This window comes from Phyllobates terribilis, unplaced genomic scaffold, assembly GCF_046119375.1.
Source record: "Phyllobates terribilis strain yellow unplaced genomic scaffold, ASM4611937v1 Scaffold_9__5_contigs__length_417890890, whole genome shotgun sequence".
Classification (NCBI taxonomy): Eukaryota; Metazoa; Chordata; class Amphibia; order Anura; family Dendrobatidae; genus Phyllobates; species Phyllobates terribilis.
Genome location: NW_027362769.1, coordinates 47,691,384 through 47,835,562, shown reverse-complemented (window position 1 = coordinate 47,835,562; position 144,179 = coordinate 47,691,384).

The window sequence follows — 144,179 nt, the reverse complement described above, 5'->3', positions numbered from 1 at the left end:
CTCCATTACTAACCTGGGCTTGATGTCAGCTGGCATTATAAGCTGACATCAACCCCAACCCTATTACCCCACTGCCACCGCTACAGGGCAGTGGGAAGAGCGAGGCTAAGTGCCAGAATTGGCGCATCCTATGGATGCGCCATTTCTGGGGCGGCTGATGGCTGGTGTTTATAGCCTGGGAGGGGGCCAATATTCATGGCACCCTTCCTGGGCTATTAATATCAGCCCCCAGCAGTCTGCCTAGCCTTTGCTAGCTATTAAAATAGGGGGGACCCCACATCATTTTTTTGGGGGGTCCCCCATTTTAATAGCTAGTAAAGGCTAGGTATTCAGCTGGGGGCTGATATTAGTAGCCTGGGAAGCTCCGTGGGTATTACCCCCTTCCCAGGCTTCAAACATCTGCCCCAGCCGTCTGCTTAACCTCCGCTAGAGACTAAAATTACGGGAAACCTCACGCCAATTTTTTTTTTAATAAATCCTTTATTTTAACACTAAATGACAAGTACAGTAACCAACACTATCACTTTACTTCTTATATATGTGACTGACATGTTTCTATCTATCTAATCTATGTGTGATGCTCTATCTTTCTGTTCTAAATTGTCGGGTACCGCTGCTGAATTGCCGGCCGGCTTTTTTAAAGAGACGGTGCATGAAAACACTATTATTTTTTTCAATAAATCCTTTACACTAAATGACAAGTACAGTGAGCAACACTGTCACTGTACTTATTATATATGTGACTGACATGTTTCTATCTATCTAATCTATGTGTGAAGCTCTATTCTTTCTGTTCTAAATTGTCGGGTACCGGTATATGCCGCTGATGAATTGCCGGCTATTCATGTTTCACTGTGAGCACTGTTCCCATCGATTTGAGCAACCACTATAATGCCACAACCACCATGGCTGTGGCATTAACGTCTTTAAAAAATATTAATTTCTGCTATTCCATTTAATTGTAATGTAAGGGAGATAATGTAATGTCAGCGCTTGAGCAGGTGAATTCTCTCACGCTGGGATGGCATTCTGATGACAGGCTGGATCGCAGCTGAGCGCTGCCATCCAGCTTGTCATCCTTCAGAGACACTGCAGAGCGCAGGCATTATGTGAACTTCCGATTCCGGTATTCGATATTGTAAAAGTATCGGAACTCAGTATCGGAACTCCGATACAGCGAATATCGGTCGATACCCGATATTTCAGTATCGGAATGCTCAACACTACTGCTGAGCTCAATGATTAGCTCCAGAAATCACATGTTTTTCAGCAGTGACATCATTGCTGCAGTCTGAAAACAAAGACCAGAGCAATAACTAAGAGGAATCGCTGGCTCCAAGGAGGTTGCATAAACCTGATTAAATTACAGTGCACGTAATATAAGTACAAAGCATATTTCCAACAAGCACTGTGCAGTACACTTTACAGAAGCACAGTTCACACACCAGGCTCATCCAGGGCTGCCACCAGGAATTTCAGGGCCCCATACTGGCCAAATTTTTGGGCCCCCTTGAGGCTTCGTCCAGGCTCCACCTCCATCCCTCGAACCTTCCACAGTCCCACCGCCCACTCTTGGAAAAACTCCACTTCTGCACCACCTCACCAATCACACGTTAACAGTTCCCAGTGAACACCAGATCACATACATAGCCATCAGCTTTTGCTTTGGCCAAAAGATTTTTAAAGCCGCCACCACGATAAGGTAGACTCTTCTGGCCGGATCCTACTCTACTCTAACCTATTAAACATTTCTTTAAATATCCAATACTCTTTTTAGGTATATTTTTTATTTATTTTTCTTTAAGGAAATGTGTGATATAATTTTTTAAAATAACCAATAATATCACATACAAGGATCAAATACCACCACACCATGACCGAACCACATATTACCACCACAGTGACGGAATAATACGACATAGAAGGGACAAAAACCACCACACCATGACCAGACCACATATTACCACCACATAGTGACCGAATAATACCACATACAAGGGACAAAAACCGCCACACCATGACCAGAGCACATTTTACCACCACATAGGACCGAATACTACAATACTGATCATTAATATTCCACCAGTGACATTATACACAGGAGCTCTGTATATAGAGTACAGGTAATACAGTGACATTATACACAGGAGCTCTGTACATAGTATATTGTGTATAATGTCAGTGTACAGGTAACATACTGACTCCCCTGTGACGTCTCTAGGTGAAGTCCTTCATCTTCGCTTTTCTCCTTCATCCAGCACAGACCGCCATCACTTCTTCCAGCCAGGACTCGTCTCAGCATAAAATAAGAGTTATCTAGAGCACATTTCCCGACTTTTACATTACACAACTGAATACAGATGTACACCCACCATTAATATATTGTTGGTTATTATGCAACCCACCATTCCAAATATAAATTGGAATCCACCACTGTGCCCCCACTAACTGTAAATAGCCACTTCCCCACCTAATAAATATATAAATGAATTAGAACCTGTACTCTTTCCCCAAATTTATTACCAGTCACACTCCTGCATCCTCAATGCCCCCTACCCTGTTCCTCATGCTCCCCTGATTTATTATATTTACATGCCCCCTCTGCTCCAATTCATTATGTCATGTCCGTGCTCACCCCACCCCCACCCTCTGTTCATCACCATTTACCTCCCTACTCCCAATTCATTATGTTCTCTCCCCACCCCCAATTCTCCACGTGCTCTCCTCCCCTCCACTCCAAATTAACCATGAGCTCTTCCCACCCTCCACTCCCAATTCCCCATGTGCTCTTTCCACCCTCCACTCCCAATTCCCCATATGCTCTTCCCACCCTCCATGTGCTCATCCCCAAGAAATTTAATTAATTCTGTTTAAAAAAATAAAGTTGTCATACTTACCTCTCATATGATCCCTGCAGCTGTGCTGGCATCCTGGCGCGGCTCCCGCTCTCTGTAGGTGCGTATGAGTCATCGCATACGCGCACTCACCAGCGCATCACAGGGGAGAAGGAACCCCCTTGAAGCTGCTGCACAGTCGTTCAGTGTTGAAGGCTGTGAGTTCTCCTAGGGCCCTTGCACCACGAGAGGTACGCCGCCGGGTTCTTCTCACTTCTGTCAGGTGACGGCATGTACGCACTGTCACCTGACCAGAAGTAAGGAGAAGTTGTAGGTAGCTGTTGGAGCTGCGTGGCTGCGCAGTTCCAGCAAGACACTTAGCACCAAGGTGTGTGCCGCTCGGCACTTTGCTACAGCATGGGGCCCCATGAGCAGAAGCACAAAAGGGGGATCCTCCACTGGGCTCGCCCCCCCCCTCTGTACTGCTGCTCACGGGGCCCTATACAGCAGTAAGGGCAATAATGCCCTGATGGCGGCCCTGGCACATCACACAAGCACAGTGCACACATCAGACAAGTCACACAAGCACAGGGGACACATTAGACAGATAACACAAGCGCAGTGCACAAATCAGACACATCACACAAGCACAGTGGGCACATCAGATACATCATACAAGCACAATGAACACATCAGACATGTCACAAAAGCACAGCAGACACATCACACAAGCTCAGCGAACACATCAGACACATCACACAAGCTCAGCGGACACATCAGACACATCACATAAGCACAATGCACACATCAGACACATCACAGAATCACAGCGGACACATCAGATACTTAACACAAGTGCACAGCAGACACATCAAACACATCACACAAGTACAGTTCACACACATTACACAAGCACAGTGCACACATCAGACATGTCACAGAAACACCGCAAACAAATCAGAAATATTACACAAGCACAGTGGACACATCAGACACATCATACAAGAACAGTGCATATGACTCGCCCCCTGGGCCGTGGGGCACGCGGAACCGGGAGATAGGGGAACGATGGGGGTAGTAGTAGTGGCGGCCCGGTCCCGCGGCTCAGGGTGGTCAGGCCAATGGTAGTTTGCTACGTGCTTCAGATAATGTCCGACTACGCCACCCGTGGATTGCGGTTATTAGGAACCGCCGCTGCATGCAGACTGCTGGGGCTGATGAGGTGTGCAGCTAGGGTAGTGTGACTCCCCACGGGAAGAGTGCGGCCCCAGGGCAGTGTAGTGGATGGTGGGAGTGATGGTGGTGAAGGTCCCAGTACCGGTAGTGCCGGAGGAGCGAAGGAGCACACGGACAACAAGTTACAGTCCAGGGTCTTTACTCACAGTTCGTTTGTTCCGGGTCACTTCCGTCGGCAGTGACCGCCCGAGCCATGCTGCGTCCACCAGGTGAGGGGCTCGGTCAACTCCCAGGCAGTTCAGGAGCATGGCACAGGACCCCCTTTAATCCTTTCTCTGGCCTGCCTCACCAGTGACCCACTTTTGTCCAGCTGCCGCGGACTCGTGCGGTTAAACGTGGGCCCCGTCCTCCGCTGTCCTATATGGTGCCTTCCTAGCAGGTTTGATGAGGTGTCGCACCAATAGATGATCACGACGACCGGTCTTTGGCTGAGGGTAGTTTCTCCTCCACCAACTTGGGATCCGGTACCCTTAATCTGCCTGACCCTTCACCCTGGATTCTCGTGGGTTCTTAGGGTCCCTTCCACCTTCTTGTTCCTGAGCCCTTCTGTTTCTCTCTCTCTCTTTCTTTGCAGTTCCTTTCTGTTTCTGTTCCTTTCTCTTGGAGCTGAGATGAGCCAAAATCTCAGCTCCCCTTCACCTCCTCCTCGGCCTCTCACTAGGCCCTTCTGGAGTAGAGCTCCTACAGAGCCTCTACTCCCTGTCTTCTTCTCTCTAGACAGAACTGACTGAACGAACCTAGATCTAAGATGGTGCCCACCTTTTATACCTCCCTCTGACCATGAGCCCAGGTGACCAGCAACCAATGGGCTCCTTCCTATGCTCAGGAACCAATCCCTATCTGCCCCTACAGCACTGGGTGTTCCACCCCCCTCCCCACTCCAGGCAGGGACATAGTCGGTCGTGACTGCACTTCTGTCTAGTGGGAGCACCGTTGAGCTGTCCCTCGGAAATGGGGTGTGTGTGCTGTATGCAGCTAACTGAGCCCTGGTCCATACTCCATCCTTACCTGGGAGTGGAATATCACACCTCTGGTCTGAGGTGCAATACCCCTGTAGCGGCCGAACCCTCGGGGCGCTACATTCCCCCCTGGTAAAGCACAGCACGTCCTCGGGCTGGAAAAGAGCAAAAACAGTTAATTACAGGACATGCAAAACTTTTAAAACTTTTCACATCAGAAAACAGGCAACCTGGTTCATTTCCCTTTATGGGAAATGCTTTCCTTTTCTTGTCACACTATTATAAAACACTTTGCTAATGCCTCTGGAACTGTTTTGTCATATAAAACATCTTGTAAAACATTTGCATTATTACCTAGCAGCATATAAAACTTTCTCATGTAAAACATTTTTAAGTAAAGCACATTCTTGGATTCTTGGATCATGGCCGCGGTGCAACTTGCGACCAGGTGTTGTTTCTTCTTCTAAGTGCAACAGTCCAGCAAATTTGCCTTGAGGTAGACGTTGCAGTCTTTTTTATAAAACCAGTAGGGGGCGCTTTAGGAAGCGCAACTATATACAAGGGATTTGACCGCTCTCAGTCCTCGGCCAGTTTTGGGAAGGGAATGGCTGCTCACAGTCCTCAGCCTGGAAGGGGATGAGGGGCACACAGGTAACAGTTCAATATTTGTCCCAACGGGGACCACACTTTCAAGATGGGAACAGTCCCAAAAACAGTTCTGATACCCTGACGGGTAACTATGTACACAGGTACTTTGCTACTTACTAGTAGCGGTGTCCTCCATATGCTCCTTCTTCCTCCTCATATGGTTCTTCAGACCCGTCCGGGTCCTCTTGGCTCTCCTCATAGCCGCGGTATTGTAGCTCCTCCTCGGTGAGCCGATGGACATGTAGGGCGTATGGTCCTTTTGCACCTACGTGGCGGGTAAAGGCGACCACATCACCAGGGTATAGGTCACGGCCACGATGTCCCTCAGGTAGATGACTCTCCACGTCCCTGCGGGTCACAAAGACGTCGCCTGCGGTTTCTGGGCCCCTGATGAAGCCCCAGCCGTTCTCCATGTGGAACTTGACTATGGTCCCGGTGATTCGGGGACCACGGGCTGCTTGGGGGTCTTGGCAGGCCTTGCGCTATTGTTCAGCACTCTGGGCTTGGAGCCGTTCCTCTCTGACGCGCCTCTCTCGTCGCTCCCGCTCAAAGGTCGCCAGTTGCTGATGACAGGCCTGCAGACGACGGACCGCGTCTGCCGGGTCTCTTGAGAGAACCCCATCAAGTTCTCGCTGGTTGGGTCCCACGCAAATTGGACGTCCTCCAGTGGTGGTAGGGTGACCTCGACGGGTTCAGGAGCCGGTATCAGAGGCTCGCACGGGGGCTGGGCCTTCCATGGCTGATTGCCGGTCACTTCAGCCGGCCACTCCAGCGGCAGTCCATCCGGACCGGTGTGATGTGCCAATAGGTCCACGCCCAGCGATGGTATAGTGGGGGGACCTAATCTGGGAGCAGCGCCCGGGGGCACTCGGCCTTGCGACCAGGCCGGGGGTCTTGTGGCTGCGCTAGGTGGCAGTCCCATACGGGACAGGGGCACAGGCTTAGCGATGGCGCCCGGGTCATCCAGGCCTTGCGACCGGGCCGATGATGCTTCCTGCTTTACGGCGCCCGGGGTCAAGGTGCGTGGCGCTGGGCGGGGCGTGGCCGTGGCGCTCGCCGCTTGAGGCCTAGCCGGGAGCAGTGGCGGCGCGACAACAGGTGTGGTGAGTGGGGCTTCTGGTGCTGCGACGGGAGGCTGGGGCAGGCTTGCGGGTGCTGGGCTTGGGGTGGTGACGTCCCCTTCACTTGCCTCAGTCCTCGTGGCTCCCTCCGTGGCGTCGCCTCCGGTCCTCTCTCCTCTTGCGCCGTCCTCAGAGGCAGGCAAACCACGGGGTGCGGCTGAGGCCTGTCGCTGGTGGGTCTCGGCCTGCCGTGCCAGTTCCTCTCTCCACTCGGTGAGTGCACTCCGCTGCGCCCGGACCATCCTCCGCTCCAGGTCCTCCAGTGTAGCTTGCGCACGCTCCGGGTCTCTGGGGAGCTGCGCTAGGACTTCTGCTAGGCTGCAGAGCGGTTCGGCCTGCAGCAGGCTTCGGGCCAGGAGGCTGGTGCTGCTGAGGGCGTCCATCCCCGGGTGCGGTCTGTCTGGACTGATCCAGACCACCCCCTGCCCCGCAGTTTTCTTCTCTTTCCGCCCCCATGGGGGGTGGTCCTGGGGCATTCTGCTGACAATCACTCTCAGGGGCAGCCCCCCCACGTTGACGGACATTTCCACAGCAGTGCTCATGGTTGTTGGGGGCGGGCTTCCTCTTTGGCGCCATTCTGGGACCCGGCCCACGATGGGAGGCGGCCTCCTGTGGTCTTTTGGCGCGCACATTATGGCGCTCGTTCTTCTGGGGCGGGCGCCATCTTTAGTACCGTGAAACAGTCTCTTTTCAGGCGCGCAGTACCCGTGGTTAGCGGGCACGAAATCCTGCCGACTACGCCAAAGCTGACTCGCCCCCTGGGCCGTGGGGCACGCGGAACCGGGAGATAGGGGAACGATGGGGGTAGTAGTAGTGGCGGCCCGGTCCCACGGCTCAGGGTGGTCAGGCCAATGGTAGTTTGCTACGTGCTTCAGATACGCCACCCGTGGATTGCGGTTATTAGGAACCGCCGCTGCATGCAGACCGCTGGGGCTGATGAGGTGTGCAGCTAGGGTAGTGTGACTCCCCACGGGAAGAGTGCGGCCCCAGGGCAGTGTAGTGGATGGTGGGAGTGATGGTGGTGAAGGTCCCAGTACCGGTAGTGCCGGAGGAGCGAAGGAACACACGGACAACAAGTTACAGTCCAGGGTCTTTACTCACAGTTCGTTTGTTCCGGGTCACTTCCGTCGGCAGTGACCGCCCGAGCCGTGCTGCGTCCACCAGGTGAGGGGCTCGGTCAACTCCCAGGCAGTTCAGGAGCATGGCACAGGACCCCCTTTAATCCTTTCTCTGGCCTGCCTCACCAGTGACCCACTTTTGTCCAGCTGCTGCGGACTCGTGCGGTTAAACGTGGGCCCCGTCCTCCGCTGTCCTATATGGTGCCTTCCTAGCAGGTTTGATGAGGTGTCGCACCAATAGATGATCACGACGACCGGTCTTTGGCTGAGGGTGTTATGATCTGCTACAGGGACTAAGGAAAGACAGGAGAACTGTCCCTACAATAGAACTAAACTAGATCCCTACGATGTAACGGGGAACCTGATCCTGCGATCAGACCCGCTAAAGTCCTCGGCTAGTCTGAACGAAGACCTATAGATGTGAGGGAGGGATCCCTACAAGAACTAGGGACTGGGATAAGTTGGACACCTCCTAGCAGAAATAGTATCAGTCAAAGACAAACACACAACAAAAAGCATAGAGGTCAGAAGACCTAGCAAAACTAACAGAGAACGGCAACAGAGCACCAAGCTAGCTCAAGAGTAGTAAATACAATGAAGTCCAGCAAGACCAGGAGGGCGGAGCCTGATTAAATAGGCAAAAATGGTCATGTGACCAGCAAACTAAAAAAAAAACTAACAGGAGAGTTCTAACAGTACCCCCTCTTCTAAGAGGATCCTCCGGATCCCCTAGGCCCAGGCTTACCAGGAAACCTCCTGTGAAACGCTCTGACAAGTCTGGAAGCAGAAACATCATCCGCCCTCACCCATGAGTTATCCTCAGGTCCGAAACCCTTCCAAGCGACGAGATACTGCAAACTCCCTCTATACCGTCTAGAATTTAGGATGCGGGAAATTTCATATTCCCCGTCCTCCACCACCGGAGGAACAGTGGCAGAGGCGTCACCATCAGACACATCAGCTTTTTTCAACAGAGAAACATGAAACACCGGGTTAATCTTCCAGGACGTAGGAACCTCCAACCTAACAGCAGATTGGTTAACTATCTGAAGCACCTTAAAGGGCCCTACGAACTTGGGACCCAATTTTTTAGAAGGAATCCTCAATCGCAGATTCTTAGAGGACAACCAAACCATGTCACCAACAGCAAACAAAACCTCTTGCCATTTCCTATCAAAGTACCTCTTAGATTTTTTGTTAGCCTCCTGAAGATTACCACGCACATCCGTCCAAACTCTCTCCAAATCACCAGAAAAACTCTCCTCCTCAGGCACAGCCGAAACCAATTTGGAGAATGACCCAAAAGACGGATGTCTCCCAGAACAACAAAAAAAAGGCGAACACCCAGCAGAAGAGGATGTATGGTTGTTAAGAGCAAATTCAGCAAGTGGCAGAAACTCAGACCACCCCTCTAGATTGTCTGCCACAAAACAACGCAAGAACTGCTCAACATCCTGGTTCTTCCTTTCTGGCCATTAGACTCAGGATGATATCCAGATGAAAACGACAAATGAACTCCCAACCTGTCACAAAAGGCACGCCTAAAACGAGCCACGAACTGAGGTCCCCTATCAGAAACAATGTCAGTAGGAACACCATGTAGTCTGACAATTTCCTTGACAAAGGCCTTAGCGAGTGTCTTAGCGCAAGGCAGTTTGATGAAGGGAACCAAGTGACACATCTTGCTAAAACGGTCCACGACCACCCAGATGACCGTGAAACCTTCAGAGTAATAAAGTCCATAGCCAGATGTGTCCAAGGTGCACTAGGAACCTCCAGAGGGCAAAGCAACCCCGCAGCAGGAGCATGCGAAGACTTGGATCTAGCACACACAGTACATTGGCGCACCCACTTAATGACTTCCTTCTGCCATCCAGGCCACCAAAAACTGCGACCCACATGTCTCTTGGTCTCAGAAATTCCTGGATGACCTGCCAACCGAGACTCATGACACTCAACAAACAAATCTCTCCTAAAGGTCCTAGGCACAAACAACCTCCCATGGGGAGTGTTAGATGGGGCATTCTCCTGAGCTTTAAGAATCTCATCCTCCAAAACGGAGTCCAAAGCAGCAATCACAACACCTTCTTGTAAAATGCTCTCCTCTTCCTCCTCAACACCGACCATGGGAGAAAAGCTGCGAGACAAAGCATCCGCTTTGACATTCTTGGTACCCGGGATGTAAGTAACGGAAAAATTAAACCGCGAGAAAAAAAGTGCCCACCTAGCCTGACGGGCATTCAAGCGCTTGGCAGCATCAAGATAGATCAGATTTTTATGATCAGTGAAAACTTGAATGGGAAATTCAGCACCTTCCAAGAGGTGACGCCAGTGTTCAAATGCGAGTTTAATCGCCAGCAATTCCCGATTACCAATATCGTAATTAAGTTCAGTCTCAGAAAATTTTTTTGAAAAAAAGGCACAGGGATGTACTCCATCCTTGTTTTCCTGAGACAACACCGCACCGACCCCCACCGAAGAAGCATCAACCTCAACCAAAAACGGCTTAGTCACATCAGGCTGCATAAGGATGGGAGCAGAGGTGAACCTCTCCTTTAGAAACACAAAAGCTTCAATGGCCTCAGAAGTCCACTGAACAGCATTAGCACCTTTCCTGGTGAGATCGGTCAGCGGTTTGACAATAATAGAATTTTTTTTTATGAATTTTCTGTAATAATTGGCGAAACCCAAAAACCTCTGTATCGATTTCAAACCAATAGGCCTAGGCCATTCCTGCACAGCTTGAACTTTAACCGGGTCCATCTCAAAACCTTCACTGGAGATAATGTAGCCCAAAAAACTAATTCTCTGTACAGCGAACTCACATTTCTCCAGCTTAGCAAAAAGCGAATTGTCCATTAATAACTGTAATACCTCACGTACGCTCTGCCAATGAGACTCCAGATCAGGCGAATAAATCAGAATGTCATCCAAATACACAACCACATTTTTGCCGATTAAAGGTCTAAGGATGTCATTAATAAGATTCTGAAAAAATGCTGGAGCATTGGTAAGACCAAAAGGCATAACCAGATTCTCAAAATGACCCACAGGAGTGTTAAAAGCAGTCTTCCATTCATCACCCTCCTTCATGCGCAACAAATTGTATGCCCCCCGGAGATCAATTTTAGAGAACCACTTGGCCCCCACTAACTGGTTAAATAAATCAGGAATCAATGGCAGTGGGTAAGGATTGCGTACAGTAATTTTATTAATCTCACGAAAGTCCAGACAAGGACGGAAACCGCCATCTTTTTTTTTTACAAAAAAAAATCCAACAGCCACACGAGACTTGGAAGGCCTAATGTGACCGGCGGCCAAGCTTGTCTGTATGTATTCCTCCAAAGCATTTCTCTCAGGAAGAGTAAGATTAAATAAACGACTTTTAGGAAGAGTCGCTCCAGGGACAAATTCAATGGTACAATCATAGTCTCTATGGGGAGGCAAAATTTGTGACTCCTCCTCAGAAAAAACTCTCCAAAAATCCTGAATAGGTACAGGCAATTCCCCTTTATCCACAGCAGCAATACGTCCGTTACAACACTTGTCATAACACTTAGGGCTCCAGGACTTAATTTCATTGGTAGACCAATCCAGTACAGGATTGTGCAATTTTAACCAGGGTAACCCCAATATTACTGGAGAAGGCAAATTATCCAATACCACCAAATCCAAATTTTCTTGGTGAATACCATTAATAGTGAGGGGAAATTCACAGACCTTATGAGTAACACTCTTCAAGGGAGAGCCATCAACAGAAGCCACAGCAATAGGGGATGACAAAGTTTTAGGTTCTAATCTAAGTTTTTCCAAGAATCCCCCATCAATCACATTCAGAGTAGAACCACAATCCACAAATACCCGAAATTCAATTAATTCATCCTGAGCAGCAGTAGTGGCAGATAGGAATACTCCCTTAGAATTTAAACAGGCAATACGGGCATAACTGACCATTTTTTTCTCTTTCTTCAAACGAAGCACACAGTTCTTAATAAAATGACCAGAATTTCCGCAATAGAAGCACAAGCCTTAAGAAAGCCTGCGATCTTTTTCCTGAGAGCGGGGTGCCATCGCCCCAATCTCCATCGGCTCTCCATTGTCAGCACAGACCCTCTCAAGACTCGGAGCTGACATAGCAGAGGATTTGCTCTCATTAACCCTTGCACGCAGTCTCCTGTCCACCCGTATAGCTAATTGCATTGCCTCCTGCAAGTTTCCAGGTGTGGGATAAGCAATCAGTAAATCCTTAACCCTTTCACCTAGCCCTGCAAGAAACAAGCTTTTCAAAGCTGAATCGTTCCACCCCACCTGGGCAGACCACCGACGGAAGTGAGAACAATATTTTTCCACATTACCTGATCCCTGCCTCAAACGTCTCAATTCAGACTCAGCAGATGAGACACGATCAGGATCATCGTACAACAAACCCAAAGCAGAAAAAAAACTATGCACTGATCTAAAGCACGGATCACTAGGTTGGAGAGAGAAGGCCCATCCCTGAGGATCTTTGCGCAAAAGTGACATTATGAACCCTATGCGCTGTGATTCATCACCAGAGGATCCGGGTCTCAAACGAAAATACAATAAACAAGCATTTTTAAAAGAAAAAAAATCTTGTTGTTCGCCAAAAAATAAATCAGGCAGACGTACCTTTGGTTCCACAAAATGCGCTCCAGAACAGCTACTCACGTGTTGTTGGAGCTTGGCCACCTCCAGAGAGAGTCCCTGCAAGCGTTGAGCCAAATCTTGAACCGAGACCATGATGGAAAACTGGAGGTCTTTCCTTAGAGAAAATTTTTATTTTTTTTTCTTTTAGGGCTGGACTTACTGTTATGATCTGCTACAGGGACTAAGGAAAGACAGGAGAACTGTCCCTACAATAGAACTAAACTAGATCCCTACGATGTAACAGGGAACCTGATCCTGCGATCAGACCCGCTAAAGTCCTCGGCTAGTCTGAACGAAGACCTATAGATGTGAGGGAGGGATCCCTACAAGAACTAGGGACTGGGATAAGTTGGACACCTCCTAGCAGAAATAGTAGCAGTCTAAGACAAACACACAACAAAAAGCATAGAGGTCAGAAGACCTAGCAAAACTAACAGAGAACGGCAACAGAGCACCAAGCTAGCTCAAGAGTAGTAAATACAATGAAGTCCAGCAAGACCAGGAGGGCGGAGCCGGATTAAATAGGCAAAAATGGTCATGTGACCAGCAAACTAAAAAAACCTAACAGGAGAGTTCTAACAGAGGGTAGTTTCTCCTCCACCAACTTGGGATCCGATACCCTTAATCTGCCTGACCCTTCACCCTGGATTCTCGTGGGTTCTTAGGGTCCCTTCCACCTTCTTGTTCCTGAGCCCTTCTGTTTCTCTCTCTCTCTTTCTTTGCAGTTCCTTTCTGCTTCTGCTCCTTTATATTCCTTTCTCTTGGAGCTGAGATGAGCCAAAATCTCAGCTCCCCTTCACCTCCTCCTCGGCCTCTCACTAGGCCCTTCTGGAGTAGAGCTCCTACAGAGCCTCTACTCCCTGTCTTCTCCTCTCTAGACAGAACTGACTGAACGAACCTAGATCTAAGATGGTGCCCACCTTTTATACCTCCCTCTGACCATGAGCCCAGGTGACCAGCAACCAATGGGCTCCTTCCTATGCTCAGGAACCAACCCCTATCTGCCCCTACAGCACTGGGTGTTCCACCCCCCTCCCCACTCCAGGCAGGGACATAGTCGGTCGTGCCTGCACTTCTGTCTAGTGGGAGCACCGTTGAGCTGTCCCTCGGAAATGGGGTGTGTGTGCTGTATGCAGCTAACTGAGCCCTGGTCCATACTCCATCCTTACCTGGGAGTGGAATATCACACCTCTGGTCTGATGTGCAATACCCCTGTAGCGGCCGAACCCTCGGGGCGCTACACATACATCAGTCTTGTCACAGAAGCTCAGCAGATACATCAGACACATCACACAAGCACTGTGGCACATTAGACATATCACAGAAGCACAGCGCACATATCAGACACGTATTATTATTATTTATTATTATAGCACCATTAATTCCATGGCGCTTTACGTGTGAAAAAGGAGTATATGTAGCAAACAACAAGTACAATAGTTTGAACAAAAACAAAGTCACCTACTGGTACAGGAGGAGAGAGGACCCTGCCAGCGAGGGCTCACAATCTAGAAGGGGGGGTGAGGATACAGTAGGTGAGGGCACAACTGGTCGTGCAGCAAGGGTTACTGCAGGTTGTACGCTGGTGGGAAGAGGTGGGTCTTTAGGTTCCTTTTGAAGATTTCCATGGTAGGCGAGAGTCTGATGTGTTGGATTAGAGAGTTCCAGAGTAGGGGGGATGCACGGGAGAAATCTTGTATGCGATTGTGGGAAGAGGAGATAAGAGGGGAGTAGAGAAGGAGATCTTGTGAGGATCGGAGGTTGCGTGCAGGTAAGTACCGGGAGACTAGGTCACAGATGTATGGAAGAGTGGATGGCTTTGTATGCGAAGATTAGGGTTTTGAACTGGAGTCTCTGGGCAATGGGGAGCCAGTGAAGGGATTGACAGAGAGGAGATGCCGGGGAATAGCGGGGGGTCTGGTGGATTAATCTGGCAGCAGAGTTTAGGATAGATTAGAGGGGTGTGAGAAGGTTAGAGGGGAGGCCACAGAGCAGGAGGTTGCAGTAGTCAAGGTGGGAGATGATGAGGGCATGCACTAGTGTTTTTGCAGATTCGTGGTTGAGAAATGTGCGGATCCGGGAGATATTTTTGAGTTGGAGTCGGCAGGAAGTGGATAGGGCTTGGATATGTGGTTGAAAGGAGAGATGAGAGTCCAGGGTAACCTCGAGGCAGCGAGCTTACGGGACTGGGGCGAGTGGGCAACCATTGACTATGATGGATAGGTCAGTTGGGGGGGTTGAGTGAGATGGGGGAAAGATGATGAATTCTGTTTTATCCATGTTAAGTTTTAGAAATCTATCAGAGAAGAATGATGAAATAGCAGACAGACATTGTGGGATTCTGGTTAGTAAGAAGGTGATATCAGGTCCAGAGAGGTAGATCTGTGTGTCATCAGCATAGAGATGATACTGAAAGCAGTGGGACTCTATGAGCTGTCCCAGACCAAAGGTGTACAGTACAGACCAAAAGTTTGGACACACCTTCTCATTTAAAGATTTTTCTGTATTTTCATCACTATGAAAATTGTACATTCACACTGAAGGCATCAAAACTATGAATTAACACATGTGAAATTATATACTTAACAAAAAAGTGTGAAACAACTGAAAATATGTCTTATATTCTAGGTTCTTCAAAGTAGCCACCTTTTGCTTTGATGACTGCTTTGCACACTCTTGGCATTCTCTCGATGAGCTTCAAGAGGTAGTCATCGGAAATGGTCTTCCAACAAGCTTGAAGGAGTTCCCAGAGATGCTTAGCACTTGTTGGCCCTTTTGCCTTCACTCTGCGGTCCAGCTCACCCCAAACCATCTCGATTGGGTTCAGGTCTGGTGACTGTGGAGGCCAGGTCATCTGGCGTAGCACCCCATCATTCTCCTTCTTGGTCAAATAGCCCTTACACAGCCTAGAGGTGTGTTTGGGGTCATTGTCCTGTTGAAAAATAAATGATGGTCCAACTAAAAGCAAACCGGTTGGAATAGCATGCCGCTGCTAGATGCTGTGGTAGCTATGCTGGTTCAACATGCCTTCAATTTTGAATAAATCCCCAACAGTGTCACCAGCAAAGCACCCCCACACCATCACACCTCCTCCTCCATGCTTCACGGTGGGAACCAGGCATGTAGAGTCCATCCGTTCACCTTTTCTGTGCCGCACAAAGACCCGGTGGTTGGAACCAAAGATCTCAAATTTGGACTCATCAGACCAAAGCACAGATTTCCACTGGTCTAATGTCCATTCCTTGTGTTCTTTAGCCCAAACAAGTCTCTTCTGCTTGTTGCCTGTCCTTAACAGTGGTTTCCTAGCAGCTATTTTACCACGAAGGCCTGCTGCACAAAGTCTCCTCTTAACAGTTGTTGAAGAGATGTGTCTGCTGCTAGAACTCTGTGTGGCATTGACCTGGTCTCTAATCTGAGCTGCTGTTAACCTGCGATTTCTGAGGCTGGTGACTCGGATAAACTTATCCTCAGAAGCAGAGGTGACTCTTGGTCTTCCTTTCCTGGAGCGGTCCTCATGTGAGCCAGTTTCTTTGTAGCGCTTGATGGTTTTTGCAACTGCACTTGGGGACACTTTCAAAGTTTTCCCAATTTTTCACACTGACTGACCTTCATTTCTTAAACTAATGATGGCCACTCGTTTTTCTTTACTTAGCTGCTTTTTTCTTGGCATAATGCAAATTCTAACAGTCTATTCAGTAGGACTATCAGCTGTGTATCCACCTGACTTCTGCACAACACAACTGATGGTCCCAACCCCATTTATAAGGCAAGGAATCCCACTTATTAAACCTGACAGGGCACACCTGTGAAGTGAAAACCATTTCCGGTGACTACCTCTTGAAGCTCATCAAGAGAATGCCAAGAGTGTGCAAAGCAGTCATCAAAGCAAGAGGTGGCTACTTTGAAGAACCTAGAATATAAGACATATTTTCAGTTGTTTCACAATTCTTAGTTAAGTATATAATTCCACATGTGTTCATTCATAGTTTTGATTCCTTCAGTGTGAATGTACAATTTTCATAGTCATGAAAATACAGAAAAATCTTTAAATGAGAAGGTGTGTCCAAACTTTTGGTCTGTACTTTAGATGGAGATGAGCAGGGGTCCAAAAACTGAACCTTGAAGGACACCGACAGATAACGGGTGAGATGAGGAGGTGGTGTGTGAGTGGGAGATATTGAATGTCCAGTTTGTTAGGTATGAGGAGATCTAAAATATGGCTAGGTCTGTGATGCCAAGAGATGAGATAGTCTGTAGTAAGAGTGAATGGTCCACTGTGTCAAAGGCAGATGACAGGTCCAGGAGGAGGAGGACAGAGTTGCTTGGATTTGCCATTTAGTAGGTCATTGGTGACTTTAGTCAGGGCAGTTTCAGTGGAGTGATGCGGTTTGAACTTCGGAAGCCAGATTGTAAGCAGTCAAAGAGGGAGCAGGAGGAGAGGTGGGAGGACAGTTCAGAATGGACGTGTTGTTCCAGTAGTTTTGAGGCGTAGGGGAGAAGTGATATGGGGCGATAGCTAGTCAGAGAGGATGGGTCAAGGGATGGCTTTTTGAGGATGGGTGTGATCGAGGCATGTTTGAAGCATGAGGGGAAGACATCAGTTGTTAGTGACAGGTTGAAAAAGAGGGTTAGGATTGGAATGAGGATTGTGGTAAGGTTAGGGATGAGGTGGGAAGGGATTGGGTCAAGTTCACAGGTGGTGAGGTGTGATTTGGAGAGTAAAGAGGAAAGTTGATCTTCTGTAATTGTGGAGAAGCTGGTTTTGGAGGGGACTTTAAGCAAAAGCTTTGTCTGATGGTATCAATATGCTGATTGAAGAATGAGACAAAGTCTTCGGCTGAGATGAGAGGAGAGGGAGGAGGCTCTGGGGGTTGGGGGAGAGAATTGAAAGTTTTGAATAGCTGTTTAGGGTTGTGAGACAGGGAGGATATGAGAGATGAGAAGTAGGTTTGTTTTGCAGCAGTAAGTGTGGACTTGAAAGCAGTGAGGGACTGTTTAAATGAGATGAAGTGTTCATTGGAGTGGGACCTTTTCCATCTCCACTTCGCAGTTGTTTAGTCAGGTTGGAGTGCCAGGGTTGCCTATTGAGTGTGCGAGCTGTGGTATGGGTGAGAGGGGCGACCGATTTGAGAGCTCCAGCTATTGTGGTGTTATATAAAGCGGCAGCACCATCTGCATCATGTAATGAACTTATGCCTGTAAGAGGGAGAATGGATTCATAGAGCGAGTGTAGGTCAAGGTGTTTGAGAGTTCTGCGAGGGTGTGCAAGTTTGTGAAGAAGGGATTTTGGACCTGGAGATGAGAGGGTAGAGAATGTAAGTAGGTTGTCGTCAGAAATAGACAGCGGTGAGTTAGAGAGGTTAGATAGGGAACAGAGGCGAGTGAAGATGAGGTCCAGTGTGTGGCCATATTTGTGAGCGGCTGCAAAAGACCATTGAGGAGGGCCGAAGAAGGAAGTGAGGGATAGAAGCTTAGAGGCAGCGGACATGAAAGTGTCAAGGGGGATGTTGAAGTAGCCCATGGTGATAGTGGGGATGTCAGTAGAAAGGAAGTGATGTAGCCAGCTGGTAAATTGGTCGAAGAAGGTGGTGGCTGGCCATGGTGGGGCGGTAAATGACAGCCAGTTGGAGGTTGGAGGGGGAGTAGATGCGCACACAGTGCACCTCAAAAAAGGGGAGTGTAACGGAGGGCGGCAGTGGGATTTGGGTGAAGGTGCAGGTATCTGACAGGAGAAAACCTACATATGATAAATACAGTGGAAACCAGAAGTTTATAGATACTATGTAAAAAGACACATATGCATGTTTTCCTCAATATCTGACATGAAATCAGAATAAACCTTTCCTGTTTTAGGTCCATGATGATTACCATAATTTTTAATATTTGCCAAATTCCAGAATAATGAGAGAGAGAGAGAATGTTTTAAGGCATTTTTATTACTTACTGCAAAGTCAAAAGTTTACATACATTTCATTAGTATTTGGTACCATTGCACTTAAACTGAATGACATGGGTCAAATGTTTGGGATATCCTTCCACAAGCCTCTCACAATAGTTGGTCGGAATTTGGGCCCATTCCTCCTGACAAAACTGGTATAACTGATCCAGGTTTGCTCACACCTGCCTTTTCAGCTTTGCCCACAAATTTTCGATAGGATTAAGATCAGGGCTTTGTGATGGCCACTCCAAAACATTGATTTTGTTATCCTTAAGCCACTTTATTACCATTTTGGCAGTATGCGTTGGGTCATTGTCCATTTGGAAGACCCATTTCCACCAAAGCTTTAACTTCCTGGCTGATGTCTTGAGAGGTTGCTTCAGCATTACCACATAATCTTCTTTTCTCATGATGCCATCTATTTTGTGAAGTGCAAAAGTCCCTCCTGCAGCAAACTAACCCCACAACATAATGCTGCCACCCCCGTGTTTCACATTCGGGATGGTGATTTTAGGCTTCCAAGCTTCTCCCAATTTCCTCCAAACGTAATGATGGTCATTATGCCCAAATAGTTCAATTTTTATGGTCTTTGTTACTGTGTGCATTTGCAAAAATTAATCTGGCTTTTTTATGTTTCTTTTGGAGTAATGTCTTCTTCCTGGCACTCTGCCTTTCAGCCCATGTTGATACAGTACTCGTTTCACTGTGGATATTGACACAATCTTACCAGCTTCCGCCATCATCTTCACAAGGTATTTTGCTTTTGTCCATGGGTTGATATGCACATGTCGGACCAAAGCACGTTCATCTCTGGGACACAGAACCTGTCTCCTTCCTGAGTGATGTAGAAAAAATATTTCAGCTCACCTCTTCATCACCTCCTTCCTGAGTGGTATGATGGCTTGACATTCCCATCTTGTTTGTACTTGCATATAATTGTTTGTACAGATGAACGAGGCACCTTTAGGTATCTTGTACCCAAGGATGAGCAAGACATGTGCAGGTAGAAAAAGTAGAAAAAGTTTAATATTCAATAAAATTGTGGAAATTAATTACAACATTTGTTCTAAAAGCCATGTTTTTTTGTTTTGTTTTGCGTAGGTCAGAAAATTCCTTATTTGGAAGCGTTTTGTAGACTCTTGGAATCTATGGAAGACATTGTAGAATTCAGGTCACACTAAAACTGGATTGTAAGCATTTACTTCACCTTTTAACCACATTTTGAAAACTTGAATGTAGACATTATGCAGTCATCATGTGCCAGAAAGCTGAGGGGCTTTACATTGAGATTGCATTTTTCTTTGTATTGCAAGTATAACTGTTGTGTTTTAATTAGAAACATTAAAGGACCGTCCTTGATTCAGGCAATTCCCACTTTGTAATCGCTGAAATATGTAATCCTTAGGCAAATAATGGTAAGAAGGTTATGCTCAACTGCTTAGCTTGTAAATTTCTTGCGTATTGCATGGGTCATGGCATAGCTCATGCACTTTTTAGAAAAAATGTAGAAAGCTTCTTCCATCTTTGAAAAACGAGCATCTACTTAATGTTGCATTTGAGGAAATTTTGGGCCTTCAATCAAGAATGGATTCAATTGGAAAGACTTTGAAGAACATAGGAGGCCTTTCATCAATCTTTAGAAAACACCAAATCAAAATAAGTAGAAAAAATTTGGTATTTCAAATTTTGCATTCTTTCTTTTCAGTTTGTCCTAGCTGACATTTTTTGTTTTATTTTGTGTAGGTAAGAAAATAGTTTATCTGTAAGCCCTTTCTGAACTCTTGGGTTCCATGGAAGATATTTTTGAATTCACGTTGTACTCCAATTTTGTGGTAAGTACTTACTCCACCATTCAATTACATGTGCAAAGTTTTAACTGTAGTCTATGTGCAATCATCCTGTGTCAGAAAGCTGAGAGGCTTTACATTGAGACTGCATTTTTAATACTACAAGCTAAACTGTTGTATTTTAGTTAGAAAAACAAAGGACCGTCCTGGATGCAGGCATTTCCCTATTTGCTATCGCTGAAATATGTTATCGTCAGGCAAAATATGGTAAAAAGGTTGTTTTCAACTGCTTTGTTTTCCTGTGCAATACTTGCACATTTCATAATGATAAATACAGTAAAAGCTCTTGTCAGAGAATTGGTTTTACTGCATTGTTGTGAAACGATGTGCATGCACAGAGCTGTAGTCTTAATCTTTTTGCGCATTGCATGAGCCATAGTATGGTTGATGCATTTTCTAGTACAACCTTGGATGGGTTCTTCCATCTTTAACAAAGGGGCCACATCTAATTGTTGGATTGTGAGGACATTTTGGACCTTCCATCAAGAAAAGATTCTGATAGGTCTTTTGGTTTTACTTTTTTTCTAGGTCAGGATGTTCCTCATCTGGAAGCTTTTTCTGGAGCACTGGAATCCATGGAAGACATTGTAGAATTTAGGCCATACTCCAAATGGGTGGTAAGCATTTACTTCACCAATCTATCACATTTTCAAAGCTTTGAATATAGACAATATGCAATCATCATGTGTCAGAAAACTCAGAGGCTTTACATTGAGATTGCATTTTGCATTACTACAAGCTAATCTGTTGTTGTGTTTCAGTTATAAAAAATGAAAGAACCTCCTCAATGCAGATGAATTCATGTTTGCAGTCGCTGAAATTTGTTATCCTCAGGCCAATTACAGTAAAAAATTTGTGCTCAACTGCTTGGTTGTTCCTGTGCAATAGCCACACATTTCACAAGGATAAATACAGTAAAAGCTCTTGTCAAAGATTTGTTTTTGCTGCATTGTTGTGTAATGATGTGCATGCACAGAGCTAAGGATGTAAACTACTTGCATTTTCCATGGGCCACGGCATGGTTCATGCACATCTTAGAAGAACCGCAGAAAGGTTCTTCCATCCCTGAGAAAGAGCATCTGCTAAATGTTGCATTTTGAGGACATTTTGGACCTTCTATCAAGAATAGACTCTATTAGAAGAACCTTAAAGAACATAGGAGGCCTTTATTGATCATTTTTTGGAAAACACCAAATCAAAGTAAGTAAAACAAATATAGTTTTTCAAGTTTTGCATTCAATCTTCTCCGTTGGTCCTAGCTGACATTTTTTGTTTTGTTTTGTGTAGGTAAAAAAATAGTTTATCTGGAAGCCCTTTCTGGACTTTTGGGTTCAATGGAAGATATTTCAGAATTCACGTTGTACTCCAATTTTGTGGTAAGTACTTACTCCTCCATTCAATTACATGTGCAAAGCTTTAAATGTAGTCTATGTGCAATCATCATGTGTCAGAAAGCTGAGAGGCTTTACATTGAGATTGCATTTTTAATACTACAAGCTAAACTGTTGTATTTTAGTTAGAAAATCAAAGGACCGTCCTGGATGCAGGCATTTCCCTATTTGCTATCGCTGAAATATGTTATCGTCAGGCAAAATATGGTAAGAAGGTTGTTTTCAACTGCTTTGTTTTCCTGTGCAATACTTACACATTTCATAATGATAAATACAGTAAAAGCTCTTGTCAGAGTATTGGTTTTACTGCATTGTTGTGAAACGATGTGCATGCACAGAGCTGTGAGTTTGATCGTTTTGCGCATTGCATGAGCCATAGTATGGTTGATGCATTTTCTAGAAGAACCTTGGATGGGTTCTTCCATCTTTAATAAAGGGGCTGCATCTAATTGTTGGATTGTGAGGACATTTTGGACCTTCCATCAAGAAAAGATTCCATCAGAAAAACCTCGAAGAAGATGTGTGGCTTTTATTTATCCTTTTTTGCAAAACACCAAATCAAAGTAGGTAGAGCAACTTTTATATTTAATTTCAATGTTTGGATCTAATCTACCCTGTTTACCCTAACTGATATGCATTTTGGTTTTGCTTTTTTGTAGGTCAGGACATTCCTCATCTGGAAAATTTTTCTGGAGTCTTGGAAAACATGGAAGAAATTGCAGAATTCAGGTCTTATTCTAAATGGGTGGTAATCGTTTACTTCACCATTCCATCACATTTTCAAACCTTTGAATGTAGACTATTTGCAATCATCATGTGTCAGAAAGCTGAGAGGCTTTACAATGAGATTGCATTTTGCATTACTGCAAGCTAATCTGTTGTGTTTCAGTTAAAAAACTGAGAGAACCTCCTCAATGCAGACAAATTCCTTTTTGCACTTGCGAAAATCGGTTATCGTCAGGCAAATTCCGGTAAGAAATTCGTGTTCAACTGCTTGGATGTCCCTGTGCAATAACTAGACTTTTCACAATGATAAACAAAGTAAAAGTTCTTGCTCAAAGAATTGGTTTTACTGCATTGTTGTGAAATTATGGGTATTATCAGGGTTATGAGCGTGAACGTTTTGTGCACTGCATGAGACATAGTATCACTGATGAATTTTCTAGAAGAAACTTGGATAGGTTTTTCCACCTTTGGCAAAGGAGCAACTTGTAATTGTGGGATTGTGAGGACATTTTGGACCTTCCATCAAGAAAGGATTCCATCAGAAGAACCTTGAAGAAGATGTGTGCCTTTTATTTATCTTTTGTTGCAAAACACCAAATCAAAGTAAGTAGAACAACTTTAATATTTTATTTCAATGACTGAATCTACCCCTTCCTCTTTGCCATAACTGATAGGTCTTTTGGTTTTACTTTTTTTTCTAGGTCAGGATGCTCCTCATCTGGAAGCTTTTTCTGGAGTACTGGAATCCATGGAAGACATTGTAGAATTTAGGCCATACTCCAAATGGGTGGTAAGCATTTACTTCACCAATCTATCACATTTTCAAACCTTAACCTCTGAGCTGCCTGCAGAGAGGAGCAGAGTCCGGTACAAGCGATAACGGGAGACCGAGGAGGGAGACGGCGTGTGACGCTGCATACACTTCAGGAGGCCGACCCCACACTGAGACAGAGAGCGGAACTGCTCAGCGAGCTCTGCAACAGTACCCATACTAAAGGGAGTAAGGGAAAAAAAGGACTTTTTCATCTGACCCCTTCCCAGCTACAGAGAGAGCACATCACCGGAAGTGAGAGCGCGCGTGGGGTGTGAGCACGTGAGCTGTGGTGTGGCTGTGGTGAGCGGCGTGCGGCGAGGTCCGACTCGGCTCGCGGCCCTCCGGCGAGGGAGCCAGGCGGAGGTGACCGAGTGGACCGGGTGGACCGGTAGGAGGCGACCGGAGGGACGAGCGCAAGAGAGCGTTGTGATAGCGTGCAGCGCCGGCCGGCGAAGGGCGCCAGGTGGTGGTGACCAGAAGGTGACCAGGAAGACCGGTAAGAGGCGACCGGAGGGGCGAGCGCGCTGTGATAGCGTGCAGCGTCCCTAGAGGAGGTGAATGAGGGGCAGGAGGCCGCGATAAGCAGCCCTACTGAACCCGAGTATGCACTGTACTGTACTGTATTGTATTTGTATTGTAATTGTATTATATTTAAGTGCTCCCCCCTGGCCTTATTTAAATTAATCCCCTGTCCATACTTGATCGATCTCCCCCCTATCCATATTTAATACAACTCCCCCAGCCATCTTTAGTGATCTCCCAGTCCATATTTAATTGATCACCCCCCGTCCATATTTAAATTGATCCCCTGATCACCCCCCGTCCATATTTAACTGATCCCCCTGACCACATTTAAATTGACCCCCCGTCCTCATTTAATTGATCCCCCAACCACCCCCGTCCATATTAAATTGATCCCCCCGACCACATTTAACTGATCGACCCCCCCAGCCCATAATCAATTGATCCCCCTTGTCCATATTTAATAGATTCCCCCTGTCCACTTTTACTGATCCCCAGTCCCTATTTATTTGCCTTATCCCCATCCATATTTAATTAACCCCCTGTCCATATTTAATTGATTGATTCCTAAGTCCACAATTAATTATTTCCCCAGTCCATATTTATTGATCCCCAGTCCATAGTTAATTGACACACCATCCATACTTAATTAATCCTCCTGACCTACTTAGCTGATTCCCCCGTCCATACTTGATACTTAATTGATCCCCCGTCCATACTTAACTGATCCCCCGCCGATATCTAATTGATACACTTGCACATCCCTACTTGATCCCCGTCCATACACCTATATATAAATAATTGTGTTTTGGACTTGTATATATATACTGACTGTATCCCCATATTTAGAATGACGTCCATGTTGGCCGGAGCCGTGCAGTGTACATCTTGCGCAATGTATGCATTCCGTGAGCAACCGCTCGAGGATCCATACTGCTGCGAGAGATGTGAGCATATCGTGCACTTGGAAGCCCAAATTCTGGATCTAAGTGCTCAGATAGCGATACTGAGGAGCATCGACAACATAGAACGGAGTTTGCTGCTCACCGAGCAGACACTCAATGGGTCAATACTGGGGGTGGAGCATAGAGGGGAAGTGCAGGCTGAACAGGCAGGGAGCTGGATAACAGTTAGTAGGGATAGAGGGAAGAAGTATAGGAAGGCTGGTTCAGAACCGGCATTATTGGAGCACGACAGATCCTCTGACCGCCGGGGGGGTGTATGCTCCAGTAATGAGGGGGAGGGGGGAAGTGTAGGGCAGGCAAGACAGGTCCTGGTAGTGGGTGACTCTATTATTAGGGGGACAGACAGGGCAATCTGTCACAAAGACCGGGATCGCCGAACGGTGTGCTGCCTCCCTGGCGCTCGAGTCCGGCACATCGCGGATCGGGTTGACAGGTTACTGGGTGGGGCTGGCGAAGACCCAGCGGTCATGGTCCACATCGGCACCAATGACAAAGTGAGTGGTAGATGGAGGGTCCTTAAAAATGATTTCAGGGACCTAGGTAGGAAGCTTAGGGCAAGGAACTCCAAGGTAGTTTTCTCAGAAATACTACCAATCCCGCGAGCCACACAGGAGCGCCAACGGGAAGTTAGGGAGGTGAATAAGTGGCTAAAGAGTTGGTGCAAGGCAGAAGGGTTTGGGTTCATGGAGAACTGGGCCGACTTCGCGGTCGGCTACAGGCTCTACCGTAGGGACGGGCTGCACCTCAATGGGGAGGGTGCAGCGGTGCTGGGGAAGAAGATGGCTAATAGGTTGGAGGAGTTTTTAAATTAGAGACGGGGGGGGGAACCAAGGAGATAGGTGGGATGTGAGGCAAGCAAGGGGGAAGGGGAGAAGTGAATATAATGAGGGTGGAGAGGGGGGTGGGGATAGTACAGTTAGATCGTTAGAGAAGAATAGGATGCTAAATAACCCCAAAGTTTTATCTTGCATGCTGACCAACGCAAGAAGCCTGACCAATAAGGTGGATGAGCTGCGGGCGCTTATATCGGAGGAGAGGTATGACATCGTAGGTATAACAGAGACTTGGCTAGACGATAGCTACGACTGGGCGGTAAATTTATTAGATTATAGTTTATTTAGAAGGGACCGGAAACAGGGGAAAGGCGGAGGAGTCTGCTTATATGTAAAGTGATGTCTAAAGCCCAGACTAAGGGAAGATATAGGGGAGGGAGAAGAGGGGGTCGAGTCCATGTGGGTAGAGATAGAGGGGGCAAAAAATAATAATAAAATATTACTGGGGGTCTGCTATAAGCCACCAAATATAACAGAGGAGAATGAGAATCTGCTATTAGGGCAAATAGACAAAGTAGCAAAACATAATGAAGTGATTGTAATGGGGGATTTCAACTACCCGGATATTGACTGGGAAACAGAAACCTGTAGATCTCAGAAAGGAAAAAGGTTCTTGACAAATATTAAGGATAATTATCTCTCCCAACTAGTGCAGGAACCAACGAGAGGGAAGGCCGTGTTGGACTTAATATTGACTAATAGGCCTGATAGAATAACTGAGGTACAGATAGGGGGCACCTAGGTAATAGCGATCATAATATTATCAACTTCAAAATGCCCTTCAGTAGGGTTATAAATAAGGGAACAACAAAAACATTAAACTTTAGGAGGGCGAAGTTTGATCAGCTGATAGAAAACCTTCAACTTATTGACTGGGACAAAGTTCTTAATCAAAGGAATACGAATAGTAAATGGGAAACCTTCAAAAGAATTCTGAATACTCAGAGCGAGAGGTATATTCCGTATGGGAATAAAAGAGCCAGAAACAAGAGGAAACCAATATGGTTGAACAAGAACGTAAAAGGGGCGTTAAATAGCAAAAAAGAGGCATTCAAGAGATTAAAACAGGAAAACAGTAAGGAGGCACTAATGTGTTACAAGGAAAAAACGAGAACTTGTAAAAAACAAATAAAAATAGCGAAGGAGGAAACAGAGAAACGTATTGCTAGGGAAAGTAGATCAAATCCCAAACTGTTCTTTACTTATATAAATAGTAAAAGGATTAAATCGGATAATATTGGACCGATAAAAAGTGAGGAAGGCAAAATCATAGAGAAAGATGAGGATTAAGCTAATCTATTAAATAATTTTTTTTCGACAACTTTCACAAAGGAAATAGAACTAACAGGAGAAATGAGAAGTGACAAACTTAATCCTCCACTAAGTATGACTAATCTAACCCAAGTTGAGGTACAGAAACGCCTCAGTAACATTAAAATAAACAAATCACCAGGACCTGATGGCATACACCCACGGGTACTAAGGGAACTAAGTAATGTGATAGACAGACCGTTATATCTTATATTTAAGGACTCTGTTGAGACTGGGTCTGTACCACTTGATTGGCGACAGGCGAATGTAGTGCCAATATTCAAAAAGGGAGCAAAAAGTGACGCCGGAAACTATTGGCCGGTGAGTCTGACGCCCGTTGTGGGCAAAATTTTTGAAAGCTTCATTAAAGAGGCAATTACGGAGCATCTTGATGCTAATAATCTTTTAATCCCGAACCAACATGGATTCATGAGGAATCGCTCCTGCCAAACAAACCTGATTGACTTCTACGAGGAGGTTAGCTCTCGAGTAGATCAGGGGGAACCAGTGGATGTCGTGTATCTCGACTTCTCAAAAGCGTTCGATAGCGTGCCACATAATAGGTTGGTATACAAAATGAGAATGATGGGGCTGGGGGAAAATGTTTGCAAGTGGGTAGCTAACTGGCTAAAGGATAGAAGGCAGAGGGTAGTTATAAATGGAATATACTCAGATTGGGTAAGCGTCACTAGTGGGGTACCACAGGGGTCTGTACTAGGCCCAATGTTATTTAATATCTTTATTAACGACATAGTCAACGGGATAAATAGTAAAATATCAATATTTGCAGATGACACAAAGTTATGTAAAACAATTAATACAAAAGAGGATAGTGCAGACGAACAGAGGGATTTGGATAAGCTGGGTAGGTGGAGCATTAAATGGCAAATGAGGTTTAACGAGGAGAAATGTAAGGTCATACATATGGGAAGGAAAAATGGAAGTCACCAGTACTCACTGAATGGGAAATTATTGGGGAATTCAGAGATGGAGAAGGACTTGGGCATCTTGATTGATAGCAAACTAAATTGGAGTGCCCAAAGTCAGGCCGCTGCTGTAAGGGCAAACAGGGTAATGGGATGTATCAGAAGAGGTATAGCTGCAAAGGATGAGAACATTGTTCTTCCACTGTACAAAGCACTGGTCAGACCACACTTGGAATACTGTGCTCAGTTATGGGCTCCAATATATAGAAAGGATATAAATGAGCTTGAAAAGGTACAAAGGAGGGCAACAAAATTAATAAAGGGAATGGAGGGACTACAATACCCAGAGAGGTTGGCAAAACTAGGACTATTCAGCCTGGAAAAGAGAAGGTTGAGGGGGGACATAATAAATGTGTACAAATATGTTAGGGGACAGTATAGAGATCTTGCCCGGGATTTGTTCAAAAGGAGGGATATTACGGTAACAAGAGGGCATTCACTAAGACTGGAAGAGAAAAGGTTTCAGCACCAGCATAGGAAGGGGTTCTTTTACGGTAAGAGCAGTGAGAATATGGAATTCACTGAGTGAGGAGACGGTAATGTCGGATTCACTACACCAGTTCAAGCGGGGACTGGATGCATTTCTAGATACCAGGCAGATTTCAGCGTATACTTAAAAATAAAATAAAATAGTAGGTTGATACAGGGATTTATTCTGACTGCTGGTTTCAGAGTCGGGAGGGAATTTTTCCTCAGGTGAAGATTGGCTAAATCATTTGGGGTTTTTGCCCTCCTCTGGATCAACTTTAGCAATTACAGAACTAACAGGTCGAACTTGATGGACGCAAGTCTTTATTCGGCTTTACAAACTATGTTACTATGTTACTATGTTGAATATAGACAATATGCAATCATCATGTGTCAGAAAACTCAGAGGCTTTGCATTGAGATTGCATTTTGCATTACTACAAGCTAATCTGTTGTTGTGTTTCAGTTATAAAAAATGAAAGTACCTCCTTAATGCAGATGAATTCATCTTTGCTGTTTCTGAAATTTGTTATCCTCAGGCCAATTACAGTAAAAAATTTGTGCTCAACTGCTTGGTTGTTCCTGTGCAATAGCCACACATTTCACAAGGATAAATACAGTAAAAGCTCTTGTCAAAGATTTGTTTTTGCTGCATTGTTGTGTAATGATGTGCATGCACAGAGCTAAGGATGTAAACTACTTGAATTTTCCATGGGCCACGGCATGGTTCATGCACATCTTAGAAGAACCGCAGAAAGGTTCTTCCATCCCTGAGAAAGAGCATCTGCTAAATGTTGCATTTTGAGGACATTTTGGACCTTCTATCAAGAATAGACTCTATTAGAAGAACCTTAAAGAACATAGGAGGCCTTTATTGATCAATTTTTGGAAAACATCAAATCAAAGTAAGTAAAACAAATATAGTTTTTCAAGTTTTGCATTCAATCTTCTCCGTTGGTCCTAGCTGACATTTTTTGTTTTGTTTTGTGTAGGTAAAAAAATAGTTTATCAGGAAGCCCTTTCTGGACTTTTGGGATCAATGGAAGATATTTCAGAATTCACGTTGTACTCCAATTTTGTGGTAAGTACTTACTCCTTCATTCAATTACATGTGCAAAGCTTTAAATGTAGTCTATGTGCAATCATCATGTGTCAGAAAGCTGAGATGCTTTACATTAAGATTTCATTTTTATTACTACAAGCTAAACTGCTGTATTTTAGTTAGAAAAACAAAGGACCGTCCTGGATGCAGGCATTTCCCTATTTGCTATCGCTGAAACATGTTATCGTCAGGCAAAATATGGTAAGAAGGTTGTTTTCAACTGCTTTGTTGTTCCTGTGCAATACTTACACATTTCATAATGATAAATACAGTAAAAGCTCTTCACAGAGAATTTGTTTTACTGCATTGTTGTGAAACGATGTGCATGCATATAGCTGTGAGCCTTAGCTTTTTACGCATTGCATGAGCCATGGTATGGTTGATGCATTTTCTAGAAGAACCTTGGATGGGTTCATCCATCTTTAACAAAGGGGCCACATCTAATTGTTGGATTGTGAGGATATTTTGGACTTCCATCAAGAAAAGATTCCATCAGAAGAACCTTGAAGAAGATGTGTGGCTTTTATTTATCCTTTTTTGCATAACACCAAATCAAAGTAAGTAGAGCAACTTTTATATTTAATTTCAATGTTTGGATCTAATCTACCCTGTTTACCCTAACTGATATGCATTTTGGCTTTGCTTTTTTGTAGGTCAGGACATTCCTCATCTGGAAAATTTTTCTGGAGTCTTGGAAAACATGGAAGAAATTGCAGAATTCAGGTCTTATTCCAAATGCGTGGTAAGCGTTTACTTCACCATCCCATCACATTTTCAAACCTTTGAATGTAGACAATTTGCAGTCATCATGTGTCAGAAAGCTGAGAGGCTTTACAATGAGATTGCATTTTGCTTTACTACAAGCTAATCTGTTGTGTTTTAATTAAAAAAGTGAGAGAACCTCCTCAATGCAGACGAATTCCTTTTTGCACTTGCGAAAATCGGTTATCGTCAGGCAAATTCTGGTAAGAAATTCGTGTTCAACTGCTTGGATGTCCCTGTGCAATAACCAGACTTTTCACAATGATAAACAAAGTAAAAGTTCTTGTTCAAAGAATTGGTTTTACTGCATTGTTGTGAAATTATGGGTATTATCAGGGTTATGAGCATGAACTTTTTGTGCACTGCATGAGACATAGTATCATTGATGAATTTTCTAGAAGAAACTTGGATAGGTTTTTCCACCTTTGGCAAAGGAGCAACTTCTAATTGTGGAATTGTGAGGACATTTTGGACCTTCCATCAAGAAAGGATTCCATCAGAAGAACCTTGAAGAAGATGTGTGGCTTTTATTTATCTTTTTTTGCAAAACACCAAATCAAAGTAAGTAGTACAACTTTAATATTTTATTTCATTGTCTGGATCTACCCCTTCCTGTTTGCCATAACTGATAGGTCTTTTGGTTTTACTTTTTTTCTAGGTCAGGATGTTCCTTATCTGGAAGCTTTTTCTGGAGTACTGAAATCCATGGAAGACATTGTAGAATTTAGGCCATACTCCAAATGGGTGGTAAGCATTTACTTCACCAATCTATCACATTTTCAAAGCTTTGAATATAGACAATATGCAATCATCATGTGTCAGAAAACTCAGAGGCTTTACATTGAGATTGCATTTTGCATTACTACAAGCTAATCTGTTGTTGTGTTTTAGTTATAAAAAATGAAAGAACCTCCTCAATGCAGATGAATTCATCTTTGCAGTCGCTGAAATTTGTAATCCTCAGGCCAATTACAGTAAAAAATTTGTGCTCAACTGCTTGGTTGTTCATGTTAGGAGGGTGGTTGCAGACAACTTTAATAAAATGGAACGCAACCGACCCCGGGGCCTGCGATGCAGCCTGGTGGACTACTGCCGAACACTTTCCAGGTGGAAAGGGAAGCAACCAAGTTATGCACTATCTCCGTTAGCTGCACGAGAGATAGGCAGAGAAAAACTATCTGTAGTAGTGTTGAGCCAGCCCCGTAGTGTTCGAGTTCGGTTCGGTTCGTCGAACACCCGTGTGTTCGCCGAACTGTTCGTCGAAGTGTTCGTCGAACACCTTCGAACACCGTTAAAACCAATGGCAGGCAAACAAAAACACATAGAAACACATAGAAAACACCTTCAAAGGTGTCCAAAAGCTGACAAACTGCTCAGAAGACACAACTAACACATGGAAAAGTGACAAGTACATATAGTCATGCGAAAAGAAAAGAGGTGGAGGAGTAAAAGGAGGGGGAGACACAGATATAGGCATGTCATGCCCTTCTAAAATCCAAAAAGTGAGAAGCCGACACAGCCAGTCCGTTCCTGCCTGTGCCACCTCTGTGTCGCCGGGTTTGTGCCAGAGCCGCGGTGGACCCTGACGGCCAGCCCCCCAGTCCCAATACTGGTGCCTGTCCGCCGGTGGGTCGAGGCCCCCCACGGTGGGGGGGGGGAGTAACATCTGCAGAAGAAAGACCATCTTCCAGCCAAACTAAGATGTCGACTTCTTTTCGTGGACAATGTGATACGATCCCATTCTTACGGACACGCCCATCGCTACAAATTCTAGATGAGGCACAAAAACAGCAGGTGCTTCAACGGATATCAAGTGCTCCTTCAAGTGGGCTCTCCATCACCTCAATTTCAACATCACAAATACTCCAGTCCTCAGAGGTGTCACCCCAATCGCACTTGCTTCCTCACAGCTCCCAAGTCTCCAGCTGCCCGTCTGAGTATGGGGTAACACAGATGGCTGAGTCTGCCCAGCTGTTTACTCATACTATAGCCTGGGAAACGGAGGTCTGCTCCAGAGCTTCTGTTAATCCAGATGAGGAAATGATCTGATCCGATGCCCAGAATCTTTATAAGTTGGATCCAGGACCAGATGAAGAAGGTTCTGAGCATAATGTAGACCCTTGTTCCCAAACTGTAACTCCTGTTGGTGGAGACAATGATGAAGACGATGATGAGACTCAAATACCTGATTGGAGCGACAACTTGACTTTTCGGTCAGGGCAGGAAGAGGTTGGCTCTGAGGGCGACGGGTGTGATAACACACAGGGTGATGATGACGAGGTTGGAGATCCCACTTACTGTCAACGCACAGTCAGACAGTCGATGAGGTCAGCAGAGGAGGTGGAGGAGGATGTGACTAGCCCTGGGGATGGGGATGACTCGGTACCCGGGCATTTGCCTGGCCTTGGGGATGTCGCGGTGGTCGGCTCCCTGGCCCGTACCCTGGGGTCTCTCTTTAAAAGGGTGGATAATTGTTAATTTTATAAGAGTTCATGACGCCACCTGTGGTATCTGGTGACAAGCACCAGCGCTGCAGCAGTCCACTGAGGCCGGTGATAAGGCAGCTCGATGGTATAGCTCCCCACAGGTGGAGCTAGGTCTCAGGGCAGCGTATGCAGGGGGAATGCAGGACAGGCGAGACCAGCTGGGTCAGAGCAAGAACGGGAACGGACACGGTAGTCACTTCAGTACCTTTTACTGGTGGAAATTCAGGCACATCCCGGAGCACTGTAGGGTGAAGGGTGCATATCAGGATCCTCCCCAATGAGCGGGTGTAGGGCCTCCTGTTTCTTGCCTCTGCGTAGTAAGTTTCTGACCTGCCTGGAGCTAGGCCTAACTTTGTCTCTGTCCTGCGCTGGCTGACCTTGTGGTAGGGCCTTCTCTTGGAGTTCACGCTCCCAGTATGCGGGGCCTAAGCGTCTCCTGGCTCTGTTACATATCAGCACCTTAGCGATCCTGGGACTTGTAGTTCTCCAGGGATTCCGGTTATGCCTTACTGGGTCATAGAGATACCGGTAAGCTCGGATCCTGTGTCCGGTAAATGTTTCGGGGTGAGCTGGTTAAGCTCCTCTGCCCCTTATGTACTAACTCGCCACTCGCCTTCGGCCTACTCGGGCCCTCACTAGGCTATACACACTAACGGCAGCTTGCCGCGCTTCACTGATCTTACGGCACCGGCACACCTTAAGCTCTATCTGGGCTCCCTGAATCTAGCAAGCAGGAGCCTCGTGCTCCACTTCTGAACTATTAACTGCGTTCTCTAGACTAGACTGAGCTCCACTGCAGACTGACCTCTCTTAGGCTTCTCTACTGCAGGAACTCTTCAGAGGAACTGAACTGCCTAGCTCCACCTTCCCTATTTATATCCCTAACGGGCTCCCTCTGCTGGTCTGAGGTGGAAGGTGGAGATGTGTGAATGTTTATGGGGGCCTCTTGTGGAGGATTCCATCAATGCACTCTAGTAGGATCTGTGATACCAAGCGCAGCGGGGCATCACAGATGCTATTGACGACGAGGTTAGGTTGCGCCTTCCTGAACAGAGACGGAGTACTGGAAGCACGTCAACAACTGCATCCTCAACCACAACTCTGCCTCTGACCACAAGTCGTAGTGGCTCTTCAGGTCACATGGGCTCTAAGCCTTGCATAGCCTGGGCATTTATTCAGATCGATAAGGATGACCCAACTCGTGTTATCTGTAATATTTGTCAGCAAAAGCTAAGTAGAGGCCAAAAAATACATAGTTTGAGTACTTCATGCATGTACCGTCACATGGATATGAAGCATAAGTTGCAGTGGGAAGCTCACTGTGCTACAATGCGGCCTAGCCGGCTGGGCCAACCACCGTCTGCCCCATCTTGTGCATCCGCAGCCTCTTCATCCTCTGTGACTGGGGGGACAGCAGTCACACATGTTTTTGGACGCAGACCTGCCACCTCTTTACCCGCAACAGCCAGTGTGATTGGCAGGTCGTCAGTTCATTGGGAAGTGGAAACACCTGCTAGTGTTGAGCGCTCTCCGACATCGAGAGCACCACCTTTGGATCAAGGCAACCTAACATGTCCGCCTGCATCTTCCTCACAGACCGGCAGTTGCCGGGGACACCGTACTCAACACCGTCTAAGCACAACAGCCAGCCCTCGGTCCCTCAGATGTGGAAAAGTAAAAGACCATTTCCTCCTAGCCATGAGAAAGCTAAGAGGTTGAATTTCACCATCTGCAAGCTGTTGGCTACAGAAATGCTGCCTTTCCACCTGGAGGACACAGAGGATTTTCAAGACCTTATGTCCGTCACAGTGCCCCAGTACCAGATGCCCAGTCGGCACTACTTCTCAAAGAAAGGTGTGCCTGCGCTCCACTAGCATGTCGCACACAACATTACCGCTTCTTTGAGAAACTCTGTGTGTGACAGGGTGCACTTCACCACAGACACTTGGACGAGAAGGCATGGACAGGGGCGTTACATGTCGCTGACTGGGCACTGGGTAACTATGGTGACAGCAGGACAAGGGGCTGCTGTCCAAGTCTTACCGTCCCCACGAGTTGTGTGTTAATCCTCTTTATCTCGAACTTCCTCCACTGCTTCTGCCTCCTCAACCTCCTCTCGGTCCTCCACCTGCACCCAAAGCCTGTCTGGTAATGCCACCTGCTTTCTAACTGCGCAGAAGGAATCCTGCACACCTCCTTACTATGCTGGCAGCAGGGCTCAATGCATCAGTGTTTACTTTGAAATGTCTGGGAAATGTGAGTCACACAGCTGAGGAGTTTTGGTCAGCTCTGGAGACCCAGTTTCATGAAAGGTTGTCTCCACTGGACCTGCAACCAGGGAAGGCCATGTGCGACAATGCTGCAAACCTGGGTGCGGCACTTCGCCGGGGCAATGTCACACACGTGCCTTGTATGGCTCACGTGTTGAACCTAGTTGTCCAGCAATTTTTAGCCCACTATCCCGGACTAGATGGCCTTCTGCAGAGTGCACGGTCGCTGTGTGCTCACTTCCGCCGTTCGCATCCCGCAGTTCAACGACTTACATCTCTACAGAAGTCGTTGGGCCTGCCAGTTCACCGGCTGAAATGCGATGTGCCGACACGGTGGAATTCAACTCTGCACATGTTGCAGCGACTGTGGCAGCAACGACAAGCCCTGGTGCAATACGTTCTGACGTAAAGCCTGGGCCAACGAGATCCAGAGGTGGGGCAAATCACGCTGGAGGAGTGGTCTCAGATCAGGGACCTATGCACCCTTCTGCACAGTCTTGAAATGGCGACGAAGATGTTTAGTGCTGACGATGCCATTATCAGCATGACTATTACGGTGATTTACATGCTGGAGCACATGTTAAACAGAATTCGGAGTCAGGTGGTGGGACAAGAGGAGGTGGAGGAAGTAGAGGAGGAGTCGTATGCGGAAGGGATAACATCTCCAAGGTCCAGACGGTTGGCAGCACCAAGGCGGCAGGCATGGGAGGGTGGGGGAGAGGGATTAACCAGGGCGCATGGTAGCAGCCAAACTGTTGAGGAAGGTGCAGGAGCCAAGGAAGAAGTGGAGGACGAACTGGCAATGGGCATGGAAGACTCATCAGATGAGGGAGACCTTGATCACATTTCTGTTGTGCGAGGTTGGAGGGAGAGGGCAGAGGAAGGAAGCATGATTCTTACCTCGCTACCAACACAACAAGGACTTGGTCCTTCTGGATGCGCAAGACACATGAGTGCCTTCTTGCTGCACTACCTGCAACATGACCCCCGGATTGTCAGAATTCGAAGTAATCCCGACTACTGGGTTGCCACACTCTTAGATCCCCGGTACAAAAGTATATTTGCCGAAATAATTCCTGCCATAAAAAGATATTGACGAATGCAGGAGTATCTGTTGCAGAATCTTACATGTGCTTTTCCACAAAACACCAGTGGTGCACGTAGTGAATCTCACAGTTCTAACTTGCCAACGGTGGGACTGTCGAGTCTTCATCACTCAAACAGTAACAGTAACACAGTATCTGCTGGTAACAGCAATTTTGTGGAATCGTTTCACCACTTTTTTAGACCATCCTTTGCAAGGCCACAGGAGACAAGAAGTCTGACACATAGTCAATGCCTAGAGAGGATGGTACAGGAGAATCTCCAAGTGAACATCGAAGCCATGACTGTGTCACTGGACCCTTGCTCATTTTGGTATTCCAATCTTGAAAAATCGCCGGAGCTCGCCACTCACGCCTTGGAGATCTTGTCATGCCATGCAGCCAGCGTTCTCTCTGAACGTGTGTTCAGCTCTGCTGGTGGTGTGCTGACAGATAAGCGCACGCGGCTGTCCACTGAGAATGTAGACAGACTCAAGTTCATCAAGATGATCAAATCATGGATTCGCAAGGACATTTCTACCCCTGTGTCATCCTTGGGAGACTAAAAGCTTGGGGATTTGGTAAAATCACCTCACCAACCGTTTTAAGCAACAGTGGGGCAATTGATGCCACTTAACCCTAGAACGCATGACGATAAAAATCTACACTTTCACATACCTGGGGCCCTTTAGGCCCGTGTGCAAATAACATGGAATAACTCAAACTCAAACGACAAACAACTATATACATGAAGAATACCTAGAGTTTCAAAATTCTAACTAAAGCATTCTTGCAGAAAATAGAAAACAATTAACTGGGCGTGCCTGCAAGGCCACAGGTATGCGTTCTAGGGTTAAGTGGTGTCTGTGCCACAATTTTGAGAGTCCCCTTGCTGTGTCTTACGTGACGTTGGCATCGTCAATTCCAGGTGGGTTGGGTCGCACCCCCCCTTTTAACTGTAAGAAACTACATACACTATGGCTTGGGGTAACACAGATGGTTGAGTCTGAAGAGCTGTTTACTCAGAGGTCTGCTCCAAATCTTCAGTGTCTGCTAGTCAGAATTTTTAACTGCATCTAGCCTAGGCAATACTTTGGGCGTAGTAGCCCAGCTGCGAAGCAAGCTGCACCGCCTGTGTATCTAATAAGAATTTTTAAATTAATCTAGCCTAGGCAGACTGTGGGGACCCCCAACCAAACCCAGATGCTCAGCCCCCCTACCGCCCCCCTTTCATGGACAACCCAATAATGTAACTCTTACAACTGGATGGGTGAGGATTGTTCACAGCTTTATTAACTCTTTATACTCATTCCATTAGAAAGGCATTTTATTTCTAAAATAATTCAGCTTGTTGCAGCATGCCCTGGGTCCCCACTCCGGCAAGTTGGCCAACAAGTGTAACTCTCCAACATGTCCTTTCTGTTTCCAGGCCACGGAGGATCCAGCGTACTCGTATGCAGGACTCTGACCCCCACCCATCACTCTTAAAGCTTGTTCCACTCCGTCCTGGAGTCCTGACAGGAATATGTCCAGTCCAATATCTATTAAGTGAACACCGTCGGGCCGTATGAGGCCTGCTTTATCTCCTTCCAGTTGTCGGTGTCGTATCACTACACCGCCTCTGTCTCTTCTAAATTTTGCCATCCGAATATTTATTACCCGCCTTGTCCATTCGATGGCCGTGATGTCTCGCGCACCTTGCCATACCGCTATCGGCACAATCTCTGACCATACTATAGCTAATTTTGTGAAAAATTCTCTGAAGCGCTCAGTGTCTAGTTTCATTATTGCCATTAGTTATGCGCTCTTGTGATGACCTAGGTTGTTTCCCCCGGCCTGTATAACTAAGATGACCGGACCTCTTGCCTCTCTCCCTACCTTGATTACCTCCATTAGTACCTGTGGCCATAGCAGGCCTCTAATACCTCTCCAGTTGAAATATGTGTTATGAAACTCTAATTTCCTCCCGCCTGGGCAGACTTTCGCCCTTTTTTGTGCCCAATATATATACGAGTGGCCTATCACTCACACTGTTGGCTTAGCGTCACCTGTAAAAGAAACAAACCACGTTAGGATAACAAGTCCGGTCTTATGTATCTCGCCAAACACGTGGATCGCCATCTCCCTATCCTCTGAACTTCCGTTTCTGACAGTCCTGCTCTTGCTGCTTCCGTGGCCGCACCTATGCGGAATGAGTGTGTCCCGTAATCTTTGGGGTGGTTCCCTGCCGATGTTATGCATTTATTAAATATAGCTTGGAACAGGTATCTTGATAATGGCGCTCCATCAATGTGTGATACGAAGAAATTACTTTGTGATCTGATGGTTAGATATGTTTTTACTATTGTTACCCGACTCAGTGTACCGTTTAGGGGTTGTAGAAGTACCCAAGTACCCCTGCCCGCTGGAACCGTTTTCGATTGGTGTATGCGTACACGTATTGCATTATTGGCTATGACTACTTCCTGGTGTAATAAGCGTCCACTGGTGATAATTTTGGATTGAGGGACTAATTCGCTTATACATAGCGCCCCGAAGAAGGCGATCACAAATGCAGTAGACATTAGTGTTGCTTCAAATTGTGAGTGTCATGTTAATGGTGTTAGGGATAAGATGTGAGAAATCAGTTTTAGTGACACGGGACGGGACGTCTACATTCCTGACTTGGCTGACCCCTTTTCCACCCTTTTATGGATTGTCTGATGATGAATCTTTGTCACATCTCCCCAATTCAGTAGTTGGAAGTGAAATGCTACTCCGGTCAGACACCGCTGCGCTGACGCCCCTGATATGCCCCTCATCATTAGCTGGTGGAGAAATTCTATGGTGACTTGTGATCTGGCTTGTTCACATTGGTCAACCCGTCTGCCTGCTACTAGTCGTGTCCACTCTTCCCATGCCTTACCATATGCTTGCCACGTTGACGGGGCAACTGATGCTCTGATTAATGGCATCAACTATTCGCCACTAGATCCCATAGGGAGGGTGGGCAACTGTTGCCCGATGGGTGGGTGTTGTGGAAGAGCTCTGTGAAAATCTGCCAATTGAATTGTTATAAAGCGTTAGCAGCAGCTTTATACCCCTCAGCATAGTGGCTAGCACGGACCCATACATTGAGTTTTAGGCACAGGAATACTAGCCTGCGTAGTAGGCCTAGCACTGGGAGAGACGATGATGCCATCTTATTAATGCAGTGCGCTAGGCTGGTGTTTTGTGTTATGAAGCGTATATTTTTGTTAGCCAGGAGCGCGCCCCATATTTCTATTGCTACCACTATTGGGAAAAATTATTTTCAGGGCTAGATGCAGCTAAAAATTATTACTAATTTCAAAGCTGGTGGAGCTTGGTATAGATGGCCTAATACAATGAGTCCAACACACTGCTAGAAGCCCAAATATTTTTTCAGAGGTACATGCAGATAAAAATTATTTTTAATTTGCAACCTGATGGAGGTCAGTATAGATGGACTAATAGAGAAAGTCCCACACACTGCAAGAAGGCCAAATATTTTTTCAGAGCTAGATGCAGATAAAAATTATTTTTAATTTGCAACCTGATGGAGGTCAGTATAGATGGACTAACAGAGAAAGTCCCACACACTGCTAGAAGGCCAAATATTTTTTCAGAGCTAGATGCAGATAAAAATTATATTCAATTTGCAACCTGATGGAGGTCAGTATAGATGGACTAATAGAGAAAGTCCCACACACTGCTAGAAGGCCAAATATTTTTCAGAGCTAGATGCAGATAAAAATTATATTCAATTTGCAACCTGATGGAGGTCAGTATAGATGGACTAATAGAACAAGTCCCACACACAGCTAGAAGCCCAAATCTTTTTTCAGAGGTACTGTAGATGCAGATAAAAATTATTTTTAATTTGCGACCTGATGGAGGTCAGTATAGATGGACTAATACAACAAGTCCCACACACAGCTAGAAGCCCAATATTTTTTCAGAGCTAGATGCAGACAAAAAATTATTTTGAATTTGCAACCTGATAGAGGTCAGTATAGATGGACTAATAGAGAAAGTCCCACACACTGCTAGAAGGCCCAATATTTTTTCAGAGGTAGATGCAGATAAAAATTATTTTTAATTTGCAACCTGATGGAGGTCAGTATAGATGGACTAATAGAGAAAGTCCCACACACTGCTAGAAGGCCAAATATTTTTTCAGAGCTAGATGCAGATAAAAATTATATTCAATTTGCAACCTGATGGAGGTCAGTATAGATGGACTAATAGAACAAGTCCCACACACAGCTAGAAGCCCAAATATTTTTTCAGAGGTAGATGCAGATAAAAATTATTTTTAATTTGCAACCTGATGGAGGTCAGTATAGATGGACTAATAGAGAAAGTCCCACACACTGCTAGAAGCCCAAATATTTTTTCAGAGCTAGATGCAGATAAAAATTATATTCAATTTGCAACCTGATGGAGGTCAGTATAGATGGACTAATAGAACAAGTCCTACACACAGCTAGAAGCCCAAATATTTTTTCAGAGGTAGATGCAGATAAAAATTATTTTTAATTTGCAACCTGATGGAGGTCAGTATAGATGGACTAATAGAGAAAGTCCCACACACTGCTAGAAGCCCAAATATTTTTTCAGAGCTAGATGCAGATAAAAATTATATTCAATTTGCAACCTGATGGAGGTCAGTATAGATGGACTAATAGAACAAGTCCCACACACAGCTAGAAGCCCAAATATTTTTTCAGAGGTACTGTAGATGCAGATAAAAATTATTTTTAATTTGCAACCTGAAGGAGGTCAGTATAGATGGACTAATACAACAAGTCCCACACACAGCTAGAAGCCCAATATTTTTTCAGAGCTAGATGCAGACAAAAAATTATTTTGAATTTGCAACCTGATGGAGGTCAGTATAGATGGACTAATAGAACAAGACCCACACACTGCTAGAAGGCCAAATATTTTTTCAGAGCTAGATGCAGAAAAAAATTATATTCAGTTTGCAACCTGATGGAGGTCAGTATAGATGGACTAATAGAGAAAGTCCCACACACTGCTAGAAGGCCACATATTTTTTCAGAGGTAGATGCAGAAAAAAATATATTCAGTTTGCAACCTGATGGAGGTCTGTATAGATGGATTAATAGAACAAGTCCCACACACAGCTAGAAGCCCAATATTTTTTCAGAGGTAGATGCAGAAAAAAATATATTCAGTTTGCAACCTGATGGAGGTCAGTATAGATGGACTAATACAACAAGTCCCACACACAGCTAGAAGCCCAATATTTTTTCAGAGGTAGATGCAGAAAAAAATATATTCAGTTTGCAACCTGATGGAGGTCTGTATAGATGGATTAATAGAACAAGTCCCACACACAGCTAGAAGCCCAAATATTTTTTCAGAGGTAGATGCAGATAAAAATTAATTTTAATTTGCAACCTGATGGAGGTCAGTATAGATGGACTAATAGAGAAAGTCCCACACACTGCTAGAAGGCCAAATATTTTTTCAGAGCTAGAAGCAGATAAAAATTATATTCAATTTGCAACCTGATGGAGGTCAGTATAGATGGACTAATAGAACAAGTCCCACACACAGCTAGAAGCCCAAATATTTTTTCAGAGGTACTGTAGATGCAGATAAAAATTATTTTTAATTTGCAACCTGATGGAGGTCAGTATAGATGGACTAATAAAACAAGTCCCACACACAGCTAGAAGCCCAATATTTTTTCAGAGGTAGATGCAGAAAAAAATATATTCCGTTTGCAACCTGATGGAGGTCTGTATAGATGGATTAATAGAACAAGTCCCACACACAGCTAGAAGCCCAATATTTTTTCAGAGGTAGATGCAGAAAAAAATATATTCAGTTTGCAACCTGATGGAGGTCAGTATAGATGGACTAATACAACAAGTCCCACACACAGCTAGAAGCCCAATATTTTTTCAGAGCTAGATGCAGAAAAAAATTATATTCAATTTGCAACCTGATGGAGGTCAGTATAGATGGACTAATAGAATGATGCTATGCCCAAAAGATTTTACTTCACTAGGTGCAGTAAAAAAATTGGTATTCTATACACAGGTGGTATATCTTGCAACACAGATAGGCTACTCCACTGACTAACACACTCTGCAATAGGCCAAAAAGGATTAGCTTTGCTAGATTCAGCCAAATGCTGTGAAAAAAACTTGCACAGCACTGGCACAGACCTGCCTGGCAAAAACTGATAGGAACTGATGTAACCTAGTCCTGAAAAGGACTCCAATTACAATTAATCTTTACTCCCACAACCTATCTATTTAAGAGCACAGACCTGCCTGATAAAAGTCATAGGAAATGCTGTAACCTAGTCCTTAAAAGGACTGCAATCACAACTATTCCCTACTCCCAAGCTATCTGTATATTTGTGCGAAAATTGGCTTGAAATTAACAAGGTATAGCGCACACAGCAACAGCGGTGCCGTCTAACACGCAGCTGCAGCAGTGAGAAAATGGTGGCGACAGGGAAAATGGCTGGGTCTTATAGGGCAAGGACATGTGACATACACTGCCAATGACACATGCCCTTGCTTGTGTGAAAAAAAGCACTTCGCTCCGTGTGTGCGCTGCTGATAGGCTGACAGATTGCACCTCCCCACTGTAAATGCGGGAAAGAGAAAAAAAAAATGGAGATCTTCATTGTTCCTGCAGAGATCCATCCCCTGCCCCTCCCCCCACCCCGCTGTACACTCAAACTGCGTATTAACATTAATTTTCATCATTACTGAGAAAAAATCCAGTTATGATTTTGGTGCACGAACAGTTATCGAACATAACCTCGAACAGCAGAATTTTTCTCAAACTGTTCGTGTTCGCCGAACGGCTCGAACACCGCCCAAAACAGCTCCAATTTGAGATTGGCGAACAGTTCGAGTAGAACAACGCTCATCTCTAATCTGTAGTCCTGTTTAGAGATGAGCGTTGTTCTACTCGAACTGTTCGCCAATCTCAAATTCGAGCTGTTTTGGGCGGTGTTCGAGCCGTTCGGCGAACACGAACAATTTGAGAAAAATTCGGCTGTTCGAGGTTATGTTCGATAACTGTTCGTGCACCAAAATCATAAGTGGATTTTTTCTCAGTAATGATGAAAATTAATGTTAATACGCAGTTTGAGTGTACAGCGGGGTGGGGGGAGGGGCAGGGGATGGATCTCTGCAGGAACAATGAAGATCTCCATTTTTTTTTCTCTTTCCCGCATTTACAGTGGGGAGGTGCAATCTGTCAGCCTATCAGCAGCGCACACACGGAGCGAAGTGCTTTTTTTCACACAAGCAAGGGCATGTGTCATTGGCAGTGTATGTCACATGTCCTTGCCCTATAAGACCAAGCCATTTTCCCCGTCGCCACCATTTTCTCACTGCTGCAGCTGCGTGTTAGACGGCACCGCTGTTGCTGTGTGCGCTATACCTTGTTAATTTCAAGCCAATTTTCGCACAAATATACAGATAGCTTGGGAGTAGGGAATAGTTGTGATTGCAGTCCTTTTAAGGACTAGGTTACAGCATTTCCTACGACTTTTATCAGGCAGGTCTGTGCTCTTAAATAGATAGGTTGTGGGAGTAAAGACTAATCGTAATTGGAGTCCTTTTCAGGACTAGGTTACATCAGTTCCTATCAGTTTTTGCCAGGCAGGTCTGTGCCAGTGCTGTGCAAGTTTTTTTCACAGCATTTGACTGAATCTAGCAAAGCTAATCCTTTTTGGCCTATTGCAGAGTGTGTTAGTCAGTGGAGTAGCCTATCTGTGTTGCAAGATATACCACCTGTGTATAGAATACCAATTTTTTTACTGCACCTAGTGAAGTAAAATCTTTTGGGCATAGCATCATTCTATTAGTCCATCTATACTGACCTCCATCAGGTTGCAAACTGAATCTAATTTTTTTCTGCATCTAGCTCTGAAAAAATATTGGGCTTCTAGCTGTGTGTGGGTCTTGTTCTATTAATCCATCTATACTGACCTCCATCAGGTTGCAAACTGAATCTAATTTTTTCTGCATCTAGCTCTGAAAAAATATTGGGCTTCTAGCTGTGTGTGGGTCTTGTTCTATTAATCCATCTATACTGACCTCCATCAGGTTGCAAACTGAATATAATTTTTTTCTGCATCTAGCTCTGAAAAAATATTGGGCTTCTAGCTGTGTGTGGGTCTTGTTCTATTAATCCATCTATACTGACCTCCATCAGGTTGCAAACTGAATCTAATTTTTTCTGCATCTAGCTCTGAAAAAATATTGGGCTTCTAGCTGTGTGTGGGTCTTGTTCTATTAATCCATCTATACTGACCTCCATCAGGTTGCAAACTGAATATAATTTTTTTCTGCAACTAGCTCTGAAAAAATATTTGGCCTTCTAGCAGTGTGTGGGACTTGTTCTATTAGTCCACCTATACTGACCTCCATCAGGTTGCAAACTGAATATATTTTTTTCTGCATCTACCTCTGAAAAAATATTGGGCTTCTAGCTGTGTGTGGGACTTGTTGTATTAGTCCATCTATACTGACCTCCATCAGGTTGCAAACTGAATATATTTTTTTCTGCATCTACCTCTGAAAAAATATTGGGCTTCTAGCTGTGTGTGGGTCTTGTTCTATTAATCCATCTATACTGACCTCCATCAGGTTGCAAACTGAATATAATTTTTTTCTGCATCTAGCTCTGAAAAAATATTGGGCTTCTAGCTGTGTGTGGGTCTTGTTCTATTAATCAATCTATACTGACCTCCATCAGGTTGCAAACTGAATATAATTTTTTTCTGCATCTAGCTCTGAAAAAATATTGGGCTTCTAGCTGTGTGTGGGTCTTGTTCTATTAATCCATCTATACTGACCTCCATCAGGTTGCAAACTGAATATAATTTTTTTCTGCATCTAGCTCTGAAAAAATATTGGGCTTCTAGCTGTGTGTGGGTCTTGTTCTATTAATCCATCTATACTGACCTCCATCAGGTTGCAAACTGAATATAATTTTTTTCTGCATCTAGCTCTGAAAAAATATTGGGCTTCTAGCTGTGTGTGGGTCTTGTTCTATTAATCCATCTATACTGACCTCCATCAGGTTGCAAACTGAATCTAATTTTTTTCTGCATCTAGCTCTGAAAAAATATTGGGCTTCTAGCTGTGTGTGGGTCTTGTTCTATTAATCCATCTATACTGACCTCCATCAGGTTGCAAACTGAATATAATTTTTTTCTGCATCTAGCTCTGAAAAAATATTGGGCTTCTAGCTGTGTGTGGGTCTTGTTCTATTAATCCATCTATACTGACCTCCATCAGGTTGCAAACTGAATATAATTTTTTTCTGCAACTAGCTCTGAAAAAATATTTGGCCTTCTAGCAGTGTGTGGGACTTGTTCTATTAGTCCACCTATACTGACCTCCATCAGGTTGCAAACTGAATATATTTTTTTCTGCATCTACCTCTGAAAAAATATTGGGCTTCTAGCTGTGTGTGGGTCTTGTTCTATTAATCCATCTATACTGACCTCCATCAGGTTGCAAACTGAATATAATTTTTTTCTGCATCTAGCTCTGAAAAAATATTGGGCTTCTAGCTGTGTGTGGGTCTTGTTCTATTAATCCATCTATACTGACCTCCATCAGGTTGCAAACTGAATATAATTTTTTTCTGCATCTAGCTCTGAAAAAATAATGGGCTTCTAGCTGTGTGTGGGTCTTGTTCTATTAATCCATCTATACTGACCTCCATCAGGTTGCAAACTGAATATAATTTTTTTCTGCATCTAGCTCTGAAAAAATATTGGGCTTCTAGCTGTGTGTGGGTCTTGTTCTATTAATCCATCTATACTGACCTCCATCAGGTTGCAAACTGAATATAATTTTTTTCTGCATCTAGCTCTGAAAAAATATTTGGCCTTTTAGCAGTGTGTGGGACTTGTTCTATTAGTCCACCTATACTGACCTCCATCAGGTTGCAAACTGAATATATTTTTTTCTGCATCTACCTCTGAAAAAATATTGGGCTTCTAGCTGTGTGTGGGACTTGTTGTATTAGTCCATCTATACTGACCTCCATCAGGTTGCAAACTGAATATAATTTTTTTCTGCATCTAGCTCTGAAAAAATATTGGGCTTCTAGCTGTGTGTGGGTCTTGTTCTATTAATCCATCTATACTGACCTCCATCAGGTTGCAAACTGAATATAATTTTTTTCTGCATCTAGCTCTGAAAAAATATTGGGCTTCTAGCTGTGTGTGGGTCTTGTTCTATTAATCCATCTATACTGACCTCCATCAGGTTGCAAACTGAATATATTTTTTTCTGCATCTACCTCTGAAAAAATATTGGGCTTCTAGCTGTGTGAGGGACTTGTTGTATTAGTCCATCTATACTGACCTCCATCAGGTTGCAAATTGAATATAATTTTTTTCTGCATCTAACCCAGCCAATAGTTTTGGCCTAATACCACAGTTTGTCCACTCAGCTCTGCTCGGTTACCATCCATTGTTTTTTTGTGCAAACAACTCCAGAGTTGTGAATTAGTTAACCACCAAAATGAGTGGAAAAAGGCCTGCTGCTGGTGGAAAGGGGAATAGGCGTGTTGGGAAGGGGAAAAAAGGTTGTGTCCGTGGGGTAGGTGTTAAAGCAACAGTAACATCTGCAGAAGAAAGACCATCTTCCAGCCAAACTAAAATATTTACTTCTTTTAGCGGACAATGTGATAAGATCCCTTTCTTACGGCCACGCCAATCGCTACAAATTCCAGATGAGGCACAAAAACAGCAGGTGCTTCAACGGATATCAAGTGCTCCTTTAAGTGGGCTCTCCTCCACATCAACGTCAACATCACAAATACTCCAGTCCTCAAAGGTGTCACCCAAATCGCACTTGCTTCCTCACAGCTCCCAAATCTCCAGCTGCCCATCTGAGTATGAGGTAGAACAGATGGTTGAGTCTGCAGAGCTGTTTACTCATACTATAGCCTGGGAATCAGAGGTCGACTCCAGCGCTTCTGTGAATCCAGACGAGGAAATGATCTGCACTGATGCCCAGAATCTTTATGAGTCGGATCCAGGACCAGACGCAGAAGGTTCTGACCATAATGTAGACCCTCATTCCCAAACTGTAACTCCTGTTGGTGGAGACAATGAGGAAGACGATGATAAGACTCAAATACCTGATTGGAGCGACAACTTTAGTTTTTTGTCAGGGCAGGAACAGGTTGGCTCTGAGGACGACGGGTGTGATAACACACAGGGTGATGATGATGAGGTTGGAGATCCCACTTACTGTCAACCCACAGTCAGCAAAGAGATGAGGTCAGCAGAGGAGGTGGAGGAAGATGCTAGTGACGACGAGGTCAGGTTGCGCCTTCCTGTACAGAGACGTAGTACTGGAAGCACGTCAACAACTGCATCCTCAAACACAACTCTGCCTCTCACCACAAGTCGTGGTGGCTCTTCAGGTCGCATGGGTGCTAAGCCTTGCATAGCCTGGGCATTTTTTCAGATCGATAAAGATGGCCCAACTCGTGTTATCTGTAACATTTGTCAGCAAAAGCTAAGTAGAGGCCAAAAAATACATAGTTTGAGTACTTCATGCATGAACCGGCACATGGACATGAAGCATAAGTTGCAGTGGGAAGCTCAGTGTGCTACAATGCGTCCTAGCCGGCCGGGCCAACCACCGTCTGCCATATCTTGTGCATCCGCAGCCTCTTCATCCTCTGTGACTGGGGGGACAGCAGTCACACCTGTTTTGGGGCGCAGACCTGCCACCTCTTTACCCGCAACAGCCAGCGTGATTGGCAGGTCATCATTTTCTTTGGAGGTGGGAACACCAGCTGGTGTTGAGCGCTGTCCGAAATCGATAGCACCACCTTTGGATCAAGGCAACCTAACATGTCCGCCTGCATCTTCCTCACAGACCGGCAGTTTGCCGGGGACACCCTTATCAACCCCGTCTAAGCACAATAGCCAGCCCTCGGTCCCTCAGATGTGGTCAAGTAAAAGACCATTTCCTCCTAGCCATGAGAAAGCTAAGAGGTTGAATTTCACCATCTGCAAGCTCTTGGCTACAGAAATGCTGCCTTTCCGCCTGGTGGACACAGAGGATTTTCGAGACCTTATGTCCGTCGCAGTGCCCCAGTACCAGATGCCCAGTCGGCACTACTTCTCAAAGAAAGGTGTGCCTGCGCTCCACCAGCATGTCGCACACAACATCACTGCTTCTTTGAGAAACTCTGTGTGTGACAGGGTGCATTTCACCACAGACACTTGGACGAGTAGGCATGGACAGGGGCGTTACATGTCGCTGACTGGGCACTGGGTAACTATGGTGACAGCAGGACAAGGGGCTGCTGTCCAAGTCTTGCCGTCCCCACGAGTTGTGCGTCAATCCTCTTTATGTCAAAGTTCCTCCACTGCTTCTGCCTCCTCAACCTCCTCTCGATCTTCCACCTGCACCCAAAGCCTGTCTGGTCATGCCACAAGCTTTCTAACTGCGCAGAAGGGATCCTGCACACCTCCTTACTATGCTGGCAGTAGGGCTCAACGTCATCAGGCGGTTTTTACATTGAAATGTCTGGGAAATGTGAGTCACACAGCTGAGGAGTTGTGGTCAGCTCTGGAGAACCAATTTCATGAATGGTTGTCTCCACTGGACCTGAAACCAGGGAAGGCCGTGTGCAACAATGCTGCAAACCTGGGTGCGGCCCTTCGCCGGGGCAATGTCACACACGTGCCTTGTATGGCTCACGTGTTGAACCTGGTTGTCCAGCAATTTTTAGCCCACTATCCCAGACTAGATGGCCTTCTGCAGAGGGCACGGTCGCTGTGTGCTCACTTCCGCCGTTCGCATCCCGCAGCTCAGCGACTTACATCTCTACAGAAGTCGTTGGGCCTGCCACTTCACTGGCTAAAATGCGATGTGCCTACCCGGTGGAATTCAACTCTGCACATGTTGCAGCGACTGTGGCAGCACCGACAAGCCCTGGTGCAATACGTTCTGACGTATAGCCTGGGCCAACGAGATTCAGAGGTGGGGCAAATCACGCTGGAGGAGTGGTCTCAGATCAGGGACCTATGCACCCTTCTGCACAGTTTTGAAATGGCGACAAAGATGTTTAGTGCTGACGATGCCATTATCAGCATGACTATTCCGGTGATTTACATGCTGGAGCACATGTTAAACAGAATTCGGAGTCAGGTGGTGGCACAAGAGGAGGTGGAGGAAGTAGAGGAGGAGGAGTTGTATGCGGAAGGGCTAACATCTGCAAGGTCCAGACGGTCGGCAGCACCAAGGCGGCAGGCATGTGAGGGTGGGGGAGATGGTTTTACCAGGGCGCATGGTAGCACCCAAACTAGTGAGGAAGGTGCAGGAGCCCAGGAAGAAGTGGAGGACGAACTGATGGAAGACTCATCAGATGAGGGAGACCTTGATCACATTTCTGTTGTGCGAGGTTGGGGGGAGAGGACAGAGGAAGGAAGCATGATTGTTACCTCGCCACCAACACAACAGGGACTTGGTGCTCCTGGATGCGCAACACACATGAGTGCCTTCTTGCTGCACTACCTGCAACATGACCCTCGAATTGTGAGAATTAAAAATAATCCTGACTACTGGGTTGCCACACTGTTAGATCCCCGGTACAAAAGTAAATTTGCAGAAATTATTCCTGCCATAGAAAGGGATGCACGCATGCAGGAGTATCAGCAGAGACTGTTGCAGAATCTTACATGTGCTTTTCCACAAAATACCAGTGGTGCACGTAGTGAATCTCACAGTTCCAACTTGCCAACCGTGGGACCGTCAAGTGTTCAGCACTCAAACCGTAACAGAACCACAGTATCTGCTGGTAACATCAATTTTGCGGAATCATTTCACCACTTTTTTAGCCCATCCTTTGCAAGGCCACAGGAGACAAGCAGTCTGACACATAGTCAACGCCTAGAGACGATGGTACAGGAGTATCTCCAAGTAAACATTGAAGCCACGACTGTGTCACTGGACCCTTGCTCTTTTTGGGCTTCCAATCTGGATAAATGGTCGGAGCTAGCCACTTACGCCTTGGAGATCTTGTCATGCCCCGCAGCCAGCGTTCTGTCTGAACGTGTGTTCAACGCTGCTGGTGGTGTGCTGACAGATAAGCGCACGCGGCTCTCCACTGATAATGTAGACAGACTCACGTTCATAAAGATGAACAAATCATGGATCCGAAATGACTTTTCTACCCCTGTGTCATCCTGGGGAGAGTAAAAGCTTGATGATTGGTTAAAATCACCCTACCAACCGTTTTAAGCTTTCAAATTACTAATCATGTTTATCTGTATCTTGACTGGAAAATAATTTGGGCTTTGTAGCAGTGTGCAGCACTGATCCTATTAGGCCATCTATACTAAAGCTTCACCAGATTTAAAATTAAAAATAATTTTTAGCTGCATCTAGCCCAGAAAATAATTTTGGGGCTCCGAGATGCGCAAGACACATAAGTGCCTTCTTGCTGCACTACCTGCAGCATGACCCTCATATTGTCAGAATTCGAAGTAATCATGACTACTGGGTTGCCACACTCTTAGATCCCCCAAACTTTTCTATCAACCTTTTCATTTTAATAAAGACCAAAAAAATGGTCATTTTTGAAATTATAAGCATTAGCAGGTTGTTAGAAACTGAAATCAAACAGTTTTCAACTCAAAACTTTTTTCTAGGTGATGTTACATTTTCACATAGGACCCCTTGTTCGAAAGGAGCTTCTGAACTCTCTCGTCCATTGAATTTGTCAGGTTTTGGATGGTTTCTGCTTCAATTGTTTTGCATGAGGACAGAATACCCTCCCAGAGCTGTTGCTTAGATGTGAACTGCCTCCCGCCATCATAGAAACTTATTTTAATGATGCTCCAAAGGTTCTGAATGGGGTAGAGGTCAGGGGAGCATGGGGGTCACACCATAAGTTTGTCCCCTTTTATGCCCATATCAGCCAGAGATGCAGATGTTTTATGTGCAGCATGAGATGGTGCATTATCATGCAGAAAAATGATCTTGCTGTGAAATACACGGTTCTTCTTCTTGAACCATGGCAGGAAGTGCTGTTTGAGAAAATCCACATACATTATGGAGTTCATCTTTAGCGCCTTCAGGGATCCTAAAGGGGCCGACAATCTCTCTCCCCATGATTCCAGCCCAAAACATTACTCCACCTCCTCCTTGTTGGCGCTGTAGCCGTGTTTGCGTGGGGTGTCCATCAACCAGCCATCCTCCACTCCATCCATCTGGACCATCGAGCGCTGCACGGCACTCATCCGTGAACAAAACTGTTTTGAAATCAGTCTTCATGTAATGTTTGGCCCACTGGAGCCGTTTCTGCTTGTGTGAAGTGGATAGAGGAGGTCGACAGGATGGCGTATGCACAGCTGCAAACCTCTGAAGGACCCTGCATCTTGTTGTTCGGGGGACGTTGGAGGCACAAGCAGCTTCAAAAACTTGTCTGCTGCTATGACAAGGCTCTTTGGCCGCTGCGCTTTCAACCTGACGTAATTGCCTGTAGGAAAGAGTCCTCAATTTGCCCTTATCAGCACGCACACGTGTGTACTGTGAATCAGCTACATACTTCTTGATTGCCAAGACACTTCATCCTGATCATCGCACAATGTTGATTGTAGTCATGCCTTGACCTAAACACTCCACAATTTGTTGCTTCTCAGCAGCCGACACATCCTTTTTCTTTCCCATTTTGGCAGAAAATGTAGGCTGCTTAATAATGTGAGAGAGCCTTCTTAAGTAGTCTTGCCTTTCATTGGACACACCTGCCAAACTAATTAGCACAGGTGTCTGCAATTGCTTACAGTGATATAAAGAGCCCTGACACACATCACCATCAATGAGTTTAACTGACAAACAAACAAATTCTTCCCTTATCACTCCTAAACACTTTTTGCATAATAATTTGGAACGCAGTGTACATGTGCTTTTCCACAAAACACCAGCGGTTCACGTAGTGAATCTTACAGTTCTAACTTGCCAACCGTGGTCTGTATGGAGTTGTTCAATAAAGGGCCCAAAATTAAGATAACATAGATGGGAGAGGTCTCTATGAATAGGAATTCCTAAGTATTTGATACCCTGTGAGGGACAGGCAAAGGGAAAGTTGGACTGGATGGAATCCTATATGGATTTGGGGAGGGAGACATCGAGGGCCTCAGACTTCGCTGCATTGATTTTAAAATTTGACCATGTAACAAAGTGATCTATTTCAGCCATAACAGCAGGGATGGATATATGTGATTGAGTGATATATACTAGGACATCATCAGCAAATAGAGAGCACTTGTACTCGGTGCCTCCCACCTCAATCCACCTAATATTGGGGTTATGGCGAATTGATGAGAGCAGGTGCTCCGTCACTAGGATGTATAAGAGAGGGGACAGAGAACATCCCAGCCTTGTCCCATTGGTGATTGTGAAAGGTGATGAAAATGTTCTGACGCGCCCCCTGGGCCTTGGGACACCCGGAGCCGGACCCTTTTTGGTGGATGCTGGTGGTTGTAGTCTCCGTGGCGGCAACCCGGTTCCGTGGCTCAGGGCGGTCAAACCAGTGGCGGAACTATTTATGTGGTTTTGATGTTTAACTGTCCGACTACGCCACCCGTGGATTGCGGTCAGAGTGAACCGCCGCTCCAGGGCAGACCGCTGAGGCTGGTGTTGTGGGTGCAGCAGAGCGTAGCATAACTCCCCACGGGAGGAGTATAGCCTCAGGGCAGTGTATGCGGAGGATGGGGGTGATGGTGCAGGGCAGCAGCAGTAACGACACGGAGTCAGTGATGCAGTCCAGGGCCTTTACTCACAGTTCTTATTATCCAGACCACGTCTGCAGGTAACGGCTGCCCACGTCGTACTGTGCTCACCAGGTGAGGGGCTCAGACAACTCCCAGATAACTTTGGAGCACTTCACAGGACCCCCTTTGTGTGTCCTTTGTCTGGCCTTTCTTACCAACACTTCTGTCCGGCTTCCTCGGGCATCCTCTTGGTAAACTTGGCGCCAGTTTCCCTGACCCTATGTGGTGCCTTCCTAGCGGGTGTAGCGAGGGGCTGCGCCACATAAAATGTCAGAGCCTCCGGTTTCTAGCTGAGGGTCGTTTCCTGCCTCCACTAGTTCGGGGACCGGTCTCCCCCTTTGGCCTGACCCCTCCACGCAGGTGGATTCGGGTGTGCGGTGGCGACTCGCCCGTCCGCACCCCTGGGATCCCTTCATTCCTCGTTCCTGGAGCCTTCTCCGCTCCTCTTCCTTCCTTCTCCCTCTTCCAGGCCTGGGCCTCTGTTACTAGGCCCGCCTCCGGAGCAGAGCTCATGCAGAGCCCCTGCTCCCTGCCACTTCTGCTCAGACTTCTCTGCACTGAACTAAGATGGTGCCCACCTTTTATACTCCCTTCTCAATGCACCCAGGAACTGCTTCCTCCCTGCTCCTGCACTACAGGGTTCCCCTTCCTCAGTGTTCCCTCCCCCCACTCCAGCCAGGGACAGGGACTGTCGTGCCCATCTCAGGGGCATATTGGTCGCCCTGCCCCACGGCAATGTGGTGTAATGCATGCAGGTGTCGGGTCCTGATCCACACTCCATCCTTACCTGAGAGTGAGATATCACACCTCTGGGTGAGGTGCAATACGTCTGTAGCAACCGAGCCCTCAGGGTGCTACAGTTCCATTTATCTTCAGCCTAGGTGACGTATTGCGATACAGGGCCGTGATTTTGGCTATAAAAGGGTCCCCTAGACCCCTACCCCAAGCTTTTTAAGAGAATCATATATGGCGTGCCAGGAGACTCTATGGAATGCTTTCTCAGCATCCAACGAGAGTATCTAATTACAAATTTTTAACTGCATCTAGCCCAGGAAATACTTTGTGCCTAGTAGCAGTGTCTGCTAGTCAGCGGATTATCCCGGCTGTTAAGCAAGCTACACCACCTGTAGTTTAGACACTTAATTTTTTCAAAGGAAATGATTCGGGACCATGGGATACTTAGTGAAGAGCATCAGGAGGCACCCCAAGGCATAGGGGCTGGGACTGGCAGTAGGATGCCTTGCGGTGGACAGCCGAGCTCGATCCTTATAAAAGCTTTTTAACTGCAGCAGCTTTAGTGGATGCTACTGGAGCTGGAATTACGCGGCTGCTGGCATGAGACTTGCCCTCCAATAGATCCTTGTAAATGGATTTAAAGTGTATTCATTCAAATTAGAGAGACAATTTAAATTAAAAAGCTTAGAGCTGCCTCCACCACAGGGGGGCTCGCTCGACCCACCAGCGGACAGGCACCAGTATTGGGAGAGGGGGACTGGCCGTCAGGGTTCACCGCGGCTCTGGCACAAACCCGGCGACACGGAGGTGGCACGGGCAGGAGCGGACTGGCCGTGTCGGCTTCTCACTTTTTGGATTTTAGAAGGGCATGAGATGCCTATATCTGTGTCTCCCCCTCCTTTTACTCCTCCACCTCTTTTATTTTCGCATGGCTATATGTACTTGTCACTTTTCCATGTGTTAGTTATGTCTTCTGAGCAGTTTGTCAGCTTTTGGACACCTTTGAAGGTGTTTTCTATGTGTTTCTATGTGTTTTTGTTTGCCTGCCATTGTTTTTAACGGTGTTCGAAGGTGTTCGACGAACAGTTCGACGAACAGTTCGGCGAACACACGGGTGTTCGACGAACCGAACCGAACTCGAACACTACGGGGGTGGCTCAACACTAGTCCTGTTACAGCACAGGGACTACAGTGGCGGCGCTAGGATGCGTGTGTGACTACGCCAACGGGTACACGTGCCTCCAGCCGGCGTGCTACCAGACTGAAGGGTTCAACTCCACGTGGCTGACAGGCGTTAGCCGTGAACAGGACATCTGCAGGCTGCTCGGGATGATAGGTGACCCCTTTGGCTAAGCCAGGCTGCTAGACAAAACTACCTGCCTCTATGGAGCTAACCTGCCTCTGTGGAGCTAACCTGCCTAAGCGACCTGTGCTAATTAGCCGAGCGAACTCTGGCATCGGCAGGTCACGGAGTGAACAGCTAGGGAGCACGTGGAACACAGTTGTCCACACAACAGCATCGCTTGCTCAAATGATCAAAGCGCGCTGCCATGTTTGTCGGCGGGCCTTTTAAAGACTAAGTCCTGCCCACCGACGCACCATTGGTGACGCCACCCGTGGACCAATCAGGCGGTGCCAGGTCACCGGGTCAGGTGGGTACCAAACCACCAATCACGATCCGCTAGGTCACGGGCATGCTCAGTGTGACGAATCCTGGACTTAGATTCCAAGGACCCTGTCTCCCTCTGCAACCCATGTTTAACATTGCTAGGTACCAACACACAGGAGACAATCTGTATGTCTCGTGGACCAGCTAGGCGTTGGGGCTGATTATGATGCTGAGCGGCATCAGCCCTGGCTGGACTGAAATGGGAGACCACAGAAGGTCCTGGACCAATTTCAAATCCAGCCACAGACCAACACCTAACATTATCCCCCTCCACTTGATGCTCATTTTCCTCCATGAGCAAGGGGTCAAAAATGTGGTCCACCTGGTTACAGAGGGGGTTCACAGAACCGTGACACCTCCGTTGTACAGGGTACTCTTTTTTAAAGCGAGGGGCAAACCTCGCAGATTCCCCACGTACTTTAGTATTACGGGCCGTGAGCCACACTCTATCGCCCAGATAGAATACGGGGGGCAGGACGACGAAAAGTGACAACCGACTCTCTATGTGTGGAGTCCATCACGGGTGACAGCTGGGGAAGACCAGCCGGACTTTGGTGGAAAGATTTATCTCTCGCACAGATGGGACATGAAAAGACAAAGTCTTTGACGTCCTGGCGCCACCGGGGCCACCAATAGGACCGTTGAAGGGACTTAATGGTACGTTTGACCCCCAGATGAGCTCCGTTCTTAGGGGCATGAGCCCAGGAGAGCACCTCATTTTGTAACTTAGGGGAAACAAACGTCCTCCCCGACGAAACTGAGTTAGAGTACACTGCAGCCACCCTCTCTATCTGAGAGTTATTTTTGACATAGTCAGACAAGACCCGGGTCCTGGGGACAGACAAAGAATCTGTACCAGAGGCCACATCGGTAGAGGGATCAGAGACTACCCTCCGGGTGACTTTGACCATACACTGAGACGCACAATTCTCACCCCAGGAAGAAATTCTCCCCGTATTCCAGTCAATGTGTGGAGTATGACAGCGTAGCCAGAGGAGACCCAATAACACCTCGTCTAATCCACCGGGAATAATAAGAAATGAGATGACTTCCCGGTGGCCCTGAGGAAATGACATGGTAAGGGGAATCGACTGGTGGGTGATTTGCGCGTCCAGGAATGAACCATTGACAACACTAATGTTCATTGGTCTTGAGAGTAACTCTATTGGGATGGTATGCCTCTGGGCAAACGTAGATGATAAAAAATTGCCATCAGCACCAGAGTCCACCCACGCCTTAGCAGTAACTGCAGATGTACCAAAAGACAATGTCACGTTATATAATAATTTAGAGGAAGAAGTCCCAGAATTTAATACACCTCCTCCGACGGTGGTACGACCTACTCGTTCTCCCGACTGCTTGGAACCCTTATTTATGGGGTACTCCAAGAGATGTGCAGGACGGGAACGAGAAGGACTAGACTCAGTCCGGGATATATCCATAGCCTCAGGCTCCGGGTCGAGAGTCTCAGGTTTGGAAATGGGTCTAGAGAAGGATGGTGCCAACTGATGCTGAGGTCTGGCAAGCTCCAGCTCTAACTTGTGTTCCGCATGACGCAAATATATACGGTCAGCGAGAGATATTAACTCCTCCAGGGAGGTTGGAATCTCTCTGGTAGATAGATCATCTTTAATATGCCCAGCCAGACCCGTCCAAAACACCGGGATAAGCTACCGCTCAGACCAATACAGTTCAGCCGCTCGGGTTCTGAACTGGATGGCATAGTGGCTGGCGGTGGCCGAACCCTGGATCAACACGAGAAGCTTAAGAGCCGTATCATGCATGACCTGAGGACCTAGGAATACACCTTTTAAGGTCTTAAGAAAAAGACCTGCATTTACTACAACCAGATCATTCCGCTGCCATAGAGGAGTGGCCCACTCCAGAGCCCTGTGAGAGAGTAACGAGATGATATATCCCACTTTGGCTCTTTCGGAGGGGAACGGTGCCTCCATCATCTCCAAATGAATGGAGCATACATTAATAAAACCCCTGCAGAGTTTACTGTCCCCAGAAAATTTTTCCGGGGGGACAAAACGGAATAATGGGGCACTTGCAGTGGTCGCAGTATTCACCGCAGCCGAGTTAATAATATTGGCTGCTAGAGTAGCCGCCTGGGTAGCTACTGCAGTGATATCAGCGACCGGGACAGCTTGTTCCAGAGAATTAAGTCTGGCCTCAATTCGCTGTTTATACTGCAGCAATTGCTGGTTGTCGGCTATGTTCGGCAAGACCCTGGCGCTCTGATACTGTTAGGAGGGCGGTTGCAGACAACTTTAATAAAATGGAATGCAACCGACCCCGGGGTACGCGATGCAGCCTGGTGGACTGCTGCTTAACACTTTCCGGGTGGAAAGGGAAGCAACCAACTTAAATGTAAAACCCCTCAGTGTTTCTGCACACTGGAACGGATATAGCAATTCACACTATCTCCGTTAGCTGCACGAGAGATAGGCAGAGAAAAACTATCTGTAGTTCTGTTACAGCACAGGGACTAGAGTGGCGGCGCTGGGATGCGTGTGTGACTACGCCAACAGGTACACAAGCCTCCAGCTGGTGTGCTAAGGGACTGAAGGGTTCAACTCCACGTGGCTGACAGGCGTTAGCCGTGAACAGGACGTTTGCAGACTGCTCGGGGTGATAGGTGACCCCTTTGGCTGAGCCAGGCTGCTAGACGAAGCTACCTGCCTCTATGGAGCTAACCTGCCACTATGGAGCTAACCTGCCTAAGCGACCTGTGCTAATTAGCTGAGCGAACTCTGGCATCGGCAGGTCACGGAGTGAACAGCTAGGGAGCACGTGGAACACAGTTGTCCACACAACAGCATCGCTTGCTCAAATGATCAAAGCGCGCCGCCACGTTTGTGGGCGGGCCTTTTAAAGACTAAGCCCTGCCCACCGACGCACCATTGGTGACGCCACCCGTGGACCAATCAGGCGGTGGCTGGTCACCGGGTCAGGTGGGTGCAAAACCACCAATCACGATCCGCCAGGTCACGGGCATGCTTAGTGCGACGAATCCTGGACTTAGATTCCAAGCACCCTGTCTCCCTCTGCAACCAATGTTTAACATTGCTAGGTACCAACACACAGGAAACAAACTGTATGTCTTGTGGACCAGCTAGTTGTTGGGGCTGATGATAATGCTGAGCAGCATCAGCCCTGGCTGGACTGAAATGGGAAACCACATAAGGTCCTGGAGCCCTTTCGAATCAAGACACAGACTGATGCCTGACAGTTCCTGTGCAATAGCCACACATTTCACAAGGATAAATACAGTAAAAGCTCTTGTCAAAGATTTGTTTTTTCTGCATTGTTGTGTAATGATGTGCATGCACAGAGCTAAGGATATAAACTACTTGCATTCTCCATGGGCCACGGCATGGTTCATGTACATCTTAGAAGAACCGCAGAAAGGTTCTTCAATCCCTCAGAAAGAGCATCTGCTAAAAGTTGCATTTTGAGGACATTTTGGACCTTCTATCAAGAATAGACTCTATTAGAAGAACCTTAAAGAAAATAGGAGGCCTTTATTGATCAATTTTTGGAAAACACCAAATCAAAGTAAGTAAAACAAATATAGTTTTTAAATTTTTGCATTCAATCTTCTCCATTGGTCCTAGCTGACATTTTTTGTTTTGTTTTGTGTAGGTAAAAAAATAGTTTATCTGGAAGCCCTTTCTGGACTTTTGGGTTCAATGGAAGATATTTCAGAATTCACGTTGTACTCCAATTTTGTGGTAAGTACTTACTAAACCATGCAATGACACGTGCAAAGCTTTAAATGTAGTCTATCTGCAATCATCATGTGTCAGAAAGCTGAGAGTCTTTACATTGAGATTGCATTTTTAATACTACAAGCTAAACTGTTGTATTTTAGTTAGAAAAACAAAGGACCGTCCTGGATGCAGGCATTTCCCTATTTGCTATCGCTGAAATATGTTATCGTCAGGCAAAATATGGTAAGAAGGTTGTTTTCAACTGCTTTGTTTTCCTGTGCAATACTTACACATTTCATAATGATAAATACAGTAAAAGCTCTTGTCAGAGAATTTGTTTTACTGCATTGTTGTGAAACGATGTTCATGCACAGAGCTGTGAGCTTGATCTTTTTGCGCATTGCATGAGCCATAGTATGGTTGATGCATTTTCTAGAAGAACCTTAGATGGGTTCTTCCATCTTAAACAAAGGAGCCACATCTAATTGTTGGATTGTGAGGACATTTTGGACCTTGCATCAAGAAAAGATTCCATCAGAAAAACCTCGAAGAAGATGTGTGGCTTTTATTTATCCTTTTTTGCATAACACCAAATCAAAGTAAGTAGAGCAACTTTTATATTTAATTTCAATGTTTGGATCTAATCTACCCTGTTGACCCTAACTGATATGTATTTTGGTTTTGCTTTTTTGTAGGTCAGGACATTCCTCATCTGGAAAAATTTTCTGGAGTCTTGGAAAACATGGAATAAATTGCAGAATTCAGGTCTTATTCATAATGGGTGGTAAGCGTTTACTTCTCCATTCCATCACTTTTTCAAACCTTTGAATGTAGACAATTTGCAGTCATCATGTGTCAGAAAGCTGAGAGGCTTTACAATGAGAATGTATTTTGCATTACTATAAGCTAATCTGTTGTGTTTCAGTTAAAAAAGTGGGAGAACCTCCTCAATGCAGACTAATTCCTTTTTGCACTTGCGAAAATCGGTTATCGTCAGGCAAATCCTGGTAAGAAATTCGAGTTCAACTACTTGGATGTCCCTGTGCAATAACCAGACTTTTCACAATGATAAACAAAGTAAAAGTTCTTGTTCAAAGAATTGGTTTTACTGCATTGTTGTGAAATTATGGGTATTATCAGGGTTATGAGCGTGAACTTTTTGTGCACTGCATGAGACATAGTATCATTGATGAATTTTCTAGAAGAAATTGGATAGGTTTTTCCACCTTTGGCAAAGGAGCAACTTCTAATTGTGGGATTGTGAGGACATTTTGGACCTTCCATCAAGAAAGGATTCCATCAGAAGAACCTTGAAGAAGATGTGTGGCTTTTATTTATCTTTTTTTGCAAAACACCAAATCAAAGTAAGTAGAACAACTTTTATATTTTATTTCAATGTCTGGATCTACTGCTTCCTGTTTGCCATAACTGATAGGTCTTTTGGTTTTACTTTTTTTCTAGGTCAGGATGTTCCTCATCTGGAAGCTTTTTCTGGATCACTGGAATCCATGGAAGACATTGTAGAATTTAGGTCATACTCCAAATGGGTGGTAAGCATTTACTTCACCAATCTATCACATTTTCAAAGCTTTGAATTTAGACAATATGCAATCATCATGTGTCAGAAAACTCAGAGGCTTTACATTGAGATTGCATTTTGCATTACCACAAGCTAATCTGTTGTTGTGTTTCAGTTATAAAAAAAGAGAGAACCTCCTCAATGCATATGAATTCATCTTTGCAGTCGCTGAAATTTGTTATCTTCAGGCTAATTACAGTAAAAAATTTGTGCTCAACTGCTTGGTTGTTCCTGTGCAATAGCCACACATTTCACAAGGATGATAAATACAGTAAAAGCTCTTGTCAAAGATTTGTTTTTGCTGCATTGTTGTGTAATGATGTGCATGCACAGAGCTTACGATGTAAACTACTTGCATTTTCCATAGGCCACGACATGGTTCATGCACATCTTAGAAGAACCGCAGAAAGGTTCTTCCATCCCTCAGAAAGAGCATCTGCTAAAAGTTGCATTTTGAGGACATTTTGGACCTTCTATCATTAATAGACTCTATTAGAAGAACCTTAAAGAATATAGGAGGCCTTTATTGATCAATTTTTGGAAAACACCAAATCAAAGTAAGTAAAACAAATCTAGTTTTTCAATTTTTGCATTCAATCTTCTCCGTTGGTCCTAGCTGACATTTTTTGTTTTGTTTTGTGTAGGTAAAAAAATAGTTTATCTGGAAGCCCTTTCTGGACTTTTGGGTTCAATGGAAGATATTTCAGAATTCACGTTGTACTTCAATTTTGTGGTAAGTACTTACTCCACCATTCAATTACATGTGCAAAGCTTTAAATGTAGTCTACGTGCAATCATCATGTGTCAGAAAGCTGAGAGGCTTTACATTGAGATTGCATTTTTAATACTACAAGCTAAACTGTTGTATTTTAGTTAGAAAAACAAAGGACAGTCCTGGATGCAGGCATTTCCCTATTTGCTATCGCTGAAATATGTTATCGTCAGGCAAAATATGGTAAGAAGGTTGTTTTCAACTGCTTTGTTTTCCTGTGCAATGCTTACATATTTCATAATGATAAATACATTGAAAGCTCTTGTCAGAGAATTTGTTTTACTGCATTGTTGTGAAACGATGTGCATGCACAGAGCTGTGAGCTTGATAATTTTGCGCATTGCATGAGCCATAGTATGGTTGATGCATTTTCTAGAAGAACCTTGGATGAGTTTTTCCATCTTTATCAAAGGAGCCACATCTAATTGTTGGATTGTGAGGACATTTTGGACCTTCCATCAAGAAAAGATTCCATCAGAAAAACCTCGAAGAAGATGTGTGGCTTTTATTTATCCTTTTTTGCATAACACCAAATCAAAGTAAGAAGAGCAACTTTTATATTTAATTTCAATGTTTGGATCTAATCTACCCTGTTTACCCTAACTGATATGCATTTTGGTTTTGCTTTTTTGTAGGTCAGGACATTCCTCATCTGGAAATTTTTTCTGGTGTCTTGAAAAACATGGAATAAATTGCAGAATTCAGGTCTTATTCCAAATGGGTGGTAAGCATTTACTTCACCATACCATCACATTTTCAAACCTTTGAATGTAGACAATTTGCAATCATCATGTGTCAGAAAGCTGAGAGGCTTTACAATGAGATTGCATTTTGCATTACTACAAGCTAATCTGTTGTGTTTCAGTTAAAAAAGTGAGAGAACCTCCTCAATGCAGACAAATTCCTTTTGGCACTTGCGAAAATCGGTTATTGTCATGCAAATTCTGGTAAGAAATTCGTGTTCAACTGCTTGGATGTCCCTGTGCAATAACCAGACTTTTCACAATGATAAACAAAGTAAAAGTTCTTGTTCAAAGAATTGGTTTTACTGCATTGTTGTGAAATTATGGGTATTATCAGGGTTATGAGTAGTGTTGAGCCACCCCCGTAGTGTTCGAGTTCTGTTCGGTTCGTCGAACTCCCTTGTGTTCGCCGAACTGTTCGTCGAACTGTTCGTCGAACACCTTCGAACACCATTAAAACCAATGGCAGGCAAACAAAAACACATAGAAACACATAGAAAACACCTTCAAAGGTGTCCAAAAGCTGACAAACTGCTCAGAAGACATAACTAACACATGGAAAAGGGACAAGTACATATAGTCATGCGAAAAGAAAATAGGTGGAGGGGTAAAAGGAGGGGGAGACACAGATATAGGCATGTCATGCCCTTCTAAAATCCAAAAAGTGAGAAGCCGACACAGCCAGTCCGTTCCTGCCCGTGCCACCTCCGTTTGTGCCAGAGCCGCGGTGGACCCTGATGGCCAGCCCCCCTCTCCCAATACTGGTGCCTGTCCGCTGGTGGGTCGAGCGAGCCCCCCTGTGGTGGAGGCAGCTCTAAGCTTTTTAATTTAAATTGTCTCTCTAATTTGAATGAATACACTTTAAATCCTTTTACAAGGATCTATTGAAGGGCAAGTATCATGCCAGCAGCCGCGTAATTCCAGCTCCAGTAGCGTCCACTAAAGCTGCTGCAGTTAAAAAGCTTTTATAAGGATCGAGCTCGGCTGTCCACCGCAAGGCGTCCTACCGCCAGTCCCAGCCCCTATGCCTTGGGGTGCCTCCTGATGCTCTTCACTGAGTATCCCGTGGTCCCGAAGCATTCCCTTTGAAAAAATTAAGTGTCCAAACTACAGGTGGTGTAGCTTGCTTAGCAGCCGGGATAATCAGCTGACTAGCAGACACTGCTACTAGGCACAAAGTATTTCCTGGGCTAGATGCAGTTAAAAATTTGTAATTAGATACTCTCGTTGGATGCTGAGAAAGCATTCCATAGAGTCTCCTGGCACGCCATATATTATTCTCTTAAAAAGCTTGGGGTAGGGGTCTAGGGGACCCTTTTATAGCCAAAATCACGGCCCTGTATCGCAATGCGTCACCTAGGCTGAAGATAAATGGAACTGTAGCACCCCGAGGGCTCGGTTGCTGCAGAGGTATTGCACCTAACCCAGAGGTGTGATATCTCACTCTCAGGTAAGGATGGAGTGTGGATCAGGACCCCGACACCTGCATGCATTACACCACATTGCCGTGGGGCAGGGCGACCAATATGCCCCTGAGATGGGCACGACAGTCCCTGTCCCTGGCTGGAGTGGGGGGAGGGAACACTGAGGAAGGGGAACCCTGTAGTGCAGGAGCAGGGAGGAAGCAGCTCCTGGGTGCATTGAGAAGGGAGTATAAAAGGTGGGCACCATCTTAGTTCATTGCAGAGAAGTCTGAGCAGAAGTGACAGGGAGCAGGGGCTCTGCATGAGCTCTGCTCCGGAGGCGGGCCTAGTAACAGAGGCCCAGGCCTGGAAGAGGAAGAAGGAAGGAAAAGGAGCGGAGAAGGCTCCAGGAACGAGGAACGAAGGGATCCCAGGGGTGTGGACGGGCGAGTCACCACCGCACGGCCGAATCCACCTGCGTGGAGGGGTCAGGCCAAAGGGGGAGACCGGTCCCCGAAACTAGTGGAGGCGGGAAACGACCCTCAGCTAGAAACCGGAGGTTGTGACATTTTATGTGGCGCAGCCCCTCGCTACACCTGCTAGGAGGGCAGCACATAGGGTCAGGGAAACTGGCGCCAAGTTTACCAAGAGGAGGCCCGAGGCAGCCAGACAGAAGGGTTGGTAAGAAAGGCCAGACAAAGGACACACAAAGGGGGTCCTGTAAAGTGCTCTAAAGTTATCTGGGAGTTGTCTGAGCCCCTCACCTGGTGAGCACAGTACGACGTGGGCAGCCGTTACCTGCAGAAGTGGTCTGGATAATAAGAACTGTGAGTAAAGGCCCTGGACTGCATCACTGACTCCGTGTCGTTACTGCTGCTGCCCTGCATCATCACCCCCATCCTCGCATACACTGCCCTGAGGCTATACTCCTCCCGATGGGAGTTATGCTACGCTCTGCTGCACCCACAACACCAGCCTCAGCGGTCTGCCCTGCAGCGGCGGTTCACTCTGACCGCAATCCACGGGTGGCGTAGTCGGACATTTAAACATCAAAACCACATAAATAGTTCCGCCACTGGTTTGACCGCCCTGAGCCACGGAACCGGGTCGCCGCCACGGAGACTACAACCACCAGCATCCACCATAAAGGGTCCGGTTCCGGATGTCCCAAGGCCCAGGGTCGCGTCAGAACATTTTCCTCACCTTTCATAATCACCAATGGGACAAGGCAGGGATGTCCTCTGTCCCCTCTCTTATACATCCTAGTGACGGAGCACCTGCTCTCATCAATTCGCCATAACCCCAATATTAGGTGTATTGAGGTGGGAGGCACCAAGTACAAGTGCTCTGCATTTGCTGATGATGTCAATCACATATATCCATCAGCAGGCTGTTATGGCTGAAATAGATCACTTTGTTACATGGTCAAATTTTAAAATCAATGCAGCGAAGTCTGAGGCCCTCGATGTCTCCCTCCCCAAATCCATACAGGATTCCATCCAGTCCAACTTTCCCTTTGCCTGGCTCTCACAGGGTATCAAATTCTTAGGAATTCCTATTCATAGAGACCTCTCCCATCTATGTTATCTTAATTTTGGGCCCTTTATTGAAGAACTCCATACAGACCACGGTTGACAAGTTAGAACTGTAAGATTCACTACGTGAACCACTGGTGTTTTGTGGAAAAGCACATGTACACTGTGTTCCAAATTATTATGCAAAAAGTGTTTAGGAGTGATAAGGGAAGAATTTGTTTGTTTGTCAGTTAAACTCATTGATGGTGATGTGTGTCAGGGCTCTTTATATCACTGTAAGCAATTGCAGACACCTGTGCTAATTAGTTTGGCAGGTGTGTCCAATGAACGGCAAGACTACTTAAGAAGGCTGTCCCACATTATTAAGCAGCCTACATTTTCTGCCAAAATGGGAAAGAAAAAGGATGTGTCGGCTGCTGAGAAGCAACAAATTGTGGAGTGTTTAGGTCAAGGCATGACTACAATCAACATTGTGCGATGATCAGGATGAAGTGTCTTGGCAATCAAGAAGTATGTAGCTGATTCACAGTACACACGTGTGCATGCTGGTAAGGGCAAATTGAGGACTCTTTCCTACAGGCAATTACATCAGGTTAAAAGAGCAGCGGCAAAAAAGCCTTGTCATAGAAGCAGACAAGTTTTTGAAGCAGCTGGTGCCTCCAACGTCCCCCGAACAACAAGATGCAGGGTCCTTCACAGGTTTGCAGCTGTGCGTACTCCATCCTGTCGACCTCCTCTATCCACTGCACACAAGCAGAAACGGCTCCAGTGGGCCAAACATTACATGAAGACTGATTTCAAAACTGCTTTGTTCACGGATGAGTGCCGTGCAACGCTCGATGGTCTAGATGGATGGAGTGGAGAATGGATGGTTGATGGACAACCCATGCAAACACGGTTACAGCGCCAACAAGGAGGAGGTGGAGTAATGTTTTGGGCTGGAATCATGGGGAGAGAGATTGTCAGCCCCTTTAAGATCCCTGAAGGGGTAAAGATGAACTCCATAGTGTATGTGGAGTTTCTCAAACAGCACTTCCTGCCATGGTTCAAGAAGAAGAACCGTGTATACCACAGCAAGATCATTTTCATGCATGATAATGCACCGTCTCATGCTGCACATAACACATCTGCATCTCTGGCTGATATGGGCATAAAAGGGGACAAACTTATGGTGCGACCCCCATGCTCCCCTGACCTCTACCCCATTCAGAACCTCTGGAGCATCATCAAAAGGAGTGTCTATGATGGCGGGAGGCAGTTCACATCTAAGCAACAGCTCTGGGAGGGTATTCTGTCCTCATGCAAAACAATTGAAGCAGAAACCATCCAAAACCTGACAAATTCAATGGACAAGAGAGTTCAGAAGCTCCTTTCAAACAAGGGGTCCTATGTGCAAATGTAACATCACATAGAATAAAGTTTTGAGTTGAAAACTGTTTGATTTCAGTTTCTAATAACCTGCTAATGCTTATAATTTCAAAAATGACCATTTTTTTGTTCTTTATTAAAATGAAAAGGTTGATCGAAGAGTGTGGGAGATCTAAGAGTGTGGCCACCCAGTAGTCAGGATTATTTTGAATTCTGACAATATGAGGGTCATGTTGCAGGTAGTGCAGCAAGAAGGCACTTATGTGTCCTGCACATCTAGGAGCCCCAAAATTATTTTCTGGGCTAGATGCAACTAAAAATTATTATTAATTTTAAATCTGGTGGAGCTTAGTATAGATAGCCTAATAGAATCAGTACTGCACACTGCTACAAAGCCCAAATTATTTTCCAGCCAAGATACAGATAAACATGATTAGTAATTTTAAATCTGGTGGAGCTTAGTATAGATGGCCTAATAGAATCATTACTGCACACTGCTACAAAGCCCAAATAATTTTCCAGCCAAGATACAGATAATCATGATTAGTAATTTTAAATCTGGTGGAGCTTAGTATAGAAGGCCTAATAGAATCAGTACTGCACACTGCTACAAAGCCCAAATTATTTTACAGCCAAGATACAGATAAACATGATTAGTAATTTGAAAGCTTAAAATGGTTGGTGAGGTGATTTTAACCAATCATCAAGCTTTTACTCTCCCCAGGATGACACAGGGGTAGAAAAGTCGTTTCGGATCCATGATTTGTTCATCTTTATGAACGTGAGTCTGTCTACATTATCAGTGGAGAGCCGCTTGCGCTTATCTGTCAGCACACCACCAGCAGCGCTGAACACACGTTCAGACAGAACGCTGGCTGCGGGGCATGACAAGATCTCCAAGGCGTAAGTGGCTTGCTCCGGCCATTTATCCAGATTGGAAGCCCAAAAAGAGCAAGGGTCCAGTGATACAGTCACAGTCATGGCTTCAATGTTTACTTGGAGATACTCCTGTACCATCGTCTCTAGGTGTTGACTATGTGTCAGACTTCTTGTCTCCTGTGGCCTTGCAAAGGATGGGCTAAAAAAGTGGTGAAATGATTCCGCAAAATTGAAGTTACCAGCATATACTGTGTTTCTGTTACGGTTTGAGTGCTGAATAGTGTTGAGCGAACATGCTCGACACTGCTCGGTACTCGCCCGAGCATCACGCTACTCGGGATGTTCGGCGAGCACCGAGCATTTCCGGGTTACTCGGGCGGGAGCTCGGGTCTCCGCCCTGCATGTTTGGTGCTCTTTACAGAGCCAATGAACATGCAGGGATTGCCAGCCAGTCACTGTAATGCCGCAGTCATGTTGTTTGTGGGCATTACAGTGATTGGCTGGCCGCACAGCGTCACCTCCCAGACGATCAGCCCGTCATGATTGGTGTGTGTGGGTGTCTGTGCGTGTGTCTGCGAGTGTGTGCGATGTCTGCGGGTGTGTGCGGTGTCTGTGCGATGTCTGCGGTGTCTGTGCGATGTCTGCGAGTGTGTGCGGTGTCTGTGCGATGTCTGCGAGTGTGTGCGGTGTCTGTGCGATGTCTGCGGGTGTGTGCGGTGTCTGTGCGATGTCTGCGAGTGTGTGCGGGTCTGTGCGATGTCTGCGAGTGTGTGCAGTGTCTGTGCGATGTGTGCGGGATGTGCGCGGGTGTGTGCGTGCAGGCAGACATAGGCCGATGTGACACTACTACTCCCATCGGCCTATGTCTGTCCCCGGGCCACTCGTGCCAGCAGGATCAGCTCGATGGGAGCAGTAGTTCCCATCAGCCTGATCCTGCTATATAAATTGCCCTACTGTGTCCCCAATGAATTTTAAATACATGTCATTGGTGGCCAGTGGTTACCTACAATAAATTAGTTCATACATTACCTGTCCCCGCCGATCGCCACCTAAAATAAAGTAAAAAATAAAAAACTACACCTATACTCACCTAGACACCTAATTCCCCGAAGCCATCGATCTCCTGTAATAAAATATAAAATAATAAACCACAACCTTATCCTTACCCCTCCGTAGTAGTCCACGAGTGTCCCACGATGATCTCCAGTTTAGAGCAGCCACATTGAATGTGACCGCTCTGAACCGCCGCCGCTAGAATGATGGGGCCGTAAGGGTTCGCCGGAGTTCAGGCAGCGCTGCTCCGGTTAGCTCCTTTAAGGCCCTGCTGTATCGTGAGAAATTCCCACGGTACAGCAGTGCCGTAAAGGAGGTCTCCGGAGCTGCGCTGCCTGAATGCACTCCGGTGACCTCAGTCAGTGGCTCGGACGTGTTCCCGGCAGTGTGAGCTTACAGCAGCAATGACAGCTGTCACCATCTCCAGATGTGACAGCTGTGCATGGGAGATCAGCGCAGGAACGTGGACAGGTAACTATTTTTTTTTAGTAAACTAAGAATTAAATAAAATGGTGTGTTTTATTTCAAATAAATTATTTTTTTCTGGGTGTAGTGTGTTTTTTCTTTTTAACACTTTGTAGGTTAGTAATGGGGGTGTCTTATAGACGCCCATCATTACTAACCTGGGCTTCATAGCAGCTGGCGCTGACATGAACCCCAACCCTATTACCCCCCTGCCACCGCACCAGGGCAGCGTGGAAGAGCGAGACTAAGTGCCAGAATTGGCGAATCCTATGGATGCTATGAATCCTATGGATGACAGGCTGGACCGCAGCAGAACGCTGCCATCCAGCTTGTCATCCCGCAGACACTGAGAAGCGCAGGCATGCTTGCGCTCCTCAATGTCAGGCTGTGACGGCATAAAGATGAGCCGAGGTCATGTCCAATGAACTCGGCTCACCTCATGCACGTCACTGACAGCGTGGGAGAATTCTCACGCTGAAGCGCTGAGTGCAGGAGAATTTTCACACGCTGTCAGTGACGTGCATGAGGTGAGCTGAGTTCATTGGACATGAACTCGGCTCATCTGGATGCCGTCACAGAGAGACACTGAGGAGCGCAAGCATGCCTGCGCTTCTCAGTGTCTGCGGGATGACAGGCTGGATGGCAGCGTTCTGCTGCGGTCCAGCCTGTCATCTCGATGTAGCAGAGCTGAAGCTGTCGTGGGAACCATGGAAAGGTAAGGATGATGCTGCTTTATTATTTTTCTTTTATTGCAGGAGATCGTTGGCTTCAGCTGGAATGGGCGTGATGGTAAGTATAGTTTAATTTAGAACAATAAAGAATTGTGTGTTTATTTCAATTAAAGGACTTTATTCTGGGTGTTTGTGTTTTTTTTTTTAACTTTGACTATGGGGTTAGTAATGGGGGTGTCTTATAGACGCCTCTCCATTACTAACCTGGGCTTGATGTCAGCTGGCATTATAAGCTGACATCAACCCCAGCCCTATTACCCCACTGCCACCGCTACAGGGCAGTGGGAAGAGCGAGGCTAAGTGCCAGAATTTTCACATCCTATGGATGCGCCATTTCTGGGGCGGCTGACGGCTGGTGTTTCTAGCCTGGGAGGGGGCCAATATTCATGGCACCCTTCCTGGGCTATTAATATCAGCCCCCAGCTGTCTGCCTAGCCTTTGCTAGCTATTAAATTAGGGGGGACCCCACGTCATTTTTTTGAGGGGGTCCCCCATTTTAATAGCTAGTAAAGGCTAGGTATTCAGCTGGGGGCTCATATTAGTAGCCTGGGAAGCTCCGTGGGTATTACCCCCTTCCCAGGCTTCAAACATCTGCCCCAGCCGTCTGCTTAACCTCCGCTAGAGCCTAAAATTAAGGGGAACCCCACGCCAATTTTTTTTTAATAAATCCTTTATTTTAACACTAAATGACAAGTACAGTAATCAACACTGTCACTGTACTTCATATATATGTGACTGACATGTTTCTATCTATATAATCTATGTGTGATTCTCTATTCCTTATATTCTAAATTGTCGGGTACAGATGCTGAATTGCCGGCCGGCTTTTTTAAAGAGACGGTGCATGAAAACACTATTATATTTTTAAATAAATCCTTTACATTAAATGACAAGTACAGTAAGCAACACTGTCACTGTACTTCATATATATGTGACTGACATGTTTCTATCTATCTAATCTATGTGTGAAGCTCTATTCTGTCTGTTATAGATTGTCGGGTACAGATGCTGAATTGCCGGCCGGCTTTTTTAAAGAGACAGTGCATGAAAGCACTATTATTTTTTTAAATAAATCCTTTACACTAAATGACAAGTACAGTAAGCAACACTGTCACTATACTTCATATATATGTGACTGACATGTTTCTAGCTATCTAATCTATGTGTGAAGCTCTATTCTTTCTGTTGTAAATTGTCGGGTACCGGTGCATGCCGCTGATGAATTGCCGGCTTTTTGCGTAATACATTCTACATTATTCTTAGTTGTTTTACTTCATGTAGAATTAACCTTCAAGGAAAGAAAGGGTTTATTTTCATTCCGATATTTGTGTCCCATTGACTTGCATTGGTTTCCGGTATCGGAATCGGCGATATCCGATACTTTTTGGGTATCGGTCCGATCCAATCCGATACGATATTTCCTGATATCGGAAGGTATCGCTCAACACTATCCTTAACATATTTCACAGGAAAGCACTTTCACTTTCGTTTTTGAACGTCTTATTTTGAGCCTGTAAAAGTGGCTTAATACCTCTGATCACGTTGTTGACAGCAGTGACCTGGGGGTCAGAAATGCTTCCTGGGGCGATCCCAATGCTGTCCCCATGTCATTTGAGCACTGTCACTATCGTTTTGGGCACTTGTTAGGCTTTTAAAAGACTGCCAGGGGAGCCGCCGCAAAAATGCTTGAGTCTCCCATAGACTAACATTGGGCTCGTTGCTCGGGTCGAGCACTCGAGTATCACGGCGAGCTCGGTCCGAGCTTCGAGCACCCGAGCATTTTAGTGCTCGCTCAACACTAGTGCTGAACACTCGACGGTCCCACGGTTGGCAAGTTGGAACAGTGAGATTCACTACGTGCACCACTGGTGTTTTGTGGAAAAGCACATGTAAGATTCTGCAACAGTCTCTGCTGATACTCCTGCATGCGTGCATCCCTTTCTATGGCAGGAATAATTTCTGCAAATTTACTTTTGTACCGGGGATCTAACAGTGTGGCAACCCAGTAGTCAGGATTATTTCTAATTCTCACAATTCGAGGGTCATGTTGCAGGTAGTGCAGCAAGAAGGCACTCATGTGTGTTGCGCATCCAGGAGCACCAAGTCCCTGTTGTGTTGGTGGCGAGGTAACAATCATGCTTCCTTCCTCTGTCCTCTCCCCCCAACCTCGCACAACAGAAATGTGATCAAGGTCTCCCTCATCTGATGAGTCTTCCATCAGTTCGTCCTCCACTTCTTCCTGGGCTCCTGCACCTTCCTCGCTAGTTTGGGTGCTACCATGCGCCCTGGTAAAACCATCTCCCCCACCCTCACATGCCTGCTGCCTTGGTGCTGCCGACCGTCTGGACCTTGCAGATGTTAGCCCTTCCGCATACAACTCCTCCTCCTCTACTTCCTCCACCTCCTCTTGTGCCACCACCTGACTCCGAATTCTGTTTAACATGTGCTCCAGCATGTAAATCACCGGAATAGTCATGCTGATAATGGCATCGTCGGCACTAAACATCTTCGTCGCCATTTCAAAACTGTGCAGAAGGGTACATAGGTCCCTGATCTGAGACCACTCCTCCAGCGTGATTTGCCCCACCTCTGGATCCCGTTGGCCCAGGCTATACGTCAGAACGTATTGCACCAGGGCTTGTCGGTGCTGCCACAGTCGCTGCAACATGTGCAGAGCTGAATTCCACCGGGTAGGCACATCGCATTTTAGCTGGTGAAGTGGCAGGCCCAACGACTTCTGTAGAGATGTAAGTCGCTGAGCTGCGGGATGAGAATGGCGGAAGTGAGCACACAGCGACCGTGCCCTCTGCAGAAGGCCATCTAGTCCAGGATAGTAGGCTAAAATTTGCTGGACAACCAGGTTCAACACGTGAGCCATACAAGGCACGTGTGTGACATTGCCCCAGCGGAGGGCCGCACCCATGTCTGCAGCATTGTCGCACACGGCCTTCCCTGGTTTCAGGTCCAGTGGAGACAACCATTCATGAAATTGGTTCTCTAGAGCTGACCACAACTCCTCAGCTGTGTGACTCACATTTCCCAGACATTTCAAAGTAAAAACCGCCTGATGCCCTACTGCCAGCATAGTAAGGAGGTGTGCAGGATCCCTTCTGCGCAGTTAGAAAGCATGTGGCATAATCAGACAGGTTTTAGGTGCAGGTGGAGGACCGAGAGGAGGTTGAGGAGGCAGAAGCAGTGGAGGAACTGTGACATAAAGAGGATTGATGCACAACTCGTGGGGACGGCAAGACTTGGACAGCAGCCCCTTGTCCTGCTGTCACCATAGTTACCCAGTGCCCAGTCAGCGACATGTAACGCCCCTGTCCATGCCTACTCGTCCAAGTATCTGTGGTGAAATGCACCCTGTCACACACAGAGTTTCTCGAAGAAGCGGTGATGTTGTGTGCGACATGCTGGTGGAGCGCAGGCACACCTTTCTTTGAGAAGTAGTGCCGACTGGGCATCTGGTACTGGGGCACTGCGACGGACATAAGGTCTCGAAAATCCTCTGTGTCCACCAGGCGGAAAGGCAGCATTTCTGTAGCCAAGAGCTTGCAGATGATGAAATTCAACCTCTTAGCTTTCTCATGGCTAGGAGGAAATGGTCTTTTACTTGTCCACATCTGAGGGACTGAGGGCTGGCTGTTGTGCTTAGACGGGGTTGATAAGCGTGTCCCCGGCAAACTGCCAGTCTGTGAGGAAGATGCAGGCGGACATGTTAGGTTGCCTTGATCCAAAGGTGGTGCTATCATTGTCGGACAGCGCTCAACACCAGCTGGTGTTACCACCTCCAAAGAAAATGATGACCTGCCAATCACGCTGGCTGTTGCGGGTAAAGAGGTGGCAGGTCTGCATCCCAAAACAGGTGTGACTGCTGTCCCCCCAGTCACAGAGGATGAAGAGGCTGCAGATGCACAAGATGGGGCAGACGGTGGTTGGCCCTGCCGGCTAGGCCGCATTGTAGCACAGTGAGCTTCCCACTGCAACTTATGCTTCATGTCCATGTGCCGGTTCATGCATGAAGTACTCAAACTATGTATTTTTTGGCGTCTACTTAGCTTTTGTTGACAAATGTTACAGATAACACGAGTTGGGTCATCTTTATCGATCTGAAAAAATGCCCAGGCTATGCAAGGCTTAGCACCCATGCGACCTGAAGAGCCACCACGACTTGTGGTCAGAGGCAGAGTTGTGTTTGAGGATGCAGTTGTTGACGTGCTTCCAGTACTACGTCTCTGTCCAGGAAGGCGCAACCTGACCTCGTCGTCACTAGCATCCTCCTCCACCTCCTCTGCTGACCTCATCTCTTGGCTGACTGTGGGTTGACAGTAAGTGGGATCTCTACCTCATCATCATCACCCTGTGTGTTATCACACCCATCGTCCTCAGAGCCAACCTGTTCCTGCCCTGACAAAAAACTAAAGTTGTCGCTCCAATCAGGTATTTGAGTCTCATCATCATCTTCCTCATTGTCTCCACCAACAGGAGTTACAGTTTGGGAATGAGGGTCTACATTATGGTCAGAACCTTGTGCGTCTGGTCCTGGATCCGACTCATAAAGACTCTGGGCATCAGTGCAGATCATTTCCTCGTCTGGATTCACAGAAGCGCTGGAGCCGACCTCTGATTCCCAGGCTATAGTATGAGTAAACAGCTCTGCAGACTCAACCATCTGTTCTACCTCATACTCAGACGGGCAGCTGGAGATTTGGGTGCTGTGAGGAAGCAAGTGTGATTGGGGTGACACCTCTGAGGACTGGAGTATTTGTGATGTTGAAGTTGATGTGGAGGAGAGCCCACTTAAAGGAGCACTTGATATCCGTTGAAGCACCTGCTGTTTTTGTGCCTCATCTAGAATTTGTAGCGATTGGTGTGGCCGTAAGAAAGGGATCTTATCACATTGTCCACTAAAAGAAGTAGACATTTTAGTTTTGCTGGAAGATGGTCTTTCTTCTGCAGATGTTACTGTTGCTTTAACACCTACTCCACGGACACAACCTTTTTTCACCTTCCCAACACGCCTATTCCCCTTTCCACCAGCAGCAGGCCTTTTTCCACTCATTTTGGTGGTTAACTAATTCACAAATCTGGAGTTGTTTGCACAAAAAAACAATGGATGGGAACCGAGCAGAGCTGAGTGGCCAAACTGTGGTATTAGGCCAAAACTATTGTCTGGGTTAGATGCAGAAAAAAATTATATTCAGTTTGCAACCTGATCGAGGTCAGTATAGATGGACTAATAGAACAAGTCCCACACACAGCTAGAAGGCCAAATATTTTTTCAGAGCTAGATGCAGAAAAAAATGATATTCAATTTGCAACCTGATGGAGGTCAGTATAGATGGACTATTAGAACAAGTCCCACACACTGCTAGAAGGCCAAATATTTTTTCAGAGCTAGATGCAGAAAAAAATTATATTCAATTTGCAACGTGATGGAGTTCAGTATAGATGGACTAATAGAACAAGTCCCACACACTGCTAGAAGGCCAAATATTTTTTCAGAGCTAGATGCAGAAAAAAATTATATTCAATTTGCAACCTGATGGAGGTCAGTATAGATGGACTAATAGAACAAGTCCCACACACTGCTAGAAGGCCAAATATTTTTTCAAAGCTAGATGCAGAAAAAAATCATATTCAATTTGCAACCTGATGGAGGTCAGTATAGATGGACTAATAGAACAAGTCCCACACACTGCTAGAAGGCCAAATATTTTTTCAACGCTAGATGCAGAAAAAAATTATATTCAGTTTGCAACCTGATGGAGGTCAGTATAGATGGACTAATAGAACAAGTCCCACACACTGCTAGAAGCCCAAATATTTTTTCAGAGGTAGATGTAGAAAAAAATTATATTGAGTTTGCAACCAGATGGAGGTCAGTATAGATGGACTTATAGAACAAGTCCCACACACTGCTAGAAGGCCAAATATTTTTTCAGAGCTAGATGCAGAAAAATATTATATTCAATTTGCAACCTGATGGAGGTCAGTATAGATGGACTAATAGAACAAGTCCCACACAAAGCTGGAAGCCCAAATATTTTTTCAGAGGTAGATGCAGAAAAAAATTATATTCAGTTTGCAACCTGATGGAGGTCAGTATAGATGGACTAATAGAACAAGTCCCACACACTGCTAGAAGCCCAAATATTTTTTCAGAGCTAGATGCAGAAAAAAATGATATTCAGTTTGCAACCTGATGGAGTTCAGTATTGATGGACTAATAGAACAAGTCCCACACACTGCTAGAAGCCCAAATATTTTTTCAGAGCTAGATGCAGAAAAAAATTATATTCAATTTGCAACGTGATGGAGGTCAGTATAGATGGACTAATAGAACAAGTCCCACACACTGCTAGAAGCCCAAATATTTTTTCAGAGCTAGATGCAGAAAAAAATTACATTCAATTTGCAACCTGATGGAGGTCAGTATAGATGGACTAATAGAACAAGTCCCACACACTGCTAGAAGGCCAAATATTTTTTCAGAGCTAGATGGAGATAAAAATTATTTTGAATTTGCAACCTGATGGAGGTCAGTATAGATGGACTAATAGAACAAGTCCCACACACTGCTAGAAGGCCAAATATTTTTTCAGAGCTAGATGCAGAAAAAAATTATTTTCAATTTGCAACGTGATGGAGGTCAGTATAGATGGACTAATAGAACAAGTCCCACACACAGCTAGAAGCCAAATATTTTTTCTGAGGTAGATGCAGAAAAAAATTATATTCAGTTTGCAACCTGATGGAGGTCAGTATAGATGGACTAATAGAACAAGTCCCACACACAGCTAGAAGGCCAAATATTTTTTCAGAGCTAGATGCAGAAAAAAATTATATTCAATTTGCAACCTGATGGAGGTCAGTATAGATGGACTAATAGAATGATGCTCTGCCCAAAAGGTTTTACTTCACTAGGTGCAGTAAAAAAATTGGTATTCTATACACAGGTGGTGTAGCTTGCAGCACAGATAGGCTACTCCACTGACTAACACACTCTGCAATAGGCCAAAAAGGATTATCTTTTCTAGATTTAGCCAAATGCTGTGAAAAAAACTTGCACAGCACTGGTACAGACCTGCCTGGCAAAAACTGATAGGAACTGATGTAACTTAGTCCTGAAAAGGACTGCAATTACAATTAGTCTTTACTCCCACAACCTATCTATTTAAGAGCACAGACCTGCCTGATAAAAGTCGTAGGAAATGTTGTAACCTAGTCCTTAAAAGGACTGCAATCACAACTATTCCCTACTCCCAAGCTATCTGTAGATTTGTGCGAAAATTGGCTTGAAATTAACAAAGTATAGCGCACACAGCAACAGCGGTGCCGTCTAACACGCAGCTGCAGCAGTGAGAAAATGGTGGCGACGGGGAAAATGGCTGGGTCTTATAGGGCAAGGACATGTGACATACACTGCCAATGACACATGCCCTTGCTTGTGTGAAAAAAAGCACTTCGCTCCGTGTGTGCGCTGCTGATAGGCTGACAGATTGCACCTCCCCACTGTAAATGCGGGAAAGAGAAAAAAAAATGCAGATCTTCATTATTCCTGCAGAGATCCATCCCCTGCCCCTCCCCCCGCCCCGCTGTACATTCAAACTGCGTATTAACATTCATTTTCATCATTACTTAGAAAAAATCCAGTTATGATTTTGGTGCACGAACAGTTATCGAACATAACCTCGAACAGCCGAATTTTTTTCAAATCGTTCGTGTTCGCCGAACGGCTCGAACACGGCCCAAAACAGCTCGAATTTGAGATTGGCGAACAGTTCGAGTCGAACAACGCTCATCTCTAGTTATGAGCGTGAACTTTTTATGCACTGCATGAGACATAGTATCATTGATGAATTTTCTAGAAGAAACTTGGATAGGTTTTTCCACCTTTGTCAATGGAGCAACTTCTAATTGTGGGATTGTGAGGACATTTTGGACCTTCCATCAAGAAAGGATTCCATCAGAAGAACCTTGAAGAAGATGTGTGGCTTTTATTTATCTTTTTTTGCAAAACACCAAATCAAAGTAAGTAGAACAACTTTAATATTTTATTTCAATGTCTGGATCTACCCCTTCCTGTTTGCCATAACTGATAGGTCTTTTGGTTTTACCTTTTTCTAGGTCAGGAAGTTCCTCATCTGGAAGATTTTTCTGGAGTACTCGAATCCATGAAAGACATTGTAGAATTTAGGCCATACTCCAAATGGGTGGTAAGCATTTACTTCAACAATCTATCACATTTTCAAAGCTTTGAATATAGACAATATGCAATCATAATGTGTCAAAAAACTCAGAGGCTTTACATTGAGATTGCATTTTGCATTACTACAAGCTAATCTGTTGCTGTGTTTCAGTTATAAAAAATGAAAGATCCTCCTCAATGCAGATGAATTCATCTTTGCAGTCGCTGAAATTTGTTATCCTCAGGCCAATTACAGTAAAAAATTTGTGCTCAACTGCTTGGTTGTTCCTGTGCAATAGCCACACATTTCACAAGGATAAATACAGTAAAATCTCTTGTCAAAGATTTGCTTTTGCTGCATTGTTGTGTAATGATGTGCATGCACAGAGCTAAGGATGTAAACTACTTGCATTTTCCATGGGCCAAGGCATGGTTCATGCACATCTTAGAAGAACCGTAGAAAGGTTCTTCCATCCCTGAGAAAGAGCATCTGCTAAATGCTGCATTTTGAGGACATTTTGGACCTTCTATCAAGAATAGACTCTATTAGAAGAACCTTAAAGAACATAGGAGGCCTTTATTGATCAATTTTTGGAAAACACCAAATCAAAGTAAGTAAAACAAATATAGTTTTTCAATTTTTGCATTCAATCTTCTCTGTTGATCCTAGCTGACATTTTTTGTTTTATTTTGTGTAGGTAAAAAAATAGTTTATCTGGAAGCCCTTTCTGGACTTTTGGGTTCACTGGAAGATATTTCAGAATTCACGTTGTACTCCAATTTTGTGGGCCAACACCATGAAGAGCTTAATATAGTTGGCTCAACAAAAAAGAAGAGAATACGACAATATAAAAACATTCATTTTTATTGAAAAAGTTTTTTTAAAAAGTTCACAAACAACAGGGAATGAAAAAAATAAAAACTATGAGCGAGACAGATCCATAGCAAATAGGTATTCAGATCTAGTTTGTGGCAGTGAGCAGTCTAAATTCCTATTGAAAAAACCCCTGATTTAAGGGTCTATAAAAATACAGGCACCATATTTTACCTCTCTTAATTATAGTACAAAAAAGTGATATATATGGGAGCCTATGAGGGTCTATAAGAATACAGGCACCATATTTTACCTCTCTTGGTTATAGTACAAAAAAGTGATATATACGGGAGCTTATGAGTGCCTCAGTCCCTATCAGGTCATAGGTTCACAATGGGATTAACTGTAAAGATAAGTATATAAGGGTCTGTAAATGCAATATCAACCCAATTAAATACTGGTCTGTACCACTTTAAGAAACCTATGATGCCCAATGAATGAAAGCCTGTATTAGCCCTAAAATTGATCTATATAGCCATATATAAGCTGCTTCCAATCTAAAAAGTCAGAAAATAGATCCACAAGGTATACAGATAAGGGGACGAATAGTTGATAAGGAAGCTACTCACTGCTGATATAAGGTCTGGCCGCACGTGAACCCCGACGACGCCGTTTCGCCAATTGGTTCTTCCAAGGGGCATTAACAATGAGGGAAGGGGCTGTTCCATAAATACCAAGTGGTCTACCAGGACCAGGGGGTGGCGCATGAAGCATCTTACGGCCGCCCAAATGAAATGTGACTTCCGTCTACAGCGCTGTGGAACGCATGGTGGAACGCATGCAGTTCCTTTAGCGTCGGACCGGAAGTCAATGGGCGCCGCAGGAGCACATGCGCACTAGTCGTGACAAGAAAACGACAGGAGAATGGGGCATACATATACCGCTAGAAGTACAAAAGGGGAGGGACTAAAAGAAACCAAAACACCGATGTATAGAAAACATGACAAAGGACAAAATCAGGGAAAAAAGAGGGAAGGAACAAAACATGGACATAATGAGAATGAAAAAAACAAAATGAAAATAAATAACCAAAGAATATGTATATGATAAAGACAAATGAATAAAAAGGCTCCCTCCACCTCCCCCCATCCCTGGCTAGACCAAGTCTATACTCCTAAGTCAATCTCCCAACGACAAGCTTCAACCAATAATGGTACACAGATGTTATGAATTAACCTTATGTAATAGATAGTCAACTTAAATAAATTATAGAAAGATGCAAAAACCGCTGGGTTATATAACCCAAAATAACTTAATAAATGCAAGCGTTAATCATATACAATAAATTATACTTGACATGTGACACTAAGGATCATAATATACATTAAATTTCAATTAATATATAGCACTTGATAACATCTTTTGATGACATCAGTAGTCCAAGATGTTAGTATTCAGGTGCCAAAATGGATGCCAGATAGTTGGATGAACTCGGAGAAGATACCAATTCTAGGTGCAAATCGCCAGTAGATGGAGGGATAAACAGGATATACATCACCAGATCTCCCAAAAACACTATGGTAAATGGAACAGAATAAAATCAAGATATGCACGTGACGCGCCCCCTGGGCCTGTGTTGTGCAGGGGATACCCGGAGCCGGATCGCTGGGGGTTGTAGTCTCAGTGTGGCGGTGACCCGGTCCGTGCCCAGGGCGGTCAAACCAGTGGCAGTTTTAGTGTTATAATAAGTGTCCGACTACGCCACCCGTGGATTGCGGTCAGTGGGGACCGCCGCTGCACTGCAGACCGCTGAGGCTGATGTTGTATGCGCAGCCAAGCATGGGATAACTCCCCACGGGAGAAGTATTGCCTCAGGGCAGCTAGAGTGGATGATGGGAGTGATGGTGTGAGCGTCCCAGTACTGATGGTGCTGGTGCGGCGATGAAACACAGAGACGTGTGGTGCAGTTCAGGGTCTTTACTGATGGTATAACGCAGACCCTCCCGGGAGTACTGGTTAGCAGTAGGGGCTGGTCAGTCTGTAAGCAAGTAGGATCTCCCCTGGCCAGGTGGAGTTGTAGGCCTCCCCGACTATCTGCACTCTTTCCTGGCTACCTTGCTCTATGCGGGTAGAAGTAGCCCACGTCCCTGAGTATACCGTGTGGTGCTCACCCGTATGGCCGGTGACTTGGGGCCTTCTGTTAGCCTCCGCTTCACAATGGCGTTACTGGTCCCTTGCTTGTGACCGTGCCTTCGGGTTTCTATGGCCAGAGGACATGGAATCCCCTGCCGGTTGGATTCTGCTGCTGGACCTGGATGTCTCCACAGCCTCGGACTCCGTGTCCGGGTTTAGTGTCTTCAGCCAAGGCGAGCTATCTAGCTTCCAGCCTCTGGCACTCGCTCCTGCTCCTACAGAGCTCCTGCTGTCACTTTCCCTCTCCAGGCTCTGACTAACTTAATCCCGCCCCAGACCCAGTTTATAAGGGCAGATTCCTCCCCTCCCAGGTCTGGGCGGGCAGTGTTGCATGCTTAGGGCTCCTGACCAGAGAAACCTCCCACTTGCTCTCAGACATAATATTTCTATTACTGTGGTAACCAGACCCCAGGGGTGCCACATTCCCCCCTAGTAAATTTTAGTACTCCGGGACTAAACACATTTCTAAAGAAACATAAATGCTGGGTATAGCAATAACACAATAACATATTTACAAGAAGCTTTAGTTCTTTAAAGGTCACGGCGTGTCCGCGACCGGGTGTCCATATCACCCAAGGTGAAGTTTTAAGCAAAGTAGGGGACCTGTCCAAAGCAAACCCCTTGCGTTGGCCTTGGGCGTGGCTGCAAGGCTGGAGCTAGCTACTTTGGGCCGCAAGGAGGCCACACCAGACAGGTTTTCTCTTCCGCGGCCGTCTTCGCAAGAGGCACCAAGGTGCAACTATCTACAAAATTGTTCCGGTTATCCAGTGTCCATAACCTGTTAGTCCATAGAAATCTGCAGGGTAACTGAGAGACATAATTAATAACAGGCAACAAACAAAAACCATAAACATTTAAACAGATAAATTCACAGTGCACTAGTTTAGATTTTCCAGCGAGTGGGCATCTGACCTCTAGTGACTCTAGTGGACCTACGGAGCTCACTAACTGGTCCTGCACTACAGGGTGTAGGAGGTGTTATGGGTAAGCTGGGCAGCTGTCTGTGCACTCTTTGGCTCACTAGGGGTACGGCAGGCTCACTACTAGCAGAGGGTTGATTCTCCTGGTCTGCTGGTGTGGACTCTTTTGCCTCCTGGGCCGGCTGCTCTTCCAGCTCTACCTGGTCTTCTGTAGGCACTTGAGGGGCTGGCTGGAGAAAGGTGAGGACGGGCACCACGATAGCGTTGTTTACTTGTGTCCAGGACCGGGGAAAGTCTCCGAGTACGGTGCTGATCATTTCCTCCTTTTCCTCTACGGGTTGAGGGTCTTCCTGATCTTCATCCGTGCTTTGCAACTTCTCGGGGCACTTTTTCAGGTGGTCTCTAGAGACAGTGGCTGTGGTCTCTCCTCCATCCTTGCTGATGACGTACACCTTTGGATTATTGTGGCTTGAGGGAAGTACGGTGTACGGGTCCTTTTCCCACTGGTCGTCCAACTTATGGAGCCGCCTTTTTCTTTTCAAGACCTGCTCTCCAGGTACCAGGGGAACAACGGGAGCATGTTGGTTATAAGTCCTCTCCTGCCTTTCTCTTGATTGACAGAGACTTCGCTCGACGCTCTCCTGTACTTTCCGGTACTGCTGCTGCTGTTCTGTATCCCAGTCTGTCTCTGGCGAGGTGTCCTCGGGTATCAGGACTCCCATATCCAGGTCAACAGGCAGCTTACCAGGTCTTGCTCTCATTAGGTAAGCCGGGGTACAGTTGGTGGAACCTACCGGGATGTGGTTATACAGGTCCACCAGATCGGGCAGTTTCTCAGGCCACAGACTGCGTTCTTCCAGGGGCAATGTTTTTATCAGATCTATCACCACCTGGTTCATCTTCTCGCAGAGTCCATTGGTTTGGGGGTGATAGGGCGTTGTTCTTATCTTCTTGCAGCCATACAGGTTGCAGAACTCCTGGAAGACCTCCGCTTCGAAGGCTGGTCCTTGGTCCATCAGCACTTGATCCGGATACCCGTGTGGGTGGCAGAAGTGCAGCTGGAAGGCTCTGGCTGCTGTCTGAGCCGTCAAGTCTTTGACAGAGACCACCACCAGGAATCGGGAATAGTGATCCACGATGGTTAGGGCGTAGATATACCCGCTTCTGCTTGGAGCCAGTTTAACATGGTCCAGAGCGACCAGTTCCAGCGGCTGCCTGGTGATGATGGGCTGCAGGGGAGTCCTCTGGCTGGCACGGTCCCTTCTTCTTAGATTGCACGGGCCACAGTCTCTACACCACCTCTCAATGGCTCCTCTCATGCCTATCCAGTAGAACCGTTCACGCAGCAGGAACTCCAGCTTCTTCCATCCGAAGTGTCCTGCCCCATTGTGGTAGGCCTCCAGCCCCATAGCTGGGTCCCGTCTCGGTACCACCACCTGCCAGATCAGCTCATGTGTCTGGGAATTGACCATTCTGCGGCACAACTTCTCCTTATAGAGAAACAGTCTGCTCCTTTCCCTCCACAGTTGCTTGGTCTCTTCCGGAGCGTCTGGGTCCAGGCGGGCGTCAGCCTGGGTCAGCATTTCCTTCACCAGACGGACTGCGGGGTCACTGTCTTGAGTCTCCGCCCAGTTGTAGTGGGGTAAGGGGTTGAACGTAGCGGATCGCTGGCCCCTCACACGGTGGGAATACTGGGTAATTCCATGACGGTGAAATGCAACAAGTTCGATCTCTTCCAATTCTTCTGGATCCTCCCCTTCGTCCGGTAGGTTTGGCATCCTGGACAGGGCGTCCGCGTTGGTATTGGAGCGTCCTGCCCGGTATTTGATTGTGAACTCAAAATTGGACAGGCGGGCCATCCATCTCTGCTCCAGGGCACCCAGTCTTGCAGTGTCCAGGTGTGTCAACGGGTTGTTGTCCGTGTACACGGTGAACCTGGAAGAGGCAAGGTAATGCTTGAAACGTTCGGTTACTGCCCACACCACTGCCAGGAACTCTAGCTTGAACGAGCTGTAATTCTCAGGGTTTCTTTCCGTGGGTCGCAGTTTTCGGCTGGCGTAAGCAATTACCCGTTCTCTCCCCTGCTGGATCTGGGACAGTACGGCTCCTAGCCCGATGTTGCTTGCGTCCGTTTGGAGGATAAAGGGCTGGCTGTAATCAGGGTACGCAAGGATTTCATCCCCCGTGAGGGCCATCTTCAGCTGGCGGAAGGACTCCTCTTCCAGCTTTTCGCATTTGAAGGGTGGCTTCTGGTTTTTGGCCTTCCTGGATTGGCCTATCAGGAGGTCCTGCATAGGAGCTGCCTTCTTGGTAAAACTGGGAATGAATCTTCAGTAGTAGCCTACCAACCCGAGGAACTGCCGCACTTCCTTTATGCTGGATGGTCTTGGCCAGTCCTTAATCACAGTGATCTTGTCAGGGTCGGGGGCTACTCCGTCAGCACTCACCACGTGTCCCAGGTACTGTACCTTTGGCTTCAGTAGATGACACTTTGAGGGTTTTACCTTTAGGCCATAGTTTGCCAGGGCTTCAAACACTTCTGCCAGGTGTTCCAGATGGTCCTCATAGGTCTTGGAATAGACGATGACGTCGTCCAGGTATAATAGGACCGTCTCGAAGTTCCGGTGTCCCAGACAGCATTCCATCAACCGTTGGAAGGTTACTGGTGCGTTGCAGAGCCCGAACGGCATACAGTTAAATTCGCTGAGTCCCATTGGGGTGGTGAATGCGGTCTTCTCCCGGTCCGCCTCTGCTACAGGAACCTGCCAGTACCCGCTAGTGAGATCCAAAGTAGAGAAGAAGTTAGCAGATTTTAATGCAGCTAAGGACTCTTCTATCCTTGGTAACGGGTACGCATCTTTGTGTGTGATACGGTTGACCTTCCTGTAGTCTACACACATTCTCATGGTGTTGTCTTTCTTTTTCACTAAGACTAGTGGAGCTGCCCAGGGGCTACAGCTGTCCCTAATTACCCCAGCCTCCTTCATGTCTTTTAGCATCCCCTTGGCGTGTTGATAGTGTGCAGGGGGTACGGGTCGGTATCTCTCCTTTATGGGAGGATGGTCTCCCATGGGGATGTGCTGTTCTACCCCCTTTACTCGCCCGAAGTCCAGCGGGTGTTTACTAAACACTCTCTCGTACTCTTGAACCACCCGATAGACTCCCTGTTTTTGGTGTGAGAGAGTGGAGTCAGTACCCAAATGAAGTTGCTGACACCAGTCCTCCATTGGTTTCTTAGAGCCGTTACCTTCCTCTGGTTGAGATGGAGGCAAGGGTTCTACGGCCTGTACAGAGTTCTGGTTGATGGTGAACAATTTGGCTAGCGTGGCATACGGGGGCAGGTATACTTCTCTCTCCCCGATATTTATGATGCGGACAGGCACCCTCCCATGGTGTACATCGACCACCCCCCGTGCTGTCAAAATGGTGGGCCTACTGTCTGAGTAGACGGGTTCTACCATTGCCTGGTAGTCTCTACCTCTTAGACCAATAGCTGCCCGTCACCAAATCATCATCTCACTTTTCGGGGGCATGGCAATAGGGAACGGGTCACACATTCTCACGCTACCTATCTCACCACCAGATAGTTCCACCTGTTGCTGTTTCATCAGTGCCCGGATCTCTTTTTGGAGGACACGCTGCTGGCTGGAACTGGCGTTCTTGGCAACCTGCTGCAAAATAAGAATCACCTCTGCAAGACAGTTTTCGATTACGTTAGTACCTAGGGTTATTTTTGGGTGACTCTCGCGACGGTCAATGTCCACAATGATCAGTCCTTGTGCCGGCAGTAAAACTTTACCGACCTTGATGGTCACCTCCTTAAATCCTATCTGTAGCACGGGCTGACCATTGCTGGCGATAATGCTCAGGTCGTCATCTGGGTAGCGGGTTATGTCCAAGTCATTCCAGTACCGCTTGAAGAGCACGTACAGGATGGTAGTCACCTGTCACCCAGTGTCTAGTAGGGCACTCATAGGAATGCCATCCAGTACCACAGGCAAGACTGGACATCCCCCTACGTATTTATCACGCCAGTTCGATGGGCCTGATGATCTTATGCCTGGGGGTTGGCCCTCTACCCCAGGTTGTGCTCGTTTAAATGACAGTACCTTGCCATATGTCCGGGTTGATTGCAGCGGCGGCAGATGGGTCGTCCGCCCTCGTTGTACCGGTCGCTGGGTCTTCCTCTGGCCGGTGGGGTCCTCCTCAGTCGGCGCCACGGGACGTCCTCCGGTCCGGATGCCAGCTGGATCTTTCCTGGAGAAGAGACCTGTAAAGACTGCACAGTTCTGGTTAGCGCGGCAACGCTCTTAGTCAGCTCTTGGACCTGATGGTGCAGGTCTGTAGCCGGGTTATTGTTTAAAGCCTGCGCATCAGCTCCCACAGGCCCTGCAGACAAGGGCGCCGCGTCCTGGTGATAAGTGATAGCAGGGCACCTGTGGGTCACAGCGCCACCTGGTGCCGGTTCTCGGAGCACGCGGATGGCTCTGTCCTTGAACTGTGCAAAGTCCAGGTCAGGGTCCTCTAAGGCCATTGCCCGCAACTGGGTTCGGTGGGCGTTGCACAGTAGACCCTCAATTCGGTCAACAGCTTGTCTTCATTCCCCACGCTGTCAGGGTCTGCCTGCTTAATGGCTCTCAGGGCCTCTTGTAGGTTTAGAGCATAGTCTCTTATACTTTCATGTGCCTGTTGTTTGCACCCGTAAAATCTTAGTTTTATCTCGGCTGAGGTTCGGGTATCAAATGTGTCTTTCAGCCGGGCTAGTATCTCTCTGACAGTCCTCTTCTTCCCAGGTGACCAGGACTTTACCTCCCTTTGGGCTGCTCCGATTAACTGGGCCACCAGGATGCTCACTTTTTGCTCTTCCGTGAGGGGGTATACCTGGAAGAGGCTATCCAGTTTTTCCCTAAAGTCACTTAGGGTATGTGACTCCCCTGAGTACTGGGGTAGCCAGGTGGCCCTCGGGATATAGGGCATGGTGAATGGCATGACCGCTGCAGCGGTTGCGCTGGCGGCCGGTGTGGCGGTCGAGCTCCCTTCAGTGTCCGACATCCTCCTTCCCCCCTAGTGGACTGTGGCCTACCATGCGATGCTCTTCTTCCCTAGGCCGCGGCTCCACAGTCAATCGTCGGGGTAGAGGACCTGGCGTCGCACTCCGATGACGTCAGCGTCGCTCTTCCTCCCTTCCAGGACCTTGCGCAGCGTCAGTGCGTGGGGCGGAGCTTCGGATCTCGCGCGCTTTCGGCGTCCACGCCCCTCTTCTTCCCATGCGGCGTCCCGAAGATGGCGTCCGAAGGCGGGAAGCAGCTGCGGATGGCGGGAAGACGGCGGGAAATGACCCAAGATGGCGTCCGATTGCGGGAAACGGCTCCGGACGGCGGGAAACTTCACCACAGGTAAGTACAAAAGTCTTTTTCAGGGACGCAATACCCGCTGGTGACGGGTTGGTTTGAATCCTGCCGACTACGCCAAAGTTGACGAACTTGGATGAACTCAGAGAAGATACCAATTCTAGGTGCAAATCGCCAGTAGATGGAGGGATAAACAGGATATACATCACCAGATCTCCCAAAAACACTATGGTAAATGGAACAGAATAAAATCAAGATATGCACGTGACGCGCCCCCTGGGCCTGTGTTGTGCAGGGGATACCCGGAGCCGGATCGCTGGGGGTTGTAGTCTCAGTGTGGCGGTGACCCGGTCCGTGCCCAGGGCGGTCAAACCAGTGGCAGTTTTAGTGTTATAATAAGTGTCCGACTACGCCACCCGTGGATTGCGGTCAGTGGGGACCGCCGCTGCGCTGCAGACCGCTGAGGCTGATGTTGTATGCGCAGCCAAGCATGGGATAACTCCCCACGGGAGAAGTATTGCCTCAGGGCAGCTAGAGTGGATGATGGGAGTGATGGTGTGAGCGTCCCAGTACTGATGGTGCTGGTGCGGCGATGAAACACAGAGACGTGTGGTGCAGTTCAGGGTCTTTACTGATGGTATAACGCAGACCCTCCCGGGAGTACTGGTTAGCAGTAGGGGCCTGGTCAGTCTGTAAGCAAGTAGGATCTCCCCTGGCCAGGTGGAGTTGTAGGCCTCCCCGACTATCTGCACTCTTTCCTGGCTACCTTGCTCTATGCGGGTAGAAGTAGCCCACGTCCCTGAGTATACCGTGTGGTGCCCACCCGTATGGCCGGTGACTTGGGGCCTTCTGTTAGCCTCCGCTTCACAATGGCATTACTGGTCCCTTGCTTGTGACCGTGCCTTCGGGTTTCTATGGCCAAAGGACATGGAATCCCCTGCTGGTTGGATTCTGCTGCTGGACCTGGATGTCCCCACAGCCTCGGACTCCGTGTCCGGGTTTAGTGTCTTCAGCCAAGGCAAGCTATCTAGCTTCCAGCCTCTGGCACTCGCTCCTGCTCCTACAGAGCTCCTGCTGTCACTTTCCCTCTCCAGGCTCTGACTAACTTAATCCCGCCCCAGACCCAGTTTTTAAGGGCAGATTCCTCCCCTCCCAGGTCTGGGCGGGCAGTGTTGCATGCTTAGGGCTCCTGACCAGAGAAACCTCCCACTTGCTCTCATACATAATATTTCTATTACTGTGGTAACCAGACCCCTGGGGTGCCACACACGCAAAACATTTAAAAATGAAATAAAACAGAAAGGTTCCCGAGTAATTTCTGAGACCCAATGAAGAGATAGAAGGAAGACAAGGCTCGGTTTTAAAAGAACAAAGATGGAAAAGAAGGTGAAGGGAGGATAATAGGCCTACATCATAATCTGCCAAGAAGTATAGTCAGAGTCTAGTTTAACTGCATCCACACAAAAAAGTGGTCAAAATAGAGAAGAGCCACTTGAGCGGATCGTAACGGTCATAGAAAGGAGCCGAAGCCCAATGTCTCATTCAGTCCTTGGGGTGCCAAAGTCCCCAGTCTGAAGATCCAATGACTCTCTGTTTGGGCCAAAACCCTCCCCAGATCACCCCCTCGTGGACCCAAAGTTACTTGGTCAATGGCTTTGATTTTTAAGCCATCTGCTTTACAGTTATGCCACAATTTAAAGTGCCTGGGAAGGGTTTTCAACATATTTGTGTCTTCAATTGTAGATGCTTTTTCTATGTCTCGGACATGTTCCCTTGTCCTGACCCGAATCTCCCTGGTCGTTAGGCCGATGTAGATCTTGCCGCAAGGGCAAGTGGCATGATATATTACACCCTTAGAGGTACAGTTCAGATATTTTCTAATAGAAAACTGACGAGAACCATCCTGGTTACAAAAATATCTGTCCTTTATCAAATTTTTACAGCCTTTGCATAACCCACATGGGAAGAAACCAATTATGGAGTTAGTCTTATTCCTTAAATTCATAGATGGAGAATAGTGACTATGGACCATGGTATCTTTAAGATTCTTCGATCTCCGAGCAACAATTGATGGTCTTGATGGTAGGATTTTATTCAAGATGGGATCTGTCATTAAAATATTCCAGTGTTTGCGAAGAATATGGGTAAGTTCCCCCCATTGCTTGTTAAAGGTAGTGACCATACGAATGGTTTCCTTTTTAGGTGCACTGGGATTGTGCTTTTCCCTTGTGCCATAAAGTAATTCTTCCATTGGAGTTTTTATCGCTCTGTCGAAACCCCTTTTTATACTTCGTGAACTATACCCCCTATCCTTGAATCTGCGTGTCAGATCCCTTGATTGTTGTAAAAATGTCTCATCAGTAGTGTTGAGCCACCCCCGTAGTGTTCGGGTTCGGTTCGGTTCATCGAACACCGGGATGTTCGAGGAACTGTTCGTCGAACTGTTCGTCGAACACCTTAGAACACCGTCGAACACCGTTAAAACCAATGGCAGGCAAACAAAAACATATAGAAACACATAGAAAACACCTTCAAAGGTGTCCAAAAGCTGACAAACTGCTCAGAAGACGCTTTCTTTAAAAAAGCCGGCCGGCAATTCAGCAGCGGCATACACCGGTACCCGACAATTTAGACAAAAAGGAATAGAGCCTCACACATAGATTAGATAGATAGAAACATGTCAGTCACATATATATGAAGTACAGTGACAGTGTTGCTTACTGTACTTGTCATTTAGTGTAAAGGATTTATTAAAAAATATAATAGTGTTTTCATGCACTGTCTCTTTAAAAAAGCCGGCCGGCAATTCAGCAGCGGTATCCGACAATTTATAACAGACAGAATAGAGCTTCACACATAGATTAGATAGATAGAAACATGTCAGTCACATATATATGAAGTACAGTGACAATGTTGCTTACTGTACTTGTCATTTAGTGTAAAGGATTTATTTAAAAAAGTAATAGTGTTTTCATGCACCGTCTCTTTAAAAAAGCCGGCCGGTAATTCAGCATCTGTACCCGACAATTTATAACAGAAAGAATAGAGCTTCACACATAGATTAGATAGATAGAAACATGTCAGTCACATATATATGAAGTACAGTGATAGTGTTGGTTACTGTACTTGTCATTTAGTATTAAAATAAAGGATTTATTATTAAAAAAAATTGGCGTGGGGTTCCCCTTAATTTTAGTCTCTAGCGGAGGTTAAGCAGACAGCTGGGGCAGATGTTTGAAGCCTGGGAAGGGGGTAATACCCACGGAGCTTCCCAGGCTACTAATATGAGCCCCCAGCTGAATACATAGCCTTTACTAGCTATTAAAATGGGGGACCCCCCAAAAAAAATGACGTGGGGTCCCCCCTAATTTAATAGCTAGCAAAGGCTAGGCAGACAGCTGGGGGCTGATATTAATAGCCCAGGAAGGGTGCCATGAATATTGGCCCCCTCCCAGGCTAGAAACACCAGCCGTCAGCCGCCCCAGAAATGGCGCATTCATAGGATGCGCCAATTCTGGCACTTAGCCTCGCTCTTCCACGCTGCCCTGGTGCGGTGGCAGGGGGTAATAGGGCTGGGGTTGATGTCAGCTTATAATGCCAGCTGACATCAAGCCCAGGTTAGTAATGGAGAGGCGTCTATAAGACACCCCCATTACTAACCCCATAGTCAAAGTTAAAAGAAAACACAAACACCCAGAATAAAGTCCTTTAATTGAAATAAAGACACAATCCTTTATTGTTCTAAATTAAACCATACTTACCATCACGCCCATTCCAGCTGAAGCCAACGATCTCCTGCAATAAAAGAAAAATAATAAAGCAACATCATCCTTACCTTTCCATGGTTCCCACGACAGCTTCAGCGCTGCTACATCGAGATGACAGGCTGGACCGCAGCAGAACGCCGCCATCCAGCCTGTCATCCCGCAGACACTGAGAAGCGCAGGCTTGCTTGCGCTCTGCAGTGTCTGGCTGTGACGGCATAAAGATGAGACGAGTTCATGTCCAATGAACTCGGCGCACCTCATGCACGTCACTGACAGCGTGGGAAAATTCTCACGCTGAAGCGCTGAGTGCAGGAGAATTCTCCCACGCTGTCAGTGACGTGCATAAGGTGAGCTCATGTCCAATGAACTCAGCTCACCTCCTGCACGTCACGGACAGCGTGGGAGAATTCTCCTGCACTCAGCGCTTCAGCGTGAGAATTCTCCCACGCTGAAGCGCTGAGTGCAGGAGAATTTTCCCACGCTGTCAGTGACGTGCATAAGGTGAGCTCATGTCCAATGAACTCAGCTCACCTCCTGCACGTCACTGACAGCGTGGGAGAATTCTCCTGCACTCAGCGCTTCAGCGTGAGAATTCTCCCACGCTGAAGCGCTGAGTGCAGGAGAATTTTCCCACGCTGTCAGTGACGTGCATGAGGTGAGCCGAGTTCATTGGACATTAACTCGGCTCATCTGGATGCCCTCACAGAGAGACACTTTGGAGCGCAAGCAAGCCTGCGCTTCTCAGTGTCTGCGGGATGACAGGCTGGATGGCAGCGTTCTGCTGCGGTCCAGCCTGTCATCTCGATGTAGCAGAGCTGAAGCTGTCATGGGAACCACGGAAAGGTAAGGATGATGTTGCTTTATTATTTTTCTTTTATTTCAGGAGATCGTTGGCTTCAGCTGGAATGGGTGTGATGGAAAGTATGGTTTAATTTAGAACAATAAAGAATTGTGTGTTTATTTCAATTAAAGGACTTTTTTCTGGGTGTTGTGTTTTTTTTAAATACTTTACTAGAAATTCATGGTGGTCATGTCTAATATTGGCGTGACCCCATGAATTTTGGGCTTAGGGCCAGCTGATAATGCCAAGCTGGCCCTAACCCCTTTATTACCCAGTGAGCCACCGCATCAGGGCCCTGGATGAGTTGGGTACAGCGCCAGAAGATGGCGCTTCTATGAACGCGCCATTTTCCGGGGTGGCTGCGGACTGCAATTTGCAGCGGGGGTGGCCCAGAAAGCTTGGGCCTCCCTGCGCTGCGGATTCCAGCCCCCAGCTGCATAGTTGTACCTGGCTGGACACAAAAACAGGGCGAAGCCCCACGTCAATTTTCTTTAAATTATTTCATGAAATAATTAAGAAAAAAAGGGCTTCCCTATATTGTTGTGTCCGGCCAGGTACAAATAGGCAGCTGGTGGTTGGGGGCAGCCCGTTCCTGCCTGCTGCACCTGACTGGACACAAATATAGTGCGAAGCCCCACGTCAATTTTTTTTTAATTATTTCATGAATTTCCTGAAATAATTTAAAAAAATTGAAGTGGGGCTTCGCACTATATTTGTGTCCAGCCAGGTACAGCAGGCAGGAATGGGCTGCCCCCAACCACCAGCTGCCTATTTGTACCTGGCCGGACACAACAATATAGGGAAGGCCTTTTTTTCTTAATTATTTCATGAATTTCATGAAATAATTAAAAAAAATTGAAGTGGGGCTTCGCACTATATTTGTGTCCAGCCAGGTACAGCAGGCAGGAACGGGCTGCCCCCAACCACCAGCTGACTATTTGTACCTGGCCGGACACAACAATATAGGGAAGGCCTTTTTTTCTTAATTATTTCATGAATTTCATGAAATAATTAAAAAAAAAATACGTGGGGCTTCGCCCTATTTTTGTGTCCAGCCAGGTACAACTAGGCAGCTGGGGGCTGGAATCTGCAGCGCAGGGAGGCCCAAGCTTTCTGGGCCCCCCCGCTGCAAATTGCAGTCCGCAGCCACCCCGGAAAATGGCGCGTTCATAGAAGCGCCATCTTCTGGCGCTGTACCCAACTCATCCAGGGCCCTGGTGCGGTGGCTCACTGGGTAATAAAGGGGTTAGGGCCAGCTTGGTATTATCAGCTGGCCCCAAGCCCAAAATTCATGGGGTCACGCCAGTATTAGACATGACCGCCATGAATTTCTAGTAAAGTATTTAAAAAAAACACAACACCCAGAATAAAGTCCTTTAATTGAAATAAACACACAATTCTTTATTGTTCTAAATTAAACTATACTTACCATCACGCCCATTCCAGCTGAAGCCAACGATCTCCTGCAATAAAAGAAAAATAATAAACCAACCTCATCCTTACCTTTCCATGGTTCCCACGACAGCTTCAGCTCTGCTACATCGAGATGACAGGCTGGACCGCAGCAGAACGCTGCCATCCAGCCTGTCATGCCGCAGACACTGAGAAGAGCAGGCATGCTTGCGCTCCTCAGTGTCTCGCTGTGACGGCATCCAGATGAGCCGAGTTCATGTCCAATGAACTCAGCTCACCTCATGCACGTCACTGACAGCGTGGGAAAATTCTCACGCTGAAGTGCTGAGTGCAGGAGAATTGTCCCACGCTGTCAGTGACGTGCATGAGGTGAGCTCATGTCCAATGAACTTAGCTCACCTCATGCACCTCACTGACAGCGTGGGAAAATTCTCCTGCACTCAGCGCTTCAGCGTGAGAATTCTCCCACGCTGTAAGTGACGTGCATGAGGTGCGCCGAGTTCATTGGACATGAACTCGTCTCATCTTTATGCCGTCACAGCCAGACACTGCAGAGCGCAAGCAAGCCTGCGCTTCTCAGTGTCTGCGGGATGACAGGATGGATGGCAGCGTTCTGCTGCGGTCCAGCCTGTCATCTCGATGTAGCAGAGCTGAAGCTGTCGTGGGAACCATGGAAAGGTAAGGATGAGGTTGCTTTATTATTTTATTTTTATTACAGGAGATCGTTGGCTTCAGCTGGAATGGGCGTGATGGTAAGTATGGTTTAATTTAGAACAATAAAGAATTGTGTCTTTATTTCAATTAAAGGACTTTATTCTGGGTGTTTGTGTTTTTTTTTAACTTTGACTATGGGGTTAGTAATGGGGGTGTCTTATAGACGCCTCTCCATTACTAACCTGGGCTTGATGTCAGCTGGCATTATAAGCTGACACCAACCCCAGCCCTATTACCCCCTGCCACCGCACCAGGGCAGCGTGGAAGAGCGAGGCTAAGTGCCAGAATTGGCGCATCCTATGAATGCACCATTTCTGGGGCGGCTGACGGCTGGTGTTTCTAGCCTGGGAGGGGGCCAATATTCATGGCTCTCTTCCTGGGCTATTAATATCAGCCCCCAGCTGTCTGCCTAGCCTTTGCTAGCTATTAAATTAGGGGGGACCCCACGTCATTTTTTTGGGGGGGTCCCCCATTTTAATAGCTAGTAAAGGCTATGTATTCAGCTGGGGGCTGATATTAGTAGCCTGGGAAGCTCCGTGGGTATTACCCCCTTCCCAGGCTTCAAACATCTGCCCCAGCTGTCTGCTTAACCTCCGCTAGAGCCTAAAATTAAGGGGAACCCCACGCCAATTTTTTTAATAATAAATCCTTTATTTTAATACTAAATGACAAGTACAGTAACCAACACTGTCACTGTACTTCATATATATGTGACTGACATGTTTCTATCTATCTAATCTATGTGTGAAGCTCTATTCTGTCTGTTATAAATTGTCGGGTACAGATGCTGAATTGCCGGCCGGCTTTCTTAAAGAGACGGTGCATGAAAACACTATTATTTTTTTTAATAAATCCTTTACACTAAATGACAAGTACAGTAAGCAACACTGTCACTGTACTTCATATATATGTGACTGACATGTTTCTATCTATCTAATCTATGTGTGATTCTCTATTCCTTCTATTCTAAATTGTTGGGTACAGATGCTGAATTGCCGGCCGGCTTTTTTAAAGAGACGGTGCATGAAAACACTATTATTTTTTTTGATAAATCCTTTACACTAAATGACAAGTACAGTAATCAACACTGTCACTGTACTTCATATATATGTGACTGACATGTTTCTATCTATTTAATCTATGTGTGATTCTCTATTCCTTCTATTCTAAATTGTCGGGTACCGCTGCTGAATTGCCGGCCGGCTTTTTTAAAGAGACGGTGCATGAAAACACTATTATTTTTTTTGATAAATCCTTTACGCTAAATGACAAGTACAGTAAGCAGCACTTTCACTGTACTTCGTATATATGTGGCTGACATGTTTATATCTATCTAATCTATGTGTGAAGCTCTATTCTTTCGGTTCTAAATTGTCGGGTACCGGTGTATGCCGCTGCTGAATTGCCGGCTTTTCATGTTTCACTGTTGGCACTGTTCCCATCGATTTGGGCAATCACTGTAATGCCACAACCACCATGGCTGTGGCATTACAGTGAGTGGCAGACAATCCCTGCATGATTGGTGCTCTAAATAGCACCAGACATGCAGGACACGCTTTTGGTGCACGAACAGTTATCGAACATAACCTCGAACAGCCGAATTTTTTGCAAATCGTTCGGGTTCGTCAAACAACTCGAACACCGCCCAAAACAGCTCGAATTTGAGATTGGCGAACAGTTCTAGTCGAACACCGCTCATCTCTACTCATCAGTAGTACAAATTCTTCTGATTCGCAAGAATTGGCCCACAGGGATTCCATTAATTGTATTAGGCATATAGGAGGATGTAGCATGCAGCAAAGAATTGGTGGAGGTCAGTTTTCGGTATACATCGGTGATGATGTGGCCATCTGGGAGGGTTGAAATCAGCAAATCAAGGAATTCAAGTTTGCGTCCATATTTGTATGTTAGTTTAATATTAATGTCGTTGTTGTTAAGCCAACCCATGAGATCATGGAGTTGGTCAATCGAACCCTCCCAGATGAACCACACATCATCAATGAACCTCATCCAGGCCTGAATCTTCTCCACTCCGGGAATATGACTGTTTTGGAAGATGTCACGTTCCCATGCTCCCATAAACAAATTAGCGTATGAGGGGGCACAAGCTGCCCCCATCGCAGTTCCCTGTAATTGCAAGAATATTTCGTTCTTAAAGCTAAAGATGTTATGTTCTAATACAAATTGTAACAATTCCAAAATCAGAAGTCTGAGAGGTCGTTCCAAATTGCTGAATTCTAGAAATAGTGAGACTGCTCTTAGGCCATCCTCGTGCTTGATAGAGGAGTAGAGGGCCTCCACATCCACTGTAACCATGGTCATCCCTTCATCCAGTTGTAGATTGTTAATTCTTTGCAATGCCGCCGTAGTATCTTTGATATACGACGGAAGTGTTTGGACCAATGGCTTCAGAAAATAGTCTAATACCAAACACACAGTTTCACACAATCCTCCATTCCCGGAGACTATAGGTCTCCCGGGAGGGTCTGTGGGGTGTTTATGTAGTTTTGGCAATAGATAAAAAGTTGGCAATCTTGGATGTGTTTTTTTCACAGTTTCAACCATCCTTTTGGGAATAATTTCTGACTCATAGGCTATTTCAAGAATTGTGATCAGTTGCTCTTGGAAACGCGAAGAGGGATCCTGACTGAGATTTTTGTAACAATTGGGGTTGTTCAGAATCTTATATGCCTGTTTCTCATATAAGCTATTCGGCCAGAGGACCACATTCCCTCCTTTGTCTGCAGATTTGATGCAGATATTCGGCAATGACTGTAGTTCTTGCAGCGCATTTCTCTCCTGAGTAGATAGGTTAGATATCCATTTTGGACTATTCGGAAGTGTTTCGATGTCTGAACTTACCATTTTTACAAATATCTCCACAGCAGAGCAGGTGCTCAAAGCCGGGAAAGTTTTAGCTTTATGAGTGAATTGTATAGGGAACTTACCTGTGGTTTGTACAGAATTTTCTTCCGCAAGTTCTTCCAAAACCTGAAGTGCAGCTCTTTCTTTTTCAGTAGGGAAGAGGGCGTCAATCTCACTTTTACAATGTAATTTTTTATAAATAATTTTTCTCGCAAAGAGGTGTAGGTCTTTTACCACCGTGAACTTATCTAGATAATGTGAAGGAGAAAACATTAACCCCTTTTCCAATATTTTAATTTGCAACTCAGTAAACACATGATTGGAAAGGTTCACTACCTTCATCCTATCTTTGTTCATGATGTTTTCTCTCTTATTAAATATTTCAGGGAACTTCCTTGTACCTTTGGCAACAGCTCTCGTCTGAGGATATGAGGCAGATGCATTTTCTGATTCACTACATGAACTGTTACTATCAGACATGGAAATTGTCCGGGCAGAAGTATCACGACACCTCGCATTTCTTGTTGGCAATCTTCTTTTTGGGTTCTGCCACTTAAAAAAATGGTCACTCTCATAATCCTTCTGATAGCGTTGAAATTTTTTAAATTTCAATTGACAAATCTCATTCTCCCATTTATCCACATCTTTTTCAATTGTTTGGAGATAAGTGTCCAAGACATCCGTTTTGATCTCCTTTTTGATTGTCTTATTCAATTCTTCTATCTCTTTGTCCAGATTGGACAAGGTGGTCGTATTTTTTTCCACTATAATTCTAATAAACTCCAAGGAGCAGTTAGTGGCTGCTACCTTCCATCTCTGTAGCAAACCAGGATCATCTAGATCAAAAGAGGGGTATACTTGCACTCGAAGACTCCGTGGTATAATTTGATGCTCCAGGTAATTCTCTAAAGACATACGATTCCACCAACAACGAACCTTTCTCTGTAATGTTATCTTATAATCGTGTATCAAATCTCGAGTAGCTACATTGGACTCATAAGAGGTACCAGGAATTCCCTGTTTAAAGAGATCAGATGCTTTGGTACGCCAGGCTAATTCCCTGGCTTTTATATCCATTACTGTTTCAATCAGCTGGACAATCTGTACAGAGACAGTAACATTAAACAAAATCACAAATGTCCAAAAAGGAGAATCAATACTCTTCATAAAGATTAAATAGATCAACACCATGAAGAGCCTAATATAGTTGGCTCAACAAAAAAGAAGAGAATACGACAATATAAAAACATTCATTTTTATTGAAAAAGTTTTTTTAAAAAGTTCACAAACAACAGGGAATCAAAAAAATAAAAACTATCAGCGAGACAGATCCATAGCAAATAGGTATTCAGATCTAGTTTGTGGCAGTGAGCAGTCTAAATTCCTATTGAAAAAACCCCTGATTTAAGGGCCTATAAAAATACAGGCACCATATTTTACCTCTCTTAATTATAGTACAAAAAAGTGATATTTATGGGAGCCTATGAGGGTCTATAAGAATACAGGCACCATATTTTACCTCTCTTGGTTATAGTACAAAAAAGTGATATATACGGGAGCCTATGAGTGCCTCAGTCCCTAGCAGGTCATAGGTTCACAATGGGATTAACTGTAAAGATAAGTATATAAGGGTCTGTAAATGCAATATCAACCCAATTAAATACTGGTGTGTACCACTTTAAGAAACCTATGATGCCCAATGAATGAAAGCCTGTATTAGCCCTAGAATTGATCTATATAGCCATATATAAGCTCCTTCCAATCTAAAAAGTCAGAAAATAGACCCACAAGGTATACAGATAAGGGGACGAATAGTTGATAAGGAAGCTACTCACTGCTGATATAAGGACTGGCCGCACGTGAACCCCGACGACGCCGTTTCGCCAATTGCTTTTTCCAAGGGGCGTTAACAATGAGGGAAGGGGCTGTTCCATAAATACCAAGTGGTCTAAATTGGACCAATGAAAAGCGTCTTGTCCAGACCAGGGGGTGGCGCATGAAGCATCTTACGGCCGCCCAAATGAAATGTGACTTCCATCTACAGCGCTGTGGAATGCATGGTGGAACGCATGCAGTTCCTGTAGCGTCGGACCGGAAGTCAATGGGCGCCGCAGGTGCGCATGCGCACTAGTCGTGACAAGAAAACTACAGGAGAATGGGGTATACATATACCGCTAGAAGTACAAAACGGGAGTGACTAAGAGAAACCAAAACACAGATGTCTAGAAAACATGACAAAGGACAAAATCAGGGAAAAAAGAGGGAAGGAACAAAACATGGACATAATGAGAATGAAAAAAACAAAATGAAAATAAATAACCAAAGAATATGTATATGATAAAGACAAATGAATAAAAAGGCTCCCTCCACCTCCCCCCCATCCCTGGCTAGACCAAGTCTATACTCCTAAGTCAATCTCCCAACGACAAGCTTGAACCAATAATGGTACACAGATGTTATGAATTAACCTTATGTAATAGATAGTCAACTAAAATAAATTATAGAAAGATGCAAAAACCGCTGGGTTATATAACCCAAAATAACTTAATAAATCCAAGCGTTAATAATATACAATAAATTATACTTGACATGTGACACTAAGGATCATAATATAGATTAAATTTCAATTAATATATAGCACTTGATAACATGTTTTGATGACATCAGTAGTCCAAGATGTTAGTATTCAGGTGCCAAAATGGATGCCAGATAGTTGGATGAACTCGGAGAAGATACCAATTCTAGGTGCAAATCGCCAGTAGATGGAGGGATAAACAGGATATACAATGCCAGATCTCCCAAAAACACTATGGTAAATGGAACAGAATAAAATCAAGATTAGAGATGAGAGTTGTTCGACTCGAACTGTTCGACAATCTCAAATTCGAGCTGTTTTGGGCGGTGTTCGAGCCGTTCGGCGTACACGAACGATTAGAGAAAAATTCGGCTGTTCGAGGTTATGTTCGATAACTGTTCGTGCACCAAAATCATAACTGGATTTTTTCTCAGTAATGATGAAAATTAATGTTAATACGCAGTTTGAGTGTACAGCGGGGTGGGGGGAGGGGCAGGGGATGGATCTCTGCAGGAATAATGAAGATCTCCATTTTTTTTTCTCTTTCCCGCATTTACAGTGGGGAGGTGCAATCTGTCAGCCTATCAGCAGCGCACACACGGAGCGAAGTGCTTTTTTTCACACAAGCAAGGGCATGTGTCATTGGCAGTGTATGTCACATGTCCTTGCCCTATAAGACCAAGCCATTTTCCCCGTCGCCACCATTTTCTCACTGCTGCAGCTGCGTGTTAGACGGCACCGCTGTTGCTGTGTGCGCTATACCTTGTTAATTTCAAGCCAATTTTCGCTCAAATCTACAGATAGCTTGGGAGTAGGGAATAGTTGTGATTGCAGTCCTTTTAAGGACTAGGTTACAGCATTTTCTACGACTTTTATCAGGAAGGTCTGTGCTCTTAAATAGATAGATTGTGGGAGTAAAGACTAATTGTAATTGCAGTCCTTTTCAGGACTAGGTTACATCAGTTCCTATCAGTTTTTGCCAGGCAGGTCTGTGCCAGTGCTGTGCATGTTTTTTCACAGCATTTGGCTGAATCTAGCAAAGCTAATCCTTTTTGGCCTATTGCAGAGTGTGTTAGTCAGTGGAGTAGCCTATCTGTGTTGCAAGATATACCACCTGTGTATAGAATACCAATTTTTTTACTGCACCTAGTGAAGTAAAATCTTTTGGGCATAGCATCATTCCATTAGTCCATCTATACTGACCTCCATCAGGTTGCAAATTGAATATAATTTTTTTCTGCATCTAGCTCTGAAAAAATATTTGGGCTTCTAGCAGTGTGTGGGACTTATTCTATTAGTCCATCTATACTAACCTCCATCAGGTTGCAAACTGAATATAATTTTTTTCTGCATCTAGCTCTGAAAAAATATTTGGCCTTCTAGCAGTGTGTGGGACTTTCTCTATTAGTCCATCTATACTGACCTCCATCAGGTTGCAAATTAAAAATAATTTATATCTGCATCTAGCTCTGAAAAAATATTTGGCCTTCTAGCAGTGTGTGGGACTTTCTCTATTAGTCCATCTATACTGACCTCCATCAGGTTGCAAATTAAAAATAATTTTTTGTCTGCATCTAGCTCTGAAAAAATATTTGGCCTTCTAGCAGTGTGTGGGACTTTCTCTATTAGTCCATCTATACTGACCTCCATCAGGTTGCAAACTGAATATATTTTTTTTCTGCATCTACCTCTGAAAAAATATTGGGCTTCTAGCTGTGTGTGGGACTTGTTCTATTAATCCATCTATACAGACCTCCATCAGCTTGCAAATTGAATATAATTTTTTTCTGCATCTACCTCTGAAAAAATATTTGGGCTTCTAGCTGTGTGTGGGACTTGTTCTATTAATCCATCTATACAGACCTCCAACAGGTTGCAAACTGAATATATTTTTTTTCTGCATCTAGCTCTGAAAAAATATTTAGCCTTCTAGCAGTGTGTGGGACTTTCTCTATTAGTCCATCTATACTGACCTCCATCAGGTTGCAAATTAAAAATAATTTTTATCTGCATCTAGCTCTGAAAAAATATTTGGCCTTCTAGCAGTGTGTGGGACTTTCTCTATTAGTCCATCTATACTGACCTCCATCAGGTTGCAAACTGAATATATTTTTTTTCTGCATCTACCTCTGAAAAAATATTGGGCTTCTAGCAGTGGGTGGGACTTTCTCTATTAGTCCATCTATACTGACCTCCATCACGCTGCAAATTAAAAATAATTTTTTGTCTGCATCTAGCTCTGAAAAAATATTTGGCCTTCTAGCAGTGTGTGGGACTTTCTCTATTAGTCCATCTATACTGACCTCCATCAGGCTGCAAATTAAAAATAATTTTTATCTGCATCTACCGCTGAAAAAATATTTGGCCTTCTAGCTGTGTGTGGGACTTGTTCTATTAGTCCATCTATACTGACCTCCATCAGGTTGCAAACTGAATATAATTTTTTTCTGCATCTAGCTCTGAAAAAATATTTGGCCTTCTAGCAGTGTGTGGGACTTTCTCTATTAGTCCATCTATACTGACCTCCATCAGGTTGCAAATTAAAAATAATTTATTTCTGCATCTAGCTCTGAAAAAATATTTGGCCTTCTAGCAGTATGTTGGACTTTCTCTATTAGTCCATCTATGCTGACCTCCATCAGGTTGCAAATTCAAAATAATTTTTTGTCTGCATCTAGCTCTGAAAAAATATTTGGCCTTCTAGCAGTGTGTGGGACATTCTCTATTAGTCCATCTATATTGACCTCCATCAGGTTACAAACTGAATATATTTTTTTTCTGCATCTACCTCTGAAAAAATATTGGGCTTCTAGCTGTGTGTGGGACTTGTTCTATTAGTCCATCTATACAGACCTCCATCAGGTTGCAAACTGAATATAATTTTTTTTCTGCATCTAGCTCTGAAAAAATATTTGGCCTTCTAGCAGTGTGTGGGACTTTCTCTATTAGTCCATCTATACTGACCTCCATCAGGTTGCAAATTAAAAATAATTTTTTGTCTGCATCTAGCTCTGAAAAAATATTTGGCCTTCTAGCAGTGTGTGGGACTTTCTCTATTAGTCCATCTATACTGACCTCCATCAGGTTGCAAACTGAATATATTTTTTTTCTGCATCTACCTCTGAAAACATATTTGGGCTTCTAGCTGTGTGTAGGACTTGTTCTATTAGTCCATCTATACTGACCTCCATCAGGTTGCAAGCTGAATACAATTTTTTTCTGCATCTACCTCTGAAAAAATATTTGGGCTTCTAGCTGTGTGTGGGACTTGTTCTATTAGTCCATCTATACTGACCTCCATCAGGTTGCAAATTGAATATAATTTTTTTCTGCATCTAACCCAGCCAATAGTTTTGGCCTAATACCACAGTTTGGCCACTCAGCTCTGCTCGGTTCCCATCCATTGTTTTTTTGTGCAAACAACTCCAGATTTGTGAATTAGTTAACCACCAAAATGAGTGGAAAAAGGCCTGCTGCTGGTGGAAAGGGGAATAGGCGTGTTGGGAAGGGGAAAAAAGGTTGTGTCCGTGGGGTAGGTGTTAAAGCAACAGTAACATCTGCAGAAGAAAGACCATCTTCCAGCCAAACTAAAATGTCTACTTCTTTTAGCGGACAATGTGATAAGATCCCTTTCTTACGGCCACGCCAATCGCTACAAATTCCAGATGAGGCACAAAAACAGCAGGTGCTTCAACGGATATCAAGTGCTCCTTTAAGTGGGCTCTCCTCCACATCAATTCAACATCACAAATACTCCAGTCCTCAGAGGTGTCACCCCAATCGCACTTGCTTCCTCACAGCTCCCAAATCTCCAGCTGCCCGTCTGAGTATGAGGTAGAACAGATGGTTGAGTTTGCAGAGCTGTTTACTCATACTATAGCCTGGGAATCAGAGGTCGACTCCAGCGCTTCTGTGAATCCAGACGAGGAAATGATCTGCACTGATGCCCAGAATTTTTATGAGTCGGATCCAGGACCAGACACAGAAGGTTCTGACCATAATGTAGACCCTCATTCCCAAACTGTAACTCCTGTTGGTGGAGACAATGAGGAAGACAATGATGAGACTCAAATACCTGATTGGAGCGACAACTTGAGTTTTTTGTCAGGGCAGGAACAGGTTGGCTCTGAGGACGACGGGTGTGATAACGCACAGGGTGATGATGATGAGGTTGGAGATCCCATTTACTGTCAACCCACAGTCAGCCAAGAGATGAGGTCAGCAGAGGAGGTGGAGGAAGATGCTAGTGACGACGAGGTCAGGTTGCGCCTTCCTGGACAGAGACGTAGTACTGGAAGCATGTCAACAACTGCATCCTCAAACACAACTCTGCCTCTCACCATAAGTCGTGGTGGTGTGGCACCCCAGGGGTCTGGTTTTCCACAGTAATGTAATGTTATGTCTGAGAGCAGGTGGGAGGTCCTTTGGTCAGGGATCCTGTGCATGCCACACCTCCTGCCCAGTCTTGGGAGGGGAAGAACTTCCCCTGTATAAACCCGGGGCTGAGGCAGGGTGAGTCAGACAAGGAGAGTGGAGAAGAGAAGCAGCATAGGAAACAGCAGAGTTACAAGGAGTCAGGGGCTGGCAGCTGCAGAGTTCGCCCTGACTAAGAAGATTCTTTACCGGACCCGGAGTCCGAGGCTGTGGGGACTAACTCCTACCCAGCAGCAGAATCCGTCAGGCAGGGGATTTCAGGTCCTCTGGCCCAGAAGCCCGAAGGCACGGTCACACGCGTGGGACCAGCACCGCCATCGTGGAGCGGAAGCCATTAGAAGGCCCCGAGTCACCGGCCATACGGGTGAGCACCACACGGTACACTCAGGGACGTGGGCTACTTACATCAGCTTCTAGCAAGGTAGCCAGAAGAGTACAGTCAGTTTGGGAGGCCTACAACTACGCCTGGCCAGGGGAGATCCCATCTGCTCAAAGACTGACCAGGCCCCGTTTGCTAGCAAGTACTCCGGGAGGGTCTGTCGTTGTTACCAGTAAAGACCCTGAACTACACCGTACCGTCTCTGAGTGGTTCCTGCTACCCCCATCATCCACGTCGGCTGCCCTGAGGCCATACCCCTCCCGTTGGGGGTTATACTATCACGCTGCACAATCCTACCACCGGCCTCAGCGGTCTGCCCTGCAGCAGCAGCTTCCTGGCTGCACTCAACGGGTGGCGTAGTCATCAACTATTTACTACTAATAGACTGCCGTCTAGTTTGACTCCCTGGGCACGGACCGGGTCACCGCCACGAGATTACAACCCTCCACGGATCCGGCTCCGGGTAAGCTCCCGCGTGCGCACCGCAGCGCGACACAGGCCCAGGGGCGCGTCAACTTTGGCGTAGTCAGCAGGATTTCGTGCCCACAACCACCGGGTACTGCGTGCCTGAAAAGCAAAGACTGTTCAAACTTACCAGTGGTGAAGATTCCCGCTATCCGTGGAGGTTTCCCGCCATCCGGCGCCATCTTCTACCTTCTTCCCGCCATCCGTGGAGTTTTCCCGCCGTTGGACGCCATCTTGGGGACGCCGCGCGGGAAGAAGAGGGGCGTGGACTCTGAAAGCGCGCGAGAACTGAAGCCCCGCCTCACGTCCTGACGTTGCGTAAGGTCCTGGAAGGAGCCCAGCAGACGCCGACGTCACAGGAGCGCGACGGAAGGTCCTCAACCCTGACGATCCACTGCGGAGCCGCGGCCTACGGAAGAGGATCATCGCAAGGTAGGCCACGGTCCACTAGGGGGGAGGAAGATGTCGGATACGGAGGAGAGCTTCACTGCCCCAACCCCCGCCAGCGCTACCGCTGCTGCAGTTATGCCCTTCACCATGCCCTATATCCCGGGAGCAGCTTGGCTACCCCAGTACTCAGGGGAGTCACATACCCTGCATGACTTTAGAGAAAAGCTGGATAGCCTCTTCCAGGTGTACCCCCTCACAGAAGAGCAAAAAGTGAGCATCCTGGTGGCCCAACTAACCGGGGCAGCCAAAAGGGAAGTAAAATCCTGGCCACCTGGGAGGAAGACTGTCGCAGGGATACTAACCCGGCTGAAGGACACCTTTGATACCCGCACCTCAGCCGAGATTAAGCTTAGATTCTACGGGTGCAAGCAGCGAGCGCATGAGAGTATAAGGGACTATGCACTAAACCTACAAGAGGCCCTGAGGGCCATAAAGCAGACCGACCCTGATGGGGTGGGAAACGAGGACAGGCTGTTGACTGAACAATTTATAGAGGGTTTATATTGCAATGCCCACCGAACCCAGTTGCGGGCAATGGCCTTACAGGATCCCCATCTGGACTTTGCACAGTTCAAGGACAGAGCCATCCGGGTGCTCCGAGAACCGGCACCAGGTGGCGTTGTGACCCACAGACGCCCCACTACCACTTACTACCAGGAGGCGGCGCCCTTGTCAGCAGGGCCTGTGGGAGCTGATGCGCAGGCTTTGGACAATGACCCGGCTCCAGACCTACACCATCAGGTCCAAGAGCTAGCTAAGAGCGTTGCTGCGCTAACCCGAACTGTGCAGTCTTTACAGGTTTCCACCCCAGGGAAGATCCAGCTGGCATCCGGACCGGAGGACATCCCGTGGCGTCGACCAAGGAGGACCCCACCGGCCAGAGGAAGACCCAGTGACCGATACAGCGAGGACGGACGACCCATCTGCCGCCGCTGCAATCAATCCGGACATATGGAAAGGTACTGTTCTTTAAACGGGCACAACCTGGGGTAGAGGGCCAACCCCCAGGAAAAAGATCACAAGGCCCATCGAACTGGCGCGACAGATATGTGGGAGGACGTCCAGTCTTGCCTGTGGTACTGGATGGCATTCCCATGAGTGCCCTACTGGATACCGGGTCACAGGTCACCACCATCCCGTACGTGCTCTTCAAGCAGTACTGGAATGACTCGGATATTACCCACTACCCTGACGACGACTTGAGTATCATCGCCAGCAATGGCCAGCCCGTGCCACAGATCGGATTTAAAGAGGTGGCCCTCAAAATCGGTAGAGTCGAACTGGCCGCACAGGGACTGATCATTGTAGATATTGATAAACATGAGAGTCACCCAAAAATAACTCTAGGAACTAACGTAATTGAAAATTGTCTTGCAGAGGTGATTTTCCTTTTACAGCAGGTTGCCAAGAACGCCAGCTCCGGCGAGCAGCGGGTGCTCCAGAAAGAGATCCGGGCACTGATGCAACGGCAACAAGTGGAACTCTCCGGCGGTGAGATTGGTAGCGTAAGAATGTGTGACCCTTTTCCTATTGCCATGCCCCCAAAAAGTGAAATGATGATTTGGTGCCGGGCAGCTATTGGTCTGAGAGGAAGAGATTACCAGGCAATGGTAGAACCAGTTTACTCAGACAGTAGGCCCACCATTTTGACAGCACGGGGGGTGGTCAATGTACGCCATGGGAGGGTGCCCATTCGCATAATAAATATCGGGGAGAGGGAAGTGTACCTGCCCCGGTATGCCACGCTAGCCAAATTATATACCACTAATCAAAATTCTATACAATCTGTGGAACCCTTGCCTCCATCTCACCCGGAGGAAGGTAACGGCTCTAAGAAAGACATGGAGGACTGGTGTCAGCAACTACATTTGGGTACTGATTCCACTCCCTCACATCAGAAACAAGGAGTCTATCGGGTGGTTCAAGAGTACGAGAGAGTGTTTAGTAAACACCCGTTAGACTTTGGGCGGGTCAAGGGGGTAGAACACCGCATCCCCACGGGAGATCATCCTCCCATAAAAGAGAGGTATCGACCCGTACCCCCTGCACACTACCAACACGCCAAGGGGATGCTTCGAGACATGAAGGAGGCTGGGGTAATCCGGGATAGCTGTAGCCCCTGGGCAGCCCCACTAGTTTTAGTCAAAAAGAAAGACAACACCATGAGGATGTGTGTAGATTACCGGAAAATCAATCGTATCACACACAAGGATGCGTACCCCTTACCAAGGATAGAGGAGTCATTGGCTGCTTTAAGATCTGCTAACTTCTTCTCTACCTTGGATCTCACTAGCGGGTACTGGCAGGTTCCTGTAGCAGAGGCGGACCGGGAGAAGACCGCATTCACCACCCCGATGGGACTTAGCGAGTTCACCTGCATGCCGTTCGGACTCTGCAACGCCCCAGGAACCTTCCAACGATTAATGGAGTGCTGTCTGGGCCACAGAAACTTCGAGACGGTCCTGTTGTACCTGGACGATGTCATCGTATACTCCAAAACTTATGAGGACCACCTGAAACACCTGGCGGAGGTGTTCGAAGCTCTGGCGAGTTACGGCCTAAAGGTGAAACCCTCCAAGTGTCACCTCCTGAAACCAAAGGTGCAATACCTGGGACACGTGGTGAGCGCTGACGGAGTGGCTCCCGACCCCGATAAGATCACCGCAATTAAGGGATGGCCAAGCCCCTCCAGCGTAAAAGAAGTGCGGCAGTTCCTCGGGTTGGTAGGCTACTACCGAAGGTTTATTCCCGGTTTCACCAAAAAGGCAGCGCCTATGCAGGACCTCCTGATAGGCCAGTCCCGGAAGGCCAAGAACCAGAAGCCGCCCTTCAAATGGGAAGAGCTAGAAGAAGAGTCCTTCCGCCAGCTGAAGATGGCCCTCACGGGGGATGAAATCTTGGCGTACCCGGACTATAGCCAGCCCTTCATCCTCTACACCGACGCCAGTAACATCGGGCTAGGAGCCGTACTGTCCCAGATTCAGCAGGGGAGAGAACGAGTAATCTCCTATGCCAGCCGAAAACTGCGACCCACCGAAAGGAACCCCGAGAATTACAGCTCATTTAAGCTAGAGTTCCTGGCCGTGGTATGGGCAGTCACCGAGCGCTTTAGGCATTACCTCGCTTCTTCCCGGTTCACCGTATACACGGATAACAACCCGTTGATACACCTGGACACGGCAAGACTCGGTGCCCTGGAGCAGAGGTGGATGGCCCGTCTGTCCAACTACGAGTTCACAATCAAATACCGGGCAGGACGCTCCAATACTAACGCGGATGCCCTGTCCAGGATGCCCAACCTGCCGGACGAAGGAGAAGATCCGGAGGGACTGGAAGAAGTTGAACTCCCTGCGTTCCACCGTCATGGGACTATCCAGTATTCCCACCGGGTAAGGGGTAAGCAGGCTGCTACGTTGAACCCCTTACCCCACTACAACTGGGCGGAAACGCAAGACAGCGACCCTGCCGTCCGACTAGTGAAGGAAATGCTGACTCGGCCGGAGGCTCGCCTTGAACCAGACGCTCCGGAGGAAGCCAAACAACTATGGGCGGAGAAGAGTCGACTATTCCTTTACAAGGGGAAGTTGTGCCGCAGAATGGTCAACTCCCGGACGCATGAACTACTCTGGCAAGTAGTGGTGCCACGAAGAGACGCAGCCATGGTGATGGAGGCATACCACGACGGAGCTGGACACTTCGGGTGGAAAAAGCTGGAGTTCCTGCTGCGCGAGCGGTTCCACTGGGTAGGCATGAGGGGAACCATCGAGAAGTGGTGCAGAGACTGTGGCCCGTGCAATCTGAGAAGGAAGGACCGGGCCAGCCAGAAGACTCCCCTGCAGTCCATCGTCACCCGGCAACCGTTGGAACTGGTAGCCTTGGATCATGTAAAACTGACCCCCAGCAGAAGTGGCTACGTCTACGCGTTAACCATCGTGGATCATTACTCCCGGTTTCTGGTTGTCGTCCCCGTCAAGGACTTAACGGCTCGAACAGCAGCTAGAGCCTTCCAGCAGCACTTTTGCCGTCCACACGGGTACCCGGACCAAGTGCTGACGGACCAGGGACCTGCCTTTGAAGCGGAGGTCTTCCAGGAATTCTGCAATCTGTATGGCTGCCGGAAGATAAGGACGACACCCTACCATCCGCAGACTAATGGACTTTGTGAAAAAATGAACCAGGTGGTAATGGATCTTCTAAAAACGTTGCCCCTGGAAGAACGCAGTCTGTGGCCTGAAAAGTTGCCCGACCTGGTGGACCTATACAACCACATCCCGGTAGGTTCCACCAACTGTACCCCGGCTTACCTAATGAGGGCAAGACCTGGTAAGTTACCTGTTGACCTGGAAATGGGAGTCCTGACCCCCGAGGACACTTCACCAGAAACAGACTGGGACACAGAGAGGCAGCAGCAGTACCGGAGAGTACAGGAGAGCGTGGAGCGAAGTCTCTGTCAGGCTAGGGAAAGACAAGAGAAAACTTACAACCAGTATGCTCCCGCTGTTCCCCTGGTACCCGGAGAGCAGGTCTTGAAGAGGAAGAGACGGCTCCACAAGTTGGACGACCAGTGGGAGAAGGACCCGTACACCGTACTGCCCTCAAGCCACGAGAACCCGAAGGTCTGTACCATCAGTAAAGACGGAGGGGAAACCACAGCCATTGTATCCCGGGACCACCTGAAGAAGTGTCCCGAACAACTGAGGAACCCTGAAGAGGAACAAGAAGACCATCGACCCGTGGAAGAAAGGGAAGATATGGTTAGTACCGTGCTCGGGGACTTCCCTCAGTCTTGGACTCAAGTCAATGGTGCAGTTGTGGTACCCGTACTCACCTTCCTCCAACCATCATCCCAAGAACCTACGGAGCAACGGGTAGAGCTGGAAGAACAGCCGGTCCAGGAGGCAGAAGACTCCACACAAGCAGAACAGGAGAATCAACCCTCTGCTTATAGTGAGCCTGCCGTACCCCTAGTGAGACAAAGAGCCGGTAGACAGCTGCCCAGTTTACCCTTGACAGTTCCTACACCCTGTAGTTCAGGGCCAGACAGTCAGCTCCGTAGGTCCACTCGGGCCACTAGAGGCCAGTTACCCGCACGCTGGAGAATTTGAAGTGTGTAAATTGTTTTATTTATGTTTTTCTGTGTCTTGTTGCTTGTATATAATTTTGTGTTTCTAGTTATTTTTAGGGATCCTTGGTGGATTTACCGGGAATCCTTGTACATAGTTGGAGCGTAACCCAGGATGGACTAGAGACTGTTAAGGACTCGGGGTAGGACAGACCCCTACCTGGTTACGTCTCCCTGTGTTGGTGAAATGGACACCTTGCTTTCTTCAGAGACTGCACTCGGTTGCGGACACGCCGTAACCATCTTTATATGTTTTCTTATTGTATTATTAATGTTTTTGCCTTGTTATGATTTTCTAAATGTGTTTAGTCCCGGAGTACTAAATTTCACTAGGGGGGAATGTGGCACCCCAGGGGTCTGGTTTTCCACAGTAATGTAATGTTATGTCTGAGAGCAGGTGGGAGGTCCTTTGGTCAGGGATCCTGTGCATGCCACACCTCCTGCCCAGTCTTGGGAGGGGAAGAACTTCCCCTGTATAAACCCGGGGCTGAGGCAGGGTGAGTCAGACAAGGAGAGTGGAGAAGAGAAGCAGCATAGGAAACAGCAGAGTTACAAGGAGTCAGGGGCTGGCAGCTGCAGAGTTCGCCCTGACTAAGAAGATTCTTTACCGGACCCGGAGTCCGAGGCTGTGGGGACTAACTCCTACCCAGCAGCAGAATCCGTCAGGCAGGGGATTTCAGGTCCTCTGGCCCAGAAGCCCGAAGGCACGGTCACACGCGTGGGACCAGCACCGCCATCATGGAGCGGAAGCCATTAGAAGGCCCCGAGTCACCGGCCATACGGGTGAGCACCACACGGTACACTCAGGGACGTGGGCTACTTACATCAGCTTCTAGCAAGGTAGCCAGAAGAGTACAGTCAGTTTGGGAGGCCTACAACTACGCCTGGCCAGGGGAGATCCCATCTGCTCAAAGACTGACCAGGCCCCGTTTGCTAGCAAGTACTCCGGGAGGGTCTGTCGTTGTTACCAGTAAAGACCCTGAACTACACCGTACCGTCTCTGAGTGGTTCCTGCTACCCCCATCATCCACGTCGGCTGCCCTGAGGCCATACCCCTCCCGTTGGGGGTTATACTATCACGCTGCACAATCCTACCACCGGCCTCAGCGGTCTGCCCTGCAGCAGCAGCTTCCTGGCTGCACTCAACGGGTGGCGTAGTCATCAACTATTTACTACTAATAGACTGCCGTCTAGTTTGACTCCCTGGGCACGGACCGGGTCACCGCCACGAGATTACAACCCTCCACGGATCCGGCTCCGGGTAAGCTCCCGCGTGCGCACCGCAGCGCGACACAGGCCCAGGGGCGCGTCAGTGGCACTTCAGGTCACATGAGTGCTAAGCCTTGCATAGCCTGGGCATTTTCTCAGATCGATAAAGATGACCCAACTCGTGTTATCTGTAACATTTGTCAGCAAAAGCTAAGTAGAGGCCAAAAAATACATAGTTTGAGTACTTCATGCATGAACCGGCACATGGACATGAAGCATAAGTTGCAGTGGGAAGCTCAGTGTGCTACAATGCGGCCTAGCCAGCCGGGCCAACCACCGTCTGCCATATCTTGTGCATCCGCGGCCTCTTCATCCTCTGTGACTGGGGGGACAGCAGTCACACCTGTTTTGGGGCGCAGACCTGCCACCTCTTTACCCGCAACAGCCAGCGTGATTGGCAGGTCATCATTTTCTTTGGAGGTGGTAACACCAGCTGGTGTTGAGCGCTGTCCGACATCAATAGCACCACATTTGGATCAAGGCAACCTAACATGTCCGCCTGCATCTTCCTCACAGACCGGCAGTTTGCCGGTGACATCCTTATCAACCCCGTCTAAGCACAACAGCCAGCCCTCGGTCCCTCAGATGTGGACAAGTAAAAGACCATTTCCTCCTAGCCATGAGAAAGCTAAGAGGTTGAATTTCACCATCTGCAAGCTCTTGGCTACAGAAATGCTGCCTTTCCGCCTGGTGGACACAGAGGATTTTCGAGACCTTATGTCCGTCGCAGTGCCCCAGTACCAGATGCCCAGTCGGCACTACTTCTCAAAGAAAGGTGTGCCTGCGCTCCACCAGCATGTCGCACACAACATCACCGCTTCTTTGAGAAACTCTGTGTGTGACAGGGTGCATTTCACCACAGACACTTGGACGAGTAGGCATGGACAGGGGCGTTACATGTCGCTGACTGGGCACTGGGTAACTATGGTGACAGCAGGACAAGGGGCTGCTGTCCAAGTCTTGCCGTCCCCACGAGTTGTGCGTCAATCCTCTTTATGTCAAAGTTCCTCCACTGCTTCTGCCTCCTCAACCTCCTCTCGGTCTTCCACCTGCACCCAAAGCCTGTCTGGTCATGCCACAAGCTTTCTAACTGCGCAGAAGGGATCCTGCACACCTCCTTACAATGCTGGCAGTAGGGCTCAACGTCATCAGGCGGTTTTTACTTTGAAATGTCTGGGAAATGTGAGTCACACAGCTGAGGAGTTGTGGTCAGCTCTGGAGAACCAATTTCATGAATGGTTGTCTCCACTGGACCTGAAACCAGGGAAGGCCGTGTGCGACAATGCTGCAAACCTGGGTGCGGCCCTTCGCCGGGGCAATGTCACACACGTGCCTTGTATGGCTCACGTGTTGAACCTGGTTGTCCAGCAATTTTTAGCCCACTATCCCAGACTAGATGGCCTTCTGCAGAGGGCACGGTCGCTGTGTGCTCACTTCCGCCATTCGCATCCCGCAGCTCAGCGACTTACATCTCTACAGAAGTCGTTGGGCCTGCCACTTCACCGGCTAAAATGCGATGTGCCTACCCGGTGGAATTCAACTCTGCACATGTTGCAGCGACTGTGGCAGCACCGACAAGCCCTGGTGCAATACGTTCTGACGTATAGCCTGGGCCAACGAGATCCAGAGGTGGGGCAAATCACGCTGGAGGAGTGGTCTCAAATCAGGGACCTATGCACCCTTCTGCACAGTTTTGAAATGGCGACGAAGATGTTTAGTGCTGACGATGCCATTATCAGCATGACAATTCCGGTGATTTACATGCTGGAGCACATGTTAAACAGAATTCGGAGTCAGGTGGTGGCACAAAAGGAGGTGGAGGAAGTAGAGGAGGAGGAGTTGTATGCGGAAGGCCTAACATCTGCAAGGTCCAGACGGTTGGCAGTACCAAGGCGGCAGGCATGTGAGGGTGGGGGAGATGGTTTTACCAGGGCGCATGGTAGCAGCCAAACTAGTGAGGAAGGTGCAGGAGCCCAGGAAGAAATGGAGGACGAACTGATGGAAGACTCATCAGATGAGGGAGACCTTGATCACATTTCTGTTGTGCGAGGTTGGGAGGAGAGGACAGAGGAAGGAAGCATGATTGTTACCTCGCCACCAACACAACAGGGACTTGGTGCTCCTGGATGCGCAACACACATGAGTGCCTTCTTGCTGCACTACCTTTAACATGACCCTCGAATTGTGAGAATTAGAAATAATCCTGACTACTGGGTTGCCACACTGTTAGATCCCCGGTACAAAAGTAAATTTGCAGAAATTATTCCTGCCATAGAAAGGGATGCACGCATGCAGGAGTATCAGCAGAGACTGTTGCAGAATCTTACATGTGCTTTTCCACAAAACACCAGTGGTGCACGTAGTGAATCTCACAGTTCCAACTTGCCAACCGTGCGACCGTCAAGTGTTCAGCACTCAAACCGTAACAGAACCACAGTATCTGCTGGTAACATCAATTTTGCGGAATCATTTCACCACTTTTTTAGCCCATCCTTTGCAAGGCCACAGGAGACAAGAAGTCTGACACATAGTCAACGCCTAGAGACGAAGGTACAGGAGTATCTCCAAGTAAACATTGAAGCCATGACTGTGTCACTGGACCCTTGCTCTTTTTGGGCTTCCAATATGGATAAATGGCCGGAGCTAGCCACTTACGCCTTGGAGATCTTGTCATGCCCCGCAGCCAGCGCTCTGTCTGAACGTGTGTTCAGCGCTGCTGGTGGTGTACTGACAGATAAGCGCACGCGGCTCTCCACTGATAATGTAGACAGACTCACGTTCATAAAGATGAACAAATCATGGATCCGAAACGAGTTTTCTACCCCTGTGTCATCCTGGGGAGAGTAAAAGCTTGATGATTGGTTAAAATCACCCTACCAACCGTTTTAAGCTTTCAAATTACTAATCATGTTTATCTGTATCTTGGCTGGAAAATAATTTGGGCTTTGTAGCAGTGTGCAGCACTGATTCTATTAGGCCATCTATAATAAGCTCCACCAGATTTAAAATTACTAATCATGTTTATCTGTATCTTGACTGGAAAATAATTTGGGCTTTGTAGCAGTGTGCAGCATTGATCCTATTAGGCCATATATACTAAGCTCCACCAGATTTAAAATTAATAATAATTTTTAGCTGCATCTAGCCCGGAAAATAATTTTGGGGCTCCGAGATGCGCAAGACACATAAGTGCCTTCTTGCTGCACTACCTGCAACATGACCCTCATATTGTCAGAATTCGAAGTAATCATGACTACTGGGTTGCCACACTCTTAGATCCCCCAAACTTTTCGATAAACCTTTTCATTTTAATAAAGACCAAAAAAATGGTCATTTTTGAAATTATAAGCATTAGCAGGTTATTAGAAACTGAAATCAAACAGTTTTCAACTCAAAACTTTATTCTATGTGATGTTACATTTGCACATAGGACCCCTTGTTCGAAAGGAGCTTCTGAACTCTCTCGTCCATTGAATTTGTCAGGTTTTGGATGGTTTCTGCTTCAATTGTTTTGCATGAGGACAGAATACCCTCCCAGAGCTGTTGCTTAGATGTGAACTGCCTCCCGCCATCATAGACATTCCTTTTGATGATGCTCCAGAGGTTCTGAATGGGGTAGAGGTCAGGGGAGCATGGGGGTCACACCATAAGTTTGTCCCCTTTTATGCCCATATCAGCCAGAGATGCAGATGTTTTATGTGCAGCATGAGATGGTGCATTATCATGCAAAAAAATGATCTTGCTGTGAAATACACGGTTCTTCTTCTTGAACCATGGCAGGAAGTGCTGTTTGAGAAAATCCACATACATTATGGAGTTCATCTTTAGCGCCTTCAGGGATCCTAAAGGGGCCGACAATCTCTCTCCCCATGATTCCAGCCCAAAACATTACTCCACCTCCTCCTTGTTGGCGCTGTAGCCGTGTTTGCGTGGGGTGTCCATCAACCAGCCATCCTCCACTCCATCCATCTGGACCATCGAGCGCTGCACGGCACTCATCCGTGAACAAAACAGTTTTGAAATCAGTCTTCATGTAATGTTTGGCCCACTGGAGCCGTTTCTGCTTGTGTGAAGTGGATAGAGGAGGTCGACAGGATGGCGTATGCACAGCTGCAAACCTCTGAAGGACCCTGCATCTTGTTGTTCGGGGGACGTTGGAGGCACCAGCAGCTTCAAAAACTTGTCTGCTGCTATGACAAGGCTTTTTTGCCGCTGCTCTTTTAACCTGACGTAATTGCCTGTAGGAAAGAGTCCTCAATTTGCCCTTATCAGCACGCACACGTGTGTACTGTGAATCAGCTACATACTTCTTGATTGCCAAGACACTTCATCCTGATCATCGCACAATGTTGATTGTAGTCATGCCTTGACCTAAACACTCCACAATTTGTTGCTTCTCAGCAGCCGACACATCCTTTTTCTTTCCCATTTTGGCAGAAAATGTAGGCTGCTTAATAATGTGAGAGAGCCTTCTTAAGTAGTCTTGCCTTTCATTGGACACACCTGCCAAACTAATTAGCACAGGTGTCTGCAATTGCTTACAGTGATATAAAGAGCCCTGACACACATCATCATCAATGAGTTTAACTGACAAACAAATTCTTCCCTTATCACTGCTAAACACTTTTTGCATAATAATTTGGAACACAGTGTACATGTGTTTTTCCACAAAACACCAGTGGTTCACGTAGTGAATCTTACAGTTCTAACTTGCCAACCGTGGTCTGTATGGAGTTGTTCAATAAAGGGCCCAAAATTAAGATAACATAGATGAGAGAGATCTCTATGAATAGGAATTCCTAAGTATTTGATACCCTGTGAGGGCCAGGCAAAGGGAAAGTTGGACTGGATGGAATCCTATATGGATTTCGGGAGGGAGACATTGAGGGCCTCAGACTTCGCTGTATTGATTTTAAAATTTGACCATGTAACAAAGTGATCTATTTCAGCCATAACAGCATGGATGGATATATGTGATTGAGTGATATATACTAGGACATCATCAGCAAATAGAGAGCACTTGTACTCGGTGCCTCCCACCTCAATCCACCTAATATTGGGGTTATGGCGAATTGATGAGAGCAGGTGCTCCGTCACTAGGATGTATAAGAGAGGGGACAGAGGACATCCCTGCCTTGTCCCATTGGTGATTGTGAAAGGTGATGAAAATGTTCTGATGCACCCCCTGGGCCTTGGGACACCCGGAGCCGGACCCTTTTTGGTGGATGCTGGTGGTTGTAGTCTTCGTGGCGGCGACCCGGTTCCGTGGCTCAGGGTGGTCAAACCAGTGGCGGAACTATTTATGTGGTTTTGATGTTTAAATGTCCGACTACGCCACCCGTGGATTGCGGTCAGAGTGAACCGCTGCTGCAGGGCAGACCGCTGAGGCTGGTGTTGTGGGTGCAGCAGAGCGTAGCATAACTCCCCACGGGAGGAGTATAGCCTCAGGGCAGTGTATGCGGAGGATGGGGGTGATGGTGCAGGGCAGCAGCAGTAACGACACGGAGTCAGTGATGCAGTCCAGGGCCTTTACTCACAGTTCTTATTATCCAGACGACGTCTGCAGGTAACGGCTGCCCACGTCGTACTGTGCTCACCAGGTGAGGGGCTCAGACAACTCCCAGATAACTTTGGAGCGCTTCACAGGACCCCCTTTGTGTGTCCTTTGTCTGGCCTTTCTTACCAACCCTTCTGTCCGGCTGCCTCGGGCTTCCTCTTGGTAAACTTGGCGCCAGTTTCCCTGACCCTATGTGGTGCCTTCCTAGCGGGTGTAGCGAGGGGCTGCACCACATAAAATGTCACAGCCTCTGGTTTCTAGCTGAGGGTCATTTCCCGCCTCCACTAGTTTCGGGGACCGGTCTCCCCCTTTGGCCTGACCCCTCCACGCAGGTGGATTCGGGCGTGCGGTGGCGACTCGCTCGTCCGCACCCCTGGGATCGCTTCATTCCTCGTTCCTGGAGCCTTCTCCGCTCCTCTTCCTTCCTTCTCCCTCTTCCAGGCCTGGGCCTCTGTTACTAGGCCCGCCTCCGGAGCAGAGCTCATGCAGAGCCCCTGCTCCCTGCCACTTCTGCTCAGACTTCTCTGCACTGAACTAAGATGGTGCCCACCTTTTATACTCCCTTCTCAATGCACCCAGGAACTGCTTCCTCCCTGCTCCTGCACTACAGGGTTCCCCTTCCTCAGTGTTCCCTCCCCCCACTCCAGCCAGGGACAGGGACTGTCGTGCCCATCTCAGAGGCATATTGGTCGCCCTGCCCCACGGCAATGTGGTGTAATGCATGCAGGTGTCGGGTCCTGATCCACACTCCATCCTTACCTGAGAGTGAGATATCACACCTCTGGGTGAGGTGCAATACCTCTGTAGCAACCGAGCCCTCAGGGTGCTACAGTTCCATTTATCTTCAGCCTAGGTGACGTATTGTGATACAGGGCCGTGATTTTGGCTATAAAAGGGTCCCCTAGACCCCTACCCCAAGCTTTTTAAGAGAATCATATATGGCGTGCCAGGAGACTCTATGGAATGCTTTCTCAGCATCCAACGAGAGTATCTAATTACAAATTATTAACTGCATCTAGCCCAGGAAATACTTTGTGCCTAGAAGCAGTGTCTGCTAGTCAGCGGATTATCCCGGCTGTTAAGCAAGCTACACCACCTGTAGTTTGGACACTTAATTTTTTCAAAGGAAATGCTTCAGGACCACGGGATACTCAGTGAAGAGCATCAGGAGGCACCCCAAGGCATAGGGGCTGGGACTGGCAGTAGGATGCCTTGCGGTGGACAGCCGAGCTCGATCCTTATAAAAGCTTTTTAACTGCAGCAGCTTTAGTGGACGCTACTGGAGCTGGAATTACGCGGCTGCTGGCATGAGACTTGCCCTCCAATAGATCCTTGTAAATTGATTTAAAGTGTATTCATTCAAATTAGAGAGACAATTTAAATTAAAAAGCTTAGAGCTGCCTCCACCACAGGGGGGCTCGCTCAACCCACCAGCGGACAGGCACCAGTATTGGGAGAGGGGGGCTGGCCGTCAGGGTTCACCGCGGCTCTGGCACAAACCCGGCGACACGGAGGTGGCACGGGCAGGAGCGGATTGAACGTGTCGGCTTCTCACTTTTTGGATTTTAGAAGGGCATGACATGCCTATATCTGTGTCTCCCCCTCCTTTTACTCCTCCACCTCTTTTCTTTTCGCATGACTATATGTACTTGTCACTTTTCCATGTGTTAGTTGTGTCTTCTGAGCAGTTTGTCAGCTTTTGGACACCTTTGAAGGTGTTTTCTATGTGTTTCAATGTGTTTTTGTTTGCCTGCCATTGGTTTTAACGGTGTTCGAAGGTGTTCGACGAACAGTTCGACGAACAGTTCGGCGAACACACGGGTGTTCGACGAACCGAACCGAACTCGAACACTACGGGGGTGGCTCAACACTAATCAAGATATGCACGCGAAACATTTAAAAATGAAATAAAGCAGAAAGGTACCCGAGTAATTTCTGAGACCCAATGAAGAGATAGAAGGAAGACAAGGATCGGTTTTAAAAGAAAAAAGATGTAAAAGAAGGTAAAGGGAGGATAATAGGCATACATCATAATCTGCCAAGAATTATAGTTAGAGTCTAGTTTAACTGCATCCACACAAGAAAGCGGTCAAAATAGAGAAGAGCCACTTGAGCGGATCGTAACGGTCATAGAAAGGAGCCGAAGCCCAATGTCTCATTCAGTCCTTGGGGTGCCAAAGTCACCAGTCTGAAGATCCAATGACTCTCTGTTTGGGCCAAAACCCTCCCCAGATCACCCCCTCGTGGACCCAAAGTTACTTGGTCAATGGCTTTGATTTTTAAGCCATCTGCTTTACAGTTATGCCACAATTTAAAGTGCCTGGGAAGGGTTTTCAACATATTTGGGTCTTCAATTGTAGATGCTTTTTATATATCTCGGACATGTTCCCTTGTCCTGACCCGAATCTCCCTGGTCGTTAGGCCGATGTAGATCTTGCCGCAAGGGCAAGTGGCATGATATATTACACCCTTAGAGGTACAGTTCAGATATTTTCTAATAGAAAACTGACGAGAACCGTCCTGGTTACAAAAATATCTGTCCTTTATCAAATTTTTACAGCCTTTACATAACCCACATGGGAAGAAACCAATTATGGAGTTAGTCTTATTCCTTAAATTCATGGATGGAGAATAGTGACTATGGACCAAGGTATCTTTAAGATTCTTCGATCTCCGAGCAACAATTGATGTTCTTGACGGTAGGATTTTATTCAAGATGGGATCTGTCATTAAAATATTCCAGTGTTTGCGAAGAATATGGGTAAGTTCCCCCCATTGCTTGTTAAAGGTAGTGACCATATGAATGGTTTCCTTTTTAGGTGCACTGGGATTGTGCTTTTCCCTTGTGCCATAAAGTAATTCTTCCCTTGGAGTTTTTATCGCTCTGTCGAAACCCCTTTTTATACTTCGTGAACTATACCCCCTATCCTTGAATCTGCGTGTCAGATCCCTTGATTGTTGTAAAAATGTCTCATCAGTAGTACAAATTCTTCTGATTCGCAAGAATTGGCCCACAGGGATTCCATTAATTGTATTAGGCATATGGGAGGATGTAGCATGCAGCAAAGAATTGGTGGAGGTCGGTTTTCGGTATACATCGGTGATGATGTGGCCACCTGGGAGGGTTGAAATCAGCAAATCAAGGAATTCAAGTTTGCGTCCATATTTGTATGTTAGTTTAATATTAATGTCGTTGTTGTTAAGCCGACCCATGAGATCATGGAGTTGGTCAATCGAACCCTCCCAGATGAACCACACATCATCAATGAACCTCATCCAGGCCTGAATCTTCTCCACTCCGGGAATATGACTGTTTTGGAAGATGTCACGTTCCCATGCTCCCATAAACAAATTAGCGTATGAGGGGGCACAAGCTGCCCCCATCGCAGTCCCCTGTAATTGCAAGAATATTTCGTTCTTAAAAATAAAGATGTTGTGTTCTAATACAAATTGTAACAATTTCAAAATCAGAAGTCTGAGAGGTCGTTCCAAATTGCTGAATTCTAGAAATAGTGAGACTGCTCTTAGGCCATCCTCGTGCTTGATAGAGGAGTAGAGGGCCTCCACATCAACTGTAACCATGGTCATCCCTTCATCCAATTGTAGATTGTTAATTCTTTGCAATGCCGCCGTAGTATCTTTGATATACGACGGCAGGGTTTGGACCAATGGCTTCAGAAAATAGTCTAATACCAAACACACAGTTTCACATAATCCTCCATTCCCGGAGACTATAGGTCTACCAGGAGGGTCTGTGGGGTGTTTATGTAGTTTTGGCAATAGATGAAAAGTTGGCAATCTTGGATGTGTTTTTTTCACAGTTTCAACCATCCTTGTGGGAATAATTTCTGACTCATAGGCTATTTCAAGAATTGTGATCAGTTGCTCTTGATCTCATGGGTCGGCTTAACAACAATGACATTAATATTAAACTAACATACAAATATGGACGCAAACTTGAATTTCTTGATTTGCTGATTTCAACCCTACCAGATGGCCACATCATCACCGATGTATACCGAAAACCGACCTCCACCAATTCTTTGCTGCATGCTACATCCTCCCATATGCCTAATACAATTAATGGAATCCCTGTGGGCCAATTCTTGTGAATCAGAAGAATTTGTACTACTGAAGAGACATTTTTACAACAATCAAGGGATCTGACACGCAGATTCAAGGATAGGGGGTATAGTTCACGAAGTATAAAAAGGGGTTTCGACAGAGCGATAAAAACTCCAAGGGAAGAATTACTTTATGGCACAAGGGAAAAGCACAATCCCAGTGCACCTAAAAAGGAAACCATTCATATGGTCACTACCTTTAACAAGCAATGGGGAGAACTTACCCATATTCTTCGCAAACACTGGAATATTTTAATGACAGATCCCATCTTGAATAAAATCCTACCGTCAAGACCATCAATTGTTGCTCGGAGATCGAAGAATCTTAAAGATACCTTGGTCCATAGTCACTATTCTCCATCCATGAATTTAAGGAATAAGACTAACTCCATAATTGGTTTCTTCCCATGTGGGTTATGCAAAGGCTGTAAAAATTTGATAAAGGACAGATATTTTTGTAACCAGGACGGTTCTCGTCAGTTTTCTATTAGAAAATATCTGAACTGTACCTCTAAGGGTGTAATATATCATGCCACTTGCCCTTGCGGCAAGATCCACATCGGTCTAACGACCAGGGAGATTCGGGTCAGGACAAGGGAACATGTCCGAGATATAGAAAAAGCATCTACAATTGAAGACCCAAATATGTTGAAAACCCTTCCCAAGCACTTTAAATTGTGGCATAACTGTAAAGCAGATGGCTTAAAAATCAAAGCCATTGACCAAGTAACTTTGGGTCCACGAGGGGGTGATCTGGGGAGGGTTTTGGCCCAAACAGAGAGTCGTTGGATCTTCAGACTGGGGACTTTGGCACCCCAAGGACTGAATGAGACATTGGGCTTCGGCTCCTTTCTATGACCGTTACGATCCGCTCAAGTGGCACTTCTCTATTTTGACCGCTTTCTTGTGTGGATGCAGTTAAACTAGACTCTAACTATACTTCTTGGCAGATTATGATGTAGGCCTATTATCCTCCCTTCACCTTCTTTTCCATCTTTGTTCTTTTAAAACCAATCCTTGTCTTCCTTCTATCTCTTCATTGGGTCTCAGAAATTACTCGGGTACCTTTCTGTTTTATTTCATTTTTAAATGTTTCGCGTGCATATCTTGATTTTATTCTGTTCCATTTACCATACTGTTTTTGGGAGATCTGGTGATGTATATCCTGTTTATCCCTCCATCTACTGGCGATTTGCACCTAGAATTGGTATCTTCTCCGAGTTCATCCAACTATCTGGCATCCATTTTGGCACCTGAATACTAACATCTTGGACTACTGATGTCATCAAAACATGTTATCAAGTGCTATCTATTAAATGAAATTTAATATATATTATGATCCTTAGTGTCACATGTCAAGTATAATTTATTGTATATGATTAACGCTTGCATTTATTAAGTTATTTTGGGTTATATAACCCAGCGTTTTTTGCATCTTTCTATAATTTATTTAAGTTGACTATCTATTACATAAGGTTAATTCATAACATCTGTGTACCATTATTGGTTGAAGCTTGACGTTGGGAGATTGACTTAGGAGTATAGACTTGGTCTAGCCAGGGATGGGGGAGGTGGAGGGAGCCTTTTTATTCATTTGTCTTTATCATATACATATTCTTTGGTTATTTATTTTCATTTTGTTTTTTTTTCATTCTCATTATGTCCATGTTTTGTTTCTTCCCTCTTGTTTCCCTGATTTTGTCCTTTGTCATGTTTTCTAGACATCGGTGTTTTGGTTTCTCTTAGTTCCTCCCCTTTTGTACTTCTAGCGGTATATGTATGCCCCATTCTCCTGTAGTTTTCTTGTCACGACTAGTGCGCATGCGCACCTGCGGCGCCCATTGACTTCCGGTCCGAAGCTACAGGAACTGCATGCGTTCCACCATGCGTTCCACAGCGCTGTAGACGGAAGTCACATTTCATTTGGGCGGCCGTAAGATGCTTCATGCGCCATGCCCTGGTCTGGACAAGACGCTTTTCATTGGTCCAATTTAGACCACTTGGTATTTATGGAACAGCCCCTTCCCTCATTGTTAATGCCCCTTGGAAGAAGCAATTGGCAAAACGGGGTCGTCGGGGTTCACGTGCGGCCAGTCCTTATATCAGCAGTGAGTAGCTTCCTTATCAACTATTCGTGCCCTTATCTGTATACCTTATGGGTCTATTTTCTGACTTTTTAGATTGGAAGGAGCTTATATATGGCTATATAGATCAATTCTAGGGCTAATACAGGCTTTCATTCATTGGGCATCATAGGTTTCTTAAAGTGGTACACACCAGTATTTAATTGGGTTGATATTGCATTTACAGACCCTTATATACTTATCTTTACAGTTAATCCCATTGTGAACCTATGACCTGCTAGGGACTGAGGCACTCATAGGCTCCCGTATATATCACTTTTTTGTACTATAATTAAGAGAGGTAAAATATGGTGCCTGTATTTTTATAGACCCTTAAATCAGGGTTTTTTTCAGTAGGAATTTAGACTGCTCATTGCCACAAACTACATCTGAATACCTATTTGCTATGGATCTGTCTCGCTGATAGTTTTTATTTTTTTGATTCCCTGTTGTTTGTGAACTTTTTAAAAAAACTTTTTCAATAAAAATGAATGTTTTTATATTGTCGTATTCTTTTTTTTTTTGTTGAGCCAACTATATTAGGCTCTTCATGGTGTTGATCTATTTAATCTTTATGAAGAGTATTGATTCTCCTTTTTGGACATTTGTGATTTTGTTTACTCCAATTTTGTGGTAAGTACTTACTCCACCATTCAATTACATGTGCAAAGCTTTAAATGTAGTCTATGTGCAATCATCATGTGTCAGAAAGCTGAGAGTCTTTACATTGAGATTGCATTGTTAATACTACAAGCTAAACTGTTGAATTTTAGTTAGAAAAACAAAGGACCGTCCTGGATCCAGGCATTTCCCTATTTGCTATCGCTGAAATATGTTATCGTCAGGCAAAATATGGTAAGAAGGTTGTTTTCAACTGCTTTGTTTTCCTGTGCAATACCCACACATTTCACAATGATAAATACAGTAAAAGCTCTTGTCAGAGAATTTGTTTTACTGCATTTTTGTTAAACGATGTGCATGCACATAGCTGTGAGCTTGATCTTTTTGCGCATTGCATGAGCCATAGTATGGTTGATGCATTTTCTAGAAGAACCTTGGATGGGTTCTTCCATCTTTAACAAAGGGGCCACATCTAATTGTTGGATTGTGAGGACATTTTGGACCTTCCATCAAGAAAAGATTCCATCAGAAGAACCTCGAAGAAGATGTGTGGCTTTTATTTATCCTTTTTTGCATAACACCAAATCAAAGTAAGTAGAGCAACTTTTATATTTAATTTCAATGTTTGGATCTAATCTATCCTGTTTACCCTAACTGATATGCATTTTGGTTTTGCTTTTTTGTAGGTCAGGACATTTCTCATCTAGAAAATTTTTCTGGAGTCTTGGAAAACATGGAAGAAATAGCAGAATTCAGGTCTTATTCCAAATGGGTGGTAAGCGTTTACTTCACCATTCCATCACATTTTCAAACCTTTGAATTTAGACAATTTGCATTCATCATGTGTCAGAAAGCTGAGAGGCTTTACAATGAGATTGCATTTTGCATTAGTGCAAGCTAATCTGTTGTGTTTCAGTTAAAAAAGTGAGAGAACCTCCTCAATGCAGACGAATCCCTTTTTGCACTTGCGAAAATCGGTTATCGTCAGGCAAATTCTGGTAAGAAACTTGTGTTCAACTGCTTGGATGTTCCTGTGCAATTACCAGACTTTTCACAATGATAAACAAAGTAAAAGTTCTTGTTCAAAGAATTGGTTTTACTGCATTGTTGTGAAATTATGGGTATTATCAGGGTTATGAGCGTGAACTTTTTGTGCACTGCATGATACATAGTATCATTGATGAATTTTCTAGAAGAAACTTGGATAGGTGTTTCCACCTTTGGCAAAGGAGCAACTTCTAATTGTGGGATTATGAGGACATTTTGGACCTTCCATCAAGAAAGGATTTCATCAGAAGTATCTTGAAGAAGATGTGTGGCTTTTATTTATCTTTTTTTGCAAAACACCAAATCAAAGTAAGTAGAACAACTTTAATATTTTATTTCAATGTCTGGATCTACCCCTTCCTGTTTGCCATAACTGACAGGTCTTTTGGTTTTACTTTTTTTCTAGGTCAGGATGTTCCTCATCTGGAACCTTTTTCTGGAGTGCTGGAATCCATGGAAAACATTGTACAATTTAGGCCATACTCCAAATGGGTGGTAAGCATTTACTTCGCCAATCTATCAAATTTTCTAAGCTTTGAATATAGACAATATGCAATCATCATGTATCAGAAAACTCAGAGGCTTTACATTGAGATTGCATTTTGCATTACTACAAGCTAATCTGTTGTTGTGTTTCAGTTATAAAAAATTAAAGAACCTCCTCAATGCAGATGAATTCATCTTTGCAGTCGCTGAAATTTGTTATCCTCAGGCCAATTACAGTAAAAAATTTGTGCTCAACTGCTTGGTTGTTCCTGTGCAATAGCCACACATTTCACAAGGATGATAAACACAGTAAAAGCTCTTGTCAAAGATTTGTTTTTGCTGCATTGTTGTGTAATGATGTGCATGCACAGAGCTAACGATGTAAACTACTTGCATTTTCCATGGGCCACGGCATGGTTCATGCACATCTTAGAAGAACCGTAGAAAGGTTCTTCCATCCCTTAGAAAGTGCTTCTGCTAAATGTTGCATTTTGAGGACATTTTGGACCTTCTATCAAGAATAGACTCTATTAGAAGAACCTTAAAGAACATAGGAGGCCTTTATTGATCAATTTTTGGAAAACACCAAATCAAAGTAAGTAAAACAAATATAGTTTTTCAATTTTTGCATTCAGTCTTCTCCGTTGGTCCTAGCTGACATTTTTTGCTTTGTTTTGTGTAGGTAAAAAAATAGTTTATCTGGAAGCCCTTTCTGGACTTTTGGGTAAAATGGAAGATATTTCAGAATTCACGTTGTACTCCAATTTTGTGGTAAGTACTTAATCCACCATTCAATTACATGTGCAAAGCTTTAAATGAAGTCTATGTGCAATCATCATGTGTCAGAAAGCAGAGAGGCTTTAGATTGACATTGCATTTTTAATACTGCAAGCTAAACTGTTGTATTTTAGTTAGAAAAACAAAGGACCGTCCTTGATGCAGGCATTTCCCTATTTGCTATCGCTGAAATATGTTATCGTCAGGCAAAATATGGTAAGAAGGTTGTTTTCAACTGCTTTGTTTTCCTGTGCAATGCTTACATATTTCATAATGATAAATACATTGAAAGCTCTTGTCAGAGAATTTGTTTTACTGCATTGTTGTGAAACGATGTGCATGCACATAGCTGTGAGCTTGATCTTTTTGTGCATTGCATGAGCCATAGTGTGGTTGATGCATTTTCTAGAAGAACCTTGGATGGGTTCTTCCATCTTTATCAAAGGGACCACATCTAATTGTTGATTTGTGAGGACATTTTGAACCTTCCATCAAGAAAAGATTCCATCAGAAGAACCTTGAAGAAGATGTGTGGCTTTTATTTATCCTTTTTTACATAACACCAAATCAAAGTAAGTAGAGCAACTTTTATATTTAATTTCAATGTTTGGATCTAATCTACACTGTTTACCCTAACTGATATGCATATTGGTTTTGCTTTTTTGTAGGTCAGGACATTCCTCATCTGGAAAATTTTTCTGAAGTCTTGGAAAATATGGAATAAATTGCAGAATTCAGGTCTTATTTCAAATGGGTGGTAAGCGTTTACTTCACCATTCCATCACATTTTCAAACCTTTGAATATAGACAATTTGCAATCATCATGTGTCAGAAAATTGAGAGGCTTTACAATGAGATTGCATTTTGCATTACTACAAGCTAATCTGTTGTGTTTCAGTTAAAAATGTGAGAGAACCTCCTAAATGCAGACAAATTCCTTTTTGCACTTGCGAAAATCGGTTATCGCCAGGCAAATTCTGGTAAGAAATTCGTGTTCAACTGCTTGGATGTCCCTGTGCAATAACCAGACTTTTCACAATGATAAACAAAGTAAAAGTTCTTGTTCAAAGAATTGGTTTTACTGCATTGTTGTGAAATTATGGGTATTATCAGGGTTATGAGCGTGAACTTTTTGTGTACTGCATGAGACATAGTATCATTGATGAATTTTCTAGAAGAAACTTGGATAGGTTTTTCCACCTTTGGCAAAGGAGCAACTTCTAATTGTGGGATTGTGAGGACATTTTGGACCTTCCATCAAGAAAGGTTTCCATCAGAAGAACCTTGAAGAAGATGTGTGGCTTTTATTTATCTTTTTTTGCAAAACACCAAATCAAAGTAAGTAGAACAACTTTAATATTTTATTTCAATGTCTGGATCTACCCCTTCCTGTTTGCCATAACTGATAGGTCTTTTGGTTTTACTTTTTTCTAGGTCAGGATGTTCCTCATCTGGATGCTTTTTCTGGAGTGCTGGAATCCATGGAAGACATTGTAGAATTTAGGCCATACTCCAAATGGGCGGTAAGCATTTACTTCACCAATCTATCACATTTTCAAAGCTTTGAATGTAGACAATATGCAATCATCATGTGTCAGAAAACTCAGAGGCTTTACATTGAGATTGCATTTTGCATTACTACAAGCTAATCTGTTGTTGTGTTTTAGTTACAAAAAATGAAAGAACCTCCTCAATGCAGATGAATTCATCTTTGCAGTCGCTGAAATTTGTTATCCTCAGGCCAATTACAGTAAAAAATTTGTGCTCAACTGCTTGGTTGTTCCTGTGCAATAGCCACACATTTCACAAGGATAAATACAGTAAAAGCTCTTGTCAAAGATTTGTTTTTGCTGCTTTGTTGTGTAATGATGTGCATGCACAGAGTTAAGGATGTAAACTACTTGCATTTTCCATGGGCCACTGCATGGTTCATGCACATCTTAGAAGAACCGTAGAAAGGTTCTTCCATCCCTGAGAAAGAGCATCTGCTAAATGTTGCATTTTGAGGGCATTTTGGACCTTCTATCAAGAATAGACTCTATTAGAAGAACCTTAAAGAACATAGGAGGCATTTATTGATCAATTTTTGGAAAACACCAAATCAAAGTAAGTAAAACAAATATAGTTTTTCAATTTTTGCCTTCAATCTTCTCTGTTGGTCCTAGCTGATGTTTTTTGTTTTGTTTTGTGTAGGTAAAAAATAGTTTATCTGGAAGCCCTTTCTGGACTTTTGGGTTCAATGGAAGATATTTCAGAATTCACGTTGTACTCCAATTTTGTGGTAAGTGTAACATACCTGGCGACGTCCTTGCATAGTGGTCTATCTCCCACTGTGCAAGAGCGCAGTCTGCTAGCCTAGCTTCCCTCCATGCTGTTTGCTTGCCTCTGTTTCTGCTGTTTAAGGGCGGCGCCCGATCACTTCCTGTTTCTTGTACCTGCTGCGGGAACACCCATTGTGCGTCCTCAGCCTATTGCTGTCTGTCATCTGGTATTTAACCCAGCTCCTCCCAAGAAACCCTGCCTGAGCATTGTGTTTCATTCAGTGTGATCTTTCACTCTGAATGTGCCAGGTCCCTTTCTATGTTTGCTTGCCTGCCTTTCCTGGAGGCTGTATTTCCAGGCCTGTCTGAACTCGCTCCTTGCCTGTTCGTTCCGCCTTTTAGGGACCGCATACCTAGACCCGCTCCCGTATCTTGTCTTTCCTGTCTGAACACGCTCCTAGCCTGTTCCTTCCGCCTTCTAGGGGCTGCATACCTTGACCCGCTCCTGTATCTTGCTACTGTGTCTGTTCTTGTCTGATTACTCTTCTAGCCTGTTTCCTGGTTTTCTCTATGTCCCTACCTTTCCTTTTTCTGCAGAGTCTGTACTCGTACCTAACTCCTACTCGTTGTCCCTGTACTCCCGTTTGTGAGTTTGTGGTCCACTCGCTACTTCACTGCAAGTACCCTGTGGGTATCTGGTTCTGCCTTTCCCTTCCTGTCTGTTCCGTGTGAATAGAGTCCTGTCCCCCCTGCTCTGCCTTGCTCACCGCTCCGGCGGTTCTTGCCTGCTCTGCCTTGCTCACCGCTCCAGTGGTTCTAGCCTGCTCTGCCTTTGCTCACCGCTCCGGCGGTTCTGGTCTGCTCTGACCCTTTGCTCACTGCTCCGGCAGTCTTCCTCCGCTCTGACCGTTTGCTCGCTGCTCTGGCAGTCTCGCTCTGCTCTGATCTTTTGCTCGCTGCTCCGGCAGTCTCACTCTGCTCTGACCCTTTGCTCACTGCTCCGGCAGTCTCGCTCTGCTCTGACCCTTTGCTCGCTGCTCCGGCAGTCTCGCTCTGCTCTGACCCTTTCCTCGCTGCTCCGGCAGTCTCGCTCTGCTCTGACCCTTTGCTCGCTGCTCCGGCTGTCTCGCTCTACTCTTGCTCACCGCTCCAGGCGGCCTCGTCCTGCTCTACTCTTGCTTACCGCTCCAGGTCGCCTTGTCCTGCTCTACTCTTGCTCACCGCTCCAGGCGGCCTTGTCCTGCTCTACTCTTGCTTACCGCTCCAGGCGGCCTCATCCTGCTCTACTCTTACTCACCGCTCCAGGCGGCCTCGTCCTGCTCTACTCTTGCTCACCGCTTCAGGCGGCCTCGTCCTGCTCTACTCTTGCTCACCGCTCCAGGCGGCCTCGTCCTGCTCTACTCTCGCTCACCGCTCTAGGCGGTCTTGTCTTGCCCTGCTCTCGCTCACCACTCTGGGCGGCCTCACTCTGCTGTGTTTGTCCACCACATCTGTGGATCTGTTCCTGAGTCCCAGTGTGTACTGGTTCCTATCCCGCCTGTGTTCCAACCTGCTAATGCCTTCCTGTCTGCACTCTAGCCGTGCTTGCCTGTACCCCCCTGCCTGCATACCCGCCAGCCTGCATACCAGTTGTGCCTGCCTATACCCACCAGTCTGTGTGCCAGCCTAACCTGTCTGTTCCTGTATTCCCCTGTATGGGTCAACAGCCGTGTCCGGGGTCTGTCCTGGAGTAGCACCTGGTCCCTCTGCTCGGTTCCTCCTTGGTGCACTGGCGTCGTATGCCGTCGTGCGACCCTGGTCGGATCGAGTGAATACCTAGTTACGCCCCTCCAGGCATTCACTCTCCGGCACAGTCCAGTGGATTCACTACATATACACGCACACGCCGCTCAGCCCGGGCATGTGCATTACAGCATGCTCAGGCCATGGTTCCCGTTGAGCCCCACGGCCTTCGCTCTCTGAGACATTTTCCAGCGAATACGTGCATCTAGAGGAAATTTATTTTTATTTTGCTACCAGCTGAGTTCCAGGCGAATTACGCAACCGTCCAGATGGATCTATCAGCACTCGTTCCTGCGGATCCACCACGGTATTATGGGGATCCAAAACAAATCCGTGCATTTGTGGAGCAATGCTTGCTACACTTCAAGTTCTACCCTCTTTGTTTTCCCACCGATCGGGTTAAGGTGGGATTCATTATGTCTAACCTAGCGGGTGATGCCTTGGAATGGATCAACCCCCTATGGGAGACACAGGATCCTATCCTCCTGGACCTTCAGGCCTTCCTGGTGGCCTTTCTAATGGTCTTCGATGACCCTAACCCGGAGACCCCTGCTGAAGCTTCACTTCCCAAAATCCCGGAGCAGCCCCGATGGGTAATGTGTGTGGGTAGCGCACTAGTCCTCTTGCCCGAAGAGACTACTGCCCACCCAGAATCCACACAGGATGACGACGCTCTCTGGAATACTTCTCCCAACCTCAAGAGGCAGTCCAGACGTGCTAGGCATAGAGGTAAGCCGTCACACCAGGGTCTGTCCTCCCAAAGACCTCCTGATCCCAACCTTGAGGTTCCTGCTGAAGCTTCATTTTCCGGTATCCCGGAGCAGCCCCGACGGGTAATGTGCGTGGGTAGCGCACCAGTTCTCCTGCCCGAAGAGACTACTGCCCACCCAGAATCCACACAGGAGGACTGCCTGCACCCTGTATCTTATACTTCACCCACTTTAACTGGTGAGCCTGTGCAAGGGTGCTCCGAAGCAGTGATTACCTCCGAGTCTGTGCACCTCCACTACCTGGGGGAGGACCCCCTGTTGCCTCCTGAATCCTCCGGGATACCACTTGATGACAAATGGAGAGAGACTTCCCTACACCCGGTACCCGATACTTCGTCTGTTCCGTCCAGTGAACTTGACAATGGGTACCTTAAAGCGGTAGTTACCCCCAAGTCTCTACACTCCTCCGACCAGGCGGAGGACCTCCTGCTGTCTCCAGAACCATTCGGGGTGCTACCTGGTAGCGAATGGACAGAGTCTTCCCTATACTCTGTACCTGATACCTCGGCCGCTTCGTCCAGTGAGTCCGACCTAGTGTACTCCAAAGCAGAGGTTATCCCCGAGTCTCTACATCCCTCCGACCAGGCGGAGGACCTCCAGTTGTCTCCTGAACCCTTCGGGGTGCTACCTGATAGCGAATGGACAGAGACTCTCCTATACTCGGTACCTGATACCTCGGCCGCGTCTTCCAGTGAGTCCGACCTAGTGTACTATGAAGCAGAGGTTATCCCCGAGTCTCTACACCCCTCTGACCAGGCGGAGGACCTCCAGTTGTCTCCTGAACCATTCGGGGTGCTACCTGATAGCGAATGGACAGAGACTCTCCTATACTCGGGACCTGATACCTCGCCCGCTTCTTCCAGTGAGTCCGACCTTGTGTACTCCGAAGCAGAGGTTATCCCAGAGTCTCTACACCCCTCCGACCAGGTGGAGGACTTTCAGTTGTCTCCTGAACCCTCTTGGGTGCTACCTGATAGCGAATGGACAGAGACTCTCCTATACTCAGTACCTGATACCTCGCCCGCTTCTTCCAGTGAGTCCGACCTAGTGTACTCTGAAGCAGAGGTTACCCCCGAGTCTCTGCACTCTTCCGACCCGGCGGAGGACCCCCAGTTGTTTCCTGAATCCTCCGGGGTACCACCTGATAACAACACAAAGAGACAGTGACTTTTCTACACCTTGTACCTGATACCTCGCTCATTTCATCCTGTGAGCTTGACAAGATGTACCCCGAAGCAGAGGTTACCCCCGAGTCTCTGCACCCCTCCAACCCGGCGGAGGGCTTCCAGTTGTCTCCTGAACCCTCTGGGGTGCTACCTGATAATAAGTGGAGAGAGACTTCCTTGTGTGCTGTTCCTGGTACTCCACCCGTTTCGTCTGTTGCTGAGGATGGCTGGATAGGAGGTAGCATCCTAGCTACCCAGAGGAGACCAGTTTTTCCTGTGGACAGTGGAAGTGATCTCCTTGAAGTGAAGGATTGGCCCTCGAATTCCCTGCGGAACATTCTGGCAGGCCTGAAGAAGAGGGGGCGTAAGGGGGGAGGTACTGTAACATACCTGGCGGCGCCCTTGCATAGTGGTCCATCTCCCACTGTGCAAGAGCGCGCACTTGATCTCCAGTCCAGTCTGCTAGCCTGGCTTCCCTCCATGCTGTCTGTTTGCCTCTGTTTCTGCTGCTTAAGGGCGGCGCCCGATCACTTCCTGTTTCTTGTACCTGCTGCGGGCACACCCCTTGTGCGTCCTCAGCCTATTGCTGTCTGTCATCTGGTATTTAACCCAGCTCCTCCCAAGAAACCCTGCCTGAGCATTGTGTTCTGTCAGTTGGCTTCTGGTCATTGATATGCCAGGTCCCGTTTATGCTTCCTGCCTTCGGCATCAGTTCCCGTGTCTGAACTGTGTCCTGTTTATATTATCTTCTAGCCTGTTGTCTTCTGCCTATCCTGGAGGCTGTATTTCCAGGCCTGTTTGAACACGCTCCTAGCCTGTTCTTTCCGCCTTCTAGGGGCCGCATACCTAGACCCGTTCCTGTATCTTGCTACTGTGTCTGTTCTTGTCTGTATACTCTTCTAGCCTGTTTCCTGTGTTTCTCTATGTCCGTACCTTTCCTTTTTCTGCAGAGTCTGAACTCGTACCTAACTCCTGCTCGTTGTCACTGTACTTCCGTTTGTGAGTTAGTGGTCCACTCGCTACTTCACTGTAAGTACCCTGTGGGTATCTGGTTCTGCCTTTCCCTTCCTGCCTGTTCCGTGTGTACAGAGCCCTGTCCCCCCTGCTCTGCCTTGCTCACCGCTCCGGCGGTTCTTGCCTACTCTGACCCTTTGCTCACTGCTCCGGCAGTCTTGCTCCGCTCTGACCCTTTGCTCACTGCTCCGGCAGTCACGCTCCGCTCTGACCCTTTGCTCACTGCTCCGGCAGTCTCACTCCGCTCTGACCCTTTGCTCACTGCTCCGGCAGTCTTGCTCTGCTCTGACCTTTTGCTCACTGCTCCGGCAGTCTTGCTCCGCTCTGACCCTTTGCTCACTGCTCCGGCAGTCTTGCTCCGCTCTGACCCTTTGCTCACTGCTCCGGCAGTCTCGCTCCGCTCTGACCCTTTGCTCACTGCTCCGGCAGTCTCGCTCCGCTCTGACCCTTTGCTCACTGCTCCAGAAGTCTCGCTCCGCTCTGACCCTTTGCTCACTGCTCCGGCAGTCTCGCTCCGCTCTGACCCTTTGCTCACTGCTCCGGCAGTCTCGCTCTGCTCTGACTACTCTTGCTCACCGCTCTAGGTGGCCTCGTCCTGCTCTACTCTCGCTCACCGCTCTAGGCGGTCTCGTCTTGCCCTGCTCTCGCTCACCACTATGGGCGGCCTTACTCTGCTGTGTTTGTCCGCCACATCTGTGGATCTGTTCCTGAGTCCCAGTGTGTACTGGGTCCTATCCCGCCTGTGTTCCTACCTGCTAGTGCCTTCCTGTCTGCACTCTAGCCGTGCTTGCCTGTACCTCCCTGCCTGCATACCCGCCTGCCTGCATACCAGTCATGCCTGCCTATACCCACCAGTCTGTGTACCAGCCTAACCTTTCTGTTCCTGTATTCCCCTGTGTCGGTCAACAGTCGTGTCCGGGGTCTGTCCTGGAGTAGCACCTGGTCCCTCTGCTCGGCTCCTCTTTGGTGCACTGGCGTCATATGCTGTCGTGCGACCCTGGTCGGATCGGGTGAATACCTAGTTACGCCCCTCCAGGCATTCACTCTCCGGCACGGTCCAGTGGAATCACACGCACACGCCGCTCAGCCCGGGTGTGTGCATTACACATAGTATGGTTGATGCATTTTCTAGAAGAACCTTGGATGGGTTCTTCCATCTTTAACAAAGGGGCCACATCTAATTGTTGGATTGTGAGGACATTTTGGACCTTCCATCAAGAAAAGATTCCATCAGAAGAACCTGGAAGAAGATGTGTGGCTTTTATTTATCCTTTTTTGCATAACACCAAATCAAAGTAAGTAGAGCAACTTTTATATTTAATTTCAATGTTTGGATCTCATCTACCCTGTTTACCCTAACTGATATGCATTTTGGTTTTGCTTTTTTGTAGGTCAGGACATTCCTCATCTGAAAAATTTTTCTGGAGTCTTGGAAAACATGAAAGAAATTGCAGAATTCAGGTCTTATTCCAAATGGGTGGTAAGCGTTTACTTCACCATTCCATCACATTTTCAAACCTTTGAATATAGACAATTTGCAATCATCATGTGTCAGAAAGCTGAGAGGCTTTACAATGTGATTTCATTTTGCATTACTGCAAGCTAATCTGTTGTGTTTCAGTTAAAAAAGTGAGAGAACCTCCTCAATGCAGACGAATTCCTTTTTGCACTTGTGAAAATCGGTTATCGTCAGGCAAATTCTGGTAAGAAATTCGTGTTCAACTGCTTGGATGTCCCTGTGCAATAACCAGACTTTTCACAATCATAAACAAAGTAAAATTTCTTGTTCAAAGAATTGGTTTTACTGCATTGTTGTGAAATTATGGGTATTATCAGGGTTATGAGCGTGAACTTTTTGTGCACGGCATGAGACATAGTATCATTGATGAATTTTCTAGAAGAAACTTGGATAGGTTTTTCCACCTTTGGCAAAGGAGCAACTTCTAATTGTGGGATTGTGAGGACATTTTGGACCTTCCATCAAGAAAGGATTCCATCAGAAGAACCTTGAAGAAGATGTGTGGCTTTTATTTATCTTTTTTTTGCAAAACACCAAATCAAAGTAAGTAGAACAACTTTAATATTTTATTTCAATGTCTGGATCTACCCCTTCCTGATTGCCATAGCTGATAGGTCTTTTGGTTTTACTTTTTTTCTAGGTCAGGATGGTCAGGATGTTCTTGTTAGAACCCTCCTGTTTGTTTTTGTTTCTATCTTGTGTTTTGCGGTCACGTGACCATTTTCCTATATATTCCAGGTCCGCCCTTCTGGCCTTGCTGGACTTCAGTGTTGATTTGGCTGTCTCTCTAGCCAGGTGTTTTTGTGCCTATCTATCTCTAGTTTCCTTGGTCCTCTGGACCTCTAGTACTTTTGTCAGTTTATCTTTTGTCCTGCAACAACTTCTGTTAGGAGGTGTTCCATTTTTTGTCCCAGTCCTTAGTTCTTTTAGGGACCCCTCCCTTTCTCTATAGGTCTCCGTTCAGACTAGCCGAGGACGAAGGCGGTTCTGTTCACAAGGATCAGGTCGCCCGCTACAACGTAGGGACTCAGCTTAGTCTTACTGTAGGGACAGCTCTCCCCTTCTTTCCCTAGTTTTTGTTGCAGATCATAACACTAAGTCCAGCCCAAACAAAAAAAAAAAACTTTTAGGATAGAAATCCGGGGATCATTATGGTTTCTGTTCAAGATTTTGCTCAACGCCTGCAGGGATTGTCTCTGGAGGTGTCCGAGCTCCGGCAACACGTGAGTAGTTGTCCTGGAGCACATTTTGTGGAACCGAATGTAGGACTCCCTGATATTTTTGATGGTAAACAACAAGATTTTTTTTCCTTTAAAAATGCTTGTTTATTATATTTTCGTTTGAGACCAAAGTCCTCTGGGAATGAATCACAGCGCATTGGGTTTATCATGTCACTTTTGCGCAAGGAACCACAGGGGTGGGCCTTTTCTCTCCAACCTAATGATCCATGTTTTAGGTCAGTGGAAGATTTTTTTTCTGCTATGGGGCTATTGTATGACGATCCTGATCGAGTCTCATCTGCTGAGACAGAACTGAGACGTTTGAATCAGGGGTCAGGTGATGTTGAAAATTATTGTACACACTTCAGAAGGTGGTCCTCAGAAGTGAAATGGAATGATTCGGCGTTAAAATGTTTTTTTCTTGCTGGTCTAAGTGAAAGGGTTAAGGATCTGCAGATTGCATTTCCTGCACCTGAAACCTTGCAAGAAGCCATGCAATTAGCTATACGTGTGGACAGGAGACTGAGTGCCAGGGTTTATGATGAAAAAATTCCTGCAATGGCAGCTCCTAGTACCCAGAGGATCTGCTCGGACGGCGGAGAACCGATGGAGGTTGGGACGATGTCACTCCGCTCTCAGGAAAGAGACCGCAGGTTTTCCAAGGGATTGTGTTTTTATTGTGGTAAATCTGACCATTTGATTAAGAACTTTGAGCTTCGTTTAAGTAAAGAAAAAAAAAAGGTCAGTTATGCCCGTATAGCTTGTTTGAACTCTAAGGGAGTATTTCTTTCAGGGAGTACCTCATTGCAGGAAGATTTGATTGAATTTCAGGTATTTGTGGATTGTGGTTCTACACTTAATGTGATTGATAAGGGTTTTTGGAAAAACTTAAATTGGAATCCAAACCTTTGTCATCACCTATTTCTGTGATTGCAATTGATAACACTCCTTTGAAATGTATTGCTCACAAGGTTGCTGCATTTCCCCTCACTATCAATTGCATTCACCAAGAAAATTTGGATTTGGTGGTATTAAATAATTTACCCTCTCCAGTTGTTTTAGGTTTGCCTTGGTTAAAACAGCGCAATCCTTTACTGGACTGGTCTACTAATGAGATTAAGTCTTGGAGTCCTAAGTGCTATGATAAATGTTGTAATGGTCGCATTGCGGCTGTGGAAAAGGAATTACTTGTACCTATTCAGGATTTTTGGAAGGTTTTTTCAGAGGAGGAGTCGCAAGTTTTACCTCCTCATAGGGACTATGATTGCACCATTGAGTTTGTTCCTGGAGCTACTCTTTCCAAGAGTCGCTTATTTAATCTGACTATCCCTGAAAGAAAGGCCTTGGAGGAATACATACAGACGAGCTTGGCTGCTGGTCACATTAGACCTTCTAAGTCGCCTGTAGCCATTGGATTTTTCTTTGTTAAAAAAAAAGACGGTGGTTTACGTCCATGTCTGGACTTTCGTGAAATTAATAAGATTACCGTACGCAATTCCTACCCATTGCCGTTAATTACGGACTTGTTTAACCAGTTAGTGGGGGCCAAGTGATTCTCTAAGATTGATCTCCGGGGGGCATACAATTTGTTGCGAATGAAGGAGGGTGATGAATGGAAAACTGCTTTTAACACTCCGGTAGGTCATTTTGAGAATCTGGTGATGCCCTTCAGTCTTACCAATGCACCCGCGTTTTTTCAGAATCCTATTAATGACATCCTGAGACCTTTGATTGGCAAGAATGTGGTTGTGTATTTGGATGACATTCTGATTTATTCACCAGATCTGGAGTCCCATTGGCAGAGCGTACGTGAGGTGTTGCAGTTATTGAGTGATTATTCACTTTTTGCTAAGCTGGAGAAATGTGAGTTCGCTGTGCAGAGAATTAGTTTTTTGGGCTACATTATCTCCAGCGAGAGCTTTGAGATGGACCCGGTGAAAGTTCAGGCTGTGCAGGAATGGCCTAGGCCTATTGGTTTGAAATCGATACAGAGATTTTTGGGTTTCGCCAATTATTACAGGAAATTCATTAAGAATTTTTCTATAATTGTTAAGCCGCTGACCAATCTCACCAGGAAAGGTGCGAATACGGTCCAGTGGACTACTGAGGCCATTGAAGCTTTTGTGTATCTCAAGGAGAGTTTCAGTTCTGCCCCTATCCTTATGCAACCTGATGAGACAAAGCCTTTTTTGGTCGAGGTTGATGCTTCTTCGGTGGGGGTCGGTGCAGTTTTGTCTCAGGAGAACAAGGATGGAGTACATCCCTGTGCTTTTTTTCCGAAAAAAAATTCTGAAACCGAACTTAATTACTGTTATGTTCTGCTACCAAAGCTAAGGAAAGAGAGGAGATCTGTCCCTACTATAGGACTCAGCTGAATCCCTACGATGTAACAGGGAACCTGATCCTGCGATCAGACCTGCTAAAGTCCTAATCTAGTCTGTACGGAGACCTATAGATGTGGGGAGGGAATCCCTACAAGTACTAAGGACTGGGAGGAATATGGGACACCTCCTAACAGAAATAGTAGCAGACAGACGAACAAACAAAATAGATAGAACATAGAGGTCCGTAGACCAAGCAAACTAACAGAGTTAGATACAGAGCACAGGCTAGCTAGAAAGTAGATATACAATGAAGTCCAGCAAAGCCAGAAGGGCGGAGCAGGATTAAATAGGCCAACAAGGTCATGTGACCAGCAAAGGAAAAAAGACCTAAGAGCAAGGTTCTAACAGTACCCCCCCTTCTAAGAGGATCCTCCGGATCACCTAGGACCAGGCTTATCAGGAAATCTCCTGTGAAACGCTCTGATAAGTCTGGACGCGGAAACATCATCTGACCTCACCCAAGAGTTATCCTCGGGTCCGAAACCTTTCCAGGCCACAAGATACTGCAAACTACCTCTATACCGTCTAGAGTCAAGGATGCGAGAAATTTCATATTCCCCGTCCTCCACCACCGGAGGAACAGAGGCAGAGGCGTCACCATCCGACACAACAGCTTTTTTTAACAGAGAGACATGAAAGACCGGATTAATTCTCCAGGAGGTAGGAACCTCCAACCTAACAGCAGATTGGTTGACAACCTGAAGCACCTTAAAGGGCCCTACAAACTTGGGACCCAATTTCTTAGAAGGAATCCTCAACCGCAGATTCCTAGAGGACAACCAAACCATGTCACCAACAGCGAACAAAACCTCCTGTCGTTTCCTATCAAAGTAGTCTTTAGATTTTCTGTTGGCCTCCTGAAGATTACCACGCACATCCGTCCAAACTCTTTCCAAATCACCGGAAAAATTCTCCTCCTCAGGCACGGCAGATCCCAACTTGGAGAACGACCCAAACGACGGATGTCTCCCAGAACAACAAAAAAAAGGCGAACAACCAGCAGAAGAAGATGTATGATTGTTCAGAGCAAATTCGGCAAGTGGCAGAAACTCAGACCACCCCTCTTGATTGTCTGCCACAAAGCAACGCAAGAACTGCTCAACATCCTGGTTTTTCCTTTCTGTCTGGCCATTAGATTCAGGATGATATCCGGACGAAAACGACAAATGAATTCCCAACCTGTCACAAAAGGCACGCCAAAAATGAGCCACGAACTGAGGACCCCTATCAGAAACAATGTCAGTAGGAACGCCATGAAGTCTGACAATTTCCTTGACAAAGGCCTTAGCGAGAGTTTTAGCGCAGGGCAGTTTGACGAAGGGAACCAAGTGACACATCTTGCTAAAACGGTCCACGACCACCCAGATGACAGTAAAACCCTCAGAGGGGGGAAGGTCAGTTATAAAGTCCATAGCCAAATGTGTCCAAGGAGCACTGGGGACCTCCAAAGGACAAAGCAACCCCGCAGCAGGAGTATGTGAGGACTTAGATCTAGCACATATAGTACATTGGCGCACCCACTTAATGACTTCCTTCTGCCATCCAGGCCACCAAAAACTGCGACCCACCAGTCTCTTGGTCTCAGAGATTCCGGGATGACCTGCCAACCGAGATTCGTGACACTCAACAAACAAATCTCTCCTAAAGGTCCCAGGCACAAACAACCTCCCATGAGGAGTGTTAGATGGGGCATTCTCCTGAGCTTTAAGAATCTCATCTTCCAAAACGGAGTCTAAAGCAGCTATCACAACACCTTCTTGTAAAATGTTTTCCTCTTTCTCAGCACCGACTATGGGAGAAAAACTGCGAGACAAGGCATCCGCCTTAACATTCTTAGTACCAGGGATGTAAGTAACGGAGAAATTAAACCGCGAGAAAAACAGTGCCCACCTAGCCTGACGGGCATTCAGGCGCTTGGCAGCATCAAGATATATCAGATTTTTATGATCCGTAAGAACCTGAACGGGAAATTCCGCACCTTCCAAGAAGTGGCGCCAGTGTTCAAATGCGAGTTTAATAGCCAATAATTCCCGATTACCAATATCGTAATTCAGTTCAGTCTCCGAAAATTTTTTTGAAAAAAAGGCACAGGGATGTAATCCATCCCCGTTATCCTGAGACAATACTGCGCCAACCCCCACAGAGGAAGCATCAACCTCAACCAAAAACGGCCTAGTAACATCAGGCTGCATAAGGATGGGAGCAGAGGTGAACCTCTCCTTGAGATACACAAAAGCTTCAATGGCCTCAGAAGACCACTGAACCGCATCAGCACCTTTCCTGGTGAGATCAGTCAGAGGTTTGACAATACTAGAAAAATTTTTTATGAATTTTCTATAGTAATTGGCGAAACCCAAAAACCTCTGTATCGATTTCAAACCAATAGGCCTAGGCCATTCCTGCACAGCCTGAACCTTAACCGGATCCATCACAAAACCTTTGCTGGAGATAATGTAGCCCAAAAAACTAATTCTCTGTACAGCGAACTCACATTTCTCCAGCTTAGCAAAAAGCGAATTGTCCATTAATAACTGTAATACCTCACGCACGCTCCGCCAATGAGACTCCAGATCTGGCGAATAAATCAAAATGTCATCCAAATACACAACCACATTTTTACCGATCAAAGGTCTAAGGATGTCATTAATCAGATTCTGAAAAAATGCAGGAGCATTAGTAAGACCAAAAGGCATAACCAGATTCTCAAAATGACCCACAGGAGTGTTAAAAGCAGTCTTCCATTCATCACCCTCCTTCATGCGCAACAGATTGTATGCCCCCTTAAGGTCAATTTTAGAGAACCACTTGGCCCCCAATAACTGGTTAAACAGATCAGGAATCAATGGCAGTGGGTAAGGATTGCGTACCGTAATTTTGTTAATCTCACGAAAATCCAGACAAGGACGTAAACCGCCGTCCTTTTTTTTTACAAAAAAAAATCCAACCGCCACAGGAGACTTAGAGGGCCTAATGTGACCGGCGGCCAAACTTGTCTGTATGTATTCCTCCAAAGCCTTCCTCTCAGGAATAGTAAGGTTAAATAAACGACTTTTAGGAAGAGTCGCTCCAGGGACAAATTCAATAGAACAATCATAGTCTCTATGGGGAGGCAAAACCTGCGATTCTTTCTCAGAAAAAACTCTCCAAAAATCCTGAATAGGAACAGGCAATTCTCCCCTATCCAAAGCTGCAATGCGCCCGTTACAACACTTTTCATAACATTTATGGCTCCAGGATTTAATTTCACTGGTAGACCAATCCAGTACAGGATTGTGAAATTTTAACCAGGGCAAACCCAATATTACTGGAGAAGGCAAGTTATTCAACACTACCAAATCCAATTTCTCATGGTGAACACCATTAATAGTGAGAGGAAATTCACTGACCTTGAGAGTAATATTCTTCAAAGGGGAGCCATCCACAGAAACCACAGAAATGGGGGATGATAAAGGTTCAGGTTTTAAATTGAGTTTTTCCACGAATCCCCCATCAATTACATTCAGTGTAGACCCGCAATCAACAAACACCCGAAATTCCATTAATTTTTCCTGCGCAATCGTGGAAGCAGCTAAAAATATACCCTTGGAATTTAAACAGGCAATACGGGCGTGACTGACCATTTTTTTTTCTTTCTTCATACGAAGCTCACAGCCTTTAATCAAATGACCAGATTTTCCGCAATAGAAACACAAGCCTTCCGAAAAACGACGGTCTTTTTCTTGAGAGCGAGGTGCCACCGATCCAATCTCCATCGGTTCACCACTGTTAGTACACACATTCTCATAACCAGAAACTGACATAGCAGAGGATTTGCTCTAATTAACCCTAGCACGCAGTCTTCTATCCACCCGTATAGCTAATTGCATAGCCTATTGCAAATCCTCAGGTGTAGGATAAGCAATTAGCAGGTCTTTAACCCTTTCACTGAGCCCAGCAAGAAATAGACTTTTCAGAGCAGAATCGTTCCACCCTGTTTGAGTGGACCAACGACGAAAATGAGTACAATATTTTTCCACATTACCTGATCCTTGTTTTAAACGTCTCAACTCAGTCTCAGCTGATGCCACACGGTCAGGATCATCATATAATAGTCCTAAAGCAGAAAAAAAAACTATCCACTGATCTGAAGCATGTATCACTAGGTTGCAAAGAAAAGGCCCACTCCTGAGGCTCTTTGCGCAAAAGTGACATTATGAACCCTACGCGCTGGGATTCATCCCCAGAGGACTTGGGTCTCAAACAAAAATACAATAAGCAAGCATTTTTAAATGAAAAAAATTCTCGATGTTCACCAAAAAATAAATCCGGCAAACATACCTTAGGCTCCAAGAAATATGCTCCAGGACAGTTACTCACGTGCTGACGGAGCTCGGCCACTTCCAGAGAGAGTCCCTGCAGGTGTTTAGCCAAATCCTGAACCGACACCATGATGGAACAAAAAAAATCTTTCCTTAGAGAATTTGCAGGCTGGACTTACTGTTATGTTCTGCTACCAAAGCTAAGGAAAGAGAGGAGATCTGTCCCTACTATAGGACTCAGCTGAATCCCTACGATGTAACAGGGAACCTGATCCTGCGATCAGACCTGCTAAAGTCCTAATCTAGTCTGTACGGAGACCTATAGATGTGGGGAGGGAATCCCTACAAGTACTAAGGACTGGGAGGAATATGGGACACCTCCTAACAGAAATAGTAGCAGACAGACGAACAAACAAAATAGATAGAACATAGAGGTCCGTAGACCAAGCAAACTAACAGAGTTAGATACAGAGCACAGGCTAGCTAGAAAGTAGATATACAATGAAGTCCAGCAAAGCCAGAAGGGCGGAGCAGGATTAAATAGGCCAACAAGGTCATGTGACCAGCAAAGGAAAAAAGACCTAAGAGCAAGGTTCTAACAATTACGATGTTGGTAATCGGGAATTGCTGGCTATTAAACTTGCATTTGAACATTGGAGTCATTTCTTGGAAGGTGCTAAAAATTTCCTGTTCAGGTTTTCACAGATCATAAGAATTTGATCTATCTGGATGCTGCCAAACGCTTGAATGCCCGTCAAGCTAGGTGGGCACTTTTTTTTTCTCGGTTTAATTTTTCTGTTAACTATATGCCTGGTACTAAGAATGTTAAAGCCGATGCTTTATCTCGCAGCTTTTCTCCCATGGTTGGTACCGAGGAGGAGAGCATTTTACAGGAAGGAGTTGTGGTAGCAGCATTGGACTCCATTTTGGAAGAAGGGATTCTGAAAGCCGAAAGGATGCCCCATCTAACACTGGGAGGTTATTTGTGCCTAGAACCTCTAGGAGAGATTTGTTTGTGGAGTATCATGAGTCTCGGTTGGCAGGTCATCCAGGAATTTCTGAGACTAAGAGACTTATCAGTCACAGTTTTTGGTGGCCTGGGTGGCAGAAGGAAGTCATCAAGTGGGTGCGTCAATGTACGGTGTGTGCTAGGTCAAAGGCTTCCCATACCCCTGCTGCGGGGTTGCTTTGCCCTCTGGAGGTTCCTAGTGCACCTTGGACGCATTTGGCAATGGATTTTATTACTGACCTTCCTGTGTCCGAGGGTTTCACTGTCATCTGGGTGGTCGTGGACCGTTTTAGCAAGATGTGTCATTTGGTTCCATTCATTAAGCTACCCTGCGCTAAGACAATCGCTAAGGCGTTTGTTAAGGAAATTGTCAGGCTCCATGGCGTTCCCACTGAAATTGTTTCTGATAGGGGACCTCAGTTTGTGGCTCACTTTTGGCGTGCTTTTTGTGACAGGTTGGGAGTCTATTTGTCATTTTCATCTGGTTATCATCCTGAGTCTAATGGACAGACTGAAAGAAAGAACAAGGATGTTGAACAGTTTTTGTGTTGTTTTGTGGCAGACAATCAAGAGGGGTGGTCTGAGTTTCTGCCACTTGCAGAATTTGCTCTTAACAACCATACATCCTCTTCTGCTGGGTGTTCTCCATTTTTTTGTTGTACTGGGAGACATCCGTCTTTTGGTTTGTTCTCCAAATT